Source organism: Oncorhynchus mykiss, chromosome 13, assembly GCF_013265735.2.
Source record: "Oncorhynchus mykiss isolate Arlee chromosome 13, USDA_OmykA_1.1, whole genome shotgun sequence".
NCBI classification, from domain to species: domain Eukaryota; kingdom Metazoa; phylum Chordata; class Actinopteri; order Salmoniformes; family Salmonidae; genus Oncorhynchus; species Oncorhynchus mykiss.
This window is the reverse complement of record NC_048577.1, coordinates 18,834,031-18,978,209: the sequence shown is the minus strand read 5'-3', so window position 1 is coordinate 18,978,209 and position 144,179 is coordinate 18,834,031. Positions and strand designations below refer to the sequence as shown.

At 42.7% G+C, this 144,179-nt stretch overlaps 8 protein-coding genes across 11 annotated transcripts; all 8 read right to left on the bottom strand.

The window, feature by feature from the left end:
* Positions 1–4,073: 4,073 nt before the first annotated feature.
* On the bottom strand, positions 4,074–8,266 carry LOC110485819. The gene is made up of 4 exons (XM_021557001.2): positions 8,167–8,266; positions 7,715–8,044; positions 7,002–7,180; positions 4,074–6,443 (listed from the first exon to the last, which is right to left on the bottom strand). Exons 1-4 carry the CDS (start codon positions 8,231–8,233, stop codon positions 6,324–6,326), a joined length of 696 nt encoding a protein of 231 aa, XP_021412676.2. The 5' UTR covers positions 8,234–8,266; the 3' UTR covers positions 4,074–6,323.
* Positions 8,267–29,344: 21,078 nt separating this feature from the next.
* LOC110485818 (V-set and immunoglobulin domain-containing protein 1-like) lies at positions 29,345–30,210 on the bottom strand. The gene is made up of 2 exons (XM_036942609.1): positions 30,051–30,210; positions 29,345–29,691 (listed from the first exon to the last, which is right to left on the bottom strand). Exons 1-2 carry the CDS (start codon positions 30,118–30,120, stop codon positions 29,345–29,347), a joined length of 417 nt encoding a protein of 138 aa, XP_036798504.1. The 5' UTR covers positions 30,121–30,210.
* A 27,102-nt stretch (positions 30,211–57,312) lies between these two features.
* On the bottom strand, positions 57,313–59,001 carry LOC110485817 (peroxidasin-like protein). Its single transcript, XM_021557000.2, has 3 exons — positions 58,922–59,001; positions 58,373–58,702; positions 57,313–57,668 (listed from the first exon to the last, which is right to left on the bottom strand). Exons 1-3 carry the CDS (start codon positions 58,992–58,994, stop codon positions 57,313–57,315), a joined length of 759 nt encoding a protein of 252 aa, XP_021412675.2. The 5' UTR covers positions 58,995–59,001.
* Positions 59,002–64,379: 5,378 nt separating this feature from the next.
* On the bottom strand, positions 64,380–81,241 carry LOC110485816 (CD276 antigen homolog). Of its 2 annotated transcripts, XM_036940484.1 has the most exons (8): positions 81,091–81,241; positions 79,154–79,236; positions 78,633–78,962; positions 77,596–77,916; positions 75,860–75,985; positions 74,658–74,711; positions 72,926–72,973; positions 64,380–67,413 (listed from the first exon to the last, which is right to left on the bottom strand). In XM_036940484.1, exons 2-8 carry the CDS (start codon positions 79,224–79,226, stop codon positions 67,370–67,372), a joined length of 996 nt encoding a protein of 331 aa, XP_036796379.1. In that variant the 5' UTR covers positions 79,227–79,236; positions 81,091–81,241; the 3' UTR covers positions 64,380–67,369. The 2 variants fall into 2 exon arrangements, with proteins under 2 accessions (XP_036796379.1, XP_036796380.1); XM_036940485.1 differs by lacking the exon at positions 74,658–74,711.
* A 21,960-nt stretch (positions 81,242–103,201) lies between these two features.
* LOC118938221 (jupiter microtubule associated homolog 1-like) lies at positions 103,202–107,523 on the bottom strand. 3 transcript variants are annotated; one of them, XM_036940480.1, is made up of 7 exons: positions 107,313–107,523; positions 106,901–106,994; positions 106,569–106,740; positions 105,673–105,824; positions 105,169–105,269; positions 104,946–104,973; positions 103,202–104,640 (listed from the first exon to the last, which is right to left on the bottom strand). In XM_036940480.1, exons 4-7 carry the CDS (start codon positions 105,719–105,721, stop codon positions 104,477–104,479), a joined length of 342 nt encoding a protein of 113 aa, XP_036796375.1. In that variant the 5' UTR covers positions 105,722–105,824; positions 106,569–106,740; positions 106,901–106,994; positions 107,313–107,523; the 3' UTR covers positions 103,202–104,476. The 3 variants fall into 3 exon arrangements, with proteins under 3 accessions (XP_036796375.1, XP_036796376.1, XP_036796377.1); XM_036940481.1 differs by lacking the exon at positions 106,901–106,994; XM_036940482.1 differs by lacking the exons at positions 106,569–106,740; positions 106,901–106,994; positions 107,313–107,523 and adding an exon at positions 105,540–105,645 and having other exon boundaries at positions 105,775–105,824.
* A 1,875-nt stretch (positions 107,524–109,398) lies between these two features.
* jpt1a (Jupiter microtubule associated homolog 1a) lies at positions 109,399–119,840 on the bottom strand. The gene is made up of 5 exons (XM_021556997.2): positions 119,514–119,840; positions 116,256–116,398; positions 111,365–111,465; positions 111,144–111,171; positions 109,399–110,837 (listed from the first exon to the last, which is right to left on the bottom strand). The coding sequence occupies exons 1-5, from the start codon at positions 119,567–119,569 to the stop codon at positions 110,674–110,676; spliced, it is 492 nt and encodes a 163-aa protein (XP_021412672.1). The 5' UTR covers positions 119,570–119,840; the 3' UTR covers positions 109,399–110,673.
* Positions 119,841–123,457: 3,617 nt separating this feature from the next.
* Positions 123,458–125,916, bottom strand: LOC110485813 (small ubiquitin-related modifier 2). The gene is made up of 4 exons (XM_021556995.2): positions 125,701–125,916; positions 124,960–125,091; positions 124,646–124,717; positions 123,458–124,156 (listed from the first exon to the last, which is right to left on the bottom strand). The coding sequence occupies exons 1-4, from the start codon at positions 125,719–125,721 to the stop codon at positions 124,091–124,093; spliced, it is 291 nt and encodes a 96-aa protein (XP_021412670.1). The 5' UTR covers positions 125,722–125,916; the 3' UTR covers positions 123,458–124,090.
* Positions 125,917–126,069: 153 nt separating this feature from the next.
* LOC110485812 (ADP-ribosylation factor-binding protein GGA3) lies at positions 126,070–135,254 on the bottom strand. The gene is made up of 17 exons (XM_021556994.2): positions 135,097–135,254; positions 134,388–134,472; positions 134,062–134,137; positions 133,870–133,968; positions 133,639–133,762; positions 133,432–133,535; positions 132,961–133,041; positions 132,635–132,772; positions 132,328–132,409; positions 132,099–132,218; positions 131,621–131,857; positions 131,349–131,410; positions 130,936–131,198; positions 129,069–129,364; positions 128,758–128,927; positions 128,002–128,112; positions 126,070–127,668 (listed from the first exon to the last, which is right to left on the bottom strand). Exons 1-17 carry the CDS (start codon positions 135,161–135,163, stop codon positions 127,558–127,560), a joined length of 2,226 nt encoding a protein of 741 aa, XP_021412669.2. The 5' UTR covers positions 135,164–135,254; the 3' UTR covers positions 126,070–127,557.
* Positions 135,255–144,179: the final 8,925 nt, after the last annotated feature.

Here is a 144,179-nt window from a genome sequence, read left to right as displayed (position 1 = left end):
ACTAGCCACTTTAAACAATGCCACTTAATATAATGTTTACATACCCTACATTACTCGTCTCATATGTATATGTATATACTGTACTCTATATCATCTACTGCATCTTGCCATCTTGCATCTATGTAATACATGTATCACTAGCCACTTTAAACTATGCCACTTTATGTTTACATACCATACATTACTAATCTCATATGTATATACTGTACTCGATACCATCTACTGCATCTTGCCTATGCCGTTCTGTACCATCACTCATTCATATATCTTTATGTACATATTCTTTATCCCTTTACACTTGTGTGTATAAGGTAGTAGTTGGGGAATTGTTAGGTTAGATTACTCATTGGTTATTACTGCATTGTCGGAACTAGAAGCACAAGCATGTTCATACTACCTCAATCTGCTAACCATGTGTATGTGACAAATACAATTTGATTTGATTTGGTTGAGGGCACATCGGACGGAAGTACGCTGGCAGACCAGTCATGATGGATTGGCGGGGCTCCGTGTCGACAAAGGATCCAGGCCAATTGGCAAAAGAGGTATTGTAGCTGGAGTAATTTAGTTTGCTAGCCGGGAGATGCACCTGACTCGAGGTAAACTGGTGCTAGCTTCGGGACAAGGGCATTAGTCACTATAGCCACTTGGTAGCAGCTAGCTAGCTGCGATGATCTGATGCAAAGGTCCAGAGCTTACGGAAGGATTCCGGTGATGTACTGAGGAAAAGCAGAATGATATGCTCAGGGTTGATATCGCACTGTGCAGATTGTCAGGTATTATCCAGGCTAAAAGCAGCTGGTGTCTGAGCTAAAGGTAAAGGCCGCTAGTAGTGGCTAACAATGACTAAATAGCTAATAGCTAATTAGCTGGTTAGCTTCTGATGGAGGTTCTAGCTACAGTTGAAGTCGGAAGTTTACATGCACCTTAGCCAAATACATTTAAACGCAGTTTTTCACAATTTTCACAATTCCTAACATTTAGTCCTAGTAAAAATTCCCTATCTTAGGTCAGTTTGGATCCCCACTTTAGTTTAAGAATGTGAAATGTCAGAATAATAGTAGAGAGAGGGATTTATTTCAGCTTTTATTTCTTTCATCACATTCCCCGTGGGTCAGACGTTTACATACACTCAATTAACATTTGGTAGCATTGCCTTTAAATTGTTTAACTTGGGTCAAATGTTTTGGGTAGCCTTCCACAAGCTTCCTACAATAAGTTGAGTGAATTTTGGCCAATTCCTCCTGACAGAGTTGGTGTAACTGAGTCAGGTCTGCAGGCCTCCTTGCTCGCACACGCTTTTTCAGTTCTACCCACAAATCTTCTATAGGATTGAGGTCAGGGCTTTGTGATGGCCACTCCAATACGTTGACTTTGTTGTCCTTAAGCCATTTTGCCACAACTTTGGAAGTATCCTTGGAGTCATTGTCCATTTGGAAGACCCATTTGCAACCAAGCTTTAACTTCCTGACTGATGTCTTGAGATGTTGCTTCAATATATCCACATCATTTTCCTACCTCATGATGCCATCTATTTTGTGAAGTGCACCAGTCCCTCTTGCAGCAAAGCACCCCCACAACATGATGCTGCCACTCCCGTGCTTCACAGTTGGGATGGTGTTCTTCCGCTTACAAGCCTCCCCCGCTTTCCTCCAAAACTGTAATATCCTATATTTCACGGAATCGTGGCTGAATGACAAATGACGACATGGATATTCTGCTAGCGGGATACACGCTGCACCGGCAAGATAGAACAGCACACTCTGGTAAGGCGGTCTGTGCATATTTGTAAACAACAGCTGGTGCACGAAATCTAAGGAAGTCTCTAGATTTTGCTCGCCTGAAGTAGAGTATATTGTGATAAATTGCAGGCCACACTACTTGCCTAGAGAGTTTCAGCTATACTTTTTGTGGCTGTTTTTTTTACCACCACAGACAGATGCTGGCACTAAGACTGCACCCAGTCAGCTGCATAAGGAAATACGCAAACAGGAAACCACTTACCCAGAGGCGGCACTGCAAGTGGCCAGGGACTTTGATTTCCATCAACATGTTAAATGTGCAACCAGAGGGGAAAAAATTATAGATCACCTGTACTCCACACACAGAGACGAGTACAAAGCTCTCCCTCGCCCTCAATTTGGTAAATCCGACCACAACTCTATCCTTCTGATTCCTGCTTACAAGCAAAAATTAAAGCAGGAAGCACCAGTGACTCGGTCTATAAAGTGGTCAGATGAAGCAGATGCTAAACTACAGGACTGTTTTGCTATCACAGACTGGAACATGTTCTGGGATTCTTCCGATGACATTGAGGAGTACACCACATCAGTCACTGGCTTTATCAATAATATAAGAGATTTGCTAGAGATTTTGGAGGTAGGGATTACTGAGAGAGATTTTGCTAGAGGTTGATTTTGCTGGGAGTTCATTGCTGAGAGTTGGTATGTTTTGTGAGTTTGTTGCTCAGATAGAGCTTATTTGATGTCCTTTGTTTCTTAGTTTGTTTGTGAAATTGTTTAATATTCTGTTTCATTTGTTCCCAGGGGAGAAGGGGAAGGCACCTTGGGAGTGCTTAGGCAAGAGACCCGTGGGCATACATATACCCGTAGTATATTCATTGTCTATGCACAATAGGTAAGACCTGGGCGGACCACCCCCTGTATTTTGGTTAGGGCACCAGGTGGTGCTAAATTAGGTAAGTAGTGGGTAGGCAGGTAAGATAGGAGAGGGGGGGGCTTTGAGATTTACTTTCTTTGCTTTGGTTCCGTCCAGCCCCTTTTCTCCATATTACCGTGTAAAGGAATAAAGTCCTTGTAAACGGTACCACATTCTGCCTGTTGTCATTCTTACTCGCACCTACAGTCCATACCTTTTTCACTTCACGGAGAGCTTAGTTGTAGCAGGGTGTTGCGTTCCCTCTTCATAGAGGCGTGCGTAACAGCGTTCAACACCATAGTACCCTCAAAGCTCATCACTAAGCTAAGGATCCTGGGACTAAACACCTCCCTCTGCAACTGGATCCTGGACTTCCTGACGGGCCGCCCCCCAGGTGGTGAGGGTAGGTAGCAGCACATCTGCCACACTGATCCTCAACACTGGAGCTCCCCAGGGGTGCGTGCTCAGTCCCCTCCTGTACTCCCTGTTCACCCACGACTGCATGGCCAGGAATGACTCCAACACCATCAAGTTTGCAGACGACAAAACAGTGGTAGGCCTGATCACCCTATGCCCTAAGAATTGTCAAAGACCCCTGCAAGCCCAGTCATAGAAGACTGTTCTCTCTACTACCGCATGGCAAGCGGTACCGGAGTGCCAAGTCTATGACAAAAAGGCTTCTCAACAGTTTTTACCCCCAAGCCATAAGTCTCCTGAATAGGTAATCAAATGGCTACCCGGACTACCCGGATGTGTGCCTCCCCAACCCATCTTTTTACGCTGCTGCTTCTCTCTGTTTATCATATATGCATAATCATTTTAACTAAACATTCATGTACTACTACCTCAATTGGGCCAAGCAACCAGTGCTCCCGCACAGTGGCTAACCGGGCTATCTGCATTGTGTCCCACCCACCACCCGCCAACCCCTCTTTTACGCTACTGCAACTCTCTGTTCATCATATATGATGAACTTTAACCATATCTACATGTACATACTACCTCAATCAGCCTGACTAACCAGTGTCTGTATGTAGCCTCGCTACCTTTATTGCCTTACTACTGTATATAGCCTGTCTTTTTACTGTCTTTTTACTGTTGTATTATTTCTTTACCTACCTATTGTTCACCTAATACATTTTTTGCACTATTGGTTAGAGCCTGTAAGTAAGCATTTCACTGTAAGGTCTACTCCTGTTGTATTCAGCACACTTGACAAATAAACTTTGATTTGATTTGGAGTGGTTGAAAAACAAGTTTTAATGACTCCAACCTAAGTGTATGTAAAAATAGCAGATCCGTATCACATTGGGTGAGGCGGGTTGCCGGAAGGTATGTTTAATTTAAAAATGGAAAAAGAGATTGAAATATATACAAAATAATATGAAAAAAAAAAACAAATTGACATGGGACAACGACAAACACGTTCGCACTGCTACGCCATCTTGGATTAACAATTCTTGTTTTGACCAACCCATAGTAAAAGACACAAAACCACCTCGACCTTAAGTCTTCTGATTGAGAATAACATTTATACGTTCAGAAAAAGTTTGACTTTTAAGACACACTTCTCTCTCAACGTGTCTCTCCGAAATAAACAACTAGTAGAGTGTGTGAGAGTGGGGATACAGCCTGCGCTCCGTATTCGTATGCCATGCAGGGTTTGCTCTGTGTAGTTGGTGTTGAGTTATTCACTCACTGTGGTGGGTTTCTGAAAATGAGTGGCATGTTAAAGAGATGTATCCATGTTCCCCTGAGGTGTTGGGTATAGTTTCTCATCTGTCTGCTGCCCCCACATCAGAAACCACCTGTCACCAGCAGCACACGAAGGTCTGGCTTACAGGATATGTGTCAGTGTGACATTAATAGAGTACTTGACTTATGGTTATGATTTTGGATATGATTGTAGAATACAGTATGTTGAAAAAACAACTTAATGATGCTGCTCATGTATATTGACATATAAATTGGACATTTAGTTGAAAATATTAAAATGCATTCAATATGTTACTCTTGGCGTTAGGCTCTGCTCCTTCGGGGTAGCTCACTGCCAGAACATGCATAATGATGACATAATAATAATAAACAGTGAACAAGGCAGGTGGAATCTGGGGTGGGTGGTCGGAAAGCAGTAGAGTGAATCTAATTGGTGCAATATCAGCTGATGCAAATACTCTGGTTTCCTGTCTGAACTTCTCTTCACTTGGTTTAGATAGAAAGCTTTCCAAAACATACAATATAATGTAAGAAATATAGCTGAACATCACCAATGCGTACCACATACACAAATACAACATAAACATGAATACACAAGTTAAATTACACATGAATATATCAGTACCTTGATAAAAAGGCAAATGGTGAGAATATTTTCTCCCTTTAAAAAGATACAAACACAATTACAACTATTTTAAAGTGAAAATAGCTGTTAGGAAGTTGAAACAATAGTAAGAAACTGACTCATAGTGTGAGACAAATACTACGTCACTTGGTAAAACGGAATAATTGTTTTTTCAACCATAAGACACACTCATTACTCCGTATCAGCACGAAACATTTTTACTCAGATCATTATGGTTTTAACCTACTAGCTATCTCAACTAAAACCATAGAATAACCAAATGGAATGTAAAAATGGCTTATATCCTGATGTACCCGATGAAGTTTAGGCAGCTAAAATATTTGTACCTGTGATGAAATATAATAAAAGTCTTAACAAATTGTTCTCATTTTAATGTTAGCTCTTCTGACTGTGTGGCAGATACCACGAACAAGAACAGCTTGATGAGTGGTCCAGTGACCTAAAAACACTACAGAAAAACACAGCCTACACTATTGTTTAGAACTAAAAACCAATATCAATCTTATGACCTGATGTATTGAAAAAAAGTTATAGGTAGGCCTCCATCGCTATCAACTGTACACCTTATGGACTAAAACAGGGATATTCAACTGGCGGCCCACGGGCCAGATCTGGCCAGTTTATTAATTTAGACTGGCCCTTTGATTAATTCTGAACATTCATAAAATATCTGCACCAAAATCCAACGTTCAGTGCCAAAATGAAAAGCACTTTGGTTGTTATCTGTTATTTATTGAGATGCTTAGTTTTCAGATGATTTTCAAATCACCAAATTACTTTAAAGAATATTTTAATCGTTAAAATGGTGAGCAAGCATTGAGCCTTTTCCTTTTCAACGAGGAGCACATTGTTTGGTTGCACCTCAACTCACGTTGATCGAGCACTTTTCACTTCTTCCCTAACTACTATTAGCAACATTTCATTAGAAGAAAAGTGCTTTATTGGTGTGTGTGCGTCACATGTGGAAAATGTCCGCCCCCCTGAAATGAACCTTTTTTTTACATCTGGCCCTCGTAAGAATATAGTTGAATAGCCCTGGAATATAACATTGACTGTTCCCTTCTTCCCGCTGGTCTTCTGTTGAAATACGAATACTTTCCATATAGAGATTTTATTCACACACATAAGCATGGTATGTTGCGACACACACAAACCATTTACCACTAAGACTTGCATTGAGGTTAGAACTGTGAAATACAGCAGAACAGGCTTTTCAATTCTGAGAAAGTAAAGAAGCAATATTCAGAAAAAGCATTTGAAGAAGCTACTCAGTGGTCCTACTTCCTCCTTTGGAAGACACAGACTAGGGGTACGATTCTACATGTGTATCAGGTGGACAAGTGTGATTCCTGGCCATGGCTTCATAGACACTCTCAGGAATGACCTGGGGTGTGGATCCTCCCTGTTTACAGCACCTCTTCACCTGTGAAACAGGAATGTTGCTTCAGTCATAGCTAATCAAATGGCTACCGAGACTATTTGAACCGGTACCCCCTGTAAATAACCTTGCTATTGTTATTTACTTCTGCTCTTTAATTATTTGTTTTTCTTACTTCTTTTGTTTTCTGGGTATTTTCTTAAAACTTCATTGTTGGTTAAGGGGTGGTAAGTAAGCATTTCACTGTAAGGTCCACACCTGTTGTACTCGGCGCATGTGACAAATACAATTTGATTTGATATCTTATAATGCGCTACAAGCAATCAATCATTATTACAAATTCAACCACTTTTTAATTATTCTTGGACATTGATAAAAACAATTGAATTGCATCCGAATTGCCCTTTGCTCATTTCAGTCACTACAATGACTGGCATTAAAAGGACATAGTGTATTGACAGAGTTTAGAACAAAAAGCAGATCTGTATACTGGTATTATGCTTCCAATGTGTTAAGTAGGACTAGGACAACTTGTTAAAAAAGGACAATGTTTTGAGACGCATGAGATTGACCCATCACCTGGGCAACCATCAGCACACTCACCTGTGGAGGGAGCCAGATGAGGAAGATGACAGCACACATCAGGATGGTCAAGAGGCTGGTGATGATGATGATGATGATGATGTTTACCACGCTAGATGCGCACGGCTTCTCAATGGCTGGGTGAAAGGGGGTCAGCGTTACTGCAGTAGCTGTAGGACATGGCAGCTGTAAGACATCGTCTATGGAAGACATCACCAAATGGGAAAATCTAATCAGTATGCTGTGGTATTCACACAAAATAACTATCAGAGACAGAGTTGTACAAAAGAAAAGCCACTGAAGAACAATGTTTCTCAACTTGTTTGTATCCCGGACCAGCAGGCTATGGTTGTTTATAATGAAACTAACACTCGAGAGCTGACTAAATTGGCCTGAAACACCACAGGGACAGCTGCCAGTCCATGAACCACAGATTGAGAAACACTAGTCTGGATTCTAGATTACACAAATAAAATTCTACATGTGAAATTGACTGTTCATGATAAGAGTAAAACACATCACATCTAGAGTTTAATTATCTAGGCAAGTCAGTTAAGAACAAATTCTTGTTTTCAATGACGGCCTAGGAACAGTGGGTTACCTGCCTTATTCAGAACAACAGATTTGTACCTTCTCAGTTTAGAGATTTGAACTTGCAACCTTTCAGTTACCAGTCCAATGCTCTAACCACTAGGCTACACTGCCAGTCCACTAGTGTGTAAAGATACACCTACCATTCACCACGACCAGAGTGGAGCCATTTCCTTGGTTAAAATCATTTTCATACGTGGCTTCATTGAATGTTGTGTAAACACACCAGTAGACTCCTGTGTCCTCTATGGTCAGGTTACTGATGGTGATGGTCAGTTGGTCCACAGATCCCTCAGTCTTCACTCTGTCCCAGTAGCCTTTCCTGGGGGTCAGCTTGGAGTCACGCTGGTGGTAATACAACACCTCCCTGTCCCTGTCCAGCCCAACATACAGGTACATTCCTTCCTGGTCTTTTAGAGTGGTGGAGCACTTCATGGTAAACTTCTCCCCTGTCTTCACCCAGAGAATGGCTTCTATAGAAAAGAGAGGGAAGAAAGAGAAACCATGGTTGTTAGATTCAAAGATACATATGTACCATACTGATGATTTAACACAGAATCAACCTTGATTGGCGGGAATAAACAGCTTGCCTTACCTGCTGCTGTGGTCAATTCATTGAATGAGAAGAAGAACAGCAAACACTTCAGCAGTGACATCACCATCACCACAGCTGCCTGTATACTGCTGTCTGTCTCTGTCTGACATCTACTTAGAAAGACAGGAAATAGGATACATCTGACATCACAGTCCCTCATAGTCAACCACACCTTCATGTATTACTGCAGTGGTTCCCAACCTTTTGCGGTTACTGTTCCACCAACTGAATGTTGCCCTGCAACATACGGTACCCCGGAAGGACCCCCTCGTGCATTTTACCAGTAAGCCTATGGTCTAATCATGAGTCTTCTTAAGTTCCCACTGTGGATAGGCCAAGTACCTCCATGGGTCATAGTACCCCTGGTTAAGAACCACTGTGTTACTGAACACGATACACAATCTAATTTAGATGTCTTTATTGAATCAAATTCTCTATATATGTTATTACAATTTCAATGGTTTATTGTGTTAGTGTGTTGGACATAAAACATGGTGAGTGGAGAGTTCAGATGGATTGCATTGTTATAAAAACACAACAGATTCATCTGTAAATTAACTTTGTGGCATTCACATAACTACAGACATGTCAAAGCACATCAAAGTTACATTATGTTGTGTTCATGTTATTTATCTGTCAGATGTCGATTTTTCTCAATGTTAATCAAACTCAGCTCATATCTCTTCTCACGCTTTGCGTCATCATTTTAATGTGAGGAGAGAATTCCCTCTAGTGGACATGTTGCCTTCTGTTCAGTGTCACATGTCTAACTTCAGTTCAATCAATCCACGGTTGTTAGAAATGTGGAGGGACCACCAGAACATGTCCAATAAGAAATTAATACAACCCTGTACTGTCACTGGGCTAAAAAAGGACAGTCTTTAGGTACTTTAACCACTTATATAATATGTAATGATGGGGGGAAACAAGACATTATTTGTACAGTAATTGTATAAATGTTTCTTACTATGGGTTTCCTGCTTTTGGTTCCTTGAGCTAAACTTATTAAAACAGTTTCAATCTTAGAACATGAAAGAATACAGATTATTCTCTCCGTCAATTATGATTTTCGTTTGTTTAAAAAATGGAATAATTAAAAACAACAATTGAATACTTTCATTTAATTTACAAAACCTTCCATGTAACAATTTTCACATTGCCCTACAGCAGTTTCTGCTTAGTACTGTATAGAGAAGTAGAGAAGAGAAGTCTAGTGGTAGAGATGTAGCTCTGTAGCAGCCTTGACCTCTAAACCAAGCAAAAATCAAATAGTGAACTGAACACAGAGAAATAATCTCTCCTATAACTGTACGTAATACCCTCAACAGCCTCATTTCTGGTTTACACCAATTAGTATATTGCATTTCTATTGCATGGTTGGTCCTTTTGCGCCTGGTATTTGGTCAGGTTAGTGATAATTAACGTATAATGTAAACAATAGGCCCATATGATCCCAGATGATTTCTTCAAATCATAATGAGCGTCTGTGCGCATTGACCAATTTCCAACACGTCGTTTCTTCTAAAAATAAGCAGTGACGCAGTCAGTGTTTCCTCAACTCTTAGCCAAGCGAGATTTGCATGCACAGTACTAATATTAGCTCTCTAATTACAGTAAAGAGCCAAACGCTTTGTTCTGGGCCAGCTGCATCTTAACTCTGTCTTTCTTTGCAGCACTTGACCTTATAACTGGACAATAATCAAGATAAAATAAAACTAGAGCCTGCAGGACTTGTTCTGTGGAGTGTGGTGTCAAAAAAGCAGAGCATCTCTTTATTACAGACAGACCTCTACCCATCTTTTCAACCTATGAATCTACACTGAATAAAAATATAAATGCAACATGTAAAGTGTTGGTCCCATGTCTCATGAGCTGAAATAAAATATCACAGAAATGTTCCATACGCCCCAAAAATGTTTTGCACAAATCTGTTTATATGGCTGTTAGTGAGCATTTCTCCTTTACCAAGATAATCCATCCACATGACAGTAGTGGCATATAAAGAAGCTAATTAAACAGCATGATCATTACACGGGTGCACCTTGTGCTGGGAACAATAAAAGGCCACTCTAAAATGTGCAGTTTTGTCACACCACACAATGCCAAGTTGTCTCAAGTTTTGAGGGATTGTGCAATTGGAATGCTGACTGCAGGAATGTCCACCAGAGCTATTGCCAGATCATTTTATATAAATTTCTCTACCATAAGCCACCTCCAACATTGTTTTAGAGAATTTGGCAGTACGTTCAACCGGCTTCACAACCGCAGACCACCTGTATGGCGTTGTGTGGGTGAGCGGTTTGCTGATGTCAACGTTGTGAACAGAGTCTCCCATGGGGGCGGTGGGGTCATGATATGGGCAGGCATAAGCTAAGTACAACACACACAAGTGCATTTTATCAATCGCAATTTGAATACACAGAGATATCGTTGGGAGATCTTGAGGCCCATTGTCATTCCATTAATCCGTCACCATCACCCCATGTTTCAGCATGATAGTGCACAGTCCCATGTTTTAAGGATCTGTACACAATTCCTGGATGCTGAAAATGTCACAGTTCTTCCATGGCCTGCATACTCAGACATGTCACCCACTGAGCATGTTTGGGATGCTCTGGATCGACAGATATGACAGCATGATCCAATTCACAACAATATCCAGCAACTTCGCACAGCCATTAAATAGGAGCGGGAATAACATTGCACTAGCCACAAACCTCTACCTACCTTTTTATTTTATGGTATCTGTGACCAACAGATGCATATCTGTATTCACATTCCTGCGAAATCCATAGATTAGTGCCCAATTCATTTATTTCAATTGACTGAATTCCTTATATGAACTGTAACTCAGTAAAATCATTGAAATTGTTGCATGTTGCATTTATTTCTGACCACCTATTCCAAAACAGTCTGCAACTATTTGTTAAGGGTTTCAGTGACCTCATTAGCTGTGGTTGCTGATGCGTATATGGTTGAATCATCAGCTTACATGGACACACATGCTTTGTTTAATGCCAGTGGCAGGTCATTTGTAAAAAATAGAAAAGAGCAGAGGGCCTAAATAACTACCCTGCGGTACACCACTAAGTGTATGTTGCAGAGGTGTGGACTTGAGTCACAAATATGATGACTTGCAACTCGACTTTGACTTTAACACCAATGACTCGTGACTTAACTTGGACTTGCGCCTTTTGACTCGAAATGACTTGATACCCTCCCCAAGCCCAACTATAAAAAATTATGCTATTAAAAAAAGTGTGCTGCGCGTCAACTCTTCATTTAACGGATTACAGTTTGAATCTGACAGCAGCCAAACAAATTGTACCAGCTGAGAAAAAGTTGAGCGTGATTTTCTGGATTTTTGTTTTCGATTCCATCTCTCACAGTTGAAGTGTACCTGTGATAAAAATTGCAGACCTCTACATGCTTTGTAAGTAGGAAAACCTGCAAAATTGGCAGTGTATCAAATACTTGTTCTCCCCACTGTACCTACACGTACGCTACGGTCACAAGACGCAGGCCTCCTTAGTATCCCTAGAATTTCTAAGCAAACAGCTGGAGGCAGGGCTTTCGGAAAGGCGCCCTTGCTGTTTCTGCCTGGCCGGTTCCCCTCTCTCCACTGGGATTTTCTGCCTCTAACCCTATTACAGGGGCTGAGTCACTGGCTTACTGGTGCCCTTTCATGCCGTCCCCAGGAGGGGTGCGTCACTTGAGTGGGTTGAGTCACTTCCGTGATCTTCCTGTCTGGGTTGGCGCCCCCCCCCCCCCCCCCCCCTCTTGGGTTGTGCCGTGGTGGAGATCTTTGTGGGCTATACTCGGCCTTGTCTCAGGATGGTAAGTTGGCGGTTGAAGATATCCCTCTAGTGATGTGGGGGCTGTGCTTTGGCAAAGGGTGTGGGTGCCTGTTTGGCCCTGTCCAGGGGTATCGTCGGATGGGGCCACAGTGTCTTCCGACCCATCCTGTCTCAGCCTTCAGGATTCATGCTGCAGTAATTTATGTGTCGAGGGGCTAGGGTCAGTCTGCTATATCTGGAGTATTTCTCCTTTCTTATCCAGTGTCCTGTGTGAATTTAAGCATTCTCTCTCTCTCTCTCTCTATCTCTCTCTCTCTCTCTCTCTCTCTCTCTCTCTCTCTCTCTCTCTCTCTCTCTATCTCTCTCTCTCTCTCTCTCTCTCTCTCTCTCGAAAGACCCCCAAACGTGAGAGACATTGTGGTTAAATAACTTCCGGCGCCGACAGAGATGGAACGTTACAGTCTCTGATGTCTCTCTGGAATGCTACCCTTGCTCGGATTTCATCAACCTTGTTGTCAAGAGACTGGACATTGGCGAGTAGTATGCTAGGGAGTGGTGCGCGATGTGCCCGTCTCCGGAGCCTGACCAGAAGACCGCTTCGTTTGCATCTTTTACGACGTCGTTGTTTTGGGTCGCAGGCTGGGATCCATTCCGTTGTCCTGGGTGGAAGGCAGAACACAGGATCCGCTTCGTGAAAGTCATATTTCTGGTCGTAATGATGGTGAGTTGACGTTGCTCTTATATTCAGTAGTTCTTCCTGACTGTATGTAATGAAACCTAAGATTACCTGGGGTACTAATGTAAGAAATAACACGTAAAAAAACAAAACACTGCATAGTTTCCTAGGAACGCGAAGCGAGGCGGCTATCTCTGTCGGCGCCCCACATTTTTACCTCCTGTTTCAGGAAGTGATGTCACTGAGTACTGCCCCTATATATAGGACCTTCCACCCCCATCTGGGATATGAATGTCTGATGAAAACCTAAGGGTCGAAACGTTGCTATAAATAAACATCACCTGGGAACATGAGCAGCAGTGTCTGGCGTTTTCCTTTCTGTTTTCCATGAGTTTCAAATAAACAACCATAGCCTGCTGGTCCTGGATTAAAAACAGTTAAGAAATACTGTTCTTTAGCGGTTATTTTTGGTACAATTGTGTGTCCGATAGTTATCTTGTATGAGTGCCAATGCGCACTGATCGGATTTTCCCCATCGTTGATATCTCTCTACAGCTTCCATGTCCTCCAGCTACTGCGGTAACTCTGACCCCCTTTCATCCAGCCGACAAGAAGCCGTGCCCATCTCCCACTACCCTCTACGAGGGTCAGCATCATCACCAGCGTCTCCACCACCCTGCTGTGTGCTGTCATCTTCTAATCTGGGGAATCCTGATTGTGCTACTGCTAAAGAGACGGTGCTCTCGGAACAGAAACTGTGACGCTTTGGCTCAATATGTATCAGGACTCTTAACACTACAGGCATATGGTTCATGTCTGTTCAGTAGCATTATCAGCTCTTGTTGTGTTCCGTTTGGTTTTGCGTAAAAAAAAAAGATGAACAAAGTGGATGCCATGAGACCTGAGACCTGTTCTGTCTGCAGGTCTAAACAATCCACATACACCCTACAGGTTGCTCGCCTGGCTACCCAAACTCCTTGCTCCAGCCAAACGCTACACCACGCCCACTGACGCTAGTTTCTTCTCCGCAATGAATCTGGATCTGAGTAACCCCCCCGATGAATTCTAGAATGGAAATCCATACAGTAGTGTATTGTGCCCTACCTGAAAACAAATGTATGTAGAATAAATACAAGTTGAGTTTTTGGTGTTTAACCCTTTCTGGGGGGGAAACGGGTTCAGCCTTTGAATTTCCACTATGACGTTTTTTGTTGTAGAAACATGTTTATCTATGTATTACACAAATTCTCCAAATCATGGTTTATCTTTTCATTCACCTCTTTTCTATAGAAGCCATTCTCTGGGTGAAGACAGGGGAGAAGTTTACCATGAAGTGTTCCACCACTCTAAAAGACCAGGAAGGAATGTACCTGTATGTTGGGCTGGACAGGGATAGGGAGGTGTCGTATTACCACCAGCGTGACTCCAAGCTGACCCCCAGGAAAGGCTATTGGGACAGAGTGAAGACTGAGGGATCTGTGGACCAACTGACCATCACCGTCAGTAACCTGACCATAGAGGACACAGGAGTCTACTGGTGTGTTTACACAACATTCAACAAATCCACGTTCAATCATTTTATCATCCAAGGCAAAGGCTCCACTCTGGTGTTGGTGAATGGCTCAGACAGTGTAGTAGTGTGGGCACAATAGCATCTCATTCGTGTGCAAGATCTTGAGAATCAGCTGTACATGTGATGGAAGAATGCACTGTGAATGCAGTGGGTTGCAATTCCATTGAATTGGGGATAGTTTAAGCAAAATATTCCACAAGACCTAGGATTGCCTTATGTGTATTCCACAAAAAAAGGTTCACTGTTATAACCTAACTTGTTTTGATGAATTTAAGCAAAATATCCCAAATTCCCGGGCTTAACTTCCCATGGAAAATCTTCCGGAAAGTTTCCAACCCTTTGCAACCCTACTGGTCACTTTAATAATGGAACACTGGTCACTTTAATAATGGAACACTGGTCACTTTAATAATGGAACACAGGTCACTTTAATAATGGAACACTGGTCACTTTAATAATGGAACACAGGTCACTTTAATAATGGAACACAGGTCACTTTAATAATGGAACACTGGTCACTTTAATAATGGAACACAGGTCACTTTAATAATGGAACACAGGTCACTTTAATAATGGAACACAGGTCACTTTAATAATGGAACACAGGTCACTTTAATAATGGAACACTGGTCACTTTAATAATGGAACACTGGTCACTTTAATAATGGAACACTGGTCACTTTAATAATGGAACACAGGTCACTTTAATAATGGAACACTGGTCACTTTAATAATGGAACACAGGTCACTTTAATAATGGAACACTGGTCACTTTAATAATGGAACAGGTCACTTTAATAATGGAACACTGGTCACTTTAATAATGGAACACAGGTCACTTTAATAATGGAACACTGGTCACTTTAATAATGGAACACTGGTCACTTTAATAATGGAACACTGGTCACTTTAATAATGGAACACAGGTCACTTTAATAATGGAACACTGGTCACTTTAATAATGGAACACTGGTCACTTTAATAATGGAACACTGGTCACTTTAATAATGGAACACAGGTCACTTTAATGTTTACATACTATTTTACCCATTTCATATGTATATACTGTATTATAGTCCATCCTATTCAACTATTGTTGTACATATACTATTCTATCCACAAATTATTCAGATGTACTATTCTATCCACATACTGTCCATAATGTTTATACATCCCACATTGCTCATCCTAATATTTAAACATTTCTTAATTCCATTCTTTTACTTTTAGATTGGTGTGAATTGTTGTTTATCGTTAGATTTTACTGCACTGTTGGAGCTAGGAGCACAAGCATTTCACGACACATGTAATAACGTCTGCTAAACATGTGTATGCAACCAATAAAATGTAAAACAGTAGTGGTTGTGTCACACCCTGGCCGAGAGGGGTTAAATTCAATTCGGTATCAGAGGCGTCAATAGCTCAATACAAACTATTTAAAATAGGCTACTAAAATCATCCAAATCCAGATTAAAAGGAAAATGCAGTTAGCAGAATTAAAAGGCTGACTTTAGGACCATGTGGACACCTGGGAGAAGGAGGGAAGGCTGTTTGTATGGCTGGCTGAATTTAGGGAGAGCAGAGATCTGTATTTAATGACTAGAAGCTCATGTCTCCACCCTAACAATGGGAGTAGTTGGCAGGAAGGCAGGCGACAAAATAAACCCATAGAAACGCATTGGGCTTATTTTGGACAGATTTTGGCAAGAGGGGAACCTCTCGCTTCGCCTGTTCCTCTCTGTGGAGACCACAGGAGGTTGTCGAGGGGTAGTAATGGCTGGAACGAAGGTAACTACTGTTTAAATTGACATGAAACTAAACTAGCTTTTGAATCCCAGTGAGGAGCTTGTAGTAGCAGGCAGCTAATGGTTGAATGACCTGTTTGTAGAATGTTGAGTCAATTCAAGTAAAATTGTACTGGTTGCGCGCACACATCTTATTGCAGGTGCAGCGAAATGCTCCAACAGTGCAGTATTAGATAACAATACACATATGTATATGATGGTGTGTATAGACAGTATGAATATAAAATGTGTGTACAGCAGAGGAGGCTGGTGGGAGGAGCTATAGGAGGACAGGCTCATTGTATAGGCTGGAATGGAGTCAAACATTTCAATGTGTTTGGTACCATTTCATTGATTCCATTCCAGCCATTACAATGAGCCTGTCCTGTAGCGCTTCCCACCAGCCACCTCTGCTGTACAGCAGTAGTTAAGATGAGCACATAACTATTAGAATACAGTATGGAGTCAATTAAGTTGTTTTCCAAATTGCATTTTATAGTTTATTTTTAATTGTGTAGAAATTCAGTAAATTACCTCATTTAAAAATAAAAAATGATTATCCTTGTTGGGCCAACCTTCTCACCTTCCCCTGGGCCACACATCAAATAAAGAACAATGGTTATAAACAGAGCCAATCACATAGAAAGCCAATCACATTGCTCCATGAATCAATCAATTAGGAGCACTCAATTATGGTAAAACCATGTACAGTAATTAAGGGAATTCGTCACACCTGTGACAGTTGGTCATGTTGCGTCTGCTTATTGGTCTAGTTGGTGATTTTTTTTCTTATGGGGAAAGTTAGGCCCATACAACCCCAACAATATCTGGGCTGCATTTAGTAAGTTTTTATGTTCTGGAACGTAAAATGAAATGGAAACGATGCTGTACTGAATGACCAGTTGAAAAACGGGGAGGGGTTGGGTTGTAGGGTGGGGAACGCTGTCAGCATGGCCACTGCCTTAAAATACGTCACTCATTTCTTCAAGTCACACCCACCAATTGGGCGCAAACGTACAGTACCTTAAAGTCTGTTCAAGAACATATAGGAACGTTTTGGGAAACGTTGTTCAGTACAAACCGTTCCGCAAGCGAACTGAACTTACCTCTGATCTAACTGTGCGTCTGTACATGTGCGTCATTATGATGACAAAATGTATAACAACATAGTCATTGCACTTAATAATTACAGTAATCAACAGTTGCAGTAACTTGGTCTCGTCTCAGTGAAGATTTCAGTACAATTGTCACGTTGGAAGTCCATAATTTGCTACCTTTGTTGTCAGTAAGGTATGTAATTCTTATCATTTAAATAACTGAATGTGTTTTTTGGTCATGCAAAACTGACAATGATATTCCATGAAGAGAAAGATAGTGACACAATTCATGATCCTTAAGGATGAACAGGAGGTGCCATCCTACCTCACCATGAGACATGTCACCGATTGGCTGATGGCAAAGAGGCACTTCATGGAGGAGTGAGTGAAGCTTTGAATGTGAATGGCTATATAAAAAAAAAGTTTAATGTTATGATACACAAGACTTGACACATCAGTAAAGTGTATCAAATCTATTGTTGTTCCGTGGTTTTGATAGGCCGACATGATTGTTTGATGGATTCTCCCCTCACACTAGGCCCTCCCTGAGTATGACACCCCTGGCCTAGTGTCTGCTAGTTTTTGATTTTTCCTTTCAATTAAGACATAGACAACCAGGTGTGGGGAGTTCTTTACTAATTAGTGACCTTAATTCATCAAACAAGCGCAAGGGAGGCCGAAAACACGCAGACACTCACCCTTCTGTGGAGTGAGTTTGACACGTGCATTCATTTAAAAGCTACTGAGTGGCGTAGTGGTCAAAAGCTCTGCAACGCAGAGAACAATCTTTCTGACCCTTGGGTCAGAACCTGGAACACACAGGTTATGTATGTTATGTGTTATGTTATGTGTTATGTTATGTATTTAAGTAAGGCGACGACTTACGGTGCAGACATACTCCAGTTGTCAGAATCCATCTGAGCCTGGTGCCATTGTGATGGGTACCCACGACGGTCCTTTCACTCAGATCCCAGATGTTCCTGAAGGCATTGATGCGATAAAATACAGGATTTTGTTACGTAGCCCTTTACACTCATACCCGGAACTTCTGCAAATGTTTTGTCGGAGTGAGAAATGCTGTAAATTTAAGAGCACTATGTATTTTTAAAGATGAGACGTTGAGGATTATAATAAATATCACGTTGATGTCATACAAGCAAGCAAAACACCTGTGAGTCCAAATATGCATTCCACATTTCCATATCATAAAACTCACGTCATACACAGTGTCTGTCACTTTCTGACCTTAGTTGCTTTGTTTTAGTATGGTCAGGGCGTGAGTTGGGGTGGGCAGTCTGTTTGTTTTTCTATGTTGGTTTTTGTGTTTGGCCTGGTATGGTTCTCAATCAGAGGCAGGTGTCAATTGTTGTCCCTGATTGAGAATCATACTTAGGTAGCCGGGGTTTCACTTTTGGGTTGTGGGTGTTTGTCTTCCGTGTAAGTCTTCGTACCACACGGGACTGTTTCGATCATTTCACGTTTATTGTTTTGTATTTCGTAGTGTTCAGTTTATGTATTAAAATAAACATTATGGACACTTACCACGCTGCAAATTGGTCCTCCGATCCTTCTCGCTACTCCTCCTCAGAAGAGGACGAGATCCCTTACAGTGTCACTGTTTAAGATCACTTTGATGTACAGTTACAAGATGACATGGCCCCATACCCTGGGTTATTCTGTTTGTCTATTGTCAAGAATATTCACTGCGGCACTCATGACTATGCATATATATATATATATATGTGTGTGTAATACAAATTAACAGTAAACATTACACTCATAGAAGTTCCAAAATAATAGATATTTAAAATGTCATTATGTCTATATATAGTGTTGTAGCAATGTGCAAATAGTTAAAGTACAAAAGGGGAAATAAATAAAGATAAATATGGGTTGTATTTACTATAATCTCTTACCCTGAATTGCATTGACTGGTTCTGTACATGTGACATTGACTGGTACTGTACATGTGACATTGACTGGTTCTGTACATGTGACATTGACTGGTTCTGTACATGTGACATTGACTGGTTCTGTACATGTGACATTGACTGGTTCTGTACATGTGACATTGACTGGTACTGTACATGTGACATTGACTGGTTCTGTACATGTGACATTGACTGGTTCTGTACATGTGACATTGACTGGTACTGTACATGTGACATTGACTGGTTCTGTACATGTGACATTGACTGGTTCTGTACATGTGACATTGACTGGTACTGTACATGTGACATTGACTGGTACTGTACATGTGACATTGACTGGTACTGTACATGTGACATTGACTGGTTCTGTACATGTGACATTGACTGGTTCTGTACATGTAAGACGTAAGCTATTACACTGAAACATGTTTGATTGCCTAGCTGGGTTGCTATAACGTAACATTTTAAGGCAGCAGAGTAACATCAAACTATAACTCAGGAAATCATGTTAAGGTATTAACCCTAATATCATATTTTATAACTTTGCTAGTTTGTTGGCAATAGAACAAGCTTTCAAATGATGCCCACCTGACCCAGACTGTGATTTATAATGGACCGTTTCTGGATGGTGTAAACAATAACAGTAATTGTGTGACGGCGAGGATGCAAACAAAACAACTACAAGTGTGTTTGCTCTTGTTCCTCAGCGGAACAACTAGGAGAGCTCGACAAAACACCTTATAGTTGAAGACTCTTCTTTGAGTCATAAAAATGCGTAGAAATTACTTAGGAACTGTGCACACTTTAGAGAGGTGTGCGGCCACTTGGAGACACCAGTTAGTCCTCTAATTGTTTTTGTTTGTGTTGCACCTACACCATATTTTCCAGGAATATTCTTATGTTACTGATGGTATTCAGAGTATTTTCAGATTGAATTCATATTTCTGCTTTTGCTATAGTTGTGTCCTCACCTTTGGTCTAACAATTTTCCCTTAATCAACAAACTGTTTCCTTTCAATTGCTACCATGTTTATGCATGTGCGTTTCATATTTCTTCTGTAAGAAACATTTCAAATCAGCCCAATCCATATAGGCCAATTCCCACGAGTGTAAAGGGTTAATATACCCCAACCACAAGTTCCCATGTGTTTTGGAATTCAAGTATGAAGAGGGTTAAGGTATCTCAGCAAGTCCAGACCCGATGCCTTGGCGGAAGCCCTTTGAGGCGTACACTCTGATCGACTTGGACGCACCATCGAAGACTTGTCGAATATTTGAAATACATGCGTATCTCATGAGACCTCATGCACCAGCCATTTTGAATGACGTGGAGATGAGTCTTAGGTCTTCAACCGTGTCGCATATATCATTAAGTGGACACGCACACAAAGGATGTGAGGGTCACCTTTCTCAGGATCAGCTCTCACACACCGAGGAAGAAGGACCTTGCTGTTTGTCTGGACATCCTTTTTGGTTTTAGAGTTTATAAGAATGTAAATACCTTTGCAAATAAAGCACTAAATATGAATCAGGAGAGGGCAGTCACTTGAAAAGCTGATAAAGTAATAACGTTTAGTCAATCCGCATTTCATGCCTTCAGTTAACAAGACCGGACACGTTCATGGATATGTCTGCTTTTTGTCTAACTGCCCAACCAGGATATGAATGCACACACGGGAAGTGTTTTCACCTATTGAGAGACATTGTTGCACTGTTAATACATGGTGTACGAGGGGAGATGTGTGCGTTAGACATTACATTAATTACCACACTTCTACTACATTTGTATACTCATGTCCTTGGTCTCAATTTCTGCTGCCATCTCCGTTTCTGCTTCTAGCTGGGCAAACCTTGTGTCTATATATGGATCTGTTGAGCTGAAAAATAAAAAGAGACAAACATGGCACTTGCATGGTTATGATTCAAAAGTGTGAAAGACTTTTTCATGACCCATGTTTGACATCAGTGACATTAAGACCACATTTATCGTTTGCAAACTCCCCTCCCTGGTCAGTGATGATGTGGTTGACAAGTCCAAAATCAAAAAAGGTTGTTGATGACTTTTGAAGCGATCTCTGTTCCTGATTTACCCCCCAAGGGTTCAGCAATTACCCATTTGCTGAAGAGGTCAGTATTGGTTAGGGCGTACTGTTTACCAGACGCTGTTCTCTTCTCAATGAGGGCCAATGAGATCGATGCCCAGGACAGACAATAACTGTCTAACTTTGATAGGAAGCGTCATAGGGGCCCTAGCATATAGCATTTGGTTTGGTACAGCGGCGGTTAATATAAGCCTCGCTGTATGCCTAACCGACCGATGCAACATGTGGCAGTTTTGTTGTTTGTCACCTCCACCTGCCATGCATATTATTACAATGGATATATCCAAATAATTGGCAATAGAAACTAAGGTAAAACAAATGAAAATGCACATAGTTTGCTGACATTTCAGCTGCTTGATGTGATTGCTGTAACGCTGAATTGCCACGATACGGATTGAATTGGCTAGCTAGCAAGGCAGAAGTAATGTCAGTCACAAAGTTAGCACTTACCTAGTAGATAGTTTCTTCCTGCAGATGTTTCCAGGTACTGTTTAGAGATAACTGTCTTGAACAAATACATGCCCTATCAATCGAAAAAGTAGTGCCAAGACCTTGCAATCGCATACAAAACTCCTCACATAAACCCTCAGCACTTTGAAGCGTGAATCCGGATTGGCAGACGTAGCAAATGCACGCACCCACAGAAAAGATTTTAGAGGTCAAGGGAAGGTGTGAGAGAGAGACATCTGCAGAAGCTCAGCCATCCACACAAAGAGACGCGCGTGCTGTGAGAAATTTTACATGACGTCACGATCAGAACGACACTTAAACAAAGCTTAAAGAGAGGGTGAAGAGCTTCAACCTCCTTGGGTTCGACAGCTCTTTGTTTGAGTCCAAGGCCACTGTCCTTGATGCCCTGATGGACAGAGGTGAAGCTCCGGATGGCCAACCTACTAGTGATCCCAGACTCTCAGCACGCTTATAGGTAAGGGCACTCAACATGTACTGCGCGCTGATACAAATGACTGATGATTGGTTGAAATAAATTGATATTAAGATGATTGTGGGAACTGTGCTGTTAGATTTTCGCGTAGCCTTTGATAGTATTGACCATAACATGCTGTATAGGGAAAACTTGCGTTATGGCTTTTCAACCATATTGTGGATTCTGAGCTATCGATCTAATAGGTTTTCTTTCATGAACGCTTCTCTAATGTCAAAGTGTGGTGTACCGCAGGGTAGTTATTTAGGCCCTCTCTTTTCTATTTTTTTTTACAAATGACCTGCCACTGGCATTAAACAAAGCATGTGTGTCCATGTCAGCTGATGATTCAACCATATACGCATCAGCAACCACAGCTAATGAGGTCACTGAAACCCTTAACAAATAGTTGCAGACAGTTTTGGAATAGGTGGTCAGAAATAAATGCAACATGCAACAATTTCAATGATTTTACTGAGTTACAGTTCATATAAGGAATTCAGTCAATTGAAATAAATGAATTGGGCACTAATCTATGGATTTCGCAGGAATGTGAATACAGATATGCATCTGTTGGTCACAGATAACATCAAATAAAAATGTAGAGGTTTGTGGCTAGTGGAATGTTATTCCCGCTCCTCTTTAATGGCTGTGCGAAGTTGCTGGATATTGTTGTGAATTGGATCATGCTGTCATATCTGTCGATCCAGAGCATCCCAAACATGCTCAGTGGGTGACATGTCTGAGTATGCAGGCCATGGAAGAACTGTGACATTTTCAGCATCCAGGAATTGTGTACAGATCCTTAAAACATGGGACTGTGCACTATCATGCTGTAACATGGGGTGATGGTGACGGATTAATGGAATGACAATGGGCCTCAAGATCTCCTAACGGTACCTCTGTGTATTCAAATTGCGATTGATAAAATGCACTTGTGTGTGTTGTACTTAGCTTATGCCTGCCCATATCATGACCCCACCGCCCCCATGGGAGATTCTGTTCACAACGTTGACATCAGCAAACCGCTCGCCCACACAACGCCATACAGGTGGTCTGCGGTTGTGAAGCCGGTTGAACGTACTGCCAAATTCTCTAAAACGATGTTGGAGCTGGCTTATGCTAGAGAAATGTATATAAAATTATCTGGGAACAGCTCTGGTGGACATTCCTGCAGTCAGCATTCCTATTGCACAATCCCTCAAAACTTGAGACAACTTGGCATTGTGTGGTGTGACAAAACTGCACATTTTAGAGTGGCCTTTTATTGTTCCCAGTGCACCCGTGTAATGATCATGCTGTTTAATTAGCTTCTTTATATGCCACTACTGTCATGTGGATGGATTATCTTGGTAAAGGAGAAATGCTCACTAACAGCAATATAAACAAATTTGTGCAATTTTTTTGGGGGGCATATGGAACATTTCTGTGATCTTTTATTTCAGCTCACACACAACACACTTACCCCAACAGACATGCCACCAGGGGTCTTTTCACAGTCCCCAGGTCCAGAACAAGGAAGCGTACAGTATTATACAGAACCATGAGTGCATGGAACTTCCTTCCATCTTATATAGCGCAAGTGAACAGCAAACCTGGTTTAAGAAAACAAATAAAGCAACACCTCACAGCACAATGCCTCTCCCTCATGTGACCTACTTGTTGTGTTTATGTACTGACACGTATGTGTAAGTGATAGATGAACACACACACACTACATGTTAATGTTTTTAAATGTATGTAAATCAAAAAGTATTTTGTCTGTAATGTCGGACCCCAGTAAAAGTAGCTGGCACCATTGGGGTCGGCTAATGGGGATCCTAATAAATCAAATAAAAATGGTGGGGATCCAATTTTAGTATTGAAACAATTTAGCAAATTTCGAGAGACCGACCTTAATGTTTGTACAAACCCCAATTGTTGCAAACCAAACGTTAGGCTATAAGCAAGGGGAAATCATTTCTAGATGCTTTTTACAGTGGCGATCCAGCTAATGAATTGGCTGGCTGGGCTGAATAGACAGCGATTTCTCAGATGGATCAGAAAACAAGATGCCAATTTTTGCGTCATAGGTCTACCCGGGCTAAACTGGTTATTTGTATGGCTTAGAGTGCGTCTCAACCAATCACAATGCTTGTTTTGACCAACCCATTGTAGAATACACAAAACCACCTCAGCCTTAAGTATTCTGATTTAAGAATAAGATGTATACGTTCAGAAAAAGTTTGACTTCTAAGACACAGACACTCTCCAAAATAAATAACTAGTAGTGTGTGTGAGAGTGGGGATACAGCCTGCGCTCCGTATTCGTATGCCATGCAAGGTTTGCTCTGTGTGGTTGGTGTTGAGTTATTCACTCACTGTGGTGGGTTTCTGAAAATGAGTGGCGTGTTAAAGAGAAGCATCCATGTTCCGCTGAGGTGTTGGGTATAGTTTCTCATCTGTCTGCTGCCACCACATCAGAAGCCACCTGTCACCAGCAGCACACGGAGGTCTGGCTTACAGGATATGTGTCAGTGTGACATTAATAGAGTACTTGACTTATGGTTATGATTTTGGATATGATTGTAGAATACAGTATGTCGAAAAAACAACTTAATGATGCTGCTCATGTATATTGACATATAAATTGGACATTTATTAGAAAATATTAAAATGCATTCAATATGTTACTCTTGGCGTTAGGCTCTGCTCCTTCGGGGTAGCTCACTGCCAGAGCATGCATAATGATAACATAATAATAACAATAAGAAAGAGTGAAAAAGGTATGCCCTACCAATCCCCCTGACTGGAACAAAAGCAGTGCCCAAACAGGTGGAGTCTGGGGTGGGTGGTCAGAAAGCAGACATGCAGGGCGAGTACCATAGCATAGCATGTCACCAAGGACACCAGTGTATAGCTTGCACGCAGCAGCCATCATGGAATGAGTGTGCATTACCTGGTTGACGAAACAGACTGCCATATTACGGTAGAGTGAATCTAATTGGTTCAAGATTAGCTGATACAAATACTCTGGTTTCCTGTTTGAACTTGTCTTCACGTGGTTTAGATAGAAAGCTTTCCAAAACATACAATATACTGTAAGAAATATAGCTGAACATCCCCAATGCGTACCACACACACATACAGTTGCTGTCGGAAGTTTACATACATGTAAGCCAAATTAATTTAAACTCAGTTTTTCACAATTCCTGACATTTAATCCTCGTAAAAATGTCCCCGTCTTAGGTCGGTTAGGACCACCACTTTATTTTAAGAATGTGAAATGTCAGAATAATAGTAGAGAGAATTATTTATTTCAGCTTTTGTTTCTTTCATTACATTCCCAGTGGGTCAGACGTTTACATACACTCAATTAGTATTTGGTAGCATTGCCTTTAAATTGTTTAACTTGGGTCAAACTTTTCAGGTCACCTTCCACAAGCTTCCCACAATAAGTTGGGTGAACATTGGCCCATTCCTCCTGACAGAGCTGGTGTAACTGAGTCAGGTTTGTAGGCCTCCTTGCTCACACACACTTTTTCAGTTCTGCCCACAAAGTTTCTATAGGATTGAGGTCAGGGTTTTGTGATGGCCACTCCAATACCTCGACTTTGTTGTCCTTAAGCCATTTTGCCACAACTTTGGAAGTATTTATTTATTTTATTTTACCTTTATTTAAGTTAAGAACAAATTCTTATTTTCAATGACGGCCTAGGAACAGTGGGTTAACTGCCTGTTCAGGGGCAGAACGACAGATTTGTACCTTGTCAGCTCGGGGATATGAACTTGCAACCTTTCGGTTACTAGTCCAACGCTCTAACCACTAACCACTGCCGTATGCTTGGGGTCATTGTCCATTTGGAAGACCCATTTGCGACCAAGCTTTAACTTCCTGACTGATGTCTTGAGATGTTGCTTCAATATATCTACATAATTTTCCTACCTCATGATGCCATCTATTTTGTGAAGTGCATCAGTCCCTCCTGCAGCAAATCACCCCCACAAACACGATGCTGCCATCCCCGTGCTTCCCGGTTGGGATGGAGTTCTTTGGCTTGCAAGCTTCCCCTTTTTTCCTCCAAACATAACAAGGGTCATTATGGCCAAACAGATCTATTTTTGTTTCATCAGACCAGATAACGTTTCTCAAAAAAGTATGATCTTTGTCCCCATGTGCAGTTGCAAACCGTAGTCTGGCTTTTTTATGCCATTTTTGGAGCAGTGGCTTCTTCCTTGCTGAGCGGCCTTTCAGGTTATGTCGATATAGGACTCGTTTTACTGTGGATATAGATACTTGTGTACCTGTTGCCTCCAGCATCTTCACAAGGTCCTTTGCTGTTGTTCTGGGATTGATTTGCACTTTTCGCACCAAAGTACATTAATCTCTAGGAGACAGAACACGTCTCCTTCCAAGCGGTATGACGGCTGCCTCCATGGAGATCTCCTCTAGAGCAGTGATGTTTTGGGGCTGTTGCTGGGCAACACAGACTTTCCGTGTTGCCAAAATACCAGCAACAGTGTGTGAAAACCTTGTGAAGACTTACAGAAAACGTTTGACCTCTGTCATTGCCATATAACAAAGTCTTGAGATAAACTTTTGTTATTGACCAAATGCTTATTTTCCACCATCATTTGCAAATAAATTCATTAAAAATCCTACAATGTGATTTTCTCGATTTTTTTTCTCATTTTGTCTGTCATAGTTGAAGTGTACCTATGATGAAAATTACAGGCCTCTCTCATCTTTTTAAGTGGGAGAACTTGCACAATTGGTGGCTGACTAAATACTTTTTTGCCCCACTTTTTTACCTTCAGGTGTTTGGAAATTGCTCCCAAGAATGAACCAGACTTGTGGAGGTCTACAATTTGTTTTCTGAGGTCTTGGCTGATTTCTTTTGATTTTCCCATGATGTCAAGCAAAGAGGCACTGAGTTTGAAGGTAGGCCTTGAAATACATCGACAGGTACACCTCCAATTCACTCAAATGATGTCAATTAGCCTATCAGAAGCTTCTATAGCCATGACATTTTTTGGAATTTTCCAAGCTGTTTAAAGGCACAGTCAACTAAGTGTATGTAAACTTCTGACCCACTGGAATTGTGATACAGTGAATTATAAGTGAAATAATCTGTCTGTAAACAATTGTTGGAAAAATTAATTGTGTCATGCACAAAGTAGATGTCCTAACCGACTTGCCAAAACTATCGTTTGTTAACAAGAAATTTGTGGAGTGGTTGAAAAATGAGTTTTAATCATTCCAACATAAGTGTATGTAAACTTCCGACTTCAACTGTATACAAATACAACATAAACATGAATACACAAGTTGAATATCACATGACTATTAATTATGCATCAATATTTTGATTAAAAGGCAATAAACGGTGTGAATATGTTTCTCACCCCAAATCATATTTTACAGGTGAACTGGTATTCAAAGTGGAAATCATTTTTAGGAAGTTGAAACTGACTCGTAGGCTTATATCCCGATGTACCTGATCAAGTTTAGGCAGCTAAAATAGTTGTACCTATGATCACATATAATAAAGGTCTTAACACACTGTTCTCATTTTAACGTTGAAGCTCTTTTGACTGTGTGGCAGACCCCATGCACTGGAACAGCTTCCTGAGTGGTCCAGTGACAGTGACCTAAAAACATTACTCACCACAGCACTGTTTAAAACTAAAAACCAATGTAAAACTTATGACCTGATGTATTGAAAAAAAGGTATAGGTAGGCCTCCATCGCTATCAACTGTACACCTTATGGACTAAAACAGGGATATTCAACTGGCGGAACCAAAATTTGACATTTAGTGCCAAAGTGAAAAGCACTATAGTTGTCTTATTTATTGAGAAATGTGTGCGTCGCATGTGGAAAATGTCCGCCCCCCTGAAATGACCCTTCTTTTTTTTTACATCTGGCCCTCGTAAGAATATAGTTGAATAGCCCTGGAATATAACATTGGCTGTTCCCTTCTTCCCACTGGTCTTCTGTTGAAATACGAATACTTTCCATATAGAGATTTTATTCACACACATAAGCATGGTATGGTGCGACACACACAAACCATTTACCACTAAGACTTGCATTGAGGTTAGAACTGTGAAATACAGCAGAACAGGCTTTTCAATTCTGAGAAAGTAAAGAAGCAATATTCAGAAAAAGCATTTGAAGAAGCTACTCAGTGGTCCTACTTCCTCCTTTGGAAGACACAGAATAGTGGTTCGATTCTACCTGTGTGTCAGGTGGAGAAGTGTGATTCCTGGCCATGTCTTCATAGACACACTCAGGAATGACCTGGGGTGTGGATCCTCCCTGTTTACAGCACCTCTTCACCTGTGAAACAGGAATGTTGCTTCATTCATTCATATATTCATATACAAGCAATCAAATTGTCTTATTCAACCACTTTTTAATTATTCTTGGACATTGATAAAAAAACATTATGCACCTGAATTGCCCTTTCAGTCACTACAATGACTGGCATTGAAAGGACATTGTGTTTTGACAGAGTTTAGAACAAAATATGAATCTGTACACTAGTGTTATGCTCTGAACATGTTTAGCAGGACGAGGACAACTTTTTGATAAAGGACAACGTTTTGACAGATACACGTGATTGACCCATCACCAAGGCAACCTTCAGCACACTCACCAGTGGAGCAACCCAGATGAGGAAGATGACACACAGCAGGATGGCCAAGATGCTAATGATGATGATGTTTACCACGCCAGATGGGCACGGCTTCTCATTGGCTGGGTGAAAGGGGGTCAGCGTTACTGCAGTAGCTGTAGGACATGGCAGCTGTAAGACATCGTCTGTGGAAGACATCACCAAATGGGAAAATCTAATCAGTATGCTGTGGTATTCACACAAAATAACTATCAGAGACAGAGTTGTACAAAAGAAAAGCCCCTGAAGAACAATGTTTCTCAACTTGTTTGTATCCCGGACCAGCAGGCTATGGTTGTTTATAATGAAACTAACACTCGAGAGCTGACTAAATGAGTCTGGAACACCAGCCTATCTATGAACCACAGATTGAGAAACACTAGTCTGGGTTCTAGATTACACCCATTTTTTCTACATGTGAAAGTGATTGTTCATTCATGAGAAGAGAAACATATCACATCACCTAGAGCCCTCAAACTCAACTCTGGACCTCGAAGCAACTCCTTATTTTCATTGTTCCCCTCTAATCAGGGACTGATGTAGACCTGGGACACCAGGTGTGTGCAATTCATTATCAGCTAGAACAGAAAACCAGACGGCTCTGGACCTCGTAGGGTAAGAGTTGAATACCCCTGCCCTAGAGTGTAAACACACACCTACCATTCACCACCACCAGAGTGGAGCCTTTGCCTTGGATGATACGTTTTTTTAACGTGGATTTGTTGACATTTCTGTAAGCACACCAGTAGACTCCTGTGTCCTCTATGGTCAGGTTACTGACGGTGATGGTCAGTTGGTCCACAGGTCCCTCAGTCTTCACTCTGTTCCAGTAGCCTTTCCTGGAGGTCAGCTTGGAGTCACGCCGGTGGTAATACAGCACCTCCCTGTCCAGCCCAACACACAGGTACATTCCATCCTGGTCTTTTAGAGTGATGGAGCACTTCATGGTAAACTTCTCCCCTGTCTTCACCCAGAGAATGGCTTCTATAGAAAAGAGGTGAATGAAAAGATAAACCATGATTTGGAGAATTTGTGTAATACATAGATAAACATGTTTCTACAACAAAAACATCAGAGTGGAAATTCAAAGGCTGAACCCGTTTCCCCTCCAGAAAGGGTTAAACACCAAACTCAAATTGTATTTTTTCTACATACATTTGTTTTCAGGTAGGGCACAATACACTACTGTGTCATTTTAGTCTCAAAATGTTTAATACCCATCTTAAAAACAGGTGCAAACTGCCTCTAGTGTAAACTTTGCTCCTGGTGCAAAAAGGCTTAACAGAGCCCAAACTGGTGACTCTAAATTCAATGTTGGGAGAAAAAAAAGTTTGTCTTATTACCTGTTGCTGTGGTTGATGTGCTGAGAGAGAAACCGATCGACAGCAGACACCAGTGCAGTAACATCTCCATCACTTAAGCCCTGGTTACTGCTGCCTCTCTGTCGGTCTGACTTTTAAAGACAGAGGAAGCGGCGTCAATGTCATCAAAGCCCCTTCTAAACCACCATAAATCCTATAAGTTCAATGGCATACATATTGTAATGATGTAAATAATCAAAACATAATAGAAACATGAAATCTGAATACTACATTTAGCTTAGTAACATAACCCTACATAAACCTTCGGGAGTTTTTCTCCCTCTAAATATGTAACCTGTTTGCCTGACAACTCAAACTGAATTATTCCGCTGCTGTATCATTCGCTACGTACTTCAGTCTGAGACTGCCATCATTGAAGTCATTTGTGATGACATCAGAATGAGAGGTGTTGTACAAAACAAATTAATCAGCGATAGGATCATCTCTAACCAATCAGAGCATCAAAGCCAATGATGAATTTTCAAAACGGTGCTTTACTCACCTGTTCTGGCTCTGGCCCAACCCATCGGTTTGTAGGACCTGTCAGATGGTCTAGAATGGATTTCCATTCTAGAATTCACCGGGGGGGTAACTCAGATCCAGATTCATTGCGGAGAAGAAACTAGCATCAGTGGGCGTGGTGTAGCGTTTGGCTGGAGCAAGGAGTTTGGGTAGCCAGGCGAGCAACCTGTAGGGTGTATGTGGATTGTTTAGACCTGCAGACAGAACAGGTCTCAGGTCTCATGACATCCACTTTGTTCATCTTTTTTTTTTACGCAAAACCAAACGGAACACAACAAGAGCTGATAATGCTACTGAACAGACATGAACCATATGCCTGTAAAGTTAAGAGTCCTGATACATATTGAGCCAAAGCGTCACAGTTTCTGTTCCGAGAGCACCGTCTCTTTAGCAGTAGCACAATCAGGATTCCCCAGATTAGAAGATGACAGCACACTGCAGGGTGGTGGAGACGCTGGTGATGATGCTGACCCTAATAGAGGGTAGGTTTTCATCAGACATTCATATCCCAGGTGGGGGTGGAAGATCCTATATATAGGGGCAGTACTCAGTGACATCACTTCCTGAAACAGGAGGTAAAAATGTGGGCCTCCGGCGCCGACAGAGATGCCGTATTTTGTTTTTTTTACGTGTTATTTCTTACATTGGTACCCCAGGTAATCTTAGGTTTCATTACATACAGTCGGGAAGAACTACTGAATATAAGAGCAACGTCAACTCACCATCATTACGACCAGGAATATGACTTTCGCGAAGCGGATCCTGTGTTCTGCCTTCCACCCAGGACACCGGAATGGATCCCAGCCTGCGACCCAAAACAACGATGTCGTAAAAGATGCAAAGGAAGCGGTCTTCTGGTCAGGCTCCGGAGACGGGCACATCGCGCACCACTCCCTAGCATACCACTCGCCAATGGCCAGTCTCTTGAAAACAAGGTTGATGAAATCCGAGCAAGGGTAGCATTCCAGAGAGACATCAGAGACTGTAACGTTCTTTGCTTCACGGAAACATGGCTCACTCGAGAGACGCTAACGGAGTCGGTGCAGTCAGCTGGTTTCTTCACGCATCGCGCCGACAGGGGGGGTATGCCTTTTGATTAACGAGACGTGGTGTGATCATAACAACATACAGGAACTCAAGTCCTTCTGTTCACCTGACTTAGAATTCCTCACAATCAAATGCATTATCTACCAAGGGAATTCTCTTCGATTATAATATATTCTAATATAATATATAATATAATATATATTTACCCCCAAGCAGACGCATCGATGGCCCTGAACAAACTTTATTTGACTCTTTGCATACTGGAAACCACATATCCTGAGGCTGCATTCATTGTAGCTGGGGATTTTAACAAGGCTAATCTGAAAACAAGACTCCCTAAATTGTATCAGCACATCGATTGCGCAACCAGGGCTGGAAAAACCTTGGATCATTGCTATTCTAACTTCCCCGACGCATATAAGGCCCTCCCCTCCTTTCGGAAAAGCTGACCACGACTCCATTTTGTTGCTCCCTGCCTACAGACAGAAAATAAAACAAGAATCTCCCGGCTTCAGGTCTGTTCAATGCTGGTCCGACCAATCTGATTCCACGCTTCAAGATGGCTTCGATCACGTGGACTGGGATATGTTCCGCATTGCGTCCATCCTCCCCTCCTGCGTCCATCCATAGTTTCCTAGGAACGCGAAGCGAGGCGGCCATCTCTGTCGGAGGCAGAAGTTGTTTAACCACAATGTCTGTCACGTTTGGGGGTCTTTTGAGAGAGAGAGAGATAGAGAGAGATGAAATTCACACAGGACACTGGATAAGAAAGGAGAAATACTCCAGATATAACAGACTGACCCTAGCCCCTCGACACATAAACTACTGCAGCATGAATCCTGAAGGCTGAGACAGGAGGGGTCGGGAGACACTGTGGCCCCATCCGACGATACCCCTGGACAGGGCCAAACAGGCAGGATAGAAACCCACCCCCTTTGCCAAAGCACAGCCCCCACATCACTAGAGGGATATCTTCAACCGCCAACTTACCATCCTGAGACAAGGCCGAGTATAGCCCACAAAGATCTCCACCACGGCACAACCCAAGGGGGGGGGCGCCAGTAAGAATTCCGGCTCTCACAGACCTATTAGTTTTTCTTTAAGAAGCACTCCTGTTCTCCACTCATTACCTGTATTAACTGCACCTGTTTGAACTCGTTACCGGTATAAAAGACACCTGTTTGGAGGAAGAAGAAGGATGAGTACAACCCAAGAACACCATCCCAACCGTGAAGCATAGAGGTGGAAACATCATTCTTCGGGGATGCTTTTCTGCAAAGGGGACAGGACGACTGCACCGTATTGAGGGGAGGATGGATGGGGCCATGTATCGCGAGATCTTGGCCAACAACCTCCTTCCCTCAGTAAGAGCATTGGAGATGGGTCGTGTCTGGGTCTTTCAGTATGACAACGACCCGAAACACACAGCCAGGACAACTAAGGAGTGGCTCCGTAAGAAGCATCTCAAGGTCCTGGAGTGGCCTAGCCAGTCTCCAGACCTGAACCCAATAGAAAATCTTAGGAGGGAGCTGAAAGTCCGTATTGCCCAGCGACAGCCCCGAAACCTGAAGGATCTGGAGAAGGTCTGTATGGAGGAGTGGGCCAAAATCCCTGCTGCAGTGTGTGGTCAAGAACTACAGGAAACATATGATCTCTGTAATTGCAAACAAAGGTTTCTGTACCAACTATTAGTTCTGCTTTTCTGATGTATCAAATACTTATGTCATGCAATAAAATGCAAATTAATTACTTAAAAATCATACAATGTGATTTTCTGGATTTTTGTTTTAGATTCCGTCAGTTGAAGTGTACCTATGATAAACATGACAGACCTCTACATGCTTTGTAAGTAGGAAATACTGCCTATTTTTCAGGTTATCAAATAGTTGTTCTCCCCACTGTATGTACAGCACCAAACGGGAATAATAGGTAAGAGCAAGCCCATGTAATGCTTTGGAGGTTAGCAGTAAAACATTGACATCAGCTCTTGCCTTAACAGGAAGCCAGTGTAGAGAGGCTAGCACTTGAGTAATATGATCATTTTTTGGGGTTCTAGTCAAGATTCTAGCAGCCATGTTTAGCACTAACTAAAGTTAATTTAGTGCTTTATCCGGGTAGCCGGAAAGTAGTGCATTGCAGTAGTCTAACCTAGAAGTGACAAAATCATGGATGAATGTTTCTGCATTCTTTTTGGACAGAAAGTTTCCGATTTTTGCAATGTTACGTAGATGGAAAAAAACTGTCCTTGAAACAGTCTTGATATGTTCGTCAAAAGAGAGATCAGGCTCCACAGTAACGCCGAGGTCCTTCACAGTTTTATTTGAGACGACTGTACAACCATCAAGATTAATTGTCAGATTCAACAGAAGATCTCTTTGTTTCTTGGGACCAAGAACAAGCATCTCTGTTTTGTCCAAGTTAAAAATCTTGGTTACAATGATCACGTTCCCGCACTGACTGACTGTGTGGAGGCTCATTGATTTAACGTTACGTTAGCCAACATGCTACACTGGCAAAGTTATGAATGACATAGCTGTCGGCTATATTAGCCACGACTTAGCGTTCTTTGTGCAACTTCAAATGTCGAACAAAGTTTGAAGTTGTTGCACCTCTGTCTGTCATTTTCTTCCCACATGTTTTGCAAGTTGCAATCCGTTTTTGTTGATACAGTGTAGTCTTTATATGCGAAAATAATAATTTGGGGTATCATCTTTCCAAGGGCTCCATCTGAATTCACTCGCCGACGTTCCTCTGCACTGCCACGCTCAACTTTTTCTCAGCTGGTACAATTTGATTGGCTGCTGTCAGATTCAAACTGTAATCCGTTAAATGAAGAGTTGACGCACAGCACACTTTTTTAATAGCATAATTTTTAACATTTGGGCTTGGGGAGGGTATCAAGTCATTTCGAGTCAAAAGGCGCAAGTCCAAGTTAAGTCACGAGTCATTGGTGTTAAAGTCAAAGTTGAGTTGCAAGTCATCATATTTGTGACTCAAGTCCACATCTCTGAAACATACACTTAGTGTTACTTTCTTAGCTACAGTATACATACAGTGCCTTGCGAAAGTATTCGGCCCCCTTGAACTTTGCGACCTTTTGCCACATTTCAGGCTTCAAACATAAAGATATGAAACTGTATTTTTTTGTGAAGAATCAACAACAAGTGGGACACAATCATGAAGTGGAACGACATTTATTGGATATTTCAAACTTTTTTAACAAATCAAAAACTGAAAAATTGGGCGTGCAAAATTATCTCCCTAGCATATTACATCATTTATGCAGTAGCATTCAATACATTTTTGGGCTCACTGTTGTTGTGCTGTGCTCACTTGAACAGGAAGGTGGTGCGGCGGTCCTTCTTGTGGGCAAATTCTGTCATGAAACTTTGTCATCTAAGTCTGACGTTCTCTGGATTTATGGCGCTTTCAAGACAACTGGGAACGGTGGAAAAAAAGATGGTTGAATCATGACTTCAGTGATCTTCAGGTCAGATTTCTAGACACTGGGGCGACAGGCAGCCTAGTGGTTAGAGCGTTGGACCGAAAGGTTGCAAGATTGAATCCGAGCTGACAAGGTAAAAATCTGTCATTCTGCCCCTGAACAAGGCAGTTAACCCACTGTTCCTAGGCCATCATTGAAAATAAGAATTTGTTCTTAACTGACATGACAAGTTAAATAAAAGGAAGAGGTCTGAGTTCCCGAGTTGGATGACCATTCAAAATTTATTTTCCAAGTTGGAGCTCGGTTTGCAATTTCCAAATTGCTGTGTATTGTTTATGTCGAATGGCCGATGAGTACTGATACCTTTAATCTATAATTTCTCTTCATATGACAAGGACTGAAAAGTATTTCCCAGTAGATAGTTGAATTGATTCATGATGATGACTACTTGTCTAGCTTGCTAGCTAAGAATCTTAAAGTATTATGTCAGTCCAATCAAAGCTACTGTAGATATAACGTGATTTGACGTCATTTTATCTGTGGCCAATGACCTTGAGCCTTCCTGGATGGGCACTTCTAATGTAAATCTATGACAGCACCTGAGGGGGCTTGAACTGCCTAGCTCATAGTGTCCCCATGAGTTTCCCCATGAGTGACAGAACACTGAGCCAATCACTGCGCAACAAGAGAAGATTACCAATGCCTACACTCTGTATTTTCCGCTGGCTGCCGCTCCACCACAGAAAGCTAGGCTGAAACACCTGCATTTTGGAGCTGCCTTACTCAAGCAAGAAAAAAAGAGGCCATGTTTGTATGCGGCTCAATAAAACATTTTTTTTACACTGTTTGCAAACTGATATGTGACACGTATTAATACCCCAAAAAGTTGGAAGTTTACATACACCTTTAAACTCAACATTTCTGACATTTAATCCTAGTATAAATTCCATGTCTTAGGTCAGTTAGGATCACCACTTTATTTTAAGAATGTGAAATGTCAGAATAATACTAGAGAGAAATATTTATTTCAGCTTGTATTTCTTTCATCACATTCCCAGTGGGTCAGAAGTTTACATACACTGAATTAGTATTTGGTAGCATTGCTTTTAAATTGTTTAACTTGGGTCAAACATTTTGGGTCACCTTCCACAAGCTTCCCATAATGGCCAAGTTGGGTAAATTTTGGCCCATTCCTCCTGACAGAGCTGGTGTAACTGAGTCAGGTTTGTAGGCCTCCTTGCTTGTGTAGCCGATGCGAAATTGCTAGCTAGTTAGCGGTGGTGCGCGCTGGTAGCGTTTCAATCGGTGACGTCACTCGCCCTGAGACCTTGAAGTAGTGGTTCCCCTTGCTCTGCAAGGGCCGTGGCTTTTGTGGAGCGATGGGTAACGATGCTTTGCGGGTGACTGTTGACGTGTGCAGAGCGTCCCTGGTTCGCGCCCAGGTCGGGGCGAGGGGACGGACGTAAAGTCTATACTGTTACACTCGCACACACTTTTTCAGTTCTGCCCACAAATTTTCTACGGGATTGAGGTCAGGGCTTTGTGATGGCCACTCCAGTACCTTGACTTTGTTGTCCTTAAGCCATTTTGCCACAACTTTGGAAGTATGCTTGGGGTCATTGTCCATTTGGAAGACCCATTTGCGACCAAGCTTTAACTTTCTGACTGATATCTTGAGATGTTGCTTCAATATATCCATATCAGTTTCCTGCCTCAACTTAGTGTATGTAAACTTCTGACCCACTGGAATTGTGATACAGTGAATTATAAGTGAAATAATCTGTCTGTAAACAATTGTTGGAAAAATGACTTGTGTCAATCACAAAGTAGATGTCCTAACCGACTTGCCAAAACTATAGTTTGTTAACAAGAAATGTATGGAGTGGTTGAAAAACGAGTTTTAATGACTCCAACCTAAGTGTATGTTAACTTCCGACTTCAACTGCATGTATGTTTTTTTAGCTAAAAAGGTGGTGCCCGCCGCTGTTGCATTCACATAACTAGAGGCATGTTAAAGCATATCAAAGTTGTATCAAGTTGCGTTCATGTCAACCCTCTTTCAGATAGTTTTTTTCTCAATGTTAATAGAACTTAGCCCATATCTCTATCTCTTCCCTCTAGTGCAAGGATCATCAACTAGATTCAGATTGAGTGGATGGTCGAGGGGGCGGAACATAATTACAAATCATTTGTAGACTGCAAATTGACCGCAAGAAGCCCAAACAGATACGTTTGACGAAAACATAATCATTTCAAACCTTGTTTATATATGTATATGATCACATCTCTCTCTATGTGTGGGAATACTTGGGAACATATTTACAAAATTTAAATCATTTGGTGCTGATTTCCTGGTGTTTTTACAGTCCTGGTGTTATATGTCCAACAATGAAAATTCCAAAAAACAAAAGTTTATATATTTTTTTTTGGGGGGGGGGGGGGGGGGGGGTCAGAAAACTTGAGGTGCAAAATAAAACCACCGCCCCGTGGGTTGCCAGTTGGGGAACCCTGTTCTAATAGACATGTTGTCTTCTGTTCAGTGTCACATCTCTGACTTGGATTCAATCATACCAGGGTTGTATTCACAAGGAACGAAATGATAGCAGATTGATGAAAATGTGGAGGGACCACCTGAACTTGTCCAATAAGACAATTTCAGGAGACTGAAAAGATTTGGCATGGGTCCCCAGATCCTCAAAAGGTTCTACAGCTGCACCATCGAGAACATCCTGATCGGTTGCATCACCGCCAGGTATGGCAACTGCTCGGCATCTGACCGTAATGCGCTACAGAGGGTAGTGTGAACGGTCCAGTACATCACTGGGGCCAAGCTTCCTGCCATCCAGGACCTATAAAATAGGCGGTGTCAGAGGAAAGCACATAACATTGTCAGAGACTCCAGTCACCCAAGTTATAGACTAACTGCACTGTTAGTTAAGGGCTTGTAAAGTAAGCGTTTCACGGTAAAGTCTACACTTGTTGTATTCGGCGCATATGGCAAATAAGGTTTGATTTGATATTTGTTTTCCGTTGCAAATAGTTTTGCTACGGTGTGCATTAAATAATGCAACCCTGTACTGTTGCTGGGCAAAAAAGTACTTATATAATACATAATGATGGATAAAAAATATATATATATTTGTGCAGTAATTACATACATTTTCCTCACAATGGGTTTACTGCTTTTGGTTCCTTAAAACGTCTTAAAATAGTTTAGATCCACCCCATCAATTATGTCACCCCATCAATTATGTCACCCCATCAATTATGTCACCCCATCAATTATGTCACCCCATCAATTATGTCACCCCATCAATTATGTCACCCCATCAATTATGTCACCCCATCAATTATGTCACCCCATCAATTATGCTTTTTTATTTGTTTATAGATTGTAGTAATTAAAAACAACAATTAAAATCTTCATCCTGTTTACAAAACACGAACAGTGTCAAGGTGTGGGATTTGAAAAGGAATTTCACAGTGTGAAATATACAAAAAAACATCATACAAAAGATGATTCACATTTTGGGGGGGGACAAAGGAGAAATGCTTTCATCTCAATTATCGCATTAATCACAAACAAAGTCAAATATAAAAACGTACAAAAAGTAGCAACTAAAAAATATGTTATACGGGGTAAAGTGCGGAGTAGGCATATCTGTGCAGAAAACAGGAAGTTGCTTCTTTTTTTTGTCAACAAATCACTTGATATACACTTCATACAGAGAAGAAATAACACATTTTGTTGAACAGCGAAATAAACTAAACTTTACACATGAACATCCCAAACCACCATAGTAGCCAAAAGTCCAAGTTTCTTTGGAAGAGCCCTGACTAGTCCCAAGCAGGCTGGCACATAAATAGATTAATCATTCTAGCTGTATAAAGAGTGCCAACTGCCAATCATGTACTGAAGTAAGAAGGAACTGATACAAGATTTGGCAGGAATTACGGGAGGTGGAGTTTTGTTGTGGACGCCATTCACCTCAAGCTGTCACAGTACAACAACAGATTTCTCAGTCTATATGGCAGCAGTAAAACATCATGGGAACTGAAACAGTCATAAAACTGTTGTGGCATTTTCAAAAGTATCATAAACAACCACCAGGTAAACTTGAAACTGATACCAGTTCTCTCCCATGAATCATTGACTCTTGTTTTTCAGGTTTACAGTTGCGTTCCATTGCACTGCCTTCATGGAGGCGAGCCCTGGGCAAGATATAAATATAGACCTGAATTTTCCACCAGCAGGTGGCGCAAGACAAGAAGAAAGGAGTAAGAGGAAGGCCACAAACAAATCCTCTGTGGTAGGAGCAACAGGCTGGCTTTTGGTTAGAAGAGTGGTTGTTGTACAGTCTTGTGAAACCCTCTTTCAGAAGGGAAACCAGTTTTACTACATGTTTTCAGAAAAGTGCTGTTTTTGAATGTTCGCACAACCTTAGTATAGAACCGTGTGTATAGTGATTAGATGGTCTGGTGTTACAGTATAGTAATAACAACCACTGTGGTAGAATCTACAGTATAGGAAACGTGGAATGTTAAACCATGCACCTTGTAGTACAGTGTGTACATTGATTAGATTACCTGGTATTACAGTATACCAATGTTCTGCAGTGGTAGAATCTAGAGCATTATGACACCATGGCAACCCTGTATAGAAACATTGATATATAGGGCAGTTACATATCATTTGTAAACAACCACAGACCTTAAAGGCTGCCATCATCAGTAGATTATGAAGAAACAGATGCCTCAATCAGAATGACCTGAGTGCCAGAGTGACTGTCATCCGACACTTAACAGGAAACAGTCCATCAAAAGACAGTGATGGTGACAAGCCCCTCATTTATCGGAAGAGACTGTTTCCTTATTGAAGGAAACATTCCCTTCCAGAGACTGCCAGTTAACGAATAATTTACTAGAGACTGTCACGCTGGTCCTGTGGACTGTCACTGTTTAGACCTGGACAGAGGGAGGGAGGGAGGGAGGGAGGGAGGGAGAGAGGGAGGGAGGGAGGGAGGGAGGGAGGGAGGGAGGGAGGGAGGGAGGGAGGGAGGGAGGGAGGGAGGGAGGGAGGGAGGGAGGGAGGGAGGGAGGGAGGGAGGAGAGTGAAAGAGAGTGAAAGAAAAAGAGAACAAATCATTTACTAAAGACTGGAATGCTGTCACCGTTTAGACCTGGAGAGAGGGAGTGAAAGAGAAAGAGAACAAATCATTTACTAAAGACTGGAATGCTGTCACCGTTTAGACCTGGAGAGAGGGAGTGAAAGAGAAAGAGAACAAATCATTTACTAAAGACTGGAATGCTGTCACCGTTTAGACCTGGAGAGAGGGAGTGAAAGAGAAAGAGAGAGAGAGAAAGAGAAAGGGAGAGCGAGAGAGAGAGAGAAAGAGAGAAAGAGAGAGAGAGAGAAACAGAGAGAAAGAGATAAAGAGATACACAGAGAGAGAGAGAGAGAGCATAATGTTACACAATAATAGAAAGTAAAAACAGGAGAGACTTTTCACTAATCATTACAAGGAGCACGAGTAGCATGTAAACTACAAGATAACCACAAGGTTAACTACAGGACAATCAATCATTTAAAAAAACATGTCCCCTATGAAGCTATGATGCTGAATAGAAAGAGAGCTATTATAAATACAGTAGATGTAGATACAATATGTTTCATATAGATATATTCATTATAGATGTACAATAGAGATATAGACATGTTAGATGTCGATACAACATACAGTGAGGATAACTTTTCCTTCTGCCTCATCATTGTGACACCTGTCTGTTGGGTGGCCACTGTGACCTATAACCAACAAGGACAAGTCAGAGTGTGGTGGAATGTCATCTACCATTTAAATCTTCAGAGGAACATTGCCTCCTTCAAAGTTCAGTGAAATTAAGAGTCAGGCGGAAAGAGAAAAGTTAGTCAAGATAGCAAATCTTCCCTCACAGTGCAGATAGGCCCATATTTCACCTAGCATTACATAATAGTATGACCCAAATACATAATCTCCCTTCACCACAGCCATGCAGCTAAACTAACAAAATGAGTACAGGGGAGAGTCAATTGTTAAGATTTCCCCATTGAAACAATGCAAAATTGTCGCCAACTGGTTTGGCAAACAATTAGTAATTATCCGCACTCCATTTTCTACTCCACTTGTGATGGATGAAACACTTCCCTTTGACCTACATTCAATCACCATAATAGTCATGTTTAATAGGAAAGCTAAGACCGATACTGTGTGTACAGCATGTCAGATATTACACAGGGACAGATACCAGGACGGACTGGGACAAGAAACCAGGCCCATTCCTGCCCTAGACTTATAGGACAGATACTGTATGTACAGCATATCAGATATTACACAGGGACAGATACTGTGTGTACAGCATATCAGATATTACACAGGGACAGATACTGTGTGTACAGCATGTCAGATATTACACAGGGACAGATACCAGGACGGACTGGGACAAGAAACCAGGCCCATTTCTGGACAGATACTGTATGTACAGCATATCAGATATTACACAGGGACAGATACTGTGTGTACAGCATGTCAGATATTACACAGGGACAGATACTGTATGTACAGCATATCAGATATTACACAGGGACAGATACTGTGTGTACAGCATGTCAGATATTACACAGGGACAGATACTGTGTGTACAGCATATCAGATATTACACAGGGACAGATACTGTGTGTACAGCATATCAGATATTACACAGGGACAGATACCGGGACGGACTGGAACAAGAAACCAGGCCCATTTCTGGACAGATACTGTATGTACAGCATATCAGATATTACACAGGGACAGATACCGGGACGGATTGGGACAAGAAACCAGGCCCATTTTTGCCCCTGGAGGCCCCCATACCTGCCCTGTACTGATAGGACAGATACTGTATGTACAGAATATCAGACATAAGGGCCCAATGTAAACAAAGTATCTTCCTCTGAAGCAACACTAAAGAGGAACTTAAAATCAAATGTTTTAGTAAATACTGAATATTGAAGGACTGCCTTCGAGCCCCTGTGAAAAAATTACACAAAACCTACTATTACAATAAATCTTAAAACAAACTATACTGAACAAAAATATGAACACAACATGTAAAGTGTTGGTCCCATGTTTCATGAGATGAAAAAAAAAGATCCCAGAAATGTTCCATATGCACAAAAAGCTTATTTCTCTCAAATGTTGCGCACAAATTTGTTTGCATGCCTATTACTGAGCATTTCTCCTTTGCAAAAATAATCCATCCACCTGACAGGTGTGGCATATCAAGAAGCTGATTAAACAATATCATCAATACACAGGTGCATCTTGTGCTGGGGACAATAAAAGGCCAGTCTAAAATGCGCAGTTTTGTCACACATCACAATGCCATAGATGTCTCTAGTTTTGAGTGAGTGTGCATTTGGCATGTTGACTGCAGGATTTTCCTTTAGAGCTGTTGCCAGATAATTTAATATTCACTTCTCTACCATAACCCGCCTCCAACGTCGTTTTAGAGAATTTGGCAGTACGTCCAACCGGCCTCACAACCGCAGACCACATGTAACCACGCCAGCCCAGGACCTCCACCTCCGGCTTCTTCACCTGCAGGATCATCTGAGACCAACCAACCAGCTGATGAAACTGAAGAGTATTTCTGTCTGTTTTAAAGCCCTTTTGTGGGGAAAAACTAATTCTGATAAGCTGGTCCTGGCTCCCAAGTGGGTGGGCCTATGCCCTCCCAGGCTCACCCATTGCTGCACCCCTGCCCAGTCAAGTGAAATCCATAGATTAGGATTCATTAATTTATTTCAGTTGACTGATTTACTTATATGAACTGTAACTCAGTAAAATAATTGAAATTGTTGCATGTTGCATTTATACTTTTGTACAGTATACATAAAAAAGCGAATAAGTAAACCAAATGCAATGTTGATGAACAATAAATAGCCGACTAGTGCATTTCATGCTTAATCCATTAATATTGACTTGGATTGAGCATCAAATGCACTGTTTTTCATGGTTAATATAAGCCTATACCACACATGGCTGAAAGCCACTGATCATATAGTAAAGATGTTTATCTACCGTACTTGACGACTGGCTGAGCCTGGGGTATTTTCACTAGGTTGTTTGACTACTGAGGTACTTGGCAGTGCAACTTTAAGGTAAGCATCCCCATTCAGAGCCAAAATGGCTGGCTGCCAACTGCCAAAGCATCCAGTCCCATTGCACAGGTTCATTTAGCACAAACTAGCATGCCAAGCAGAGATCCATGATACTCAACAAAGCTTCATACAATGATATCCGTTCATGAAGGAGTTACTGTCATCGGAATTTCATAATTCCTATCATTAAATTCACTCAGTCTATTTTATAAGAATTTTTAAGATTACTATTTAAATAAAATAGACAAGAGACCAGTCTTATCAAAATTAGATAATAATATTTATTCTCGGAGCTCGCTGCCTTGGAACCACAAACAACAGTTTATATACAAAATATGACGTCATAGGTTATAAAATATCCATCCTCCTATCGACCAAGACAAAACAGCTCACTCACTCCAGACACAAACCATATCAAGATTAACTTCTGAAATCTCACCACCATCTATCACTATTCAGCAGACAGCTCCAGATAATGGAAAACCTAGGGAGGCACTCACTGCCTTATCTAAACATCAGAGAGCTAAGTTGAGTCGGTTCAACCATAGGTTAACGACCCTTTTTGCTTACTTAAAACCCACAATCCATTCCTCCCCAACCTGGCTGGAATGATGTTTATTATGTTTAATTACCCCCTGTTTCATGCTACACAATCCCTTCCTTATGAATGAACATTATTAATCAGATATAATAAAACAGGGTAGAGAACAGGGTAGAGTTTAACTAGTTATAGTTCTATTTAAATGTAGATATTGTTCAGTCATTATTCATAAAATTCCTAACACGCACACACACACACACACACACACACACACACACACACACACACACACACACACACACACACACACACACACACACACACACACACACACACACACACACACAGAGAGAGAGAGAGAGAGAGAGAGAGAGAGAGAGAGAGATCACACATATCAGCCAGGCCCACGTAGCACACAGTCTACGAGAGCTGTCATCAGTCTGTCATGTATGAGTATGACAATTCATGTACTTACGTTGGGCGGAGCGCCTCTTAAATATCAGCAGTGCAGCAAGGAGTCCAATGACCAGAGATCCTATGACCCCAACTGGGGCTAGCCAGTGGGTGGTGGAATCAAAAGCAAAATCATATTTTGAACCTTCAACTGCGGGGGGAAAATAAACAATTTACAAATTAAATAGGAAATTCACGTGTTTTTGAATTAAATACATGAGGTGCTACTCTATCTGTGACCAGATATAGATGCACAAAGTCCATAATTGAGAACAAATCAAAGTCAAATCCAAAATCAAATCAAATGTATTTGTCACATACACATGGTTAGCAGATGTTAATGCGAGTGTAGCGAAATGCTTGTGCTTCTAGTTCCGACAATGCAGTAATAACCAACGAGTAATCTAACCTAATAATTCCACAACTACTACCTTATACACACAAGTGTAAAGGGATAAATAATATGTACATAAAGATATATGAATGAGTGATGGTACAGAACGGCATAGGCAAGATGCAGTAGATGGTATCGAGTACAGTATATACATATGAGATGAGTAATGTAGGGTATGTAAACAAAGTGGCATAGTTTAAAGTGGCTAGTGATACATGTATTACATAAAGATGCAGTAGATGATATAGAGTACAGTATATTCATATACATATGAGATGAGTAATGTAGGGTATGTAAACATTATATTAAGTAGCATTGTTTAAAATGGCTAGTGATATATTTTACATCAATTTCCATCAATTCCCATTATTAAAGTGGCTGGAGTTGAGTCAGTGTGTTGGCAGCAGCCACTCAATGTTAGTGGTGGCTGTTTAACAGTCTGATGGCCTTGAGATAGAAGCTGAACAAATGAAATCAGATTGATTATTTGTACAAATATATTCCAGTAGACCTGGATTCAGTCAACCAAAATTCAATGTAATTTCTACTAAATAGAAGTTCCAAAATGTTTCTAAAATATCAAATCCAGAGGAAAAGGTTAGCTATGATTGGTCAAAGTCAGTATCAGGTCATTTCACTTGTTCCAACTTCATTTCCAGCAGAGTCATTTTTCAGATTATTTTGATATCTTAAAATAAACACACAGACTAGTGCTCTTTTCTAATCTAAATATAATCTTCATTTACTTCCTATTGCTAAGAACAATTCGTTTTCGCATCAGATGGATCATTTTTATTTGGAAATTCCCAGCCAGGCAGGTCAGAAAAAAACATTTAAAATGGCTGCCACAGGACAGAAACACAACTGCAGAGACAGAATGTTCTGGTAAGAAGGTATTATGATGACTGCACTGAATCGTGATAAGAGGGAGCCTTAGAGACGGATTGGAGACTATGAGCTCTAATTTGCAACTGGCGCAGGTAGTTACAACTCCACTATCATTATTTCATTATTAACCTAGTAATTTCCTATAGGCTCATCAGATGACAAGTAGACTTGGTTAAGCAAACATCGAAGAGCTTCTGGATTCCTGTTGAAACATGCATGGACTGTTTCTTCCCCAAACCAAGACATTCCTTTTCTTTTTTACAGTTTCAAGGAAGATGTTCAGTCAGATTGAGGAGCATTTTACGACCTGACCTGCTCCACTCCTCAGTGACATGTTGTTCTCTCATTATAAGGCTGACTTTTATTGTGCTCGCACATGATAAAGACATCATAAAAAAGGGCTATACTAATAAATGTAGACTTGATTGAGGCTGAATTGTTTACAATTATCAGGGTCAGGATGAGGGAATACGAGAGACTGGAATGTTTTGGACCTGACCCTGCTTTTACAAAGGGTGACATCACAAACATCGTTCATGTATACCGACCACGATGGCAGAACGTACCTGTGGAACATACAAACGGGATCTCAAATGATGCCTTCCCCTCCTGGACTCCATTGGTGTTGTGCACTGTGCATGAGTAGTTTGTGGAACCACCTGCATGTAGCCTTCAGAACTGTCAGTTTACTGGAGAGGCTAAACAGTGTATCGTCTGTCTTTTTGGCCAGAAGTTCAGCACTGCCTGTGCAGTTTGTGCCAAACTGGTCAAACCACCAGATCAACCCTGTCTGGTGCCCGCCTGTAGAGTTGCAGAAAATGGTCACATCTGTGTTCTCTTTGATGTTGGTCTCAGGACTGGAACTCATGGTTGGTGATTTGTACATAGCTGGAAGAGAGAGAGGAAGATAAATGATATTACATACATGTGGGTGCAGTTCGCAACAACGTCAGCAACAGGCTGGCTTTTGGTTATAAGTGTCACACCCTGACCATAGTTTACTTTGTATATTTCTATGTTGTGGTTGGTCAGGGTGTGATCTGAGTGGGCATTCTATGTTTCATGTCTAGTTTGTCTAGTTCTATGTTCGGCCTGATATGGTTCTCAATCAGAGGCAGGTGTTCGTCATTGTCTCTGATTGGGAACCATATTTAGGTAGCCTGGGTTTCACTGTGTTTGTGGGTGATTGTTCCTGTTTTTGTGTTTGCACCAGACAGGGCTGTTTTGAGTTCTCACGTTTCTTGTTTTTTCGTTAGTTTGTTCATGTATAGTGTCGTCAATAAATTACAATGAACAACCACCACGCTGCGCTTTGGTCCGCCTCTACTTCACAAGAAGAGAATCGTTACAGAATCACCCACCACAACAGGACCAAGCGGTGTGGTAATGGGCAAAGGAAAAAGCAGCAGCAGGAGCAGCGCGAGGAGGTATGGACATGGGAGGACGAATTAGACGGTAAAGGACCTTGGGCTCAGCCAGGAGAGTATCGCCGCCCCAAGGAAGAACGGGAGGCGGCGAAAGCGGAGAGGCGCTGGTATGAGGAGGCAGCGCGGCGTCGTGGATGGAAGCCCGGGAGTCAGCCCCAAAAATTTATTGGGGGGGGGCTAACAGGGAGTATGGCTACGCCAGGTAGGAGACCTGAGCCAACTTCCTGTGGTTACCGGTGGGCTAGAGAGACCGGGCAGGCACCGTGTTATGCTGTGGAGCGCACGGTGTCCCCAGTGCGGGTGCACAGCCCGGTGCGGTACATTCCAGCTCCGCGTATCGGCCGGGCTAGAGTGGGCATCGAGCCAAGTGCCATGAAGCCGGCTCTACGCATCTGGTCTCCAGTGCGTCTCCTTGGGCCGGCTTACATGGCACCAGCCTTGCGCACGGTGTCCCCGGTTCGCCTGCATAGCCCAGTGCGGGCTATTCCACCTCGCCGCACTGGCAGGGCGACCGGGACCATTCAACCGGGTAAGGTTGGGCAGGCTCGGTGCTCAAGAGCTCCAGTGCGCCTGCACGGCCCGGTCTATCCGTCACCACCTCCACACCCCAGCCCTCCGGTGGCAGCTCCCAGTACCAGGCTGTCTCTCCGGCCCATCCGTCCAGAGCCTTCCTCCTCTCCAGCGCTGCCGGAGTCTCCCGCCTCTCCGGCGCTACCAGAGCCTTCCTCCTCTCCAGCGCTGCCGGAGCCTCCCGTCTGTCCGGCGCCTCTGCCGGAGCCTCCCGCCTGTCCGGCGCCTCTGCCGGAGCCTCCCGCCTGTCCGGCGCCGCTGCCGGAGCCTCCCGCCTGTCCGGCGCCTCTGCCGGAGCCTCCCGCCTGTCCGGCGCCTCTGCCGGAGCCTCCCGCCTGTCCGGCGCCTCTGCCGGAGCCTCCCGCCTGTCCGGCGCCTCTGCCGGAGCCTCCCGCCTGTCCGGCGCCTCTGCCGGAGCCTCCCGCCTGTCCGGCGCCTCTGCCGGAGCCTCCCGCCTGTCCGGCGCCTCTGCCGGAGCCTCCCGCCTGTCCGGCGCCTCTGCCGGAGCTTCCCGTCTGCCCGGCGCCTCTGCCGGAGCTTCCCGTCTGCCCGGCGCCATCGGAGCTTCCCGTCTGCCCGGCGCCTCTGCCGGAGCTTCCCGTCTGCCCGGCGCCGCCAGCGCCGCCCGTCTGCCCAGCGCCGCCAGCGCCGCCCGTCTGCCCAGCGCCGCCCGTCTGCCCAGCGCCGCCAGCGCCGCCCGTCTGCCCAGCGCCGCCAGCGCCGCCCGTCTGCCCAGCGCCGCCAGAGCCGCCCGTCTGCCCAGCGCCGCCAGAGCCGCCCGTCTGCCCAGCGCCGCCAGTGCCGCCCGTCTGCCCAGCGCCGCCAGTGCCGCCCGTCTGCCCAGCGCCGCCAGTGCCGCCCGTCTGCCAGGGGCCGCCAGTGCCGCCCGTCTGCCAGGGGCCGCCAGTGCCGCCCGTCTGCCAGGGGCCGCCAGTGCCGCCCGTCTGCCAGGGGCCGCCAGTGCCGCCCGTCTGCCAGGGGCCGCCAGTGCCGCCAGTCTGCCAGGGGCCGCCAGTGCCGCCAGTCAGCCAGGGGCCGCCAGTGCCGCCAGTCAGCCAGGGGCCGCCAGTCAGCCAGGGGCCGCCAGTGCCGCCAGTCAGCCAGGGGCCGCCAGTGCCGCCAGTCAGCCAGGGGCCGCTAGAGCCCCTCCGCCCGGAGCAGCTGTCCCTCTGTCCCGAGCAGCTGTCCCTCTGTCCCGAGCAGCTGTCCCTCTGTCCCGAGCAGCTGTCCCTCTGTCCCGAGCTGTCTCTTAGGAGGGTCACCTATCTAGGGACGCTAAGGAGGTGGACAAAGACTATTATGGAGTGGGGTCCACGTCCAGCGCCAGAGCCGCCTCCGCGGACAGATGCCCACCCAGACCCTCCCCTATAGGTTCAGGTTTTGCGGCCGGAGTCCGCACCTTGGGGGGGGGGGGTACTGTCACACCCTGACCATAGTTTACTTTGTATATTTCTATGTTGTGGTTGGTCAGGGTGTGATCTGAGTGGGCATTCTATGTTTCATGTCTAGTTTGTCTAGTTCTATGTTCGGCCTGATATGGTTCTCAATCAGAGGCAGGTGTTCGTCATTGTCTCTGATTGGGAACCATATTTAGGTAGCCTGGGTTTCACTGTGTTTGTGGGTGATTGTTCCTGTTTTTGTGTTTGCACCAGACAGGGCTGTTTTGAGTTCTCACGTTTCTTGTTTTTTCGTTAGTTTGTTCATGTATAGTGTCGTCAATAAATTACAATGAACAACCACCACGCTGCGCTTTGGTCCGCCTCTACTTCACAAGAAGAGAATCGTTACAATAAGAGTGGTTGTTGTACAGTCTTGCGAAACCCTCTTTCAGAAGGGAAACCAGTTTTACTACATGTTTTCAGAAAAGTGCTGTTTTTGAATGTTCGCACAACCTTAGTATAGAACCGTGTGTAAAGTTATAGTGATTAGATTTTCTGGTGTTACAGTATAGTAATAACAACCACTGTGGTAGAATCTACAGTATAGGAAACGTGGAATGTTAAACCATGCACCTTGTAGTACAGTGTGTACATTGATTAGATTACCTGGTATTACAGTATACCAATGTTCTGCAGTGGTAGAATCTAGAGCATTATGACACCATGGCAACCCTGTATAGAAACATTGATATATAGGGCAGTTACATATCATTTGTAAACAACCACAGACCTTAAAGGCTGCCATCATCAGTAGATTATGAAGAAACAGATGCCTCAATCAAAATGACCTGAGTGCCAAAGTGACTGTCATCGGACACTTGACAGTGATGGTGACAAAACAGGAGAGACTTTTCACTAATCATTACAAGGAGCACGAGCAGCATGTAAACTACAAGAGAACCACAAGTACAGGACAATCAATCATTTAAAAAAACATGTCCCCTATGAAGCTATGATGCTTAATAGAAAGAGAGCTATTATAAATACAGTAGATGTAGATACAATATGTTTCATATAGATATATTCATTATAGATGTACAATAGAGATATAGACATGTTAGATGTCGATACAACATACAGTGAGGATAACTTTTCCTTCTGCCTCATCATTGTGACGCCTGTCTGTTGGGTGGCCACTGTGACCTATAACCAACAAGGACAAGTCAGAGTGTGGTGGAATGTCATCTACCATTTAAATCTTCAGAGGAACATTGCCTCCTTCAAAGTTCAGTGAAATTAAGAGTCGGGCCGAAAGAGAAAAGTTAGTCAAGATAGCAAATCTTCCCTCACAGTGCAGATAGGCCCATATTTCACCTAGCATTACATAATAGTATGACCCAAATACATAATCTCCCTTCACCACAGCCATGCAGCTAAACTAACAAAATGAGTACAGGGGCGAGTCAATTGTTAAGATTTCCCCATTGAAACAATGCAAAATTGTCGCCAACTGGTTTGGTAAACAATTAGTAATCATCAGCACTCCATTTTCTACTCCACTTGTGATGGATGAAACACTTCCCTTTGACCTACATTCAATCACCATAATAGTCATGTTTAATAGGAAAGCTAAGACCTATACTGTGTGTACAGCATATCAGATATTACACAGGGACAGATACTGTGTGTACAGCATGTCAGATATTACACAGGGACAGATACTGTGTGTACAGCATGTCAGATATTACACAGGGACAGATACTGTGTGTACAGCATATCAGATATTACACAGGGACAGATACTGTGTGTACAGCATGTCAGATATTACACAGGGACAGATACTGTGTGTACAGCATGTCAGATATTACACAGGGACAGATACTGTGTGTACAGCATATCAGATATTACACAGGGACCGATACTGTGTGTACAGCATATCAGATATTACACAGGGACAGATACTGTGTGTACAGCATGTCAGATATTACACAGGGACAGATACTGTGTGTACAGCATGTCAGATATTACACAGGGACAGATACTGTGTGTACAGCATGTCAGATATTACACAGGGACAGATACTGTGTGTAAAGCATATCAGATATTACACAGGGACAGATACTGTGTGTACAGCATATCAGATATTACACAGGGACAGATACCGGGACGGACTGGAACAAGAAACCAGGCCCATTTCTGGACAGATACTGTATGTACAGCATATCAGATATTACACAGGGACAGATACCGGGACGGATTGGGACAAGAAACCAGGCCCATTTTTGCCCCTGGAGGCCCCCATACCTGCCCTGTACTGATAGGACAGATACTGTATGTACATAATATCAGACATAAGGGCCCAATGTAAACAAAGTATCTTCCTCTGAAGCAACACTAAAGAGGAACTTAAAATCAAATGTTTTAGTAAATACTGAATATTGAAGGACTGCCTTCGAGCCCCTGTGAAAAAATTACACAAAACCTACTATTACAATAAATCTTAAAACAAACTATACTGAACAAAAATATGAACACAACATGTAAAGTGTTGGTCCCATGTTTCATGAGCTGAAAAAAAAAGATCCCAGAAATGTTCCATATGCACAAAAAGCTTATTTCTCTCAAATGTTGGGCACAAATTTGTTTGCATGCCTATTACTGAGCATTTCTCCTTTGCAAAAATAATCCATCCACCTGACAGGTGTGGCATATCAAGAAGCTGATTAAACAATATCATCAATACACAGGTGCATCTTGTGCTGGGGACAATAAAAGGCCAGTCTAAAATGCGCAGTTTTGTCACACATCACAATGCCATAGATGTCTCTAGTTTTGAGTGAGTGTGCATTTGGCATGTTGACTGCAGGATTTTCCTTTAGAGCTGTTGCCAGATAATTTAATATTCACTTCTCTACCATAACCCGCCTCCAACGTCGTTTTAGAGAATTTGGCAGTACGTCCAACCGGCCTCACAACCGCAGACCACATGTAACCACGCCAGCCCAGGACCTCCACCTCCGGCTTCTTCACCTGCAGGATCATCTGAGACCAACCAACCAGCTGATGAAACTGAAGAGTATTTCTGTCTGTTTTAAAGCCCTTTTGTGGGGAAAAACTAATTCTGATAAGCTGGTCCTGGCTCCCAAGTGGGTGGGCCTATGCCCTCCCAGGCTCACCCATTGCTGCACCCCTGCCCAGTCAAGTGAAATCCATAGATTAGGATTCATTAATTTATTTCAGTTGACTGATTTACTTATATGAACTGTAACTCAGTAAAATAATTGAAATTGTTGCATGTTGCATTTATACTTTTGTACAGTATACATAAAAAAGCGAATAAGTAAACCAAATGCAATGTTGATGAACAATAAATAGCCGACTAGTGCATTTCATGCTTAATCCATTAATATTGACTTGGATTGAGCATCAAATGCACTGTTTTTCATGGTTAATATAAGCCTATACCACACATGGCTGAAAGCCACTGATCATATAGTAAAGATGTTTATCTACCGTACTTGACGACTGGCTGAGCCTGGGGTATTTTCACTAGGTTGTTTGACTACTGAGGTACTTGGCAGTGCAACTTTAAGGTAAGCATCCCCATTCAGAGCCAAAATGGCTGGCTGCCAACTGCCAAAGCATCCAGTCCCATTGCACAGGTTCATTTAGCACAAACTAGCATGCCAAGCAGAGATCCATGATACTCAACAAAGCTTCATACAATGATATCCGTTCATGAAGGAGTTACTGTCATCGGAATTTCATAATTCCTATCATTAAATTCACTCAGTCTATTTTATAAGAATTTTTAAGATTACTATTTAAATAAAATAGACAAGAGACCAGTCTTATCAAAATTAGATAATAATATTTATTCTCGGAGCTCGCTGCCTTGGAACCACAAACAACAGTTTATATACAAAATATGACGTCATAGGTTATAAAATATCCATCCTCCTATCGACCAAGACAAAACAGCTCACTCACTCCAGACACAAACCATATCAAGATTAACTTCTGAAATCTTCTGAAATCTCACCACCATCTATCACTATTCAGCAGACAGCTCCAGATAATGGAAAACCTAGGGAGGCACTCACTGCCTTATCTAAACATCAGAGAGCTAAGTTGAGTCGGTTCAACCATAGGTTAACGACCCTTTTTGCTTACTTAAAACCCACAATCCATTCCTCCCCAACCTGGCTGGAATGATGTTTATTATGTTTAATTACCCCCTGTTTCATGCTACACAATCCCTTCCTTATGAATGAACATTATTAATCAGATATATTAAAACAGGGTAGAGAACAGGGTAGAGTTTAACTAGTTATAGTTCTATTTAAATGTAGATATTGTTCAGTCATTATTCATAAAATTCCTAACACGCACACACACACACACACACACACACACACACACACACACACACACACACACACACACACACACACACACAGAGAGAGAGAGAGAGAGAGAGAGAGAGAGAGAGAGAGAGATCACACATATCAGCCAGGCCCACGTAGCACACAGTCTACGAGAGCTGTCATCAGTCTGTCATGTATGAGTATGACAATTCATGTACTTACGTTGGGCGGAGCGCCTCTTAAATATCAGCAGTGCAGCAAGGAGTCCAATGACCAGAGATCCTATGACCCCAACTGGGGCTAGCCAGTGGGTGGTGGAATCAAAAGCAAAATCATATTTTGAACCTTCAACTGCGGGGGGAAAATAAACAATTTACAAATTAAATAGGAAATTCACGTGTTTTTGAATTAAATACATGAGGTGCTACTCTATCTGTGACCAGATATAGATGCACAAAGTCCATAATTGAGAACAAATCAAAGTCAAATCCAAAATCAAATCAAATGTATTTGTCACATACACATGGTTAGCAGATGTTAATGCGAGTGTAGCGAAATGCTTGTGCTTCTAGTTCCGACAATGCAGTAATAACCAACGAGTAATCTAACCTAATAATTCCACAACTACTACCTTATACACACAAGTGTAAAGGGATAAATAATATGTACATAAAGATATATGAATGAGTGATGGTACAGAACGGCATAGGCAAGATGCAGTAGATGGTATCGAGTACAGTATATACATATGAGATGAGTAATGTAGGGTATGTAAACAAAGTGGCATAGTTTAAAGTGGCTAGTGATACATGTATTACATAAAGATGCAGTAGATGATATAGAGTACAGTATATTCATATACATATGAGATGAGTAATGTAGGGTATGTAAACATTATATTAAGTAGCATTGTTTAAAATGGCTAGTGATATATTTTACATCAATTTCCATCAATTCCCATTATTAAAGTGGCTGGAGTTGAGTCAGTGTGTTGGCAGCAGCCACTCAATGTTAGTGGTGGCTGTTTAACAGTCTGATGGCCTTGAGATAGAAGCTGAACAAATGAAATCAGATTGATTATTTGTACAAATATATTCCAGTAGACCTGGATTCAGTCAACCAAAATTCAATGTAATTTCTACTAAATAGAAGTTCCAAAATGTTTCTAAAATATCAAATCCAGAGGAAAAGGTTAGCTATGATTGGTCAAAGTCAGTATCAGGTCATTTCACTTGTTCCAACTTCATTTCCAGCAGAGTCATTTTTCAGATTATTTTGATATCTTAAAATAAACACACAGACTAGTGCTCTTTTCTAATCTAAATATAATCTTCATTTACTTCCTATTGCTAAGAACAATTCGTTTTCGCATCAGATGGATCATTTTTATTTGGAAATTCCCAGCCAGGCAGGTCAGAAAAAAACATTTAAAATGGCTGCCACAGGACAGAAACACAACTGCAGAGACAGAATGTTCTGGTAAGAAGGTATTATGATGACTGCACTGAATCGTGATAAGAGGGAGCCTTAGAGACGGATTGGAGACTATGAGCTCTAATTTGCAACTGGCGCAGGTAGTTACAACTCCACTATCATTATTTCATTATTAACCTAGTAATTTCCTATAGGCTCATCAGATGACAAGTAGACTTGGTTAAGCAAACATCGAAGAGCTTCTGGATTCCTGTTGAAACATGCATGGACTGTTTCTTCCCCAAACCAAGACATTCCTTTTCTTTTTTACAGTTTCAAGGAAGATGTTCAGTCAGATTGAGGAGCATTTTACGACCTGACCTGCTCCACTCCTCAGTGACATGTTGTTCTCTCATTATAAGGCTGACTTTTATTGTGCTCGCACATGATAAAGACATCATAAAAAAGGGCTATACTAATAAATGTAGACTTGATTGAGGCTGAATTGTTTACAATTATCAGGGTCAGGATGAGGGAATACGAGAGACTGGAATGTTTTGGACCTGACCCTGCTTTTACAAAGGGTGACATCACAAACATCGTTCATGTATACCGACCACGATGGCAGAACGTACCTGTGGAACATACAAACGGGATCTCAAATGATGCCTTCCCCTCCTGGACTCCATTGGTGTTGTGCACTGTGCATGAGTAGTTTGTGGAACCACCTGCATGTAGCCTTCAGAACTGTCAGTTTACTGGAGAGGCTAAACAGTTTGTCGTCTGTCTTTTTGGCCAGAAGTTCAGCACTGCCTGTGCAGTTTGTGCCAAACTGGTCAAACCACCAGATCAACCCTTTCTGGTGCCCGCCTGTAGAGTTGCAGAAAATGGTCACGTCTGTGTTCTGTTTGATGCAATTCTCAGGACTGGAACTCATGGTTGGTGATTTGTACATAGCTGGAAGAGAGAGAGGAAGATAAATGATATTACATACATGTGGGTGCAGTTCGCAACAACATCAGCAACAGGCTGGCTTTTGGTTATACGAGTGGTTGTTGTACAGTCTTGTGAAACCCTCTTTCAGAAGGGAAACCAGTTTTACTACATGTTTTCAGAAAAGTGCTGTTTTTGAATGTTCGCACAACCTTAGTATAGAACCGTGTGTAAAGTTATAGTGATTCGATTTTCTGGTGTTACAGTATAGTAATAACAACCACTGTGGTAGAATCTACAGTATAGGAAACGTGGAATGTTAAACCATGCACCTTGTAGTACAGTGTGTACATTGATTAGATTACCTGGTATTACAGTATACCAATGTTCTGCAGTGGTAGAATCTAGAGCATTATGACACCATGGCAACCCTGTATAGAAACATTGATATATAGGGCAGTTACATATCATTTGTAAACAACCACAGACCTTAAAGGCTGCCATCATCAGTAGATTATGAAGAAACAGATGCCTCAATCAGAATGACCTGAGTGCCAGAGTGACTGTAATCGGACACTTAACAGGAAACAGTCCATTCTCAGGACTGGAACTCATGGTTGGTGATTTGTACATAACTGGAAGAGAGATAGGAAGATAAATGATATTACATACATGTGGGTGCAGTTCGCAACAACGTCAGCGGGTAAACATCGTTAAGACAGACTTTGCACCTTTTCAACGTCCATCCGAGGGTTATAACTTGGAATGAGATTACTGGAGGAGTGATTTTTAATAAACTGGAAAGACATTTCTTCTATCTCTAACACACGTTCTAATTTAGTCTGTGTACACTAGGCCTGTTGTGTAAACACTGATTGCTCTGGCTCCTGCTGTGCTGTCCAATCACACACACACACACACACACACACACACACACACACACACACACACACACACACACACACACACACACACACACACACACACAAATAGATCTGAACTCCCCCTGAACACATTCCAGAATGAAACATCCTTACCAACTTTGTGTCGTAACTGTGTGTGTGTGTGTGTGTGTGTGTGTGTGTGTGTGTGTGTGTGTGTGTGTGTGTGTGTGTGCGAGCGACAACAACGGAAGTTGAATATAACTTTATTTCAACATGTGGGAATCATAACAGCCTGGCTGAGACACACTTAAAATAATGTAATGTTGTATTCTATTCTTCTTCTATTGACCTCCAAGAGATGCTGAATATCTGATCAGTTTTCTCCTTTCATGAACCTGTGCTGAAAGGTGCTTATCTTTTTATAATCACACTTGGTTTTGCTAAGAACAATTAGTTTTGGCATTAGATGGATCCTTTGTCTTGTAAAATCCCCAGCCAGGCTAAAAAACAACAGCTGGAGGACCGCAGAGCAGAAAGAATATTCAAAATGGCTGCCAGAGATGAGAAAAACAACTGCAGACCTACTCCACTCCTCAGTGACATGTTGTTCTCTCATTATAAGGCTGACTTTTATTGTGCTCGCACATGATAAAGACATCATAAAAAAGGCCTATACTAATAAATGTAGACTTGATTGAGGCTGAATTGTTTACAATTATCAGGGTCAGGATGAGGGAATACGAGAGACTGGAATGTTTTGGACCTGACTCTGCTTTTACAAAGGGTGACATCACCAACATATTTATACCCATAGGTAGCAGGCACGGCAGCACGTACCTGAGACTTGCGGCGCTAACTGGATCACAAATGACGCCTTCCCCTCCACGGCACCATTGACATTGAGCACTTTGCACGTGTAGTTTGTGTAACTGGATGTAGCCTTCAGCACTATGAATTTACTGGAGAGGCTAAACAGTCCATCGTCAGTCTCTTTGGCCACCAGTTCAGCCCTGCGCGTCCAATTGTAGCCATCCTGGTCAAACCACCAGATCAACCCTTTCTGGTGCCCGCCTGTAGAGTTGCAGAAAATGGTCACATCTGTGTTCTCTTTGATGTTGGTCTCAGGGATGGAGCTCAAGGTTGGAGTTATGTACTTAGCTGGAAGAGAGAGAGAAATCTATCATACATGTGGGTGATATTTGCTACACCAGTAGTTATACAACGTCAGCGGGTAAACATCGTTAAGACAGACTTTGCACCTTTTCAACGTCCATCCGAGGGTTATAACTTGGAATGAGATTACTGGAGGAGTGATTTTTAATAAACTGGAAAGACATTTCTTCTATCTCTAACACACGTTCTAATGTAGTCTGTGTACACTAGGCCTATTGTGTAAACACTGATTGCATATCGTGGGTAGAATTACATTATGGAGGCTAGTTGTGGACATTCCCACTGGTACTACTCTGTGCCATTTGAGCACTGTCATTCTGAAACAGAAAGTAACTCTGGCTCCTGCCAAAAAATAGATCTGAACTCCCCCTGAACATATTCCAGAATAAACATCCTTTCCAAACATCAACTTTGTATCATAACTGTATGTGTGTGTGTGTGTGTGTGTGTGTGTGACAACAACGGAAGTTGAATAGAACTTCATTTAAACACATGTGGGCATCATAACACCCTGATGAAGGGTGTTATGAGCTGAGACACATTTAAAAAGCTGTTGTATTCTATTCTTATATTGACCTCCAAGAGAGGCTGAATATCTGTTCAGTTTTCTCCTTTCATGAACCGGTGCTGAAAGGTGCTTATCTTTTTATAATCACACTTGGTTGAACTGTAGACAGTACAGGACTCACCTGTGACACTGAGGCTGGTTGTAGCTGTATCATCACCACTGTCTGTTCTCACCATGCATTCATACACACCCTTGTCGGCCATCTTGGTCTTTGTCAACAACAAGGACACATTCATATTATCCTTGTTCCAGGATGGCTCAGCAAATGTAAATCCAGGTGTTAGGTTAGATGTATCTTTATGGTATTCCAACAAAAGAGGATCAGCTTCCACCCGCTTCCAGGTCACGGTCAAGATGGTCACATTCTCAACAGCTTTGACATTACACTGCAGCAATGACTGCTGACCATAAACCCCATGGTATTCTTCTTTACACTCCAGTTTGACAAATGCTGTGAGTAAAATATAATTTCAGTGAAAAGAGACAACATAAATAAAGAAGATAATTACTGTTATTGGAGTCAGTTTTATCATAATGTGACCAATCTTACTGAACTTTGAGTAAAAAATGATATACAGTTCTCCCGAACCACAAAGTTAACAATCTGCTGAAAACAATACATCTATTTTTGTATACAACATTTTCTAACCATTATTATGGCACAACTTACTCTCAGGGGAATTTCCAGCTCTGATACAGGCTAAATGGATCGCAAAAAACAGGAAGGTGGTAGCTGAAGTCATCTTTGGATTCCTGAGTAGGAAGAGAGAAATGTACAATGACAACACTTGTCACAGCAGTATGAGGTAAGTCTGTAGACTGCGTGAGGTAGGTCTATAGACCGCCTATCACTCACAGAGTGGCTCTGGACTGTCGTATGGAAATAAAGTCATAAAACAGAAACAAATACAGGTCAACTAAAGTAAAGTGCTGAATAGGTCTTAATTATACTGAACAAAAATATAAACGCAATGTGCAACAATTTCTACAATTTTATTGAGTTACAGTTCATATGACGAAATAAGTCAATTGAAATCAATTCATTAGGCCATAATCTATGGATATCACATGACTGGGAATACAGATGCATCTGTTGGTCAAAGACACCTTTCAAAATAAAAGGGCCTCCCAGTAATTCTGTGCATTCAAATTGACATCGATAAAATGCAATTGTGTTCATTGTCCACAGCTTATGACTGCCCATACCATAACCCCACCGCCACCATTGGAAACTCTGTTCACAACTTTGACTAAGAAAACCGCTTGCCCAAACGACGCAATACACTTGTCTGCAGTTGTGAGGCCGGTTGGACTTACTGCCAAATTCCCTAAAAGGACATTGGAGGTGGATTATGGTATAGAAATATACATTACATTCTCTAACAGCAGCTCTGGTGGACTTGCAGGCAGCATGCCAATTGCACTCTCCCTCAAAACTTGAGACATCTGTGACATTGTGTGGTGTGACAACACTGCACATTTTAGAGTGGCCTTTTATTGTCCCCCAGCACAAGGTGCACCTGTGTAATGAGCATGCTGTTAATCATCTTCTTGATATGCCACACCTCTCAGGTGGATGGATTATCTTGGCAAAGGAGAAATGCTCACTAATAGGGATGTAAACAAATTTGTTCACAACATTTTTCTGGGATCTTTTATTTCAGCTCATGAGACATGGGACCAACACTTTACATGTTGCGTTTATGTTTTTGTTCAGTGTAAGTGCATAGTGAATGAGGGCCTAACACAGGCCATCAGGTAACTGTCCCCTATTAAACTATCTATTTGTCACCTCCCATCTGAATTGTCAACATGCCTGTTTCAACTATTTGTTTGGCAGGCAAATACAATCAAATGTGAACATTATACAAATAGACAAAAGAGAATAACATTTTACATTTTAGTCAGACACTCTTATTCAAAGCGAATTAAGTGTTCATCTTAAGATACACTATGTATATACCAAAGTATGTGAACACCCCTTCAAATTAGTGGATTCGGCTATTTTAGCCACATCCGTTCATGACAGGTGTATAAAATTGAACACAAATCTATGCAATCTCCATAGACAAACATTGGCAGTAGAATGGCCTTACTGAAGAACCCAGTGACTTTCATCGTGGCACCGTCATAGAATGCCACCTTTCCAACAAGTCAGTTCATCAAATTTCTGCCCTGCTAGAGCTGCCCCGGTCAACTGTAAGTGCTGTTATTGTGAAGTGGAAACATCTAAGTGCGCAAGCTCACAGACTGCGACTGGCGAGTGCTGAAGCGTGTAAAAATGGTCTGTCCTCGGTTGCAACACTCACTACCGAGTTCCAAACTGCCTCTGGAAGCAATGTCAGCACAAGAATTGTTCGTCGGGAGCTTCATGAAATGGGTTTCCATGGCCGAGCAGCCGCACACAAGCCTAAGATCACTATGCGCAATGCTAAGTGTCAGCTGGAGTGGTGTGAAGCTTGCCGCCATTGGACTCTGGAGCAGTGGAAACGCATTCTCTGGAGTGATGAATCACACTTCACCATCTGGCAGTCTGACGGACTAATCTGGGTTTGTCAGATGCCAGGAGAATGCTTCCGGCCTGAATGCATAGAGCACTCTATAAAGTTTGGTGGAGGAGGAATAACGATCTGGGGCTGTTTATCATGGTTCGGACTAGGCCTCTTAGTTCCAGTGAAGGGAAATCTTAATGCTACAGCATACAATGACATTCTAGACAATTCTGTACTTTCAGCATGACAATGCCCCCGTGCACAAAGCGAGGTCCATACAGAAATGGTTTGTTGAGATCGGTGTGGAAGAACTTGACTGGCCTGCACAGAGTCCTGACCTCAACCCCATTGAACGCCTTTGGGATGAATTGGAACGCCGACTGCAAGCCAGGCCTAATTGCCCAACATCAGTGCCTGACCTCACTAATGCTCTTCTGGCTGAATGGAAGCAAGTCCTTCCCAGAAGAGTGGATGCTGTTATAGCAGCAAAGTGGGGACCAACTCCATATTAATGCCCATGATTTTGGAACGAGATGTTTGACGAGCAGGTGTCCACAAACGTTTGGTAATGTAGTCTAGATAGATGGATCAACCACATATCACAATCATTGCGAATACATTTTTCCTCAGTGAAGTAGCAATCAGCAAAGTCAGAGCTAGTAAGGGAGGGAAACGTCAATTTTCACACTGAAGGAAACACATTTTATTATTAAGGAAACAATGTGTGGGAGATGACAGTACTGTTAAATTCATTCAAGTGGCCACCTAAGCTGTTGGAGTTATTCTCCCCCACAATATCCTCATTGCTTCTGGAGCCAATGCAGCTGAACAATGCCCAAAGGAATAAACAGCTGCAATGAGAGAATAAGGGATTTTTTCCTCCCTTGTGAGGGCTACTGGAAGGACATTTTACAGAAAGATGCATGAAATAGGCCTATATAGATGCAAAAATGCAGGCAATGATCAAGGGATAAAAGGACATAGGACCCCGCTAACATGGTTGTGGTTTGAGAGAAAAAAGCATCCACATAGTATACTTGACATGTGGAGAAATGTTGGATACACAAAATGAAACATCTGCAGGACTCAGAACCTTCACTTTAATGATTGAACATGATTTAACACAGAATCAACCTTGATTGGCTGGGAAGAAACAGCTTGCCTTACCTGCTGCTGTGGTCAATTCATTGAATGAGAAGAAGAACAGCAGCAAACACTTCAGCAGTGACATCACCATCACCACAGCTGCCTGTATACTGCTGTCTGTCTCTGTCTGACATCTACTTAGAAAGACAGGAAATAGGATACATCTGACATCACAGTTCCTCACAGTCAACCACACCTTCATGTATTACTGCAGTCTAATTTAGAATTCTTAATTTAATCAAATTCTATATATGTTATTATAATTTCAATGGTTTATTGTGTTAGTCAAAAAACATGGTGAGTGGAGAGTTCAGATAGATTGCATTGTTATAAAAACACAACAGACCCATCTGTTAATTAACTTTATGGCATTCACATAACTACAGACATGTTAAAGCACATCAAAGTTACATCATGTTGTGTTCATGTTATTTATCTGTCAGATGTCGATTTTTCTCAATGTTAATCAAACTCAGCTCATATCTCTTCTCACGCTTTGCGTCATCATTTTAATGTGAGGAGAGAAATTCCTCTAGTGGACATGTTGCCTTCTGTTCAGTGTCACATGTCTAACTTCAGTTCAATCAATCCAGGGTTGTATTCACAAGGGACAAAATGAAAGCTGAGAGGGAGAGGGACCACCTGAACATACGATACGTTTCCCGTTGCAAATTGTTTTGCTACGTTTTGCTACTGTGTACTAATGTACTGTCGCTGGGCTAAAAAAATACAGTGCCTTGCGAAAATATTCACCCCCTTGGCATTTTTCCTATTTTGTTGCCTTATAACCTGAAATTATAATATATTTTTTGGGGGGGGTTGTATCATTTGATTTACACAACATGCCTACCACTTTGAAGATGCAAAATATTATTTTATTATGAAACAAACAAGAAATACGTTTTTAAAAAACTGAAAACTTGAGCATGCATAACTATTCACCCCCCCAAAGTCAATACTTTGTAGAGCCACCTTTTGCAGCAATTACAGCTGCAAGTCTCTTGGGATATGTCTCTATAAGCTTGGCACATCTGGCCACTGGGATTTTTGCCGATTCTTCAAGGCAAAACTGCTCCAGCTCCTTCAATTTGGATGGGTTCCTGCTGGTGTAAAGCAATCTTGAATTCATACCACAGATTCTCAATTGAATTGAGGTCTGGGCTTTGATTAGGCCATTCCAAGACATTTAAATGTTTCCCCTTAAACCATTCGAGTGTTGCTTTAGCAGTATGCTAAGGGTCATTGTCCTGCTGGAAGGTGAACCTCCGTCCCAGTCTCAAATCTCTGGAAGACTGAAACAGGTTTCCATCAAAAATTTCCCTGTAATTTAGCTCCATCCTTCAATTCTGACCAGTTTCACAGTCGCTGCCGATAAAAAACATCCCCACAGCATGATGCTGCCACCACCATGCTTCACTGTGGGTATGGTGTTCTCGGGTTGATGAGAGGTGTTGGGTTTGTACCAGACATAGCATTTCCTTGATGGCCAAAAGCTCAATTTCAGTCTCATCTGACCAGAGTACCTCCTTTCATATGTTTGGGGAGTCTCCCACATGCCTTTTGGCGAACACCAAACATGTTTGCTTATTTTTTTTCTTTAAGCAATGGCTTTTTTTCTGGCCACTCTTCTTTAAAGCCCAGCTCTGTGGAGTGTATGGCTTAGTGGTCCTATGGACAGATACGCCAATCTCCGCTGTGGAGCTTGTGGGTTATCTTTGGTATCTTTGTTGCCTCTCTGATGAATGCCCTACTTGCCTGGTCTGTGGGTTTTGGTGGGCGGCCCTCTCTTGGCAGGTTTGTTGTGGTACCATAGTCTTTCCATTTTTTAATAGTGGATTTAATGGTGCTCTGTGGGATGTTCAAAGTTTGATATTTTTCTATAACCCAACCCTGATCTGTACTTCCACACAACTTTGTCCCTGACCTGTTTGGAAAGCTCCTTGGTCTTCATGATGCCGCTTGCTTAGTGGTGTTGCAGACTCTGGGGCCTTTCAGAACAGGTGTATATATACTGAGATCATGTGACAGATTATGTGATGCTTAGATTGCACACAGGTGGACTTAATTTAATTAATTATGTGACTTCTGAAGGTAATTGGTTGCATCAGATCATATTTCGGGGCTTCATAGCAAAGGGAGGAATACATATGCACGCACCCCTTTTCCCCCCCAAAAATCTTATTTTTTATTTAAAACAAGTTATTTTTTACATTTCACTTCACCAATTTGGACTATTTTGTGTATGTAAATGACATGAAATCCAAATAAAATTAATTTAAATTACAGGTTGTAATTTAACAAAATAGGAAAAGCGCTTAGAGGGGGGAAACTTTTGCAAGGTACTGTATATAAAACATCATTCTGAAGAAGAAAAAAACATTTCCTTTGTGCCGCAATTATATACATTTTCCTCACAATGCTTTTGGTTCCTTAAAACGTATTAAAACAGTTTAGATCTTAGAACAGAAAAGAATGCAGATTAGCCACCCCAACAATTATGATTTTTTATTTGTTTAAAGATGGTAGTATTTAAAAAACAACAAGTGAAAGTATTTACAAAACGTTCAGTGTAACAACTTTCTCACTGTCCTATATTGAATGAACAGTATCAAGGTGCAGGATCTGAACAGGAATTTCACAGTGCAAAATATACCCGGACATTCTATACAATAGATTATTTACATGTTATATCTGGACAAAGTAAAAAAGCTTTCATCTCAATGATGTATTCATAACAAACAAAGTCACATATAAAAACATACCAAATGTAGCAATAACAAAGTCTGTTATATGGGGTTAGATGCAGAGCAGGCCTCAAGCAGGCATATCTATGTGCTGAAAACAGGAAGTTGACTTTTTTAAAAAAAACGTATTAACAAATCACTTGATAATCACTTCATATATAGACAGGATTCCTCTCTCATTTTGACCTCTTACACTACGAAATAACATGTCTTATTTTTTGTTTGAATTGGGAAATAATCATAACTTGACGCACAAACATCTCAAGCCACCATAGTAGATCAGAGCCAAAATCAACAACAACAAAAAAGATCAAAGTCCAGCCTTCTGTGGAAGAGCCCTGGCTAGTTCCATGCTGACTGGCGTAGAAATAGGTTCATCATATCTGTATCTACAGCGACAACTGCCAAGTGTGCACTTTAAGTAAGAAGGAACAGACACGGTCGAGGAGTTGGAAGGAATTGTGGGAGGTGTAGTCTTGTTGTGGACAGCGTTCACCTCAAGTTGCCACAATACAACAACAGATTTCTCAAGTCGATTTGCAATGCCATCAACAGCAGCATGATAGCAGTAAAACATCATGGGAACTGAAACAATCATTATGTAAATAGAAGACAATTGCTGCCCCACAAAAGGTTTTCTAAATGTTTTCCCACATTTTTCATAATCAACCACCAGGTGAAAAAAAGGAAGGAGAAATCAAAAGAAACTGCTGGGGTAGAACTGTTGAAGCAACAGGCTGGCTGCTGGTAACAAGGTTGGGTTAATGTTACAATACGTTCCAGAGGTGACACAAAGTCAAGTCAAAGGTTGAATTCAAAATGGCTCCCTGATTTCCTTCTAGTCAAAAGTGATGTACTATTTATATTTAGCCTAGCATTTCTTCACATACACATTGGAGCAGAATCAAAGTAGAGTATCTACCAGAACCGTCTTTTCAGAGGCGAAACCAGTTTACTTCATATTTTTTTGGGGAAAGTGCTTTGTACATGCGTAAACAAACAACACAGCAACATTGTCAGTCACCTCCTTGTCTGAAGGACAAGTGGAGAATCAGGTTCATGTCAAGCCTGGCATGTTTTCTTCAAAAGTTTCATTGAATGCAGCCCTACATTGAACACCACACAGTGGCTGATACTGTAGGCTGAATGATAGAACAGCTATTTCCGTGTTCAAATGTTATAGGAGGCATTTGTTCCATTGTTTTTGATGGTAGACCACTCTGGTAGGCCTACATTATGATCAAATAGCCACAGTAGCCAACTTGACCACTATTAAAACTAACTTAAAAGTGGGTACAGCCTCAGTGTTCGGAAGTGGGACAGAATTTTCACAACGTTTAAGTTTGCGCTCAGCGGAACTGAAGTTTGCTCAGTGATGAAAAAAATTAGAAGAAACATTGCTCATGAACCTTCTAGTGTAGTGTGAAACGTTACAAGGATTAGATGGCTTGGTGTTAAGAGTACAGTTTTAACAATCATACTGGTAGAATCTACAGTATACTGACACTATGGCAACCCCATACCGCAGGGATCATCAACTAGATTCAGCCGTGGGCCGATTTTTTTTTCCTGAGTCGGGGGGGGGGACATAATTACAAAAAATGTGTAGACTGCAAATTAAACGCAAGAAGCACAAAAATATATCATGTTTGACTAGAACAGAATCATTTCAAACCTTGCTTACATTTCTATATGATCACGTGTCTCTCTATTCTGCATAGGAATACTTGGGAACAGACTTCTTAAATTAAAATAACTTGGAGCTGATTTCCTAGTGTTTTTATAGTTCATTTATGAAAACTTGGGGGGGGGGGGAAATAAAACCAATTTGACCCGTGGACAGCCAGTTGGGGAACCCTGCTGTACAGAACCAATCATGTTAGGCTTTCAAACAGAGACTGTTAAAGTCATCAACCACAGTGTTTAAAGGCTAGTATCTATATAAATATAGACCTGAATTGTCCACCAGCAGGTGGCACAAGACAAGAAGAAAGGAGTAAGAGGAAGGCCACAAACAAATCCTCTGTGGTAGGAGCAACAGGCTGGCTTTTGGTTATAAGAGTGGTTGTTGTACAGTCTTGCGAAACCCTCTTTCAGAAGGGAAACCAGTTTTACTACATGTTTTCAGAAAAGTGCTGTTTTTGAATGTTCGCACAACCTTAGTATAGAACCGTGTGTAAAGTTGTAGTGATTAGATGGTCTGGTGTTACAGTATAGTAATAACAACCACTGTGGTAGAATCTACAGTATAGGAAACGTGGAATGTTAAACCATGCACCTTGTAGTACAGTGTGTACATTGATTAGATTACCTGGTATTACAGTATACCAATGTTCTGCAGTGGTAGAATCTAGAGCATTATGACACCGTGATGACACAGTGATGGTGACAAGCCCCTTATTGATCGGAAGGGACTGTTTCCTTATTGAAGCATTATGACACCATGGCATTATGACACCATGGCAACCCTGTATAGAAACATTGATATAGAGGGCAGTTACATATCATTTGTAATCAACCACAGACCTTAAAGGCTGCCATCATCAGTAGATTATGAAGAAACAGATGCCTCAATCAGAATGACCTGAGTGCCAAAGTGACTGTCATCGGACACTTAACAGGAAACAGTCCATCAAAAGACAGTGATGGTGACAAGCCCCTCATTTATCGGAAGAGACTGTTTCCTTATTGAAGGAAACATTCCCTTCCAGAGACTGCCAGTTAACGAATAATTTACTAGAGACTGTCACGCTGGTCCTGTGGACTGTCACTGTTTAGACCTGGACAGAGGGAGATGGAGGGAGGGAGGGAGGGAGGGAGGGAGGGAGGGAGGGAGGGAGGGAGGGAGGGAAAGAGAGTGAAAGAGAGTGAAAGAAAAAGAGAACCGATAGACAGACAGAGAAGGTGAGAGAGAGAGAGAGAGAGAGAGAGAGAGAGAGAGAGAGAGAGAGAGAGAGAGAGAGAGAGAGAGAGAGAGAAAGAAAGAAAGAAAGAGCATAATGTTACACAATAGAAAGTAAAAACAGGAGAGACTTTTCATTAATCATTACAAGGAGCACAAGCAGCATGTAAACTACAAGATAACCACAAGGTTAACTACAGGACAATCAATCATTTAAAAAATCATGTCCCCTAAGAAACCTTGATGCTGAATAGAAAATACAATATATTTTAGACAGATATGTTCATTGTACATGTACAATATAAATATAGATATTGTCATGTACTGTCATGTTGTGTCTTGTCTCTGTCCTTTCCCTTCACCCTGTCTCCCTCTGCTGGTCGTTGTTAGGTTACCTTTTCTCCCCCAATTTCCACCAGCTGTGCCTTGTCTCCTCCTAACCACCTCGTCACCCCGTTTCCCACCTGTTCCCTTTTTCCCTCTGATTAGGTCCCTATATCTCTCTCTGTTTTTGTTCCTGTCCTTGTCGGATTCTTGTTTGTTTGTGTTAGTCATGCCTGAACCAGACTATCGTCATGTTTGCTGCAACCTTGTCCTGTCCTGTCGGAATCTGCCGGTCCGTCTGAGCCTACCTATGTTTGGTAATTAAAGAAGCTCTGTTTAAGTTAATTCGCTTTTGGGTCCTCATTCACGCACCGTAACAGAAGAATCCGACCAAGAATGGACCCAGCGACTTCGGATCCTCTCCACTCAGCCGTCGGGATCCAGGGAGCGATGCTAGGCAGACACGAGCAGGAAGTGTCTGCTGCTCGACATGCCGTTGAGACCCTGGCCACCCAAGTCTCCAACCTCACAGAACAGGTTCACCATCTCCGCCTCGATCCACCGGCCACTTCCAGGGCTTTCGAATCTCCGGAGCCCAGAATCAATAACCCGCCGTGTTACTCTGGGGAGCCCACTGAATGCCGCTCGTTCCTCACCCAGTGTGATATTGTGTTTTCTCTCCAGCCCAACACTTACTCCAGGAGCACTGCTCGTGTCGCCTACGTCATATCTCTCCTTATTGGACGGGCTCGTGAGTGGGGCACGGCAATCTGGGAGGCAAGGGCTGAGTGTACTAACCAGTATCAGGACTTTAAGGAGGAGATGATACGGGTTTTTGATCGATCTGTTTTTGGGGAGGAGGCTTCCAGGGCCCTGTCTTCCCTATGTCAAGGCAATCGATCCATAACAGACTACTCTATTGAGTTTCGCACTCTTGCTGTCTCCAGTGGCTGGAACGAGCCGGCCTTGCTCGCTCGTCTTCTGGAGGGTCTCCGCGCAGAGGTAAAGGATGAGATTCTCTCCCGGGAGGTTCCTTCCAGCGTGGATTCCTTGATTGAACTCGCTATTCGCATTGAGCGACGGGTTGATCTTCGTCACCGAGCTCGTGGAAAGGAGCTCGCGCTCTCCGTCGCCCCCCTCTCCGCATCACTACCATCTTCCTCTGCCGGCTCGGGTGCTGAGCCCATGCAGCTGGGAGGTATCCGCATCTCGACTAAGGAGAGGGAACGGAGAATCACCAACCGCCTCTGTCTCTATTGCGGTTCCGCTGGTCATTTTGTCACTTCATGTCCAGTAAAAGGCCAGAGCTCGTCAGTAAGCGGAGGGCTACTGGTGAGCGCTACTACTCCTGTCTCTCCTTCAAGATCCTGCACTACCTTGTCGGTCCATCTACGCTGGACCGGTTCGTCAGCTTCCTGCAGTGCCTTAATAGACTCTGGGGCGGAGGGCTGTTTTATGGACGAGACCTGGGCTCGGGAACATGACATTCCTCTCAGACAGTTAAAGGAGCCCACGGCCTTGTTCGCCCTGGATGGTAGTCCTCTCCCCAGGATTCAGCGTGAGACGCTACCTTTAACCCTCACTGTTTCTGGTAATCATAGTGAAACCATTTCTTTTTTAATTTTTCGTTCACCTTTTACACCTGTTGTTTTGGGCCATCCCTGGCTAGTTTGTCATAATCCTTCCATTAATTGGTCTAGTAATTCTATCCTCTCCTGGAACGTCTCTTGTCATGTGAAATGTTTAATGTCTGCTATCCCTCCTGTTTCCTCTGTCTCTTCTTCACAGGAGGAGCCTGGTGATTTGACAGGGGTGCCGGAGGAATATCACGATCTGCGCACGGTGTTCAGTCGGTCCAGGGCCACCTCTCTTCCTCCACACCGGTCGTATGATTGTAGTATTGATCTCCTTCCGGGAACCACTCCCCCCCGGGGTAGACTATACTCTCTGTCGGCTCCCGAACGTAAGGCTCTCGAAGATTATTTGTCTGTAGCTCTTGACGCCGGTACCATAGTCCCCTCCTCCTCTCCCGCCGGAGCGGGGTTTTTTTTTGTCAAGAAGAAGGACGGGTCTCTGCGTCCCTGCATAGATTATCGAGGGCTGAATGACATAACAGTGAAGAATCGTTATCCGCTTCCTCTTATGTCTTCAGCCTTCGAGATCCTGCAGGGAGCCAGGTTTTTCACTAAGTTGGACCTTCGTAACGCTTACCATCTCGTGCGCATCAGGGAGGGGGACGAGTGGAAGACGGCGTTTAACACTCCGTTAGGGCACTTTGAATACCGGGTTCTTCCTTTCGGCCTCGCTAACGCTCCAGCTGTCTTTCAGGCATTAGTCAATGATGTCCTGAGAGACATGCTGAACATCTTTGTTTTCGTTTACCTTGACGATATCCTGATTTTTTCACCGTCACTCCAGATTCATGTTCAGCACGTTCGACGTGTCCTCCAGCGCCTTTTAGAGAATTGTCTTTTTGTGAAGGCTGAGAAGTGACTTTTTTTGTCACATTTCTCGGTTCTGTTATTTCCGCTGAAGGCATTAAGATGGATCCCGCTAAAGTCCAAGCTGTCATTGATTGGCCCGTCCCTAAGTCACGCGTCGAGCTGCAGCGCTTTCTCGGCTTCGCGAACTTCTATCGTCGTTTCATCCGTAATTTCGGTCAGGTGGCAGCTCCTCTCACAGCCCTTACTTCTGTCAAGACGTGCTTTGAGTGGTCCGTTTCCGCCCAGGGAGCTTTTGATCTCCTCAAGAATCGTTTTACATCCGCTCCTATCCTTGTTACACCTGACGTCTCTAGACAGTTTGTTGTCGAGGTTGACGCGTCAGAGGTGGGCGTGGGAGCCATTCTTTCTCAGCGCTCCCTCTCTGACGACAAGGTCCACCCATGCGCGTATTTTTCTCATCGCCTGTCGCCGTCGGAACGTAACTATGATGTGGGTAACCGCGAACTGCTCGCCATCCGGTTAGCCCTAGGCGAATGGCGACAGTGGTTGGAGGGGGCGACCGTTCCTTTTGTCGTTTGGACTGACCATAGGAACCTTGAGTACATCCGTTCTGCCAAACGACTTAATGCGCGTCAGGCGCGTTGGGCGCTGTTTTTCGCTCGTTTCGAGTTCGTGATTTCTTATCGTCCGGGCTCTAAGAACACCAAGCCTGATGCTTTGTCTCGTCTCTTCAGTTCTTCAGTAGCCTCCACTGACCCCGAGGGGATTCTCCCTGAGGGGCGTGTTGTCGGGTTGACTGTCTGGGGAATTGAGAGGCAGGTAAAACAAGCGCTCACTCACACTCCGTCGCCGCGCGCTTGTCCTAGGAACCTTCTTTTCGTTCCCGTTCCTACTCGTCTGGCCGTTCTTCAGTGGGCTCACTCTGCCAAGTTAGCCGGCCACCCTGGCGTTCGGGGTACGCTTGCTTCCATTCGCCAGCGTTTTTGGTGGCCCACCCGGGAGCATGACACGCGTCGTTTCGTGGCTGCTTGTTCGGTCTGCGCGCAGACTAAGTCCGGTAACTCTCCTCCTGCCGGCCGTCTCAGGCCGCTTCCCATTCCCTCTCGACCGTGGTCTCACATCGCCTTAGATTTTGTCACCGGACTGCCTTCGTCAGCGGGGAAGACTGTTATTCTTACGGTTGTCGATAGGTTCTCTAAGGCGGCTCATTTCATTCCCCTTGCTAAGCTTCCTTCTGCTAAAGAGACGGCACAAATCATCATCGAGAATGTTTTCAGAATTCATGGCCTTCCGTCAGACGTCGTTTCGGACAGAGGTCCGCAATTCACGTCTCAATTTTGGAGGGAGTTTTGCCGTTTGATTGGGGCTTCCGTCATTCTCTCTTCCGGCTTTCACCCCCAGTCTAACGGTCAAGCAGAACGGGCCAATCAGACTATTGGTCGCATCTTACGCAGTCTTTCTTTTCGCAACCCTGCGTCTTGGTCAGAACAGCTCCCCTGGGCAGAATACGCCCACAACTCGCTTCCTTCGTCTGCGACCGGGCTATCTCCTTTTCAGAGTAGCCTCGGGTACCAGCCTCCGCTGTTCTCATCTCAGTTCGCCGAGTCCAGCGTCCCCTCCGCTCAGGCTTTTGTCCAACGTTGCGAGCGCACCTGGAAGAGGGTCAGGTCTGCACTTTGCCGTTATAGGACGCAGACTGTGAGGGCTGCTAATAAGCGTAGAACTAAGAGTCCTAGATATTGTCGCGGTCAGAGAGTTTGGCTCTCCACTCAGAACCTTCCCCTTAAGACGGCTTCTCGCAAGTTGACCCCGCGGTTCATTGGTCCGTTCCGTATTTCTCGGGTCATTAATCCTGTCGCAGTTCGACTTCTTCTTCCGCGATACCTTCGTCGCGTCCACCCGGTCTTCCATGTCTCCTGCATCAAGCCCGTCCTTCGCGCCCCCGCTCGTCTTCCCCCCCCCCCCCCCATCCTTGTCGAGGGCGCACCCATCTACAGGGTCCGTAGAATTTTGGACATGCGTCCTCGGGGCCGTGGTCACCAGTACCTCGTAGATTGGGAGGGGTACGGTCCTGAGGAGAGGAGTTGGGTTCCCTCTCGGGACGTGCTGGACCGTGCGCTGATCGAGGATTTCCTCCGTTGCCGCCAGGTTTCCTCCTCGAGTGCGCCAGGAGGCGCTCGGTGAGTGGGGGGGTACTGTCATGTACTGTCATGTTGTGTCTTGTCTCTGTCCTTTCCCTTCACCCTGTCTCCCTCTGCTGGTCGTTGTTAGGTTACCTTTTCTCCCCCAATTTCCACCAGCTGTGCCTTGTCTCCTCCTAACCACCTCGTCACCCCGTTTCCCACCTGTTCCCTTTTTCCCTCTGATTAGGTCCCTATATCTCTCTCTGTTTTTGTTCCTGTCCTTGTCGGATTCTTGTTTGTTTGTGTTAGTCATGCCTGAACCAGACTATCGTCATGTTTGCTGCAACCTTGTCCTGTCCTGTCGGAATCTGCCGGTCCGTCTGAGCCTACCTATGTTTGGTAATTAAAGAAGCTCTGTTTAAGTTAATTCGCTTTTGGGTCCTCATTCACGCACCGTAACAGATATATTATTTGTAGATTGAACACATGGACACAGTACCTTCTGCCTCAACATCTCCATCATGCCTGGTATCTGGTTGGTGGTCACCTAAAAAAGAAAAAGGCTAAGTCAGAATATGATCTGTGACATATTGTGGAGGAATGTCATCTAACATTTAAATCTCCGGAGGAACATTGCCTCCTTCAAAGTTCAGTGAAATTAAGAGTCGGGCGGAAAGAGAAAAGTTAGTCAAGATAGCAAACCTTCCCTCACAGTGCAGATAGGCCCATATTTCACCCAGCATTACATAATAGTATGACCCAAATACATAATCTCCCTTCACCACAGCCATGCAGCTAAACTAACAAAATGAGTACAGGAGAGAGTCAATTGTTAAGATTTCCCCATGTTGCCAACTGGTTTGGCAAACAATTAGTAATTATCCGCACTCCATTTTCTACTCCACTTGTGATGGATGAAACACTTCCCTTTGACCTACATTCAATCACCATAATAGTCATGTTTAATAGGAAAGCTGAGACAGATACTGTGTGTACAGCATGTCAGATATTACACAGGGACAGATACTGTATGTACAGCATGTCAGATATTACACAGGGACAGATACTGTGTGTACAGCATATCAGATATTACACAGGGACAGATACTGTGTGTACAGCATATCAGATATTACACAGGGACAGATACTGTGTGTACAGCATGTCAGATATTACACAGGGACAGATACCAGGACGGACTGGGACAAGAAACCAGGCCCATTTCTGGACAGATACTGTATATACAGCATATCAGATATTACACAGGGACAGATACCAGGACGGACTGGGACAAGAAACCAGGCCCATTCCTGCCCTAGACTTATAGGACAGATACTGTATGTACAGCATATCAGATATTACACAGGGACAGATACCAGGACGGACTGGGACAAGAAACCAGGCCCATTCCTGCCCTAGACTTATAGGACAGATACTGTATGTACAGCATATCAGATATTACACAGGGACAGATACCGGGACGGACTGGGACAAGAAACCAGGCCCATTCCTGCCCTGTACTGATAGGACAGATACTGTATGTACAGCATATCAGATATTACACAGGGACAGATACCGGGACAGACTGGGACAAGAAACCAGGCCCATTTATGGACAGATACTGTATGTACAGCATATCAGACATAAGGGCCCAATGTAAACAAAATATCCCCCTCTGAAGCAACACTAAAGAGGAACTGATGGAGGATGTGGTTAGTGAGGAGATTTGGAAGGGTGAGAACAGACAGACATGTGTTCCGGGTGAGTGGCCACAGTTCCCCAGTTTTACTGTCCAAGGCTGAGTGGCGAGTTTCACAAACCAAAATCATGTGAATGCTTGCCTGGTCAAATATCTGTTTGACCTACTCTTGCCAACTCCATGGCTCAATGTCAAGACAAAAATGTTAGGCATGACAATGAGTGACAAGGATTTGGCATGATAGACCAAACAGACTGGCACTCAGGCTATGTGAGTGCATTATGGAGTGTTGTTGTAATTTATAACAGCTATAAAAGTATTATAAAAAGTTCTAATTTATAACAGTTATAAAAGTATAAAACAAAAATATAAAACATCATTCCAAATATGATGCTGGTCATTATAAAGTATATGTATTGCTTGCACAGTGTATTCTGTGAACTGTCTAGGAAAGATGGGAAAGAATAAATCTAAAGTGACAAATAAACATAAAATATTCAATATTTCAATAAATAGTGAATATCGAAGGACATACTCATTAACGGAAAGGTGGACTGCCTTCGAGCTCCTCTCAAAAATGACACAAAACCTAAATGAAATCCAAAAAGATCATCTTTAAACTAAAAGTAATGTTGATGAACAATAAATAGCCTACTAGTGTAGTTAATGCTTAATCCATTAATAGATAATAGTATTATTATAATAGTATTCACTGAGTATACAAAACATCAAGGACACCTGCTCTTTCCATGACATAGACTGACCAGGTGAATCCAGGTGAAAGCTATGATCCCTTATTGATGTCACTTGTTAAATCCACTTCAATCAGTGTAGATGAAGGGGAGGACACACGTTTTAAGAAGGGTTTAAGCCTTGATACAATTGAGACATGGATTGTGTATGTGTGCCATTCCGAGGGTGAATGGGCAAGACAAAAGATTTTAGTGCCTTTGAACGGGGTATGGTAGTAGGTCCCAGGCGCAATTGTAGAACTGCAACACTACTGGGTTTTTCTACGCTCATCAGTTTCCTGTGTGTATCAAGAATGGTCCACCACCTGAAGGACAACCAGCCAACTTGACACAACTGTGGGAAGCATTGGAGTCTACATGGGCCAGCATCCCTGTATAACGCTATCGACACCTTGTAGAGTTCATCCCCTGACAAAATGAGGATGTTCTGAGGGCAAAAGGGGTTTGCAACTTAATAATAGGAAGGTGTTCCTAATGTCAGGTATACTAAGTGTATATTATAATAGTAATATGGATTGGATTAAGTATTAACTATACTGCTATTCATGGTTAATAGCATGCCACAACATGTCACTGATTTGACTACTCTAAATGATTGGCTGAGTTGTGTAATACCCCATGCAAAGGAAAAAATGGATGGCTGCCAGAGCATGTAGGCTTGGCAGAGGCAGGACCACTGTACAGGGCCACTGTATTGTTGACTATGTTTTGTTTATTCCATGTGTAACTCTGTGTTGTTGTATGTGTCGAATTGCTACGCTTTATCTTGGCCAGGTCGCAGTTGTAAATGAGAACTTGTTCTCAACTAGCCTACCTGGTTAAATAAAGGTGAAATAAATAAGCAGGTTAATCTAGCACTAAGCTAGCATGAAAAACATATACATGATCAGATACATGATCAAAGCTCCATGTAGTGATATTTGTTAATGGAGTTATACACAGACAACAGTCTCTACTGTATGAGTATGACAATTCATGTACTTACGTTGGGTGGAGCGCCTTTTAAATATCAGCAGCGCAGCAAGGAGTCCAATGACCAGAGATCCTATGACTACAACCGGGGCTAGCCAGTGGATGGTGGAATCAGAATCCAAATTGTCAGCGTTCATTTCTGGACATACAAAATGGACATAAATTGGGAGTTACAAAATAAATAGGCAATTGATATGAAGTCAAGAGAAAAAGGTTAGTTGTGCTTGGGTCAAAGTCAGTGTCAGGGCGTTTCACACACACAGACTTGAGCTCTGTTCAAATCTGCATGTGTCTTAATAACCTTTTACTGCGGTGGGCTAAATCAAGGTCACACAGAGAGATTGTTAGTCTAAAACAAATCTTGAAGACTGAAATTCAACAAAACCTTTTGACATAGAAACACCGAATTTGTTTAAAAAATAAAAAATAAAAATCTTTATTTGGTTTTGAAATTCTGAAAAATATTCAGAATCATTTCACCCATGAGGCCAAAGAGGGCACTTTTGGTCATTGACAGCAGGAAAGGGCTACTTAACTTCCCATTGCTAAGAACAATTAGTTTTGGCATTAGATGGATCCTTTGTCTTGTAAAATCCCCAGCCAGGCTAAAAAACAACAGCTGGAGGACCGCAGAGCAGAAAGAATATTCAAAATGGCTGCCAGAGATGAGAAAAACAACTGCAGAGACAGAATGTTCTGGTAAGAAGGTATTATGATGACTGCACTGAATCGTGACAAGAGGGAGCATTAGAGACAGATTGGGGACTATGAGCTCTAATTTGCAACTGGCGCAGGTAGTTACAACTCCACTATCATTACTTCCCTCTCTATAGACCTATTGGATCAGATCAACCTAGTAATTTCCTATAGGCTCATCAGATGACAAGTAGACTGGGTTAAGCAAACATCGAAGAGCTTCTGGATTCCTGTTGAAACACGCATGAATAGAGCTTGCCGGCTTGTAATCCTAAAACCCGCAAATGAGTTATTCTTGATTCGTTCAGCCATTCCTATGGCGAAAATTCATGGGGGAAAAATACGGTTTTGAGATAAACGCCGAAAATAAGGTCTGAGGTTAACACAGGTTTAGGAGATTTTATACATTTTGTTCTATGAGATAATATCAGTCAGGGCAACATGACCTTTATGAATTATGAAGCCTTTATGTGCTTTACTAAATGACATAAAGGCTTCGAAATTCACAAAAAGTTATGTTAACTGACGAAGATTTATCTCGTAGAACTAAACGTATAAAATCTCCTAAGCCTATGTTTACCACAGACCTTATTTTTGGCCTTTATCCAAAAACCCTAGAGAAACTCATTTTCCCCATAGGCTTTGTCCAACAAACCATTGGGGGAGTTAGTGCCTACAAAAATATGCCATTACTATTGCTCTCTGTTGTTTCTTACCCAAACCAACACAAGCATTTTCCTTTTTTCCAGTTTCAAGGAAGATGTTCAGTCAGATTGAGGAGCATTTTACGGCCTGACCTACTCCACTCCTCAGTGACATGTTGTTCTCTCATTATAAGGCTGACTTTTATTGTGCTCGCACATGATAAAGACATCATAAAAAAGGCCTATACTAATAAATGTAGACTTGATTGAGGCTGAATTGTTTACAATTATCAGGGTCAGGATGAGGGAATACGAGAGACTGGAATGTTTTGGACCTGACTCTGCTTTTACAAAGGGTGACATCACCAACATATTCATACCCATAGGTAGCAGGCACGGCAGCACGTACCTGAGACTTGCGGCGCTAACTGGATCACAAATGACGCCTTCCCCTCCACGGCACCATTGACATTGAGCACTTTGCACGTGTAGTTTGTGTAACTGGATGTAGCCTTCAGCACTATGAATTTACTGGAGAGGCTAAACAGTCCATCGTCAGTCTCTTTGGCCACCAGTTCAGCCCTGCGCGTCCAATTGTAGCCATCCTGGTCAAACCACCAGATCAACCCTGTCTGTTGCCCGCCTGTAGAGTTGCAGAAAATGGTCACATCTGTGTTCTCTTTGATGTTGGTCTCAGGGATGGAGCTCATGGTTGGAGTTATGTACTTAGCTGGAAGAGAGAGAGAAATCTATCATACATGTGGGTGATATTTGCTACACCAGTAGTTAGTTATACAACGTCAGCGGGTAAACATCGTTAAGACAGACTTTGCACCTTTTCAACGTCCATCCGAGGGTTATAACTTGGAATGAGATTACTGGAGGAGTGATTTTTAATAAACTGGAAAGACATTTCTTCTATCTCTAACACACGTTCTAATGTAGTCTGTGTACACTAGGCCTATTGTGTAAACACTGATTGCATATCGTGGGTAGAATTACATTATGGAGGCTAGTTGTGGACATTCCCACTGGTACTACTCTGTGCCATTTGAGCACTGTCATTCTGAAACAGAAAGTAACTCAGGCTCCTACCAAAAAATAGATCTGAACTCCCCCTGAACATATTCCAGAATAAACATCCTTTCCAAACATCAACTTTGTATCATAACTGTATGTGTGTGTGTGTGTGTGTGTGTGTGTGACAACAACGGAAGTTGAATAGAACTTCATTTAAACACATTTCGGCATGTGGGCATCATAACACCCTGATGAAGGGTGTTATGAGCTGAGACACATTTAAAAAGCTGTTGTATTCTATTCTTATATTGACCTCCAAGAGAGGCTGAATATCTGTTCAGTTTTCTCCTTTCATGAACCGGTGCTGAAAGGTGCTTATCTTTTTATAATCACACTTGGTTGAACTGTAGACAGTACAGGACTCACCTGTGACACTGAGGCTGGTTGTAGCTGTATCATCACCACGGTCTGTGGTCACCATGCATTCATACACCCCCTTGTCGGCCATCTTGGTCTTTGTCAACAACAAGGACACATTCATATTATCCTTGTTCCAGGATGGCTCAGCAAATGTAAATCCAGGTGTTAGGTTAGATGTATCTTTATGGTATTCCAACAAAAGAGGATCAGCTTCCATCCTCTTCCAGGTCACGGTCAAGATGGTCACGTTCTCAACAGCTTTGACAATACACTGCAGCAATGACTGCTGACCATAAACCCCATGGTATTCTTCTTTACACTCCAGTTTGATAAATTCTGTGAGTAAAATATCATGACAGAGACAAATTGACAATAATACAAGACAGAATTACTAGTATAGTAGTCAGTTTTATCATAATGTGACCAATCTTATCGAACTTTTAGTTAACAATCAGCTGAAAATAATAAATACATTTTTGTATATAACATTTTACAACCATTATTATGGCAGTCATGGCACAACTTACTCTCAGAGGAATTTCCAGCTCTGATACAGGCTAAATGGATCGCAAAAAACAGGAAGGTGGTAGCTGAGGTCATCTTTGGATTCCTGAGTAGGAAGAGAGAAATGTACAATGACAACACTTGTCACAGCAGTATGAGGTGTTAGGTTTTAATTATCAGAGTAACTGAACTCGACCCCCTTCATCACTAATCCACGACTCTCCCCCCTTATTAATGTCTGCCACATACGATTGTTTTCCCTACACTCAGTACATTCCAAGCTTCATTGCACCCACCATATACCTTCCTCCTACAGATAACCATTAACTTCTGGTGTAGACCCTCTAAACCTAAGCACTCAATATTTCAATAGGATACCTGATAATTAACCCTATCCCAAGTCCAGGAGTTAGAACCCAGAATCCATCAGAGGTAAGTCTATAGACTGCCTGTCGCTCACAAAGTGCCTCTGGACTGTTCTCCGAAAATAAAAATAAAACAGTGGCTAACAGAAACAAATCCAATTTGACTAAAAGTAAAGTGGTGAATAGGTCTTAACTAAGTACATTGTGAATGAAGGCCTAACATAGCTAAATAGGGGACAGTTGACGGTGTTGCCTATCTACTGGTCACCTCCCATCTGGACTGTCAACATGTCTGTTTCAACTATTTCCTTGACAGAGAAATGCAACAAAATGTGAACATTATACAAATAGACAAAAGAGCATAACACTCACTGAAGGAAACACATTCTATTATTAAGGAAACAATTGTGTGGGAGATGACAGTACTGTTAAATTCATTCAAGTGGCCACTAAAGCTGTTGGAGTTATTCTCCCCCATAAAATCCTCAGTGTTTCTAGAGCCAATGCAGCTACACAATGCCCAAAGGACTAAACAGCTGCAATGGAAGAATAAGGGCGTTTTTTGGGGCTCCCTAGTGAGGGCTTCTGGAGGGACCTTTAATTGAAAGATGCATGAAATAGGCCTACAGATGCAAAAATGTATGCAATAATCAAGGGACAAATGTGCAATATCCCCCTCTTCAATTTGTTATTTAGCACACTCGTTGTCGTAGAATCCCATTACACTTCACTTTAGGGGGAAGTAAATGAGAAGGAAGTTCTGCCAGTACAACTTAGCCCATGAACTTAGCACTTAACTTGATTGTGGTTTGAAGCCAAAAACAAACAAACACTTCCATATAGTATACATGTAGAGAAAGCTCCAAAATGTTTGATATACAAAATTAAACATAACCTGCTTGGAAATGCAGCACTCAGACTTTTCACTGGGCAAATATACATAGTTTTGCGATGCAAATAGACACCCACTGGCAATGGGCACACACTGGTTGAAATAACGTTGTTTCCACGTCCTTTAAATGAAATTATGTTGAACCAACATTGACGTTGAATTGACGTCTGTACTATAATGGGCATTCTGAGTCTTTTCGGGGTGCCGGCTCATTTGGCTCTGTTCACTTAAAAGAGAAGGCTCATTGGGTTCCCAAACGGTTCTTCTCTCAAAATGTTTAAAAATGTACATAGAACCATGAAAGAAAATGCTAATCTTCAACCTAAAGCTCAAATGAAGGCTATCATTTTTTCAGATCGTGAAATGCGCGTTCAGAAAAAATGTTACCTGGCCAAATATGGAATATTACGTTTTTTTTTAACACACAGCAAACATGAGCATGGACCAGATTCACAATCTCCCCTTTATTTATTGTTTCTGCAGTGAAGATTCACCCTCTTTCGATAATTATTTTGTAACCTATCTGCATTAAATTTGAGCTCAAAAATCAATAATCGCAGTATGCAAATCATGGAGCCAATTGGCCGGCTCTTTTTTTAATCGGTAAACGCACACCTGTAAAGCAATATGGTCAACAATTAATAAACTTTAAATAATATAAAGAGAAGCTAGGCTAGAGACACGGAAAACGTTAAAATCTTACCGCACAAATGCTTCAGGTTGTTACAGTGTGGAAGGTTAGAGTGAATCTGATTAAAGATTACACTGACAGGCTGTCTAAACTTTCGGTTTCGATTTGACGCATTGGTCGTTTTATGGTCATTGCAGTACGCAAACCTCTCAACAGCGGCAAGGTGACGGTTCAGGAGAGGGTTGGTCCTTATACCTTAGTGAATTTATATAAAATATCCAAAATAACAAATGATTAAACATTCAAACAAAGGTCTGTTTTAGACATTTTAATAATTTGTCAAATGTACAGGACCACTTAGGGTTAAGTGCCTTGCTCAAGAGATGTTTCACCTAGTTGGCTCAGGATTTCGAACCAGCAACCTTTCGGTTACTAGCCCAACGCGCTTAACCACTTGGCTACCTGCCTAGACCCAGTTCCTTTGCTTTTCTCATGTGAAAATAAATGTCCCCCACAAGTTATCGTTTGTGCACATATGCCTCCGCACATGCAGGACTTCTACTTTGACACGAAGAAAGCAGAGAGGAGGTGGGTCTATCAGGCAAGGGGATAGCATCGTCACGTCGGGACTAGGGGACATCATGGAGTAGCAGAATTCATGGACTGGGGGGCCTTCAATTATTTAATTGAACAAATGGCGGATGGACAGCATTAAATTAACTTTGTCATCATTGGACCGATGGGTGATTGTGTAGCCCTACAGTTGGAGAATACTGTTCTAGAGCCAATTCATCCAAACACTGGTTGACTTTTGAATTTTCTGTAAAGGTCAGAAATGTAGTGTGTTAACATTGGTGTTTCAAGTGCAGGTGCTGCATGAACTTGGTTATAGAACCCATCCTCCTCATTGGGAAGGAGACCAGGAAGGGTATTGAGCAGCCTTGGGTCCAGATCAAGTGGGCCTACACAAATACGCAAATAATGCTTGTAAAAAAAGTACAATTATTTGTAAATGACTATAGGTTGATGATTTACTGGTATGTGGATAAGTAATTTAAACTACATTTTATTCAAAAAAAATTTAAAAATGAAAGTGGTTGCCTTAGTCACTCAGTCATGTATTGTAATTAATGTATCTGTTTCTGTGATGAAATGAACATTTCTTCAACATTGAATATCACTGTCACAGCTTGTCACATGTCTGAGAGAGACTTACATGGTTATCAAAATGTCACGCCAGGGTAAACCTACACGAAACACAGCCCTTATTTTAAGTGTTTCTAAAAATCCACTGTGGGAAAAATGATTTGTGGAAAACGATTGGAACCATTTCCCTTCTTGACCGCTAGGTTTTATGGACACCTCCACTGTTGGGCTCTATGGGGCTGAATGGCACAACAAAACAACAAGACGCCACGCTCTCCCAACGTGTCCATCATAGAGCGGGCTACAGAAGAAACATCAAAGAAGATCGATAATCTGTCATAAACTGTCAATCAACTACACAAAACTGTGAGCGAGAACAAGGAAAAAGAAAAGATAAGAAAATGAAATCCAAAAATAATGAGCTGTGTGAGAATGTAGCTGAACTTCAGAGGAACTCTCGCAGGTGGAATCCAAGTAATCCAAGGTATAAAAGGGGTAGAGGGAGAGGATATTAGCGAAGTAGTCATTAATATCCTGGGAAAAGTGGCTCCATGTGGCCGCTTATACAGAAGGCGCGACAAGAAGGCGCGACAAGAAGGAAAGAAGGCGGGGTTCAAGGGCCCACACGCGTTTATCGAAGGAAGAATGATTACTGGGTAACCAAATTGGAACTGTGAGTACTACCATGAGTACAGTTAATGTACTGCCACGAATAAACATACCATTCTAACTACAACTGATGAACACTTGCCTAAGAATAGGAAGTAAATAGATTTGTTATTCTGTTAACCACCGCTGCCTCAGCTGAGCGTAGTTTTCCGTCGGAGTAATCCTCTCAAGGTTCACTGTTTGTTTTATTGTTCACATTAATACTGGTTGTCTAATTTGTGTTCTTTCTTTTTTAATGCAGGAGTTCGTTTTCAATTCACTCAATATTGTTAGTCTGAATGCTAGGGGTTTGAGAAATCCAACAAAAAGGAGAGCTTTATTTTTATACTGTAAACGCAGTGACTCAGATTTTGTCCTTCTTCAGGAAACTCATTCGGGTGAAAGTGATTTGAAATTTTGGAAAGCACAATGTGGAGATATGGCCTGTTTCAGTCATGGATCAAATCATTCTGCTGGTGTTTTGACACTTATTCACAAGTTTAAAGGTGACATTCAAGAATCCCCATCTTCACAAGACGGCAGATGGGTCATACTAACTGTTAAATTTGACAATGCTATTTTCATCATGTGTAATGTATACGGACATAACTCACATGCTCTAATAAGACCCTTTTTACCCAATTTACCAGGAAAGTACAGGATTTACGCAACAAATACTCAGAGGCCTTTCTAATTATTTCAAGGGATTTGAATGAAACACCTGATGCATCTGCTGATCGTTTTCTTCCTAGAACGAGTAAAAACCCTCAAAATAGTAACATTATCATTACATTATGCAAGGATCTCTGTGTTGAGGATGCCTGGCGTTATTTCAATCCGGATGCTAAGGGTTATATCTGGACCAACAAAACTATGTCACATAAATCTAGAATAGATTTATTCCTAATTTCCCCTTTTTTGTTACAATTTGTTGTAGATGTAGATCATCAGTTGGCTCCCTTTTCTGATCGTTACTTGATTTCCCTGAATTTACAAGCTACTAAAAAATCAAAAGGTACTCGAGGATATTGGAAATGAAACAACACACTTCTTAAAGATACTACTCTCATTGAAAACATCAAATCATTAGTTAAATATATTTTTGCAAGAAAAGACTTGGGTCATGGAAGTAGATGGGAATTTTTCAAATATAAAGTCAGAGTGGTAGCCATTAAACGCTCCAAAGAGCTGATGCGATTAAAGAACCTTAGAGAAAAGGAGATGATGAGCAATCTTGACAGTTTTCTCAAGAAAGATAATCTATCTGAAGAAGAGGAGTCTGTGTTCAGGTCTTTACACCTAGAATTAGAACAGACTTACACGGATCTGGCAAAGGACGCCTTTGTAAGGTCAAGAGCAAAATGGATTGAAGAGGGGGAAAGAAACACTAGTTACTTTTTTTCACTTGAAAAGAGAAACTACAAAAGAAAATCTATAATTGCACTCCAAATTAACGAGGTTTTATGCTAAGATCCCATGACAATATCATCATTTGTCAATTCCTTTTATGAAAACCTTTACAGCTCTCAATTTCAGGAAGATGGTTGTGAAAGCTACATTTGCCACATTCAGAGTTATGTACCTGTAATTGAGAATGTTTTCCACTCAGTTTGCGATTCACCTGTGTCAATTGGAGAAATTAGAGGCTCTGAATTCAAGTTAAAAAAAGGGAAATCACCTGGCCCTGATGGCCTGTCAGTTGAATTCTATAGACAGTTTTGGGGGTTACTAGAAGATAGGATTTTCAATATGTTTCAAGATTGCATTAGAAATGGGGAAATGGTCTCCACTATGAAACAGGGCTTTATTTCACTGATTCCGAAGCCCGATAAATACCCTTCTCTCATTGACAATTGTAGACCAATTACTTTATTAAATGTTGATTACAAATGGATTGCTCTGGTTTATGCCAAAAGATTAAAGAAATTAATAGATACCATTATAAATTAGACTCAAACAGGATTTATGAAGGGCCGTCACATAAGCTCTAACTGTAACGATTCTCTTGTTGTGAAGTTGAGGCGGACCAAAACGCAGCGTGGTGGTTGTTCATTGTAATTTAATGAAGACACTATACATGAACAAACTAACGAAAACAAGAAACGTGAGAACTCAAAACAGCCTATCTGGTGAATACTACACAAAGACAGGAACAATCACCCACAAACACACAGTGAAACCCAGGCTACCTAAATATGGTTCCCAATCAGAGACAATGACGAACACCTGCCTCTGATTGAGAACCATATCAGGCCGAACATAGAACTAGACAAACTAGACATGAAACATAGAATGCCCACTCAGATCACACCCTGACCAACCACAACATAGAAATATACAAAGCAAACTATGGTCAGGGTGTGACAGTACCCCCCCCCCAAGGTGCGGACTCCGGCCGCAAAACCTGAACCTATAGGGGAGGGTCTGGGTGGGCATCTGTCCGCGGAGGCGGCTCTGGCGCTGGACGTGGACCCCACTCCATAATAGTCTTTGTCCACCTCCTTAGCGTCCCTAGATAGGTGACCCTCCTAAGAGACAGCTCGGGACAGAGGGACAGCTGCTCGGGACAGAGGGACAGCTGCTCGGGACAGAGGGACAGCTGCTCGGGACAGAGGGACAGCTGCTCGGGACAGAGGGACAGCTGCTCCGGGCGGAGGGGCTCTAGCGGCCCCTGGCTGACTGGCGGCACTGGCGGCCCCTGGCTGACTGGCGGCCCCTGGCTGACTGGCGGCACTGGCGGCCCCTGGTTGACTGGCGGCGCTGGCGCTGGGCTGACTGGCGGCACTGGCGGCCCCTGGCTGACTGGCGGCGCTGGCGGCCCCTGGCTGACTGGCGGCGCTGGCGGCCCCTGGCTGACTGGCGGCGCTGGCGGCCCCTGGCTGACGGGCGGCGCTGGCGGCCCCTGGCTGACGGGCGGCGCTGGCGGCCCCTGGCAGACGGGCGGCATTGGCGGCTCCTGGCAGACGGGCGGCACTGGCGGCGCTGGACAGACGGGCGGCACTGGCGGCGCTGGGCAGACGGGCGGCACTGGCGGCGCTGGGCAGACGGGCGGCGCTGGGCAGACGGGCGGCGCTGGGCAGACGGGCGGCGCTGGGCAGACGGGCGGCGCTGGCGGCGTTGGGCAGTCGGGAAGCTCCGATGGCGGCGTTGGGCAGTCGGGAAGCTCCGATGGCGCCGGGCAGACGGGAAGCTCCGATGGCGCCGGGCAGACGGGAAGCTCCGATGGCGCCGGGCAGACGGGAAGCTCCGATGGCGCCGGGCAGACGGGAAGCTCCGGCAGAGGCGCCGGACAGGCGGGAAGCTCCGGCAGAGGCGCCGGGCAGACGGGAAGCTCCGGCAGAGGCGCCGGACAGGCGGGAGGCTCCGGCAGAGGCGCCGGACAGGCGGGAGGCTCCGGCAGAGGCGCCGGACAGGCGGGAGGCTCCGGCAGAGGCGCCGGACAGGCGGGAGGCTCCGGCAGAGGCGCCGGACAGGCGGGAGGCTCCGGCAGAGGCGCCGGACAGGCGGGAGGCTCCGGCAGAGGCGCCGGACAGGCGGGAGGCTCCGGCAGAGGCGCCGGACAGGCGGGAGGCTCCGGCAGAGGCGCCGGACAGGCGGGAGGCTCCGGCAGAGGCGCCGGACAGGCGGGAGGCTCCGGTAGAGGCACCGGACAGGCGGGAGGCTCCGGCAGCGGCGCCGGACAGGCGGGAGGCTCCGGCAGAGGCGCCGGACAGGCGGGAGGCTCCGGCAGAGGCGCCGGACAGGCGGGAGGCTCCGGCAGAGGCGCCGGACAGACGGGAGACTCCGGCAGCGCTGGAGAGGAGGAAGGCTCTGGTAGCGCCGGAGAGGCGGGAGACTCCGGCAGCGCTGGAGAGGAGGAAGGCTCTGGACGGATGGGCCGGAGAGACAGCCTTGTACGGGGAGCTGCCACCGGAGGGCTGGGGTGTGGAGGTGGTGACGGATAGACCGGGCCGTGCAGGCGCACTGGAGCTCTTGAGCACCGAGCCTGCCCAACCTTACCCGGTTGAATGGTCCCGGTCGCCCTGCCAGTGCGGCGAGGTGGAATAGCCCGCACTGGGCTATGCAGGCGAACCGGGGACACCGTGCGCAAGGCTGGTGCCATGTAAGCCGGCCCAAGGAGACGCACTGGAGACCAGATGCGTAGAGCCGGCTTCATGGCACTTGGCTCGATGCCCACTCTAGCCCGGCCGATACGCGGAGCTGGAATGTACCGCACCGGGCTGTGCACCCGCACTGGGGACACCGTGCGCTCCACAGCATAACACGGTGCCTGCCCGGTCTCTCTAGCCCACCGGTAACCACAGGAAGTTGGCTCAGGTCTCCTACCTGGCGTAGCCATACTCCCTGTTAGCCCCCCCCCAAGAAATTTTTGGGGCTGACTCCCGGGCTTCCATCCACGACGCTGCGCTGCCTCCTCATACCAGCGCCTCTCCGCTTTCGCCGCCTCCCGTTCTTCCTTGGGGCGGCGATACTCTCCTGGCTGAGCCCAAGGTCCTTTACCGTCTAATTCGTCCTCCCATGTCCATACCTCCTCGCGCTGCTCCTGCTGCTGCTTTTTCCTTTGCCCATTACCACACCGCTTGGTCCTGTTGTGGTGGGTGATTCTGTAACGATTCTCTTGTTGTGAAGTTGAGGCGGACCAAAACGCAGCGTGGTGGTTGTTCATTGTAATTTAATGAAGACACTATACATGAACAAACTAACGAAAACAAGAAACGTGAGAACTCAAAACAGCCTATCTGGTGAATACTACACAAAGACAGGAACAATCACCCACAAACACACAGTGAAACCCAGGCTACCTAAATATGGTTCCCAATCAGAGACAATGACGAACACCTGCCTCTGATTGAGAACCATATCAGGCCGAACATAGAACTAGACAAACTAGACATGAAACATAGAATGCCCACTCAGATCACACCCTGACCAACCACAACATAGAAATATACAAAGCAAACTATGGTCAGGGTGTGACACTAACATTCGTTTAGTCTTGGACCTTATAGATTATTCAGATGCAATTGGCTCAGATGTGGTTGTCCTATTTTTGGACTTCTGTAAAGCCTTTGACACAATTGAACATGAATTTCTCTTTAGGTCTCTTAAACTTTTTGGATTTGGTGAACATTTTATTAAAGTAATTTGCATATTTTACAAATATATAAATAGTTATGTGCTACTAAACCTTAATACTTCCAAAATATTCAGTACCAACAGAAGTGTACGACAGGGATGCCCAATTCCGCCATTTTTATTCCTTTTGTTTGTGGAACTTCTATCTCTAGATATTCTGAATAATGCACATTTGTATGGCTTGACCATTTTTAACAAAGAACTCAAAATCTGTCAACTGGCTGATGATACTACTCTTTTCTTAGGAGACAAGCACCAGGTCGCACATGCCCTTAATGCTATAACTGCATTTTTGATTGCATCAGGATTAATGCTGAATGTTTCGAAATGTGAAATCTTATGTTTATTTGACTCTGATGATAAAGAAATATAAAATATTCCTGTAAAGGACTGTTAAATATTGAGGAATACATCTGTCAAAAAACCACTTAGTCAGACAACATTTGAATTTCTCTCCTAAAATTAAGATAACTAAAAATATATTTAATAATTGGCTACAAAGAGATCTTTCTATACTTGGGAGAGTACTTCTGTCCAGGGCAGAGGGACTGTCATTTTGTGTACCCCTCATTATCTTTATGTGTAAATCCAGTTACTTGTAAAGAGATCAATATGACCTTTCTTGACTTCACCTGGAAAAATAAGTCTCACAAACTAAAAAAATATGTCCTTTCTAACAAAAGAGCTGAAGGCGGTCTAGAAGTGTTGGATTTTGTTGACATAAATAACACTTTCAAGATAAACTGGTTGAGAAAATGTTTGATCAATACTGATTCAATATGGTATTTCATTCCAAATCATCTGTTTAATAAATTGGGAGGTCTTCAGTTTTTACTGAAATGTAATTATATTCTTGAAAGATTACCCGCTAAATTGGCTAGGTTTCACCAACAAGCTTTAATGGCCTGGAAAATATGTTTCCTGCACAATTTTCCCCCACATAAAGCTCTTTTGTGGAATAATTCAGACATAACTGTAAGGAATAAGTCATTGTTCTATCCCAGCTGGCATGAGAGGAATATTGACTTTGTTCTTGATATTTTCGACAACAAGGGTAACATTCTCACATATGAACAATTTATAACATTGAAATAGTTTCCAATACCTTTCAGAAGGTTTATTTCTGTGATCAAAGCCATTCCCAGTGGTCTAACTACACTAATGAAAACTCATCTTAATTTTGTGAATAATCACAAAGTTTATCCAGAACTCAGATTGGAAGGCGTGGGCTTACTTGAGAAATCTTGTTGTAATAAATATATAAGACAAATTCTTCATTCACAAAACCAACTTACACCGAGAGGAAAGTTTTTCTGGAACATGCTTATTCCTGACATTGTCTGGAAAAAATGCATGGTTAAGGCCTGACAAATACTGTATAACAAACAAAGTTAAGGAAGTGCACTTCAACATTTTACATAAGATATATCCATGTAATTCTATGATTTCCAAATTTGTGGCTATTGATGATATATGTGTTTTCCGTGACAAAGAAGGTGAGGATCTGTCTCACTTGTTCTTTGAATGTAAATGTGTTATGCACCCTTATGCACACTTATGCACCCTAGTGAATAACAACAAGAATAACATCTTCATGAATCATTATAATAAGATCTTTTCAGAGAGAATATATTTGCACCTAAATTGTATATTTTTTGTATTATTTTATTGATATTTTTGTATGTTTGAGTATTCTTAATAGCTGTGTTTGGTTTGTTAGACATGTTTGATGTAGCAATGTAAGTTGATTTTTGTATTATGAATAAAATAAAAAATAAAATTATATATTTTTTTAAATGTTAAAAACATTTAAAGCTTTGGAAGTGGAGAGGACAAAATGGCGACTGCTCTTGAATCTGAAAGTGCGGCAAGGGAAGTCAAATCAAATCAAATTGTATTTGTCACATGTGCCGAATACAACCTTACCTTTAAATGCTTACTTACAAGCCCTTAACCAACAATGCAGTTCAAGAAATAGAGTTAATAAAATATTTACTAAATAAACTAAAGTTTAAAAAATCTAAATAATCAAAAGGTAACACAAGAAATGTACATAACAATAACGAGGCTATATAAAGGGTACCGGTACCAAGTCAATGTGCGGGGGTACAGGTTAGTCAAGGTCATTTGTAAAGTGACTATGCATAGATAATAAGCAGCGCGTAGCATTCAATTAGTTGTTCAGCAGTCTTATGGCTTGGGGGAAGAAGCTTTTTGGTCCTAGACTTGGTGCTCTAGTACCGCTTGCCGTGCGGTAGCAGAGAGAACAGTCTATGACTTGGGTGACTGGAGTCTTTGATACTTTTTTTGGGCCTTCCTCTGACACTGCCTGGTATAGAAGTCCTGGATGTCAGGAAGCTTGGCCCCAGTGATCTCCTGGGCCGTACGCACTACCCTCTGTAGCGCCTTACAGTCAGATGCCAAACAGTTGCCATACCAGGCGGTGATGCAACCGGTGAGGATGCTCTGCAACCGGTCAGGATGCTCTCGATGGTGCAGTTGCAGAACTTTTGAGGATCTGGTTACCCATGCCAAATCTTTTCAGTCTCCTGGGGGGAAAAGATGTTGTTGTGCCCTCTTCACAACTGTCTTGGTGTGTTTGGACCATGATAGTTTGTAGGTGATGTGGACACCAAGGAACTTGAAACTCTCGACCCGCTCCACTTCAGTCCCGTCGATGTTAATATGGGCCTGTTTCGGCCCTCCCTTTCCTATAATTTACGATCAGCTCCTTTGTCTTGCTGACAATGAGAGAGAGGTTGTTGTCCTGGCACCACACTGCCAGGTCTCTGACCTCCTCCCTATAGGCTGTCTCATCGTTATCAGTGATCAGGCCTACCACTGTTGTGTCGTCAGGAAACTTAACGATTGTGTTGGAGTCGTACTTGGCCACACAGTCGTGGGTGAACAGGGAGTACAGGAGGGGACTAAGCACGCACCCCTGAGATGTGATAATGGATGGAAATTAGTGAAATAAAGACTAGAATAAAACGAGCAAAAGTTTTAGTAGAAGGACTGGTCCAATAATGCCTTTCTTATTGGACTGAGCTTTTTGGACAAGGAAATCAATTTGGGAAATCAAGAACTGTGAAGAAAAACAGTGGGAAAGATGGATTCAGTCAAGGTGACGAGAAGCGGCCTTGTTTTGGTTAATTGTGTTGATGAAGAACAGAAGAAGCGTACACTAGATCTGACTAAATTGTCCACGTCAGAGTTAACCTGTACTGATCGTCGGAGCAGGGCTCCTGCCAAAGGAGTTATAGCTGGGGTCTCGTTGGATATAGATGATGGGTACCACTCTCAGTGCACGTCTCCTGACCTGTATGGTACATGGAAGGAAGGAGAAAAGCCTGTCGATATTGTTGTTTGAGGGGACTCTACCTGAATATGTGAAGCTTGCACATTTGAGGTATGCGGTGAGAGCATTTGTGTCCAAACCATTACACTGTGAGAATTGTACAGGATATGGTCACGTGTCAAATGTTTGCAGACGGGAGAAGTATGATATTGAAGAATCTGTGAATGGAAAACGTTGCAACTGTGATGGGGATCATACTCCGGACTTCTTTGAGTGCCATGTAAAGGTGAAGGAGGTTGAGGTGTCAAGGATCAGAGCTGTGCAACAGATTTTCTATGTGGAGGCGGTGAAGAGGGTCGAAGGGGCAATAGACAACAGTGTTGAAGATATGGCGGTGGAGGCATTGCAACCAGCTGCTAGTAGTGTTTTAAGTCAATCGGGTGATCTGGATACACTCATTGTGAAGAAGGTGGATTTTGTGGCATTTATAGCCACAGTGATTCATTGTACTGCACAAGTGTCTAAGAAGTCCAAGAAGCTGGATATCATTATATCTGCAGCTGAGAAGTGTTTGGGGCTCCAAGACTTCATGGCATAAGCACTAGAAGGACTATTGTTGTGAGGAAATGTTCCACCATCACAGGAGGCTTCTGAGCCTGTGTTGGGACCTGATTAGAATTTTTTTTTTTTTTTACAGAACAGCAGGTTGATTTTGTTTAGTTCATTTCTTTGTTTTGATAGTTTGTATGATATTTTATTTATTTATAAACCACATTTTTTTTCTCCTTATAATCCACCCACACAGTAGGTGGCGGAATGCACATTTAACAGTTTCGAACGGCATTAAACTATAGAAGAAGAACATCACCATTTAATTCGCTCGAGGCAGAAGATGGCGGAAACTGAGGTTTTGTTTGAAACTGCTAGTGAGTCGGGTGAAGCTAATATGTACAGGAAGTGAGAATGAGTGGGTTACCCTGGCGAAGAAAAAGGGAAACAAGATAAGTAAAAAAGGAAACCACTAGACTGGTTTTTAGTCGGGAGTGAGAGTTTTGGATCAACGCTACTTGGGAAGTCCATTTAACATCACAAGGAACATCTGGATTGTTTTGAAGGCAAGTGTGGAGGCAGTGAGAGTCACCAGAAGTGGTCTATATTTAGATTTGGTTGTGTGTCTGCGGAGCAGAGGAAGCGTGTTTTAAGACTCAAAAATATATCTGAGTGGAATGTTTCCTGTACGTATTTTCGTAGCAGGGCGCCAATCGAAGGGGGCTATTTCTGGTGCGGCGGAAGAAATAAAAGGCAGAGGACATTACTGAAGACATCGATGGAGTGGTTGGTGCCCGTCGACTGACCTGTACGGTGGATGGAGAAAATAAATTACAGGACGTTGGTGGCACCTTAATTGGGGAGGCGGGCTGGTGGTAATGGCTGGAGGGGAATTAGTGGAATGGTAATCAACCACGTGTTGGATGCCATTCTACCCGCTTAATTCCAGCCATTATTATGAGGCAGCCTCCACTGAAATAAATTCACTTCATCCATGCTACTGTTTTTGATCAGTCTCTCCCTTCTCGTAGAAAGATAGGATTCATGAAATGCCCTGTAAGAGCTTTTGTGCACAAGCCCCTTCAGTGTCATCAATGTAAAAGACATGGTCATGTGTCAAGTGTGTGCAGAAGGGAAGAGTATCATATGCCAGATGACGTGAAATGCTGCAACTGTAGAGGTGAAAATGCGGCCGCATTCCTGGAGTGCCCTGTTAGGGTGGAGGAGAACGAGGTGGCAAGAAGATTGGAAGGAAGGAGTGTCGGGGAAGAAACTATGATATTCGGAGCCACCACCACTAGTGAAGGTTTCTCATCAACCGAAGGACAGTGAAATGCTACATGTTAAAAAGGTGGACTTTGTATTATTTGTTGCAACGGTCATAAACTGTACAGGCACAAGCGGAGAAGAAGTAAAAAAAATAATAAATTGGAATCATTGTGAATGCCGTTGACATTTTTGGGGGTCTTTGTGATTTCACAGCAGAGGCCGTGCAGGAAATCCTGTCGGGGAATGTACCGCCATCGCAGTAGCCGACCAGCAGAGCTTGTGACTTCACGCTCCAGACCAGACACTGGGGGCCTGCTTGGAAGAAACCAAGAGTGCATGCAGTTTTTGCCAAACAATGAACACGGTGCAAAAGCAACGACTTCATAAGTGAAAGCCATGACATTTGGTTGTAACATTCCTTTCCAATTACTGTCAGACTGTGCTTCAAAGTTTTGAACACCACCCATTCATTTGTGAGTCACATATTGGAGCTTTTGCCAATGACACCGGATGGAGTGAGGGACAACTTAAACCTCATGCCCATTACCCAGCAGGCCTGTGACTACAGCACTATAGATGCCAGGGGCTTGGATCAGGTACATAAAGTGCTTCTGTCAAATAACTCTTACAAATCTTAAAGAGAGTGTATGAAAACAATGGACTCAGGGAGGGAGGAAGAGGAGGACAGGACTCACAGATGAATATTCAAAACTTTGATGCACAGCCTGACAGAAATTGGAAAGGAATGTTACAGTGAAATGTCACGGCTTTCACTTGGCCACAGCCAGGGCATTTTGCAGTTAATATGTACAGTAATATTATTGAACTGAATCTAAATGTATTTAGATAATTGAGTGACTACACAGCCAACTGCCCTATTCCCATCAGAAATAATGATATAGCAGTGTATGGTCAAAAGTGACTTTCATGTTAATTTTATTTTCCTTTGTGCTAATATTGAGACTTTTACACCGATAAACCTGCATGAATTTGGATGAAAAAGTAACGTGGTGATGTAGCCTAGCTTGACCCTTCACCATCTACAGAGCAGCACTTGAAAAATGCGAATTCACTAAAGCCATGTGTGCAATTTCATTCAAATGATATTTGAACAAAATTGACCTGTGGGTGTAAATACCTACCTGTACATTGATTGAACCACAGGTTTTCCTGTACAAGGCAGACATAAAAATAGGCATCAGACCTGTAAGCGAGACCATGACAGAAGTTTGAACTACAACTCTGGATACTTTGCTTAACGTACCAAATTGTGTCCAACATCGAGAATTAAAAGATTATAGGCAAAACGAGAACTAGGCAGAGCTGTCATAAGGTCACTTGTCATTCTATCAGATGGAGTACCACACACAAACAGGCATACTTTAACCTGTTGCTGAAAAAGTTTCCCTTTTAAAGAACACCCAGCACTCATAACTGCCATTAAAGTTATAACTTTGACATGTAAAAAGCACAGATACAATTATTATTTAAAAAAAATCTGATTCTCCATTTCATGACATTAGTATGCCCATTCTCCAGGGTTGTAGTCTCGGTCTCGAGACCACACTGAGTGTCTCGGTCTTGTCTCCAGGTGTCAGATACATTTGTACTCGGTCTTGTCTCGGACAGTGAGGACTCGTACCAACTGACTGAGTAAAAAAAACGAAATTAGCAGTTTCACATGAATACCTGCAGTCTTTATATCTATTCTAGACATGTTTGCACAGTGGTGAACCTATTGGACCCAGTCCTTCAGTGTGTGGCAGGTCCGTACTGCTAAAAGGACAGTAATGGTAATACCAGTGCACTAGTCGAGGCTGCTGAGGGGAGGACCATTCATAATACTGGCTGGAACGGAGAGCATGGGAATGACATCAAACCATGTGTTTGATACCATTCCACTGATTCCGCTCCAGCCATTACCCTGAGCCTGTCCTCCCCCAATTAAGGTGCCACCAACCTCCTGTGCAGTGCACTCATGTAGGAGAGTGCACTTTTTGTAAAAACACAAAGGGCCAGTGGTGTAGTGGAGGCAACAGTCTATGCAGGTATACACACTTTTTTTCTCTCAATGGGCATTGCCTATATTCACTTCTTTACACTGATGTGCATGAAAGTAGTGTAGTGGAGGTATACGACTTGTCAAGTATGTAGTACAATAGAGAAATAATGCACAAAACAGCCTACACAATCCCAAAGGCGGCGCATACACAGCCTAGTTTCAGCTGAATATCATCTGCAGGCAGTAAGAGTGTGCAGCTCTCAACTGGTTTTGGCATGGAGCAGCTCACAGAAGAAGGACATCGGTAGCGGGTAGGGTAGGTAGGAAAGACTGTTCAACTTATGATTATCTACCGGTAAGTGACAACTAAGGCAACAATGAGTATGCGAACGAGGTATTGAAAAAGATTGGTCCAAATTCTTGGTTAGTAGGCTAAATGTGAATTGCAATTCGGTTGTCATGTGCTGTTTGCATAAGGGGTGTAGGTAGGCATGAGTGGGCTTGGGTGGACACAGGCCAACCCACTGGGGTGCCAGGCTCTGCCCAATCAGTTTGAGCAAAAAGGAAAATATTAAAGATTATTAATACAAAAATACTACTCAGACCTCCAAAATGGTCTCCTGATGTGGTTTAAGCATTGTTGTCGTTTGTCTATTCTTAAAAAAGTGATTTTGAGAGTGAAAATGGGAAATAATATATAGAAAAACGAATAAAAAACCATTGGAAAACATAGGATTTTTCACACAGGGTGATTTTCCTTCGCTGGGTGGGCCTTTTTTGTAATTATGTTTTCTTTTTTTTGTTTCTGCTCAATCTGATTGGGCAGAGCCTGGCTCCCAGTTGGCCTGTGTCCAAGCCCACTCATGCCTACACCCCTGATTGGCAGAATTAGAGTATACCCACTTCTCCAGGTACCACTACACCACTGCACAGGGCAGATGGACAGCAGCATGATATCAAAGGATAAGCAGTTCTTTCACTTGAACATAATAAGCCAGTAGTTCCCAATCCGAAGACAACAAGAACACAACTATTAGTCTAAGCATTTCCCAATCAAAATTTCCCAAATCTAAACTATTACTTCCCATTGCAAAACACATTTCACATTAACCACAACAGTGACCAAAAATTTGCCTGATTTAAACATCTGGAAAATACACATTTTCAACGTCTGTAAAATATGTATTTTCAACAACAGGAATATACAGTGGGGCAAAAAAGTATTTAGTCAGCCACCAATTGTGCAAGTTCTCCCACTTAAAAAGATGAGAGGCCTGTAATTTTCATCATAGGTACACTTCAACTATGACTGACAAAATGAGAAGAAAAAAATCCAGAAAATCACATTGTAGGATTTTTAATGAATTTCTTTGCAAATTATGGTGGAAAATAAGTATTTGGTCACCTACAAACAAGCAAGATTTCTGGCTCTCACAGACCTGTAACTTCTTCTTTAAGAGGCTCCTCTGTCCTCCACTCGTTACCTGTATTAATGGCACCTGTTTGAACCCATTACAAATCCAAATGTGATTGGTTGATTCACTCAATTGTTTCACCCCAAAATCTTTCTCTATCTAGGTTCTGATGGCCTAGCTAGCTATATTTATCTCCCCAGAAACCACCAAAGAAAAATCCTGATTGGATATTTTTTTATCTTCAGTGTTAACCCTTTCCTTTCCAACAAAACTGAAGATATTAAATCAGAACAAAGTTGAATATATAACTAGAATTATTATTATTTTATAAATCCTTAGCTCTTGTTTGATTGTTCCCTACTGTGTTTGGGTTAGTAACAAGTTGTAGAGTGGCTCTATTTGCCCTTAGCAAGCAGAGGAAGAGGAGGACGGGGTGGAGTCTGGAGAAAGACAGAGGTAGGGAAGGAAGGAGAGGGAACTCAACCCAGTTGGATTTATTGTATCATATGTCATCGTATTACTTATCATACGCGATCAATATCAATATCAACGTAAACAAAGAGGAGACAAGCAGCATCAACAGGTTTCCATTGGCACCGGGATGGAGTGAGGGACAACTTAAACCTCATGCCCTTTACCCAGCAGGCCTGTGACTACAGCACTACAGATGCCAGGGGCTTGGATCAGGTACATAAAGTGCTTCTGTCAAAGAACTCTTACAAATAAAAAAAAAAGAGCGGGTATCAAAACAAAGGAAAACAATGGACTCTGGGAGGGAGGAAAGGAAGAGGAGGGTGGGACGAAATCCCTGGACTCAAATGAACGGTTTGTGAATAGGATGGCAGAGTTGGGAGAAAGAGAGCGATAGGGAAGGAAGGAGACCTCATCCCAGGATGAGGCTGGACATGCCCTCTGGGGAGTTCCTGTGGCCTGATAGCATCCCTGCGGCAGGCTGGGAGAACCCTCCTGACAGCTGGAGCGTCTCGTCCCCCTGATCTGGAGCAGGAATGGCCTCTGCACTTAAATCATTATCTAAACATGGGAAAGGAGACAGGATATCATACCAGAGACTCTTAAGCATTTAAGCATGTGGTAATAGCATAGACAGAAACAAGCCTATATGCACTAAATATTCAACATTTCAACATAGCTGCGGGAAGTAAGGGTGGTGCTGCAGCACTCCATGATAAATAAATACAAATATTTTTTGTAGAAAATGACTGCACTAGGCCTTCATTACTCCTGTATGACAGGAGAAAAATACTAATCAGCAAGAGCACAAGAAAAACATATTAAACTGTCCTCACCAGCATTCCCCATGTCAAGAGGAGATTTTTGAATTTAGAATTTAATTGAACCTTTATTTAACTAGCCAATCTCAGTTAAAGAACAAATTCTTATTTACAATGACGGCTTACCCCGGGCCAAAGCCGGACGACGCCGGGCCAATTGTGCGCAGCCCTATGGGACTCCCAATCACTGCCTGATGTGATACAGAGATGAATGGAAAAATGGTAAGTGATTAGAAAACATAACAGAAAGGAGTAGGGAAGCTACATGAACACAAAGTGAAAGAGAAAATCCTCAACATTGTTTAACTTTGAGGAAATGGCAACATGGGAAATTCTAGATTGATATCGCACCCACACACGAACACAGTGTTAAGACGTTATCTCGCCTCGGCGTTGGAGTCTTCGTGGCTGTTGGAGGAGGACTGGGCAGCACCTCAGTGGGGCAAGGGGCTCTCCACCAGTTTGATTCTCATTTATTGCCAGCGAATTGTCTGGCTAATCAGCCAAGTGATAGAGAGCTACATTCTTATCTACAGACGTCTATTGTCAAAAGTGATAACGTTTTAGATGCTTGATAGCGTTATAAGCGGCCGAACACCTCATCTAATGAAGTAGAATGAAACTAAAACTGCTTAGCTTGGCCATTTCATTGATTGACCCTCACAAGGGGTTGCGAGTTATGATGTAGAAATGAAAGTTTGGAGGAAGTGTGAGAGTTCAATTGGAAAAACTCCAATTCAACAACCTGCCTGCGGGGCAAGCCAAAAACCACTCAGTCTCCCCACCTGACCTTTCAGACAGCATGCGGAACTCCCCTACTCAACAGCTGCTAATCAGATAAGTCCGTTGGATTTATTGCATCGTACATCCTCGTACAATTGACAAAGCATGAGATCAATATCACTATCAATGTAAACAAAGGAGACAAGCAGCGTCAATAGGTTTCTGACAAAGAGTCCTCGAGTGAAGGGCTGTCCATGGATGTCTATTAGAGCAGTCAGTGTAATGTAATGAACTGACTTAATGACCCCACCACAACGAGATCCTCTTGAAAGCTCTGTTTTTGAGGACTCAAAGCACCGACTAGGTTAGTCCAAGGGGGCTTTGACTGCTTTCATTCCACATTTGGCAAACAGAGACAACGTTAAGGCACAAGCAAAACCCTTGACACCGTGACACATAGGCCAGAGACAATACGTGGCAGAATAAACTCAACCACACCTTTGTTTCGTCACAAAACCGAGAGAGCAAGACCTGTCCGGTAAAGTCCAGTTAGGAAGGCCGAGTGTCTGCGGGTTTTCGCTCCTTCCTTGTACTTGATGAATTAAGGTCACTAATTAGTAAAGAACTCCCTTCACCTTGTTGTCTAGATCTTAACTGAAAGGAAAAACCAAAAACCTGCAGACACTAGGCCCTCCATGGAATGAGTTTGACACAACTGATTTACAGCATCAGACTACTAAACAACCATTGGTTTAGAACCACAGAGAGTTACTGCAAGTTGAAATGAAAACAAGGACTGGCTCCACTATGCCAGTACCATTTCAACTTCAACTTTTCTATATAATGTGTGTGTGTGTGAGAGTGAGTGAGAATGCGTGCAAGTAGGAAAAACATGCCTACTCACCCGATTTGTAGAGCAGGGGTGTCAAACGGATTCCATGGAGGGCCTAGTGTCCGCAGGTCATGTTTTTGTACTTTTAATTAACACTTAGACAACCAGTTGAGGGTAGTTCTTTCATATTTAGCTAGGACAACGAGATGCAAAAATGTGTTTGTTTTCTGCAAATTATGTTCTGCTTTTGATGTGTTGGGAGTGGTGTGAAGCCAAATCCAAACTGGCTTCCCTTGACACTTTTTCTTTAGGTGCGCCAGGACAATTCACAGCTGAGCTCACTCAGTTTAGCGCAACACTGATTGGCTACTATTATTATAATTATTTGTTTAATCAAGGGAGACCATATGCTCGTTGGCTTCCCTTGCATTCAATGCAACAATGTCAATATTTTTGACCAGACAGCATCAGATAGAAGGCCTACACATACTAAGGAAGAGGGGCAATGTTTTACTCGCAAATCATGTCCAATCAATTGAATTTACCACAGGTTTCTACAATCAAGTTGTAGAAACATCAAGGATGCGCAATGGAAACAGGATGCGCTGGGGGGGGGGGGGGGGGGGGGGGCTGGTTTCCCTTGGCATCCATGAATACAGGCTACTGCAAGGCCTGACAGTGACACAGGGGAAGAATGGCGGCATGACAAAGGAGGATTCACTGGGGACAATGCAGAGATCCTCATCAATATTCCAGCATGGCTCAGACTCAGTCCTGCTGGAATTCAGTGTCGGAAGGAACTGTGTCAATAACAGAAGTGCACACAGCCACTGCATTGTTGGTTAAGGGTTTGAAAGTAGGCATTTCACGGTAAGGTCTACACCGGTTGTAATAGGCGCATGTGAAAAATGAACTTTTGACACGACTGTCAGGTAAAGACTTACTCAAAAGGACTGACAGTTACTCCTTATCAGACCATAGAATATTGTTTCTCATGGTCTGAGTCTTTAGGTGCCCTTTGGCAAACTCCAAGCACGCAGTCACGTGCCTTTTACTGAGGAGTGGCATCCGTCTGACCACTCTACCATATAAAGGCCTGATTGGTGGAGTGCTGCAGAGACGGTTGGCCTTCTGGAAGGTTCTCATCTCTACAGAGGCACTCTGTGACCATTGGATTCTTGGTCACCTCCCTGACCAAGGCCCTTCTCCCCAGTTTGGCCAGCTCTATGAAGAGTCTTGGTTGTTACAAACTTCTTCCATTTAAGAATAGAGGCCACTGTGTTATTGGGGACATTCCATGTTGCAGAAATGTGGTACCCTTCCCCAGATCAAATCAAATCAAATTTATTTATATATCCCTTCGTACATCAGCTGATATCTCAAAGTGCTGTACAGAAACCCAGCCTAAAACCCCAAACAGCAAGCAATGCAGGTGTAGAAGCACGGTGGCTAGGAAAAACTCCCTAGAAAGGCCAAAACCTAGGAAGAAACCTAGAGAGGAACCAGGCTATGTGGGGTGGCCAGTCCTCTTCTGGCTGTGCCGGGTGGAGATTATAACAGAACATGGCCAAGATGTTCAAATGTTCATAAATGACCAGCATGGTCGAATAATAATAAGGCAGAACAGTTGAAACTGGAGCAGCAGCACAGCCAGGTGGACTGGGGACAGCAAGGAGTCATCATGTCAGGTAGTCCTGGGGCATGGTCCTAGGGCTCAGGTCCTCCGAGAGAGAGAAAGAGAGAAGGAGAGAATTAGAGGACGCACACTTAGATTCACACAGGACACCGAATAGGACAGGAGAAGTACTCCAGATATAACAAACTGACCCCCGACACATAAACTACTGCAGCATAAATACTGGAGGCTGAGACAGGAGGGGTCAGGAGACACTGTGGCCCACTCCGAGGACACCCCCGGACAGGGCCAAACAGGAAGGATATAACCCCACCCACTTTGCCAAAGCACAGCCCCCACACCACTAGAGGGATATCTTCAACCACCAACTTACCATCCTGAGACAAGGCTGAGTATAGCCCACAAAGACCTCCGCCACGGCACAACCCAAGGGGGGGGGGGGGGGGGGGGGCGCCAACCCAGACAGGATGACCACATCAGTGACTCAACCCACTCAGGTGACGCACCCCCTCCAGGGACGGCATGAGAGAGCCCCAGTAAAGCCAGTGACTCAGCCCCTGTAATATGGTTAGAGGCAGAGAATCCCAGTGGAAAGAGGGGAACCGGCCAGGCAGAGACAGCAAGGGCGGTTCGTTGCTCCAGAGCCTTTCCGTTCACCCTCCCACTCCTGGGCCAGACTACACTCAATCATATGACCCACTGAAGAGATGAGTCTTCAGTAGAGACTTAAAGGTTGAGACCGAGTTTGTGTCTCTGACATGGGTAGGCAGACCGTTCCATAAAAATGGAGCTCTATAGGAGAAAGCCCTGCCTCCAGCTGTTTGCTTAAAAATTCTAGGGACAATTAGGAGGCCTGCGTCTTGTGACCGTAGCGTACGTGTAGGTTTGTACGGCAGGACCAAATCAGAGAGATAGGTAGGAGCAAGCCCATGTAATGCTTTGTAGGTTAGCAGTAAAACCTTGAAATCAGCCCTTGCTTTGACAGGAAGCCAGTGTAGAGAGGCTAGCACTGGAGTAATATGATCAAATTTTTTGGTTCTAGTCAGGATTCTAGCAGCCGTATTTAGCACTAACTGAAGTTTATTTAGTGCTTTATCCGGGTAGCCGGAAAGTAGAGCATTGCAGTAGTCTAACCTAGAAGTGACAAAGGCATGGATTAATTTTTCTGCATCATTTTTGGACAGAAAGTTTGATTTTTGCAATGTTACGTAGATGGAAAAAAGCTGTCCTTGAAATGGTCTTGATATGTTCTTCAAAAGAGAGATCAGGGTTCAGAGTAACGCCGAGGTCCTTCACAGTTTTATTTGAGACGACTGTACAACCATTAAGATTGTCAGATTCAACAGAAGATCTCTTTGTTTCTTGGGACCTAGAACAAGCATCTCTGTTTTGTCCGAGTTTAAAAGTAGAAAGTTTGCAGCCATCCACTTCCTTATGTCTGAAACACATTCTTCTAGCAAGGGCAATTTTGGGGCTTCACCATGTTTCATTGAAATGTACAGCTGTGTGTCATCCGCATAGCAGTGAAAGTTAACATTAACATTATGTTTTCGAATAACATCCCCAAGAGGTAAAATATATAGTGAAAACAATAGTGGTCCTAAAACGGAACCTTGAGGAACACCGAAATTTACAGTTGATTTGTCAGAGGACAAACCATTCACAGAGACAAACTGATATCTTTCCGACAGATAAGATCTAAACCAGGCCAGAACTTGTCCGTGTAGACCAATTTGGGTTTCTAATCTCTCCAAAAGAATGTGGTGATCGATGGTATCAAAAGCAGCACTAAGGTCTAGGAGCACGAGGACAGATGCAGAGCCTCAGAGATCTGTGCCAAGACACAATCCTGTCGGCGCTCTACGGACAATTCCGACGACCTCATGGCTTGGTTTTTACTTTGTCATTGTGCTTGGTTCTCATTGTGCTGAGAATTTGTATTTATCCATTTTAGAAAAAGGCTGTAACAAACAATTTTGGAAAATATCAAAGGGTCTGCATACTTTCCAAAGGCACAAACACCTTATTGCCATTACTGTATAAACTGGTTAAATGTAATCAGAGCACTAAACAAAACAAGCATGTTTTGTTATATCCATGGAATAGCGTCTGATATACCATGGCTGTCAGCCGATCAGCATTCAGGGCTCAAACCACCCAGTACATAAATGTATTTAGGTCATTGAAAAACTACAGCCAACTGCACCATTGCCATCAGAAATAAAGACATAGCCATGTATGGTCAAAAAAGACTTTTAATTTGTGCCAATATTCATTGCGACTTTTACAGTGATAAACAAACCTGCATGAATTTGGATGAACAAGTAACGGTCATGTAGCCCAGCTGACCATTCAACATCTGCAGAACAGCACTTCAACATGAATTCACTAAAGCCATGTGTGCAATTTCATTCAAATTACGTTTGAGCAAAATTGAACCGTGTGTGGGTAAATACATACATTGAACCACAGGTTTTCCTGTACAAGGCAGACAGTAAAATAGGCATCAGACCTGTAAGAGACAGTGACAGAAGTTTGAACAAGAACTCTGGACAATTTGCTTAACGTACCAAATTGTGTCCAACATCGAGAATTAAAAAAATAATAATAAATATGCAAAACGAGAACTAGGCAGAGCTGTCATAAGGTCACTTGTCATTCTATCAGATGGAGTACCACACATAAACAGGCATACTTTAACCTGTTGAGGAAGTTTCCCCCTTTAAAAAAAGATCATAAAAACCACTCAAACCTGGCACTGAAGTTAAAACTGACATGTAAGGACCGACCACAAACACAATACAAAAATTCTATCTTATTTTTCCATTTCATGACATAAGCCCATTTTCTGGACATATTCACTGAATTTAGTCTTCAGAAATAACGCCAGGGTTTGATTTGACAGCTTGGATCCCGTGTGGATTTTAGTTTCCATAGAAAGGTTTAGGTCCCGAACTTCATGCAACACTAGATCATGTACCCCTCCAATTAATTAATAATGACTCAATTTAGTCCAGCATAACCTTAAAATAAAAAACATTCACAGTATAACTTACCTCCCCCTCCCTTTTTTTAAAATGTATTATTATATATTTTGTTAACAAAGGCTTCACCAAAATGTTTTGGATGAGTCGGACTTGGAACAAACCAGGCGTGCATGCAGTTTGCCATTCAATAAACACGGTGCAAAAGCAACAACTTCATATTCATTTGTGTTTTTCAAAACCTTATTGATTGCGCATCAGAACTTTTACCAATGACACCAGATGGAGTGAGGGACAACTTAAACCTCATGCCCTTTACCCAGCAGGCCTGTGACTACAGCACTACAGATGCCAGGGGCTTGGATCAGGTACATAAAGTGCTTCTGTCAACAAAAAAACGTACCAAAACAATAGACTCGGGGAGGGAGAAGAGGACGGGACGAAATTCCTGGACTCAGATGAACAGGTGGAGATTCTTCTTTTAAAAAAAGAAGAAAGGACGGCGGAGTTCTGAGAAAGAGAAGGACCTCAACCCAGGATGAGGCTGGACTTGCCCCCTGGGGGGTTCCTGCGGCCTGACGTCATCCCTGCGGCTGGCTGGGAAGCCCCTGCGGCGGGCTGGGAAGCCCCTCCGGATGGCTGGGGAGCCTCATCCCTCTGCTCTGGGGTGGGAACGACCTCAACAGCGTTATCTAAACATGGGAAAGCAGCCAGGTGAACATGCTTGAGACTCAGGCATTTAAAACGTAATACTGCTGCTTGAAGCTTTTAAACATCTGGTAATAGCAAAGTCAATATACACAGACACTATAAATGGTAAACATTAAACACTACAAATCATGTCCCCCCCCCAATCTCTTAGCTATAATTTAACCAGCATTATTTTGAGTAAAATTAACCTAAGAAGTTTACAAAACATGAATATGTAATCTTAAATCTGGACAACTTGTTTATTAACAGTGGAAGTTAGCAAGCAATACATTAAAGTGGTCCTCACCAGCATTTCCCATGTCATTGTCTCCATTCTAAGAGGAGATGAAGGGGAAAAAGGGTACATTATTAGAACAGAAATGAGTAGGCCAACTACATGAAAGAAAAGTGAAAGTCCTCCACAAGGAATGCCTATTGTTTAACTTTGAGGAAACGTCAACATGGGAAATTCTAGATTGTGTGTGTGTGTGTGTGTGTGTGTGTGTGTGATCAGCGTTGAGCCATCTCACCCCGGCGTTGGAGTCTTCGTGGTTGTTGGAGGACGACTGGGCAGCACATCTCCTCAGTGGGGCCGAGGGTTCTCCACACAGCACTCCAGTGGGCTTCCCACCTGTAGATACACAGAAATGACACTTAGCCAGGGAATGAGTCAAACCATGTTAAATCACCAAGCGATCGAGGGCTTACATTGAAATTTACAGACATCTCATGCCAGTGATAACATTTAAAATGTTTGATAAGAGTTCTAAGTAGCCAAACACCTCATCAAATCCAAAGAATGAAACAAACGGCTTAGCTCTGCCATTTCATGAATTGAGCCTACTGCTCATGATAGATATAGAGATATATATATAAACCAGTCAGTATCTGGTGTGACCACCATTTGCCTCAAGGCAGCGCGATGTCCATAGCATTGACCAGGCTGTTGATTGTGGCTTGTCAATTGTTGTCCCGACCAAACACGGTGACCACTTTTCTTATAATATCTGTGAAGCGAACATGAATCACATTACCATAAATGAACATGATCTGCCCTCTTGTGGAGGAAGTTGCAACTTGCATCCCACATACAGAGCAACTCCAGGGTCGATGAAGTTCATTTTAAGACTTAATACCATTTGTGAAGTCTGCGCACACCTGCTGATATCCCCTTCCAGAAATGAGCCTGTTGGCAAAAAGTAGTATATTGAGGGCTGGCTCTTAAAGTGGAACTGACAGCGTCAACCAATTTGCAAATGTGAAACAGACAATCATAATATCAGTAATATAAAAATTCCCAGTGTATGCTGCAAAACTAAACTTGGTTATTTTACACCCCCCCCCCCAAAAAAAATCCATAATGCAAAGTAAGGCATCGTTGACAGAATAGATGATTCAGTTGAATGCATGGCTAATAATTCACCACCATCAGGTTGTAAATAGTAGTTGGCCTGATATCTAGCTTGTTTCAGTGACTCAATATTTTGGACAAAAAGTATCCAATACTGGGAATGTTAAATACAAGGCAAACTAGCAAGGGCAATGATCAAGTCAGTCATAACCATCAAATGTATTTATAAAGCCCTTTTTACATCGGTCGATGACAAAGTGCTATACAGAAACCCAGCCGAAAACCCCAAACAGTAAGCAATGCAGATGTAGAAGCACAGTGTTTAAGAAAAACTCAAGGCAGGAACCGAGGATGAAACCAGGCTGAGGGGTGGCCAGTCCTCTTCTGGCTGCACAGGGTGGAGATTATAACTGTTCAAATGTTCATAGATGCCCAGCAGGGTCAAATAATAAGTCACAGTGGTTGTAGAGGGTGCAACAGGTGGCTAACATGCTGACCAGACAGCACACGTTTAGTCAGTGAGTGTTGCAAAATAAAAAATGTAGATGTTATTCAAAAATGTCAAACAAAATGGCTCACGTGAATTCAGACTTCATAGCCAGGCGCTAAAATAGAACTTGGTTCCATTTTAGCCATTTGACACACTGCATGTCCCACCTCTTCAAGCTACTCATTGGTCATTACGAGCCTTTACCCACATGGGTTATTGAAAGATGGGAGGTCCACACTTCAGTCACCGACGGTAATGCACCTTAAAAGTTAAACCACCATCAGAATTCTATAAAGAGCCACAAAATATATATAAAAGCATTTCAGGTACAAACAGAGACAACGTTAAGGCACAAGCAAAACCCTTGACACCGTGACATATAGGCCAGAGACAATAAGTGGCAGAATAAACTCAACCACACCTTTGTTTCGTCACAAAACCGAGAGAGCAAGACCTGTCCGGTAAAGTCCAGTTAGGAAGGCCGAGTGTCTGCGGGTTTTCGCTCCTTCCTTGTACTTGATGAATTAAGGTCACTAATTAGTAAAGAACTCCCTTCACCTTGTTGTCTAGATCTTAACTGAAAGGAAAAACCAAAAACCTGCAGACACTAGGCCCTCCATGGAATGAGTTTGACACAACTGATTTACAGCATCAGACTACTAAACAACCATTGGTTTAGAACCACAGAGAGTTACTGCAAGTTGAAATGAAAACAAGGACTGGCTCCACTATTCCAGTACCATTTCAACTTCAACTTTTCTATATAATGTGTGTGTGTGTGAGAGTGAGTGAGAGTGAGAATGCGTGCAAGTAGGAAAAACATGCCTACTCACCCGATTTGTAGAGCAGGGGTGTCAAACGGATTCCATGGAGGGCCTAGTGTCCGCAGGTCATGTTTTTGTACTTTTAATTAACACTTAGACAACCAGTTGAGGGTAGTTCTTTCCTATTTAGCTAGGACAACGAGATGCAAAAATGTGTTTGTTTTCTGCAAATTATGTTCTGCTTTTGATGTGTTGGGAGTGGTGTGAAGCCAAATCCAAACTGGCTTCCCTTGACACTTTTTCTTTAGGTGCGCCAGGACAATTCACAGCTGAGCTCACTCAGTTTAGCGCAACACTGATTGGCTACTATTATTATAATTATTTGTTTAATCAAGGGAGGCCATATGCTCGTTGGCTTCCCTTGCATTCAATTCAACAATGTCAATCTTTTTGACCAGACAGCATCAGATAGATGGCCTACACATACTAAGGAAGAGGGGCAATGTTTTACTCGCAAATCATGTCCAATCAATTGAATTTGCCACAGGTTTCTACAATCAAGTTGTAGAAACATCAAGGATGCGGAATGTAAACAGGATGCGCTGGGGGGGGGGCTGGTTTCGCTTGGCATCCATGAATACAGGCTACTGCAAGGCCTGACAGTGACACGGGGGAAGAATGGCGGCCTGACAAAGGAGGATTCACTGGGGACAATGCAGAGATCCTCATCAATATTCCAGCATGGCTCAGACTCAGTCCTGCTGGAATTCAGTGTCGGAAGGAACTGTGTCAATAACAGAAGTGCACACAGCCACTGCATTGTTGGTTAAGGGTTTGAAAGTAGGCATTTCACGGTAAGGTCTACACCGGTTGTAATAGGCGCATGTGAAAAATGAACTTTTGACACAACTGTCAGGTAAAGACTTACTCAAAAGGACTGACAGTTACTCCTTATCAGACCATAGAATATTGTTTCTCATGGTCTGAGTCTTTAGGTGCCCTTTGGCAAACTCCAAGCAGGCAGTCACGTGCCTTTTACTGAGGAGTGGCATCCGTCTGTGGAGTGCTGCAGAGACGGTTGGCCTTCTGGAAGGTTCTCATCTCTACAGAGGCACTCTGTGACCATTGGATTCTTGGTCACCTCCCTGACCAAGGCCCTTCTCCCCAGTTTGGCCAGCTCTACGAAGAGTCTTGGTTGTTACAAACTTCTTCCATTTAATAATGGAGGCCACTGTGTTCTTGGGGACATTCCATGTTGCAGAAATGTACCCTTCCCCAGATCTGTGCCAAGACACTATCCTGTCGGCGCTCTACGGACAATTCCGACGACCTCATGGCTTGGTTCTTGCTCAGGCATACACGGTCAACTTTGGGACTTTATGTAGACAGGTGTGCGTGCGCCTTTTCAAATCATGTCCAATCAATTGAATGGTCTCATCGTGCACCAGCGACTCCTGTGGCAGGCCGGGCGCAGTGCGCGCTAACCAAGGTTGCCAGGTGCACGGTGTTTCCTCTGGCGCTAGGTTGGGTTGTGTATCGGAGGACGCATGACTTTCAACCTTCGTCTCTCCCGAGCCTGTACGGGAGTTGTAGCGATGAGACAAGATAGTAGCTACTAAAAAAAACTATTGGATATCACGAAATTTGGGGGAAAAAGGGTTTTAAAAAAAAAAATATATATATAGTAGAAACATCAAGGATGCTCAATGGAAACCGGATGCACCGGAACTAAATTTCAAGTCTCCTAGTAAAGTGTCTGAATACTTACGTAAATAAGGTATTTTTAAGATTAATACATTTAAAGAAATGTATTAAACCCGTTTTTACCTTGTCATTGTGTATTGAGTGTTGAGGATTTGTATTTATCCATTTTAGAAAAAGGCTATAACAAACAATTTGGGAAAATATCAAAGGGTCTGAATACTTTCCAAAGGCACTGTACAAACGCCATTACTGTATAAACTGGTTAAATGTAATCAGAGCACTAAACAAAACAAGCATGTTTTGTTATATCCATGGAATAGCGTCTGATATACCATGGCTGTCAGCCGATCAGCATTCAGGGCTCAAACCACCCAGTACATAAATGTATTTAGGTCATTGAAAAACTACAGCCAACTGCACCATTGCCATCAGAAATAAAGACATAGCCATGTATGGTCAAAAAAGACTTTTAATTTGTGCCAATATTCATTGCGACTTTTACAGTGATAAACAAACCTGCATGAATTTGGATGAACAAGTAACGGTCATGTAGCCCAGCTGACCATTCAACATCTGCAGAACAGCACTTCAACATGAATTCACTAAAGCCATGTGTGCAATTTCATTCAAATTACGTTTGAGCAAAATTGAACCGTGTGTGGGTAAATACATACATTGAACCACAGGTTTTCCTGTACAAGGCAGACAGTAAAATAGACATCAGACCTGTAAGAGACAGTGACAGAAGTTTGAACAAGAACTCTGGACAATTTGCTTAACGTACCAAATTGTGTCCAACATCGAGAATTTAAAAAATAATAATAAATATGCAAAACGAGAACTAGGCAGAGCTGTCATAAGGTCACTTGTCATTCTATCAGATGGAGTACCACACATAAACAGGCATACTTTAACCTGTTGAGGAAGTTTCCCCCTTTAAAAAAAGATCATAAAAACCACTCAAACCTGGCACTGAAGTTAAAACTGACATGTAAGGACCGACCACAAACACAATACAAAAATTCTATCTTATTTTTCCATTTCATGACATAAGCCCATTTTCTGGACATATTCACTGAATTTAGTCTTCAGAAATAACGCCAGGGTTTGATTTGACAGCTTGGATCCCGTGTGGATTTTAGTTTCCATAGAAAGGTTTAGGTCCCGAACTTCATGCAACACTAGATCATGTACCCCTCCAATTAATTAATAATGACTCAATTTAGTCCAGCATAACCTTAAAATAAAAAACATTCACAGTATAACTTACCTCCCCCTCCCTTTTTTTAAAATGTATTATTATATATTTTGTTAACAAAGGCTTCACCAAAATGTTTTGGATGAGTCGGACTTGGAACAAACCAGGCGTGCATGCAGTTTGCCATTCAATAAACACGGTGCAAAAGCAACAACTTCATATTCATTTGTGTTTTTCAAAACCTTATTGATTGCGCATCAGAACTTTTACCAATGACACCAGATGGAGTGAGGGACAACTTAAACCTCATGCCCTTTACCCAGCAGGCCTGTGACTACAGCACTACAGATGCCAGGGGCTTGGATCAGGTACATAAAGTGCTTCTGTCAACAAAAAAACGTACCAAAACAATAGACTCGGGGAGGGAGAAGAGGACGGGACGAAATTCCTGGACTCAGATGAACAGGTGGAGATTCTTCTTTTAAAAAAAGAAGAAAGGACGGCGGAGTTCTGAGAAAGAGAAGGACCTCAACCCAGGATGAGGCTGGACTTGCCCCCTGGGGGGTTCCTGCGGCCTGACGTCATCCCTGCGGCTGGCTGGGAAGCCCCTGCGGCGGGCTGGGAAGCCCCTCCGGATGGCTGGGGAGCCTCATCCCTCTGCTCTGGGGTGGGAACGACCTCAACAGCGTTATCTAAACATGGGAAAGCAGCCAGGTGAACATGCTTGAGACTCAGGCATTTAAAACGTAATACTGCTGCTTGAAGCTTTTAAACATCTGGTAATAGCAAAGTCAATATACACAGACACTATAAATGGTAAACATTAAACACTACAAATCATGTCCCCCCCCCCAATCTCTTAGCTATAATTTAACCAGCATTATTTTGAGTAAAATTAACCTAAGAAGTTTACAAAACATGAATATGTAATCTTAAATCTGGACAACTTGTTTATTAACAGTGGAAGTTAGCAAGCAATACATTAAAGTGGTCCTCACCAGCATTTCCCATGTCATTGTCTCCATTCTAAGAGGAGATGAAGGGGAAAAAGGGTACATTATTAGAACAGAAATGAGTAGGCCAACTACATGAAAGAAAAGTGAAAGTCCTCCACAAGGAATGCCTATTGTTTAACTTTGAGGAAACGTCAACATGGGAAATTCTAGATTGTGTGTGTGTGTGTGTGTGTGTGTGTGTGATCAGCGTTGAGCCATCTCACCCCGGCGTTGGAGTCTTCGTGGTTGTTGGAGGACGACTGGGCAGCACATCTCCTCAGTGGGGCCGAGGGTTCTCCACACAGCACTCCAGTGGGCTTCCCACCTGTAGATACACAGAAATGACACTTAGCCAGGGAATGAGTCAAACCATGTTAAATCACCAAGCGATCGAGGGCTTACATTGAAATTTACAGACATCTCATGCCAGTGATAACATTTAAAATGTTTGATAAGAGTTCTAAGTAGCCAAACACCTCATCAAATCCAAAGAATGAAACAAACGGCTTAGCTCTGCCATTTCATGAATTGAGCCTACTGCTCATGATAGATATAGAGAGATTGGTTTATATATATATATATATATATATAAACCAGTCAGTATCTGGTGTGACCACCATTTGCCTCAAGGCAGCGCGATGTCCATAGCATTGACCAGGCTGTTGATTGTGGCTTGTCAATTGTTGTCCCGACCAAACACGGTGACCACTTTTCTTATAATATCTGTGAAGCGAACATGAATCACATTACCATAAATGAACATGATCTGCCCTCTTGTGGAGGAAGTTGCAACTTGCATCCCACATACAGAGCAACTCCAGGGTCGATGAAGTTCATTTTAAGACTTAATACCATTTGTGAAGTCTGCGCACACCTGCTGATATCCCCTTCCAGAAATGAGCCTGTTGGCAAAAAGTAGTATATTGAGGGCTGGCTCTTAAAGTGGAACTGACAGCGTCAACCAATTTGCAAATGTGAAACAGACAATCATAATATCAGTAATATAAAAATTCCCAGTGTATGCTGCAAAACTAAACTTGGTTATTTTACACCCCCCCCCAAAAAAAAAATCCATAATGCAAAGTAAGGCATCGTTGACAGAATAGATGATTCAGTTGAATGCATGGCTAATAATTCACCACCATCAGGTTGTAAATAGTAGTTGGCCTGATATCTAGCTTGTTTCAGTGACTCAATATTTTGGACAAAAAGTATCCAATACTGGGAATGTTAAATACAAGGCAAACTAGCAAGGGCAATGATCAAGTCAGTCATAACCATCAAATGTATTTATAAAGCCCTTTTTACATCGGTCGATGACAAAGTGCTATACAGAAACCCAGCCGAAAACCCCAAACAGTAAGCAATGCAGATGTAGAAGCACAGTGTTTAAGAAAAACTCAAGGCAGGAACCGAGGATGAAACCAGGCTGAGGGGTGGCCAGTCCTCTTCTGGCTGCACAGGGTGGAGATTATAACTGTTCAAATGTTCATAGATGCCCAGCAGGGTCAAATAATAAGTCACAGTGGTTGTAGAGGGTGCAACAGGTGGCTAACATGCTGACCAGACAGCACACGTTTAGTCAGTGAGTGTTGCAAAATAAAAAATGTAGATGTTATTCAAAAATGTCAAACAAAATGGCTCACGTGAATTCAGACTTCATAGCCAGGCGCTAAAATAGAACTTGGTTCCATTTTAGCCATTTGACACACTGCATGTCCCACCTCTTCAAGCTACTCATTGGTCACTACGAGCCTTTACCCACGTGGGTTATTGAAAGATGGGAGGTCCACACTTCAGTCACCGACAGTAATGCACCTTAAAAGTTAAACCACCATCAGAATTCTATAAAGAGCCACAAAATATATATAAAAGCATTTCAGGTAAAAAAAACATGTTTATCTCCCATGACCAATTAGCTAGCAAGTCCAGGGATGCAAACTAAGGGCCCAAACATACTTTTTTTTTTTGCACTGTTTATTTTATTTTATCCCTGCTAGGGGGAAATAGAGGTGTTAACTAATTAAACAAAGAATATGATCTACATGATCAGTCTAAAATGAAAGTTGTTCATGTGAACATAACTCACAGCTAAAAAAAAATGTAAAGAAAGCAATCCAAAATGTTATTTGTTGGCTAGACTTTACTGCAAATGACACTCAAGTATTGGGAGAAAACCCACACTCTTGGGAGAAAAAAAACCCCCCATCTTAAGTTGAAATAGGCATTCTATTTTTGCTCTGTTTCATTCTATTATAGTGGGCACTATAGTAGACATTGATCAAGTACACAAGGCTACATGTGTGCAAAAATAACATTCACTGAGTGTATTATTATTTTAAAAAATGTAAGTGTAATAATCACCACTCACAAGTGTTACTGTAAAGTTCAACAAAAGCATTATTTTAGGGCTACACATTACATTGTACACCTTCTGCCTTCGGACATCTGTTCTATAATGTACCAGCAGAGCAGGATATCGATTATGCCAACAAAGGGTCTCTTTCAGGCAGAGTATACCTGGCATACCCCTTTTTATTTCCTGTATTGAATGATGGAAGGAACACCATCCTTTCCCACCTCTATACAGTGGTGACATCCATCTTAAGCCAGGCCCAGCTCCACTTGTTTAAATGCCTCAATGCCTCATTGCACAAAGCAAGGTCCATACAGAACGAGATTGGCGTGGAAGAACTTGACTGGCTTGAACAGAGCCCTGACCTCAATCCTATCGAACACTTTTGGAATAAATTGGAACACCGACTGAGAGACAGTCCTAATCGGCCAACTTCAGTGATCGACCTCTAATGCTTGTGGCTGAATGGAAGCAAGTTCCCGAAGCAATGTTCCAAACATCTAGTGGAAAGCCTTCTCAGCAAAAAAAAAAAAGGGGGGACTTGCCCACCCACCCTAATTTTAAAAGGCTAATTGATCATTAGAAAACCCTTTTGCAATTATGTTAGCGGAGATGAACTGTTCTGATTAAAGAAGCAATACAACTGGCCTTCTTTAGACTAGAGTATCTGGAGCATCAGCATTTGTGGGTTCGATTACAGGCTCAAAAAATGGCCAGAAACAAAGCACTTCTGAAACTTGTTAGTCTATTCTTGTTCGGAGAAATGAAGGCTATTCCATGCAAGAAATTGCCAAGAACCTGAAGATCTCGTACAACGCTGTGTACTACTCCCTTCACAGAACAGCCCAAACTGGCCCTAACCAGAATAGAGTGGGAGGACCCGGTGCACAACTGAGCAAGAGGACAAGTACATTAGTGTCTAGTTTGAGAAACAGACGCACAGAAGTCCTCAACTGGCAGCTTCATTAAATAGTACCTGCATAACACCCATCTCAACGTCAACAGTGAAGAGGTGACTCCAGGATGCTGGCCTTCTAGGCAGAGTTGCAAAGAAAAAGCCATCTCAGACTGGCCAATAAAAGAAAAGATGGGCAAAAGAACAGACACTGGACAGAGGAACTCTGCCAATTTCTCACATGGAATAGTTGCTGATAATGGGCCTCTGTACACCTATGTAGATATTCCATCAAAAAAATACAAATAAAGCCATTTCCAGCTACAATAGTTTTACATCTACACTATTTCTGATCAATTGTATGTTATTTTAATGGACAAAAAAAATTACATTTCTAAGTGACCCCAAACTTTTGAATCGTAGTGTATGCGTCATGGCTTTTCAACCTCTGCCATATTGTGATTGAGCCATCTAATAGAACTCAGAGTTTTCTTTAATGGAAGCTTCTCTAAAATGTCAAACAAGTAAAGTGCGGTGTACTGCAGGGCAGCTCTTTAGGCCCGCTTTTCTATTTTTTCCAATTACCAGTTACTGGGTATAAAACAAAGGATGCGTGTCCATGTATGCTGATGATTCAACCATATACGTGTCAGAAACCACAGCGAATGAAATACTGAAACCCTTAAGAGTTGTAACAGTTTTGGAATGGGTGGCCAGTAATAAACTGGTCCAGAACATAACTAAGAGCACTGTATTTGGTACAAATCATTCCCTAGGTTCTAGACCTCAGCTGAATCTGGTAATGAACTGTGTGGCTGTTGAACAAGTTGAGACTAAATTACTTGGTGTTACCTTTCATTGTAAACTGTCATGGTCAAAACAGATTCAAATGGTTGTAAAGATGGGGAGAGGTCGGTCCATAATAATGGAGATGCTCTGCTTTTTTGAAAGCGCACTCCAAAAAGCAAGTCCTGCAGGCTCTAGTTTTGTCTTATCTTGATTATTGTCCAGTCGAGTGATGCAAGGAAAGACCTAGTTAGGCGGCACGTCTTGCTCTTCATTGTAGTCAAAGGGCTAATTCTTATAAGAAACATTGTGTTAAAAATCCCAAATTGTTTGCAGTCAATTTACACATAGCTCTGACACACACTTACCCCATCAGACATGCTACCAGGGGTATTTTCACAGTCCCCAAAACCAGAACAAATGCAAGAAAGTTTACAGTATTATATATAGCCATTAGTGCATGGAACTCTGTTCCATCTCATATCACTCAAATGAACAGCAAACCTGGTTTTACAAAACAAATAAAGCAACACCTCAAGACACATCGCCTCGTCCCTATTTTACCTAGATAGTTTGCGTGAAGGTATTGATATGTAGGTTGTGTGTGCCTTTATTTTCTTAATAAAAGTTCGGTCCATGAGCTGTTCTTGTCTATTAATGTTCTGTGTGTCATGTTTCATGTGGCCCCAACAGCTAATGTGGATCCTAATAATAAAAACAAATATTTTTAAATGTATAGGCAATCATTCGCTCTCCTCTGACAACGGCTCGACTCACATGACGTGCACACATATGGTTGCATAGTGCTAACATTTTGAAGTGTGCCTCTAGTATTATTTGAAGTTAAAATTAGTAATAATTGCCGCAATGGCAACAATTGAGCAGTGGCACTATAACGGAAACACTAGTCATCTCAGTTGCATTTTTTAAGACCTTTGAAAACTGAATAGGATATTAAACTGAGAAATGAATTTAAGATTTAAAGACTAAGGACACGCACAGAGAAGTATTGATAAATTACATAGGCTACATACAGCTATAGGTATTATACAAGAGGCTGTGGAGGGTGATGGGTTACCAGGTGGGTTGTTCCTCCGATGAGCGTGTGGGTCATCGGGTTCAGCAAAGATGTTGGAGGCCATCTTGTTTTTGCGATTGGGGGGCTTTTCCTCATCATTGCCAAAAGAGATGTTGGATGCTCCTCCAGGGGGGCGCAGGACCCTAAGCGACAAAGCAATTAGAAAAGTATTGAGTAAAATAAATAACTAGCCTAACTTGTATCTTTCTTACTGGTATAGCCTTAAACTAGGATTTGTACCCTCTAAGAGTTCCTGCTCAAGAACCAATAAAAAAAATTATAAAACTGAAATTTTGCACAGGACAACGGGAATCATCACCAGGCTATTTGGGGATGAAGTCAGTGTCTGGTGCGCAACACTACATTAAGACCAATTCCTTTCAAAGATTTCCTGATACCTGTCATTATGGTGGCCTGGTTAGCTGACACATTGACTGGAGCTAATCTATGCAGACTAGAAGTCGACCGATTTAAAATCGGCCATTCCGATTAATAGGGCTGATTTCAAGTTTTCATAATCGGAAATCTGTATTTTTGGACACCGATTTGTTTTATTTTTAATACACCTTTATTTAACTAGGCAAGTCAGTTAAGAACACATTCTTATTTTCAATGAAGACCTAGGAACGGTGGGTTAACTGTCTCGTTCAGGGGCAGAACGACACATTTTTACCTTGTCAGCTCGGGGATTCAATCTTGCAACCTTACAGTTAACTAGTCCAATGCTCGAACCACCTGATTACATTGCACTCCACGAGGAGCGTGCCTGTTACGCGAATGCAGTAAGCCAAGGTAAGTTGCTAGCTAGCAATAAACTTATCTTATAAAAAACAATCATAATCACAAGTTAACTACACATGGTTGATGATATTACTAGTTTATCTAGTGTGTCCTGCGTTGCATATAATCGATGCAGTGCGTATTCGCGAAAAAAGGACTGTCCTTGTTCCAATGTGTGCCTAACCATAAACATCAATGCCTTTCTTAAAATCAATACACAAAAGTGTATATTTTTAAACCTGCATATTTAGCTAAAAGAAATCCAGGTTAGCAGGCAATATTAACCAGGTGAAATTGTGTCACTTCTCTTGCGTTCATTGCACGCAGAGTCAGTGTATATGCAACAGTTTGGGCCGCCTAATTTGCCAGAATATTACGTAATTATGACATAACATTGAAGGTTGAGCAATGTAACAGGAATATTTAGACTTATGGATGCCACCCGTTAGAAAAAAAATACAGAACGGTTCCGTATTTCACTGAAAGAATAAACGTCTTGTTTTCGAGATGATAGTTTCCGGATTTGACCATATTAATGACCTAAGGCTCGTATCTCTGTGTGTTATGTTATAACTAAGTCTATGATTTGATAGAGCAGTCTGACTGAGCGGTGGTAATCACCAGCAGGCTCGTAAGCATTCATTCGAACAGCACTTTCGTGCGTTTTGCCAGCAGCTCTTTGTTGCGCTTCAAGCATTGCGCTGTTTATGACTTCAAGCCTATCAACTCCCGAGAGTAGGCTGGTGTAACCGATGTGAAATGGCTAGCTAGTTAGCAGGGTGCACGCTAATAGTGTTTCAAACATCACTCGCTCTGAGACTTGGAGTGGTTGTTCCCCTTGCTCTGCATTGGTAACGCTGCTTCGAGGGTGGCTGTTGTCGATCTGTTCCTGGTTCGAGCCCAGGTAGGAGCGAGGAAAGGGACGGAAGCTATACTGTTACACTGGCAATACTAAAGTACCTATAAGAACATCCAATAGTCAAAGGTTAATGAAATACAAATAGTCCTATAATTCCTACAACCTAAAACTTCTTACCTGGGAATATTGAAGACTCATGTTAAAAGGAACCACCAGCTTTCATATGTTCTGAGCAAGGAACTTAAACATTAGCTTTCTTACATGGCACATATTGCACTTTTACTTTCTCCTACAACACTTTGTTTTTGCATTATTTAAACTAAATTGAACATGTTTCATTATTTATTTGAGGCTAAATTGATTTTATTGATGTATTATATTAAGTTAAAAGTGTTCATTCAGTATTGCTGTAATTGTAATTATTACAAATAAATTAATTAATCGGCATCGGCTTTTTTTGGTCCTCCAATAAATCGGTATCGGTGTTGAAAAATCATAATTGGTCGACCTCTAATGCAGACACACTAAATGCTTTAAATTCATGTTAGAGACGGGCTCCTGCTGGCTCCACTCTCTTCCTGCAGTGAGTGAACCCACCTTTAAGCTGAGGTCTTAGAAGAGGATGAAAAACGGGTGTGACATAAACCCATGTAGACCAAACTTGAGGATTTTTAAAGCATGAAATAATCTTTGAAATGGCAGCTTCTCTGCATTCAGAGATAATGATAGAAAGCAAAACCTTCTGCTAAGATTACCAATTAAAACTATATATTTTTGAATTACATGCCTTGTGTTTGCATAAATGTAAACCAGGTGCAAACCCACTTGATCGATTTTCACCATAAAATACATTTTAGGTTCCCCCAGCCCACACTACAACCAGTGGGTCATAAAATATCCAGATGTCATTGTATGTGGGGCTGCTGCTTCGGCCTGATATTAACCTTAATCAAGCCACAAACCAGATGTAAAATAATTTGTGTCTGAATAGCATAGTTGGTTTTGCAGTCAGTAACTAGCCAAATATATGTTTAGTGATTAATTTGAGCAAATCTAGTTATGGACGAGGGCTGCATGGTCGTGGTTGGCAACGTGGATACTAGTAACGTTAGTCGGCTAGAAAAAGCATCTTCCACATGGGGCCCCACCCAACCATAAAATTAACTAATTGATTTGCTAGCCAACGACAAGTTTCATGTTAGCAGTCTGTCTCTAGTGTCATACACCCTGCATTGGATAAAAGAACAAGCAAATATTGATTCCTTTGAAGGGAATCAGTTAGAACCATTAGCTTGCTTTTACACACCTACGAGCACGTCGTTAGCTAGCGACAGTCATTAGCTAAATGCTAGCAAGCTAACGTTAGCCTGGTCCACATACAAAAGAGGCAAATATCACCGGTGGTTGTGGCCACAGTTGCATTTATCGTAAAATACATCCTCTCACAAATCAAGTACAATGCCATTAATACGAATATGTTAAGAAAAGTGTATTGTTGGACAGTTAGCCATTGTTCACCAGATAGTTAAAGGTTAGCTAACTTAGCTGTCTAGATGAGGGGTGCATCATTTGACATTTGACTGAAAAATGCAAGGCTCTTGACATGTCATGATGCTTACCTGGAGCTGCTTTTTGCTCCGGCTTCCATGCCTGAATATATAGTTGTCGTCGTCATTTTGTAAGAGACTGGTAAGAGTTGATAAGATATCGCAAATAACACGACGATTTTGGTGTTTTTAGACCAATATTTCACCACCTCAGACTCGTTTTACTCCACCCGGTACAAAAAAATGATCAATCGGCCTTTAAAACAAAAACGTGAAGAGGGCGTTTCCATGGTTAAACTACCACCCACAAAATGACGATTCGTTCTTTTGATTGGTTCCTGACTCATTAATCATGCATTTGATTGGAGAATCGGTGTACGACCTGCGCGCCCAAGGAAAAGCGCACTGTCCTCAGGAACCAAAAAATGATCCATATGTTGTCTGAATCTAGAGATGTTATAACCCTCTTTTCTGTACAATCAAACAATTTGAGATAAATCCTTTCCTGACAAATACTTCTGTTTTTCCACCCCATACAGAACCCATCAGTTGATACAATAGAGAACAATCATGAAAAATCAGACTATATGAATCAGACAGAAGGTCACCTGGACTGCATTTACACAGGCAGGCCAATTCTGATCTTTAATTCCACTAATTGCACTTTTGACCAATCATATCAGATCTTATTCATCAAACATCCCCCTTTTCTTTTTATGTCTGATGGTCCAGCACCATCCTCAAGACAATTGCTTTAATTTTTGGGAAAAGGCTTAAAATCCAAGTGACATTATTAACCAAAACACAGGGCCCTAATGACCTTTTACAGTTTGTGTGAGATTGACACACAGGCATATCAATAAAATGGCACTTTTCCTAACAAAATGTATTGAGACATCAGATGCCCATCATCAAGAGTACATGGCAGGATAAATTCAATAAGCCTAGTGTACATTCATCTTTGAACGTCAGGATTGCTGTAAATGATGGCATCATCAATCTCCTCTCTACCATCTGAACACGCAGAGGTCTACAGTGCCTTCGGAAAGTATTCAGACCCCTTGACTTTTTCCACATTTTGTTACGTTACAGCCTTATTCTAAAATGTATTAAATAAAACTATTTCCTCACAATACCCCATAATGACAAAATCAGGTAAAGACATTTTTGCACATTTATTAAAAATAAAAAACAGAAAATCCTTATTTACATAAGTATTCAGACCCTTAAGTATGAGACTCGAAATTGAGCTCAGGTGATCCTGTTTCCATTGATCCTCCTTGAGCTGTTTCTACAACTTGATTGGAGTCCACCTGTGGTAAATTCAATTTATTGTTTGAGTTGGGAAAGCACACACCTGTCAATATATGGTCCCACAGTTGACAGTGCATGGCAGACCAAAAGCCAAGCCATGAGGTCGAAGGAATTGTCTGTAGTGCTCCGAGACAGAATTGCATCGAGGCACAGATCTGGGGAAGGGTACCAAAATATTTCTGCAGCATTGGATGTCCACAAGAACACTGTGGCTTTCATCATTCTTAAATGGAAAAAGATTGGAACCACCAAGACTCTTCCTAGAGCTGGTTGCCCAGCCAAACTGAGCAATAGGTAAAGGGCCTTGGTCAGGGAGGTGACCAAGAATCTAATAGTCACTGATAGAGCTCTAGAGTACCTCTGTGGAGATGGGAGAACGTTCCAGGACAACCTTCTCTGCAGCACTCCACCAATCAGGCCTTTATGGTAGAGTGGCCAGACGGAAGTCACTCCTCAGTAAAAGGCACATGACAGCCCGCTTGGTGGTGGCAGCATCATGCTGTGGTGATGGTTTTTCAGAGGCAGGGATGGGAGACTAGTCAGGATTGAGGCAAAGATGACTGGAGCAAAGTGCAGAGAGAGAACCTGCTCAGGACCGCAGACTGGGGCGAAGGTTCACCTTCCAACAGGAAAACCCTAAGTACAGAGCCAAGACAACGCAGAAGTGGCTTCAGGACAAGTCTCTGAATGTCCTTGAGTGGCTCAGCCATAGCCCGGACTTGAACATCTCTGGAGACCTGAAAATAGCTGTGCAGCAACGCTCCCCATCCAACCTGACAGAGCTTAGGAGGATCTACAGCTAATGGAAGAAACTCCCCAAATAGCATCATACCCAAGAAGACTCGAGGCTGTAATTGCTGCCGAAGGTTCTTCAACAAAGTACTGAGTAAAGGGTCTGAATACTTATATAAATAATCAGTTTATTATTTTTTTTATAAATTTGCAAAAACGTTGAACTTTTTTCTTTGTCATTATGGGTAATTGTGTGTAGATTTTATACATTTTTAGAAACAAGGCTGTAACCTAGCAATGTGGAAAAAGTTAAGGGGTCTGAACTTTCCGAAGGAACTGTACAGTGCCTTGCGAAAGTATTCGGCCCCCTTGAACTTTGCAACCTTTTGCCACATTTCAGGCTTCAAACATAAAGATATAAAACTGTATTTTTTTGTGAAGAATCGACAACAAGTGGGACACAATCATGAAGTGGAACGACATTTATTGGATATTTCAAACTTTTTTAACTAATCAAAAACTGAAAAATTGGGCGTGCAAAATTATTCAGCCCCTTTACTTTCAGTGCAGCAAACTCTCTCCAGAAGTTCAGTGAGGATCTCTGAATGATCCAATGTTGACCTAAATGACTAATGATGATAAATACAATCCACCTGTGTGTAATCAAGTCTCCGTATAAATGCACCTGCACTGTGATAGTCTCAGAGGTCCGTCAAAAGCGCAGAGAGCATCATGAAGAACAAGGAACACACCAGGCAGGTCCGAGATACTGTTGTGAAGAAGTTTAAAGCCGGATTTGGATACAAAAAGATTTCCCAAGCTTTAAATATCCCAAGGAGCACTGTGCAAGCGATAATATTGAAATGGAAGGAGTATCAGACCACTGCAAATCTACCAAGACCTGGCCGTCCCTCTAAACTTTCAGCTCATACAAGGAGAAGACTGATCAGAGATGCAGCCAAGAGGCCCATGATCACTCTGGATGAACTGCAGAGATCTACAGCTGAGGTGGGAGACTCTGTCCATAGGACAACAATCAGTCGTATATTGCACAAATCTGGCCTTTATGGAAGAGTGGCAAGAAGAAAGCCATTTCTTAAAGATATCCATAAAAAGTGTCGTTTAAAGTTTGCCACAAGCCACCTGGGAGACACACCAAACATGTGGAAGAAGGTGCTCTGGTCAGATGAAACCAAAATTGAACTTTTTGGCAACAATGCAAAACGTTATGTTTGGCGTAAAAGCAACACAGCTCATCACCCTGAACACACCATCACCACTGTCTAACATGGTGGTGGCAGCATCATGGTTTGGGCCTGCTTTTCTTCAGCAGGGACAGGGAAGATGGTTAAAATTGATGGGAAGATGGATGGAGCCAAATACAGGACCATTCTGGAAGAAAACCTGATGGAGTCTGCAAAAGACCTGAGACTGGGACGGAGATTTGTCTTCCAACAAGACAATGATCCAAAACATAAAGCAAAATCTACAATGGAATGGTTCAAAAATAAACATATCCAGGTGTTAGAATGGCCAAGTCAAAGTCCAGACCTGAATCCAATCGAGAATCTGTGGAAAGAACTGAAAACTGCTGTTCACAAACGCTCTCCATCCAACCTCACTGAGCTCGAGCTGTTTTGCAAGGAATGGGAAAAAAATTCAGTCTCTCGATGTGCAAAACTGATAGAGACATACCCCAAGCGACTTACAGCTGTAATTGCAGCAAAAGGTGGCGCTACAAAGTATTAACTTAAGGGGGCTGAATAATTTTGATTTGTTAAAAAAGTTTGAAATATCCAATAAATGTCGTTCCACTTCATGATTGTGTCCCACTTGTTGTTGATTCTTCACAAAAAAATACAGTTTTATATCTTTATGTTTGAAGCCTGAAATGTGGCAAAAGGTTGCAAAGTTCAAGGGGGCCGAATACTTTCGCAAGGCACTGTATATATCTATGACCGAGACAAATATAAAAAAAGATTACATTTATTTCAACAATAACAGATGAGTCAATTTAAATGCTTATTGGAGAACATCAATACAAGTTGCATCACAAACAACTTCTACAACATAATATATAAAAAAAGAAGAATCCATCTCTGAAAACAAAAACAGAAAAGTCTGACCAGCAATCGTCAAAACGGATGATATAGATGTAAAGAACTTACACACACCTTCCAAAAGACATTGTCCAGAATTGTAGGATTTGATTGCTGGATTAGTTCAGCACATGAAACAGGATCTGACAATAGGTATCCTCACTCAGTTGTTTATGTACAGAATAAATGCAAGGATGATATAATATACAACAGTATGTTATGTGCATTTTGTGAATATCAGAGTGAATGGTATTGACACTTGTAGAACTAGGTATGCTGAATCCCAAATTGACAAAACTCCTACTCCTGTAGAACTGAAAGGATTGGAAGTATCCAATATGGCGATAAACACAGAAAGTCAGATATTACCATATTGGTCCAATCTTTTCAGATCTGCATGAAGTGCCAGGGATAGGAGTTAGAGGTCGATTTGGAATTCAAAAGCGGAGTTTCAGAAAATACATTATTAGGGGAGGTAGGGGTGTTGGTGGGGAACATTGGACCCTAGTGAAGAAAACCTCCCGTTTGCTGCTGGAAAACATCGATTGTGTCTTCATCTTCCATTTCCAACTGAAAAAACAAAAGTCATGGTCAAGATCAGTTATAGCATCATAGCAATTTATAAGCATTTTTCTACCAGAGTAAACCAGCTTCAATGGGCAGGATAAAACATGTTTAAATATTTTTGGGTGGTATTTTGAAGTTTTATTGACCAGTTCAGATCAGAATGTTAAAGCTTGACTGTATGTTTTGTTTATTCCATGTGTAACTCTGTGTTGTTGTATGTGTCGAATTGCTATGCTTTATCTTGGCCAGGTCGCTGTTGCAAATGAGAACTTGTTCTCAACTAGCCTACCTGGTTAAATAAAGGTGAAATAAATATAAAGATGAGAGGATTACAGGAGAGAAAGTAAGTGGAGGAACAGGGATTGAACCTCTGCCTCCAGGGAACTATGTGGTCCTTGAGGCAGCCCCCGGCAAAGGATAAAAACATTTGCCAAAGAACAGTCAACTCAACCATATATGAGGAACAATAACAAACCTTATCCACCAACTTACTTGTGCTGGTGTGTCTGTCTCGTTGATTGGTTGACCATCGAACCGGAACCGGATTTGCCTAATCGTCAGGCCCTGTGGAAAGGCATCACAAGACACTTAAATATTAACTTAAAATACTATAAAATACACAATACTTCAATCAAGGGAACTTGTGCATTGTAATAAAGCCCTCTGTCTGGGCGCATGTCTATAGGATGTCATGTTGCTTGCTTAGTGAGACCTCTGCCTTGTAGCACACGTGACCGTAAGTTTCACACATCCCCATGTGCTACACATGCATGTTTGTCAGTCAATGGATGTTGATGTTGCCTTACCTGTCTTTCGCAATATGCCTTCATGAGTTTGCTGAGGGGTGTGTGCCTTTTGATCTTGAACTGCACCACTGAGCCGTCTTGTCCTGCCACCTTCAAGTTGATGTGGTCATTGTTCTCCGTCTTTACTCCTTCCTAAAAACAAATAAAACAGATTCCATGATTAGAGAAGGGAGTGGATATTTGGAACATTCTCTAGTAACTAAACTATCATTCACATCAAAACTAACTTTCAAATCACGGATGATATTGGATAGAGACATTATTGTGAAGTGCAATGGTCTGCAAGGAATACTCCAATTCCTAACAATGCAATGTTTACAACAAGCTAATTGATCATATTAGCATGCTAACTACTGTATGTAGCTAGCTAGCTGCCATACTGTTATTCGGGCACGGGCCCTCTATATTAGCTAGCTAGTCATCTAGGTTGCATCATGACAAGAAAACACATGAACAATATGAAGATTACATTTACATTAGAAAATTACACTGCTTGTATTGACTGACACAGTGAATAAATCCCATAAGGCACATTACTACTGACATTATTCGCTAGCTAGCTACACGCTAGCAGTTAACCTAGCTGTCCAGACCGATTCTGAAATATTTCCTAGTAAATCAACCGGTTTAGTAAATTAGCTGCTCTAAACCTCAAACCTTTTCAGAATATCATACAGACCAACATAACGAGAATACAACTTCACTGTAAATATTGCGAATAAAATACGTTTCATTGCTCACCTTGGGTTTTTCGTCTGCCATGGCTGCTACACTTCAGCGACTGTGCGCTTTCTCTACGACGCTTCGGCGGGAGCGCCACTTCCATCGGCGCCAGTTTGGAGAGCAGTCTCTGCTGCGCTTTTTCCATGACGATACATTTCTGAGCACTCAGTGTGTGTGCAGTGTTACATTTCTGAGCACCTACAGTGTGTGCGCCCAGTGTTGCTTGTTGGTGTGAAACTAAACTTAAAAATACAAAGTCAAATTACATTTTCTAAGAGGGTTGATTATTTCAAGGTGTTTCATCGCAGGTAATCAGACTGTATGGGCGCACGTAGGTTAGGGCAGCCATGGCAGGCATATGAACATACCACATACAGAATGTGGCAATTCTTTAAAATTAAGACTTTATTTTTTCATGCGGTGAAACAGCTGTTTGAAAATACATTTACAGTACATACTTCTGTTCAATCTCATTAAAGAACCACACATTAATGCACATTAATTAATTTGCCAGTCTCTGAAATGGATGATAAATACAGCAACAATTTATATTGAAGTTCGGAAGAGTCCTCCCATTGTAACATTGGTACTGATAACAGAAAATGGCTTCAGAACGCAGACAGACTGAATACAGACATATAGTCAGACACTCCTGTTACATACAAGTACATTGCAAGGGACACCCATAAACCCTATTTTGAGTGACTGATTCATGTCATATTGTACCACTGCAGGCAAAGCACCTTCACCCATGGGCTGTTTGAATGGGGATACAAGGTTTACAACGTCGCAGATAGAAATGTAATGTCTGACAAACTTCCCTATGCAAACAACTTCGTTCTACTCAATACAGGTCTATCTGAAAGTGCTGTGGTATTTCACCCTCCTGGATAAGCCCCAGGTTTCTACAAACTATTATTAAATTGCTACCAAGCCATTCAAAGTCAAGTATGCTGGGAAGAGTTCAGTATGCAAGGAAGAATTCAGCAGTAAACTGATCTCAAAACAGTAGACAGAGCTTGCTTCGCTAACAACATCTCTGGAAACCAATACTTTCATGACAAGCACCTAAAAATAAATAAATACTTAAGGATTCACAGTCACACACCTTGGCAGGCCACCACCTCCCATAACTGAAACATGTCAAAATAGCACTAATAGAAATATATAGGTAGAAATAGAAAAATCCCACCTGACCAGATAAATAGCGCTCTGCTCCCAAAAATACAAATAATTCAATTGAATATATTCAAAGACCTTCTCAACAACAGTATGCAAGTGTTCAGCATTTAGCTATCTGTACTGTCATTTATCTGCACCATCATTTTCTACTGAGGTATCGTATTGGAATAAAGTGAAAGGGGGCAGGTGGAAAAGAGATACATGTATGCTACTAGTCTAGGGCTTCTTTTCCATTAACTGTGACAAATCGGGAGATTGTCCCTGTCCAATTACTGGTAGTTCATTGTAACAGTCTTGTATAACTCCCCGATATATATCATGTGATAACTTCCACTCTTATCACATGCTAGGCTGGCTCTTATTGACCGTTGAAAGTTACATTGCCAAGTGTATATGACTGCTCTAAAACCAAACATTGTAAGTCTGTACGGCATTTCTAAAGTGCAGCAATTCTGTAACAATTCCATTCAGAGAAGATTGGGCTTGAAGTCAAATTTTGTTTTAAAATGACACCTAACAGAAAAACAATGTAACAAATGGCACAATCATAATAGCGCTTAATAACTTACTAGTATATGAAACATTCACAAATACATTGATTCTCCCCCAAATAGTCTTTGTAGTGTCAACTGACTCAAGCTCAAGCTGTCCCCACCATGTACTGTCCTTGGCACCATTTTGCGGTTAGGGGGGCTATAGAGCCCCCCATATCTCCGCTGGGGGGAACTGGTCCACCTCCCCAGTCTCTGTGCACTGCTGCTCTCCCAGTGTGAACGTCAGCTTGTATCTCATCCGGACCTTCTCCTGCGAGAGACACACACACAGTGTTAGCATGCCAGCTTAGCCTGCAGGTTAGCATTGTAGCATCCTTTCTATTTCAAACTAGAGCACACAAATGATCCAGGAGATACGAGACATGGGTAGGTGATGTCAGGAATCATAAAGACCAAGTAACAAGTAAAGGATGGATTAATGGATTCTGAATCTTAGCAGGGATCACACAGACAAAATGTATGCACTCACTGTACCATAACATCTACTAAGTGGAATATATTATTACATTATAATAACCACATTTTCAACCCATGCAAATATCAGATGAATAACTCCCATTGACTACACTAGGAGGACTCTCACCATCAGTGGGTTGGCCAGAAGCATGACTTGAGTGATGGCGGCGGGGGGAAAGATGGGGTTAAAGGGCGCCAGGTCAGTTCCCGAGGGCGGTTGTAGTCTCACCTTCATCGACTGGCAAGGGGGAAGGAATAAAAAGGGAGGTGGTGGTGGTGGTGGGGGGGGGGGGGGGGGGGGGGGGGGTTATCAGTGACAGTTTGAAGACAGGCTGTGATTTATATATATATATATATATTTATTTATTAACTCACAAATATTATAGTTTGAGCAAACTTCACTGCCTGTCTAAAGCAGTACCTCACTGAACATCTCACTTGTGAGGATTCAAGTATGCTAAAATAATGATGCTCGTGAGTTCTTTTCCTCAACTACAGCAGGGTTCCCCAACTGGCAGCGTTGGTTTTAATTGGCCCCCCAGGTTCTGAGCAAACTTTTTTCTCTCCATTGTTGGGACATAAAATACTGTCAAAACACCAGGAAATCAGCTCCAAGGGATTTTAATGTTGGGGATCTGTTGCTAAGTATTCCCACACATATGTGGTCATGTAAAAATGTAAGCAAGGTTTTAAATTATGATATCTTCTTGCAGTCTACAATTGATCTGTAATTATGTTCTGGCTCCAACCATCCGCTCAAGAAAAAGAATTAGCCCACGGCTGAATCTAGTTGATTATCCCTGTACTACAGTGTAAGTACAGACCACAGTGTAATTGAATAGGTTGTAACAGTGCGAGTGTCCACTGTCCAAGCCAGCCTTACTTTGGGTACAGCAGCCTGTAGGACTATGTTCCTGACGGGAAGAGGTGCCGTGTTCAGCATGGACACCACCATCACCAGCACGTCCGGCCGGCCCGGCGGACAGTCGGTGGCAAAGTGCAGGAGAACGCGGACCCCGTCTTTATCATAGGCCGTCACAGGACACAGCTTGCCTTACACATCACAGAATGACAGAGAGAGGAAGAAAATACTCCGTATCTGCACTTCCAGCCACTGTACTGAGCCATCTATGTTGACCAAACTACAATACCCAGAAACCCCTGAAGGCAGGCTAAGGTCTTCCTGGGACTCACTTGGCTTGATGACTTCCAGGGGCACGTGGACGTTACTTAGGGAGATCTCAGGGAACTTGGCTGGGCTGGCCTGCCCCAGCGGGAGAATCAGGATGGGGGACAGGGAGCGGAGAAGGGGGCTGTCATCAGCCTGGGTCTTAGGGGACAAGGTAGGGGCTGCAGCAGCAGCAGCCGGTAGGATACCCAGAGGAAGAGGGCTGGATCTGGAGGCGGGGATCCCAATTCTCGGGGAGGCAGTGGCACCCATAGCCTCACCCATACCAAACAGGTCGCCGGTGTTGATCACACCAGACATGCTATAGTAGATGATGACAGATGGATGTACATTAAAACTGTACTCTCTACCGCCCATCCCAACTGCATACACTCAAAATAATAGATCAAGCAATAACACCAATTGATTATAATACACGGCTCAAAAAAATAAAGGGAACACTTAAACACAATGTAACTCCAAGTCAATCACACTTCTGTGAAATCAAGCTGTCCACTTAGGAAGCATAAATTAATTTCACATGCTGTTGTGCAAATGGAATAGACAACAGGTGGAAACTATAGGCAATTAGCAAGACACCCCCAATAAAGGAATTGTTTTGCAGGTGGTGACCACAGACCACTTCTCATTTCCTATGCTTCCTGGCTGACGTTTTGGTCACTTTTGAATGCTGGCGGTGCTTTCACTCTAGTGGTAGCATGAGACGGAGTCTACAACCCACACAAGTGGCTCAGGTAGTGCAGCTCATCCAGGATGGTACATCAATGCGAGCTGTGGCAAGAAGGTTTGCTGTGTCTGTCAGCGTAGTGTCCAGAACATGGAGGCCCTACCAGGAGACAGGCCAGTACATCAGGAGACATGGAGGCCATAGGAGGGCAACAACCCAGCAGCAGGACCGCTACCTCCGCCTTTGTGCAAGGAGGAGCAGGAGGAGCACTGCCAGAGCAAAATGACCTCCAGCAGGACACAAATGTGCATGTGACGCCGTGGAGAACGTTCTGCTGCCTGCAACATACTACAGCATGACAGGTTTGGCGGTAGGTCAGTCATGGTGTGGGGTGGCATTTCTTTGGGGGGGGCCGCACAGCCCTCCATGTGCTCGCCAGAGATAGCCTGACTGCCATTAGGTACCAAGATGAGATCCTCAGACCCCTTGTGAGACCATATGCTGGTGCGGTTGGCCCTGGGTTCCTCCTAATGCAAGACAATGCTAGACCTCATGTGGCTGGAGTGTGTCAGCAGTTCCTGCAAGAGGAAGGCATTGATGCTATGGACTGGCCCGCCCGTTCCCCAGACCTGAATCCAATTGAGCACATCTGGGACACCATGTCTCGCTCCATCTACCAGACTGTCCAGGAGTTGGCGGATGCTTTAGTCCAGGTCTGGGAGGAGATCCCTCAGGAGACCATCCGCCACCTCATCAGGAGCATGTCCAGGCATTGTAGGGAGGTCATACAGGTACGTGGAAGCCACACACACTACTGAGCCTCATTTTGACTTGTTTTAAGGACATTACATCAAAGTTGGATCAGCCTGTAGTGTGGTTTTCCACTTTAATTTTGAGTGGGTCCTCCAAATCCAGACCTCCATGGGTTGATAAATTTGATTTCCATTGATCATTTTTGTGTGATTTTGTTGTCAGCACATTCAACTATGTAAAGAAAAAAGTATTTAATAAGAATATTTCATTCATTCAGATCTAGGATGTGATATTTTAGTGTTCCCTTTATTTTTTGAGCAGTGTAGTTGGTGGCATTTAAATGTTACTTCAGTATCCACTTTCATGCCTCACAGTTACATGGTGTGCTACATGCTATCTAGCATCTATACTTCACAGGAATATAAAGTATGATTGGTAGTGGAGATAAGCACCTCTTGGGGCTGCCCAGATCCAACATGGCCAGGTCCTGCAGACTGTGGTTCAGGGAGGCGGAGACTGCCTGGGTAGCAGCACTTGGGTAGGGTAAGGAGGCCGCCACTGAGGATTGTGGGTAACTGACAGGGGCGGCTGTCTTAGAAACAGGCTCTGTTGTAGAAGTTCCTAACTGGTCCAAACTGGCGGCTGTCGTAGAAGCTGCAGAGAATACAGTAGCTGGGAGGGCGCTGCCAAACAGGTCCAAAACTGGGTTGGGAGCCTGGAAGAGAAAGGTTTTAACATCACATTAAACAATGTGTGTCATGCTAATATTGTTAAGATCAATATTTCAAGGAAGGATAAATATTTCTACCAGATAAATGCTTCTGAAAGTATTGACTGGTTAGGACACTTGAAAATGGCCATTTACCTGCAAAAATGTCATCCACAGATTATTCAAGTCATCTTTTGCAGGAACTGGGTCATTAAGTCCTGAAACAAACAAACAGTCAATATATCAGTCAATTTATTCTCCTGTTCTATCAAGAAAACCCACATTTCCCAGAAGAGGGAGAGACTTTGGCAATATATGTGGGGATTAGGTGAGTCTACTATATGAATTCAATGTCAAAAACATGAATCACAAAGACACACAGAAGACTAATGCTTTCTTAACAGATCCAAGACATAAAGGTGCTGTACCTAGAGAGAGGAGCTCTTCGTCCAGTAGAGACAGTGCGGCAGAGGGTTTTCTGGGGCTGGAGTCCTCCATGACAGGGCAGGCCTGAAGATCCTGGAGGGGTGCAGACCCGTACAGTAGGTCGGCTGGGATGAGGTCTGGGTGCTGGGCTAGAGGAGGATGCTCAGGTGGGGAGGGGCTCTGGAGGTCCAGACCAGCCAGGTCTATCAGGATCTCAGACTGGTTGCTGTCTTTGGTACCTGGCCAGGGAAGGAAAGAGATTGATTGAGTTTCACTTATTTGTTGCTGCTATCATGATTTGTGAAGTTCACAAGATGAGGGTGAAACAGTCCAAGATGGTAAATACAATAAGACACCAATGTGTTCTCAGATGAAGGGGGGCTTATACTTTTGTAAAGAATCCCCAGACCTGGGCCTCAGAAAGGAAAAGGTGGACAATCCCTGGTAGAAAATATAATCTGTGAACCCTCATGTTCTTACATTGTGTAGTAGTTGATGGTCCAAGTGTCTCCATCTCTCCATTGACAGTCTGTCCCTCCACAATCCTCTTATAGGAGTTGATGACGCGGGACAGGTCATCGCTGGCCTGCAATATGTCACCTGGGGGTCACGTGAGGTCAAAGGTCACAATGAAGGCTCATCCAACCAATCAATATGACCAATGGGAGGGATTTGACTATTTCGGCCAATAAGATGGCATGTTGGTTACCTAAGCTGCTATCATTGTCCTCGGTCTCTGTGGCCAGCTTGAACACAGTCCCCCTCAACTTGTCACAGTCACCGTAAAGCTCCTGAAATTAAAAAGCAACACCAATGTGAGGTCAAATATGTCATAGGTCATATATGCTTCCAAAGTGTATTAACAATAAAATACAGATTTTTCAGGCAAACTTTCATTGTCTTGGAAGCGATTTAATTTTATTTTCCATGAAGTTAATCTATAAAAAGTATCCATCTCAATTTTTTTGAGGAGGAAGAGTCTACAATAGTGATAGGGAAGTAAGATGTGGACCAACTTTGATAAGCTCCTTGTCGCCATCTGTTGATTGGTCCCTGCTGAAGTGGCTGAGCATCTCGTTGAGCAGTTTAACACTGTTGTTGACCTCCTCCAGAGTGCCGCTGCGCTTCGATGCTCTCTGCAGCCTCACCTCATCCTGAAACACAGCACACACCTGCCTTAAACCCACTGGGACACAGTGACTGACAGAGGGACGGATTTAATCACTTGTCGTCATTATGGTCGTCGTCAACGTCATTATGATGCTTGTGTAGCAACTCTGTTTACACAACTACTGCCTCGATCACTGGATGCATGTCTGTATGATGATGCATGTAGGCTAACCTCTTTGACCATGTTTTTGATGAGGCGGTTGGCCTCCTGTAGATCCTCAGGCTTTTTGCTCTTCAGAAGCTCAGCCAGACGCTACAGAGAGAGGATAATAATAAGTCAGAGACTCTAGTACACTAGTCTGTTTCCCACAGTAGGGTCCAGTCACAGCAGCCAAGCCCTGTGACATATCCCAGGGCTTGAGAAAACATATTTTGATCATAGACCAACGTGAAGCTCTGAAAAGCAAACACGCCAGGACCAATGAGAAAGAGGATGAGACAGTCAGGAGGGTTTTCATAGTGTAATTGTTATTGTCATAACATAGCCATAATCTATCTAGCCTATTCCATTTGCATCCCAAAGACAAAATTCAAACATATATTTTTGAAAGATAACACAATTAAAACGTTCTTCACAAAGTAAATTCATAGCGTCCGTATACAAAGATCTTCCATCAAACATCATAAGAAGGAAACAGCTCACCTTGCTCTTCTCCTCGTTCTCAAACACAGGATTCTTGGGCCGGGAGGGGGGCAACGGCATCAGTGTCTTATCCAGAGGAACCTCGGGGTCAACTGTGACAATACCTGAAAAAAGGCAACAGTTAGAAGTGACATGGCGACTTTACAGTATAGGCTAAATACCAATGAAAACCTGAAATAGGGTCATTTTAAAATGCTGAAATACTACCTTGTTTCTTCAGCATTTGATAAGCTTCACTGATCTTAGCCTCATCGGGTAGAGAGAGCGTCCAGCTGAAGAGCATATCTACCACTCTCTTCTTCACCACCTCCGACACTCTGTCACCGAGATACTGGAACAGGAACAGGGTTCAGCTGGATGGATTCCATTTTAACAAAGCAACAAATGACATACAGAACTATGGGATTAAGGACCAATACAAAACAGTTATCTACTTACTTTAGGTGACACCACTTTGATGAGTTCATTTAGAAACCTAAATTTCCCAACTTCGTTGTGAAACCTTGTCCCGCAGTTCTTCATGCAAGCCTCTAAAACCTGCAGATTTAAGTAGTCCATGTTAGAGCTCCAATAATTATATGCCAAGTGATAAATTACAAATACTCAATGTAAGAGTGGGATGTTACGCACCATCAAAGCCTGTATCGCCTCCCATTCTTGTGGGGACTGGATTTTATGGGCTAACAATCTCACAGCAATCTGTGGGCTGAAATTAAAATCATATAATATCAGAACAAATCTCAAACGATTCAAAGATTCAACAGTTCCAAATTAGCCTAATTTGAGATGTTGCAGTTGACAACAATAAAAAGTTGAAACCATTACATCTTCAGAAAACCCTATGGATTACAATGAGATTACTACCGTAACACTGCAGAAATGAGTTCAGCTTCTGAAATATGATCCAGGGAAACTGCAGTAACGTTACTTGAAGCGCACAGAAAAAGCATCCATACCCTTCCAATTCCTTATTGATTTGGTCACAGAATCCTATAATATACTCCCAGTCTTCCTGCCTGTTGGATGGGTTGGTGGCCTTGTCTGCAAGGGGGAAGGATCACATGAATATATATCCCTGACTGCGTTTTCATAGGCTCCTTTATAAAAAAAAAAAACTGCTCATGGCTGACACCTGAATGGGATAAAAGCCAAACATGTCATGTATTACTGCACATTTGTCTTGACGCAAGCACTGCAAGATCTAGTCGAATGCCGGCAGCCCTTGCAGGAAATTAGGTAGCTAGGTAGGCAGTTAGCTAGTCACAGAGTTGTGTAGCCAGCTGGAGGATCATTTGTAAACAACTACAGTAGTTACAGTAGTTGCTAAGCTATCTAGCTAGCAAACTAACACCTAAAATCTTGACAACTAGCAAAAAATAGAAGCTTAGTTAGCTAGCTACCTAACAAGAGTCAATAAAGGGTCGTGAACATGAACTGTTGTTGCCAAAATAGCTAGCTAACGTTAGCTCATTGCAAGAAACCTCTCATGCCCCAAACATTGACTCAAAAACACGATAAATAAATGAAAATAGCCATTGTTGACATTTGTATAAAATGTGCATTCTGGCTGGCACTGGTGATGTGGTTGTGAATGGCCAAATTGTTGAACATTAAAACGATTCATAAAGAATTACATATAATTTAATTTCCAAGCATGTAACTCACTGAGCCACGATTCCAGCGACTCCCCTTCCGCATCCGCCATATTCACTGCAGATACACCAATGGGCATATTCGATTATGCTGAACCACGGGGCACCGGTCGTGAACGGGAAAACGCGGCGAGGGAGGAGCGCAATCTCAAATCGAACAGTAATCTGCTGCGATCGGTCATGTTGTCTACATCTCTTTTCCTTACAATATGTTTGAATTTTCAAAGAGTTTTCATTGGTAAGGCAGATAAAACGTTTTTATCGAAAGCAATCACTTTTGCATGTGAAAACAGAATCCTGCTCATTACTCCACGTGCTTAATAATGTCACTTTTGTTTGGGACCCATTTAGCTGGCGTTTTGAAAGGGGCACCTGGCTCAAACCCAGGAGGCAGCCAATGTTATGATCAATTGTCGGTACAGATGGTTTGTTTAGCCTACATAGCAGGTTAGGATAATTATCGTAGCGTGTTAGGAAAATGTACATCGCAGTTTCGGCGAATTAATGTAGCAGGTTAATATAACTAAATTAGCGGATTAGGATAATTAACGTACAGGTTAGGAGAACTAACGAAGCAGGTTATGTGAATTAACCTAGCAGATTAGGAGAATAAAATGGTATTTGTCTCATGCGCTGAATACAAACAGCTTCTAGCCACAAGACTCATGAACATCTAGTCAAATGGCTACCCAGACTATTTGCATTGCCCCCCCTGTTGTCATCTATGCATAGTCACTAATAACTCTACCTACATGTACATACTATCTCAACTAACCGGTGCCTCTGCACATTGATTCTGTACCAGCAACCCCCTGTATATATTGTTATTTTTCACTGCTGCTCTTTAATTACTTGTTACTTTTATCTCTTATTCTTACCCATATTTTTTGGGAAATGCACTGTTGGTTAGGAGCTCGTAAGTAAGCAATTCACTGTAAGGTCTACCTACACCTGTTGTATTCGGCGCATGTGACTAATGAAATTTGATTTGATTTGAAGACCTTACCGTGAAATGCTTACTTTTGAGCCCTTAGCCCTTAACCAACAATGCAGTTTTAAAAAAGTAGGTAGGAAAATGCAACTTGTCAGGATGCTCTCGATGGTGCAGCTGTAGAACCTTTATACACTGCTCAAAAAAATAAAGGGAACACTAAAATATCACATCCTAGATCTGAATGAATGAAATATTCTTGTTAAATACTTTTCTTTACATAGTTGAATGTGCTGACAACAAAATCACACAAAAATGATCAATGGAAATCAAATTTATCAACCCATGGAGGTCTGGATTTGGAGTCACACTCAAAATTAAAGTGGAAAACCACACTGCAGGCTGATCCAACTTTGATGTAATGTCCTTAAAACAAGTCAAAATGAGGCTCAGTAGTGTGTGTGGCCTCCACGTGCCTGTATGACCTCCCTACAACGCCTGGGCATGCTCTTGATGAGGTGGCGGATGGTCTCCTGAGGGATCTCCTCCCAGACCTGGACTAAAGCATCCACCAACTCCTGGACAGTCTGTGGAGTGGATGGAGCGAGACATGATGTCCCAGATGTGCTCAATTGGATTCAGGTCTGGGGAACGGGCGGGCCATTCCATAGCATCAATGCCTTCCTCTTGCAGGAACTGCTGACACACTCCAGCCACATGAGGTCTAGCATTGTCTTGCATTAGGAGGAACCCAGGGCCAACCGCACCAGCATATGGCCTCACAAGGGGTCTGAGGATCTCATCTCGGTACCTAATGGCAGTCAGGCTACCTCTGGCGAGCACATAGAGGGCTGTGCGGCCCCCCAAAGAAATGCCACCCCACACCATGACTGACCCACCGCCAAACCGGTCATGCTGGAGGATGTTGCAGGCAGCAGAACGTTCTCCACGGCGTCTCCAGACTCTGTCTGTCACATGTGCTCAGTGTGAACCTGCTTTCATATGTGAAGAGCACAGGGCGCCAGTGGCGAATTTGCCAATCTTGGTGTTCTCTGGCAAATGCCAAACGTCCTGCACGGTGTTGGGCTGTAAGCACAACCCCCACCTGTGGACGTCGGGCCCTCATGGAGTCTGTTTCTGACTGTTTGAGCAGACACATGCACATTTGTGGCCTGCTGGAGGTCATTTTGCAGGGCTCTGGCAGTGCTCCTCCTGCTCCTCCTTGCACAAAGGCGGAGGTAGCGGTCCTGCTGCTGGGTTGTTGCCCTCCTATGGCCTCCTCCACGTCTCCTGATGTACTGGCCTGTCTCCTGGTAGCGCCTCCATGCTCTGGACACTATGCTGACAGACACAACAAACCTTGCCACAGCTCGCATTGATGTACCATCCTGGATGAGCTGCACTACCTGAGCCACTTGTGTGGGTTGTAGATTCCGTCTCATGCTACCACTAGAGTGAAAGCACCGCCAGCATTCAAAAGTGACCAAAATATCAGCCAGGAAGCATAGGAACTGAGAAGTGGTCTGTGGTCAGCACCTGCAGAACCACTCCTTTATTGGGGGTGTCTTGCTAATTGCCTATAATTTCCACCTGTTGTCTATTCCATTTGCACAACAGCATGTGAAATGTATTGTCAATCAGTGTTGCTTCCTAAGTGGACAGTTTGATTTCACAGAAGTGTGATTGACTTGGAGTTACATTGTGTTGTTTAAGTGTTCCCTTTATTTTTTTGAGCAGTGTAGTATCTGAGGTCCCATGCCAAATCTTTTCAGCCTCCTGAGGGGAATAAGCATTGTCATGCCCTCTTCACAACTGTCTTGGTGTGTTTGAACCATTAAAGGTCCTTAGTGATGTGGAGACTAAGGAACTTGAAGCTCTCGATCCACTCCCCTACAGCCTCGTCGATGTGAATGGGGGTTTGCTCAGCCCTCCTTTTCTTGTAGTCCACGATCAGCTCCTTTGTCTTGCTTACGTTGAGGGAGAGGTTGTTGTCCTGGCACCACACTGCCAGGTCTCTGACCTCCTCCCCTATTGGCTGTCTCGTCGTCGTCTGTGATCAGGCCTACCACTGTTGTGTAGTCAGCAAACTTAATAATGGTGTTGGAGTCGTGCGTGGCCACGCAGTTGTGGGTGAACAGGGAGTACAAGAAGAGCCTAAGCACGCACTCCAGAGGGGCCCCAGTGTTGAGGGTCAGTGTGGCAAATATGTTGTTGCCTACCCTCACCACCTGGGGGCGACCTGTCAGGAAGTCCAGGATCCAGTTGCAGAGGGAGTTGTTCAGTCCCAGGGTCCTTAGCTTAGTGATGAGCTTGGAGTTGGTGTTGAACGCTGAGCTGTAGTCTCACATAGGTGTTCCTTTTGTCCAGGTGGGAAAGGGCAGTGTGGAGTGCAATAGACATTGCGCCATCTGTGGATCTGTTGGGGCGGATATGTGAATTGAAGTGGCTGCCTCCTGGGCGTGAGCCATGTGCCCTGTTCAAAGCCCTGTTCAAAGTTTTTTCACACGCAAAAGTGATTGCTTTTGAGATTGATCTACCATCCCAATGAAAATTAGATAGAATTTTCTAACATTTAATTTATTGAAAAAAATGGATGATGCACCATTCTGCCTTGTTGACAAAATGACAGAGCAGCACAGAATACTATTCTATTTGAGAAGGCGGCTGCACTCCTCCCTCTCCGCTTTCGCCCGATGACGTAACCGGCCTTTACCTGGTGCCCCACGGCTCAGCATAATCGAATCTGCCCAGTGCCAGAACAACGAAGTCGTCAGGAGCCAATAGAAAGAGAAGCTGGAGAGGGATTTGGTTTTTGGGCGGTTCTTCCCTGGAGTTTCACGGCCGCAATCAGACCCTTCTCATTTTGCCTGCTGACGTCACGGCCATAGACCGGTGCACAAGATAATGACTGTATATGAGGGAGAAACCAAAGAGCTGCGGAGACACCACGTGACCAAAATGACATGTCTTTGGACCAAATTTCTCACGCTTTCAACCACTGGGCAGTAGAAAGAATGACGATAAATCGTTGAAAGTATTCTGTTAATCTGGTTTGGACGCCTGAGTAGGCATAGTTTGCACCGGGTGAAAAGTGATTGTACTTTTCTGGCCAATGACAAAGTTGTCTCAATACAAAAGTAAGGTAGGTTAAGCACATGGAGTAATGCGTAGGGTTCTGTGTTTTCACATGCAAAAGGGATTCCTTTTGATAAAAACGCTTTATCTGCATTGCCATGTTTCTGAACGATGGATCATGCTGCCTTGGAGCACTGCAGATTGTTGTCCGATTAGAGCAGGGTGTGCCTCCCTCACAGGGTCGGCCGGTCATGTGACGAGCCATAGCCCGGTACACTCGTGCCTGTTTAATAGAATCCCCTCATTGTAATAAAATGGTGATAGATAGGATTTGGGGTATTTTACTGCCCTCTACGAGAAATGTGGTTCTCTAGTCTGTATGGGAAACAAACTTTAAAATGACTATATGATAGGTATAAACCAAACAACAAAGCCATTTGTAACATGACACATGTTTTTGTTGTTGCTAGAATCTCTTGTACCCAGAATATAAACTTGTTTTACTTCAATGTTTGTAAACACACACTGCATATCCTCAAAACATGGTTAAAACTATAATGTTGATATCATGGATGGCCAGTCCTGGCATCCATCGCTCAGTCTATGAATTTGAGAGTGGTTACATTTCTCCAGGCCCATCCCTCAGCTTCTTATCAAAACAGAGGTGGGTTGGCCGCTTTGTTATTGTTTTAACTAAGGATTCAAGCTTTAATGGTTTCAGTTTCAAAATGTTAACAATACCGTTTTACAAAATAAAATATTCACGGAATGTAGAAAAATGACCGATTCAAATTGTGAACAACCAAAATCTGCAAAGGCTACTCTAGTGAAATAAGACATCTTCATTTATAAGAATTGATTAAAAGGTAAGAAAATAAACATATGCTTGATTATACAAAATAAAATCAAAAATATATAACGCAAATCAGTCAAGATAAACCCGATAATAACACATCCCTACAAGAAAGTTTTAGGGAAACGTGTAGTTCAGCACAAACCGGTCCTCAACGTAGCAAACGTTAAATCGAATTTAACGTACCACGGGTAACACTTTCCGCCAAAATGACGCCGCATTTGTTTATGAGGACTCTAACGTTACTTCGTCTTTCAAAGGTTGACCAATATGATCTGACGTCAAAGGCAGTGGCCACTATGTGATATTATTTCTTAGATCTGATTAACAATCGAATCACTTAATCAGAAGAGTTTACGAAAGTCTGATTTTTCTAATTGAAGCACGCCTGGCCATTGTAGGCTGGCTACAAGAGGGTCTACATCCACCCCACTAGAGCAGAAGTTGTCATCTTTGCCGTCATCTCGTGGACACACGGTATCTACATAAACATAGCTAGTACCGTAGAGCAGCTGACCTGAGCTAATAAGGCAAATGGATCCACGTTTTTCGAAGATGGATATGTGAAAAGGATGCTTGTCAACACTACAGCTGGAGGAGAGTAATGTAGTGCTTGTCAAGGCAGAGGTATTGACATCAATGAAAACAAGAGAAGCGCCTCGTGTTGCCCGGGTGGCTCTCCCCTTGCTGCAATGTGCATCTGTGTGGTCAGTGTAGAGGGGCACTGCAACCAGAACCTGTCACACAAGAACATCCCTCCTGAGGACACGGGTACAGACAGACTTCAGTTATGGCACCGGCCAACTAAAGTGTCCAAGGAAGCAACAAAGCTGAGTGACATTGTATGATGACCGTGATGTGGCACTAGGAGCGGATGGAACAGATAACAGCTTCAAACTTCTTCGCTGTGATCAGGAGGAAAACGAAGCACACAAAGTTAGCTGACAACCTAACAAACCCAATCCTGTTCACAACCATACACACAGAGTTTGGTAAAGAGCATGAGCAGGATGCATTCAAAGCCCTTAGCCCACATTACAAGGTGAAGAACTCCGGCCTAGTGGTGCACACACCATCTCCCTTCCTGGCTGCTTCCCCAGATGGGATCGTGGTGGAAGGAGATGAAGATGCACCTGTGGGACATGAGATGCAGCTCAAAATTCAGGAATATCCACCTAAAAGAAGCAGCAAGACTTGACAAGAGTTTCCCAGCTGTAGTAGATTCAGATGACCAGCTCGGATTGAGTTAGAAACATCCGTACTACTATTGAGTAATGGGGCAAGTGGCCATTATGGGAACACATTGATGCGATGTGGTGTTCTAGACAGAGAGGAATGGAGGTGTGTAGAGTTCTGTTTGGTGATTGTCTATGGCAGGACTGCGTGTTCCCTTTTGGAGAGGTTCTGTTTCTTACATACGGTATGTTGCCTATGCTCACCAAGAAATCATGAATGAGGAGTCACATAAAAGTCATACTTTTACCCAGGAATATATGTATTTTTTTTTTGCCTGCACCTTGACACAAATTAGTTGATGAGCAGTTCCTCACTCTTCCTGCTTGTGACGTATAATACAGACATTAGCCGGATATCATCTCATGATGTGAGGGAGGCAAAAAATAAACAAAAAAATGTGGCGTTTTACTAACTAAATGACACTTCGTACGCTTAGATGGTCAAAGGAAGTAGTCTCTTCAGCTTTCTATGTTTCTTCTGCATGTTGTATACGGTACGTGTACCCACAGAGTTGTTTCATCTGTTAATATTGGTCTGGTTTCTTCAGCTTTCAATCGAAATACTACTTTTGTTCAAGGCCTAATAAAGCTATTCGATCTTGTTTCATGAGTGACTGACTTGTGTGAATTAATAGCAGTCCAGCTGCCGTGGATGTAGCTTGATTGTGTCAACAATGGGAGATGTTCTACGCTTCTGCCACCTGTGAATGTGAATGAGCAACAGACATGTCTGAGGCTCAACAGCGGCTGGCTTTATTCACAGTCTTATGTTCTGGTTCAGAATGGGAGTGACATGCAGATGAGATACCCCCTTTACACTAGGACCCAAATAATCAAACTCACGTCATATACAGTGTTAGTGTTTATGATCACTATGGTTGATGTACAGTTACAAGGTGACATGGCTTCATACCCTGGGTTGCTGGAAAACAGAATGAGCTGAAGGAGTCTATTGTGAGGGAAATTGGCAGCAGAACACAAATCTGAATGCACGCATGACTCCTTTTTAATGCGCACCAAAATGAAGATCTGTTTCTATGAATTACCCGGTGGAAGCCTAACACTGTAAGATCAAATTTCATAACTTAGCTAGTCATGTTGGCAATGGAACAGACTTTCGAATGATGCCCACCTGACCCAGATTGTGATTTATAATGGTCTGTTTCTGGATGGCGTAAACAATAACAGTAATTGTGTGATGGCGGGGATGCAGGGCTGTGTTCCAAACACAACAACTACAAGTGTGCTTGTTCTAGTTCCTCAACGGCACAGCTAGGAGAGCTCAAAACAAAACACCTCATAGTTGAAGACTTCTTTGAGTTATAAAAGTGTATTGAAATTACTTAGGAAGTGTGCACACTTTGGAAAGGGGTGGGGCCACTTGGAAGAGGTGAACAAATTATTGTTGTCTATCAACAATGACAAGCCACCAGGGTCTGACAATCTAGATGGAAAATTACTGAGGATAATAGCAGACGATATTGCCACTCCTATTTGCCACATCTTCAATTTAAGCCTACTAGAGAGTGTGTGCCCTCAGGCCTGGAGGGAAGCTAAAGTCATTCCGCTACCCAAGAATAGTAAAGCCCCCTTTACTGGCTCAAATAGCTGACCAATCAGCCTGTTACCAACCCTTAGTAAGCTTCTGGAAGAAATTGTGTTTGACCAGAAACAATGCTATTTTACAGTAAACAAATTGACAACAGAATGCTTATAGGGAAAGACACTCAACACGCACAGCACTTACACAAATGACTGATGATTGGCTGAGAGAAATTGATGATAAAATGATAGTGGGGGCTGTCTTGTTAGAGTTCAGTGCAGCTTTTGACATTATTGATCATAGTCTGCTGCTGGAAAAACTTGTGTTATGGCTTTACACCCCCTGCTATAATGTGGATAAATAGTTACTTGTCTAACAGAACACAGAGGTTGTTCTTTAATGGAAGCCTCTCAAATATAATCCAGTTAGAATTAGGAATTCCCCAGGGAATTCCCCAGGTGGCAAGGAATAATTTAGCCCTCAATATTTCTAAAACAAAAAGCATTGTATTTGGAACAAAACACTCACTAAACCCTAAACCTCAACCAAATCTTGAAATAAATAATGTGGAAATTGAGCAAGTTGAGATGACTAAACTGCTTTGAGTAATACTAGATTGTAAACGGTCATGGTCAAAACATATTGATGTAGTAGTAGCTAAGATGGGGAGAAGTCTGTCTATAATAAAGCAATGCTCTGCCTACTTAACAACACTATCAACAAGGCAGGTCCTACAGGCCCTAGTTTTGTCACACCTTGACTACTGTTCAGTCGTGTGGTCAGGTGCCACAAAAAAGGACTTAGGAATATTGCAATTGGCTCAGAACAGGGCAGCATGGCTGGCACTTGGATGTACACAGAGAGCTAATATTAATAATATGCATGTCAATCTCTCCTGAGAGGTATTGACATGTTGAATGCTCCGAGCTGTCTGTCTAAACTACTGGCACACAGTTCGGACACCCATGCATACCCCACAAGACATGCCACAAGAGGTCTCTTCACAGTCCCCAAGTCCAGAACAGACTATGGGAGGCACACAGTACTACATAGAGCCATGACTACATGGAACTCTATTCCACATCAAGTAACTCATGCAAGCAGTAAAATTAGATTTCAAAAACAGATTAAGAATACACTTTATGGAACAGCGGGGACTGTGAAGCAACACAAACATTGGCGCACACACACACACACACACACACACACACACACACACACACACACACACACACACATAATCAAAGAGGAAAATGTGAATGGCCACTAATATACTTTAAATGTCCATAAACACTAAGATAGTTAGAACATTTAACATACAAAAAAATACTTGCTTGCCCAGAAATCTTGCTCCCCAAAAAATGTGAGCTGTACCTAAATGATATACACTTAAATGGTCTTCCATGTTGATGGTAAGTATATGTTCAAATACACACTTATAACAGATACCTTTTTCTAT

Excerpts from the sequence above, each read along its gene's own strand:
- LOC110485819 (XM_021557001.2), bottom strand. The coding sequence starts at position 8,233 with ATGGTGATGTCACTGCTGAAGTGTTTGCTGTTCTTCTTCTCATTCAAT. Across the intron at positions 7,181-7,714 it reads CACTCTGGTCGTGGTGAATG|ACGATGTCTTACAGCTGCCA; the intron begins GTAGGTGTATCT and ends TGTCTTCCATAG. Across the intron at positions 6,444-7,001 it reads TCATCTGGCTCCCTCCACAG|GTGAAGAGGTGCTGTAAACA; the intron begins GTGAGTGTGCTG and ends CCTGTTTCACAG.
- LOC110485818 (XM_036942609.1), bottom strand. The coding sequence starts at position 30,120 with ATGGAGATGTTACTGCACTGGTGTCTGCTGTCGATCGGTTTCTCTCTC. Across the intron at positions 29,692-30,050 it reads CACATCAACCACAGCAACAG|AAGCCATTCTCTGGGTGAAG; the intron begins GTAATAAGACAA and ends TCTTTTCTATAG.
- LOC110485817 (XM_021557000.2), bottom strand. The coding sequence starts at position 58,994 with ATGACTTCAGCTACCACCTTCCTGTTTTTTGCGATCCATTTAGCCTGT. Across the intron at positions 58,703-58,921 it reads AGCTGGAAATTCCCCTGAGA|CATTTGTCAAACTGGAGTGT; the intron begins GTAAGTTGTGCC and ends TTTTACTCACAG. Across the intron at positions 57,669-58,372 it reads AACCAGCCTCAGTGTCACAG|CTAAGTACATAACTCCAACC; the intron begins GTGAGTCCTGTA and ends TCTCTCTTCCAG.
- LOC110485816 (XM_036940484.1), bottom strand. The coding sequence starts at position 79,226 with ATGACCTCAGCTACCACCTTCCTGTTTTTTGCGATCCATTTAGCCTGT. Across the intron at positions 78,963-79,153 it reads AGCTGGAAATTCCTCTGAGA|AATTTATCAAACTGGAGTGT; the intron begins GTAAGTTGTGCC and ends TTTTACTCACAG. Across the intron at positions 74,712-75,859 it reads TAAAAGGCGCTCCACCCAAC|GTTTTGTGTCATTTTTGAGA; the intron begins GTAAGTACATGA and ends GATTTCATTTAG.
- LOC118938221 (XM_036940480.1), bottom strand. The coding sequence starts at position 105,721 with ATGCAAGTTGCAACTTCCTCCACAAGAGGGCAGATCATGTTCATTTAT. Across the intron at positions 104,974-105,168 it reads ACGAAGACTCCAACGCCGGG|AATGGAGACAATGACATGGG; the intron begins GTGAGATGGCTC and ends ATCTCCTCTTAG. Across the intron at positions 104,641-104,945 it reads CAATGACATGGGAAATGCTG|ATAACGCTGTTGAGGTCGTT; the intron begins GTGAGGACCACT and ends TCCCATGTTTAG.
- jpt1a (XM_021556997.2), bottom strand. The coding sequence starts at position 119,569 with ATGACGACGACAACTATATATTCAGGCATGGAAGCCGGAGCAAAAAGC. Across the intron at positions 116,399-119,513 it reads GGAGCAAAAAGCAGCTCCAG|GGTCCTGCGCCCCCCTGGAG; the intron begins GTAAGCATCATG and ends TTTGTCGCTTAG. Across the intron at positions 111,466-116,255 it reads TCGGAGGAACAACCCACCTG|GTGGGAAGCCCACTGGAGTG; the intron begins GTAACCCATCAC and ends GTGTATCTACAG.
- LOC110485813 (XM_021556995.2), bottom strand. The coding sequence starts at position 125,721 with ATGGCAGACGAAAAACCCAAG. Across the intron at positions 125,092-125,700 it reads TGGCAGACGAAAAACCCAAG|GAAGGAGTAAAGACGGAGAA; the intron begins GTGAGCAATGAA and ends ATTTGTTTTTAG. Across the intron at positions 124,157-124,645 it reads AGACAGACACACCAGCACAA|TTGGAAATGGAAGATGAAGA; the intron begins GTAAGTTGGTGG and ends TTGTTTTTTCAG.
- LOC110485812 (XM_021556994.2), bottom strand. The coding sequence starts at position 135,163 with ATGCCCATTGGTGTATCTGCAGTGAATATGGCGGATGCGGAAGGGGAG. Across the intron at positions 131,411-131,620 it reads CGAAGAGCTCCTCTCTCTAG|GACTTAATGACCCAGTTCCT; the intron begins GTACAGCACCTT and ends TGTTTGTTTCAG. Across the intron at positions 127,669-128,001 it reads TTCTGGCCAACCCACTGATG|GAGAAGGTCCGGATGAGATA; the intron begins GTGAGAGTCCTC and ends TGTCTCTCGCAG.